This window comes from Cnephaeus nilssonii (genome assembly GCF_951640355.1).
Source record: "Cnephaeus nilssonii genome assembly, chromosome: 10".
Lineage (NCBI taxonomy): Eukaryota > Metazoa > Chordata > Mammalia > Chiroptera > Vespertilionidae > Cnephaeus > Cnephaeus nilssonii.
Genome location: NC_137081.1, coordinates 28,263,791 through 28,407,969, shown reverse-complemented (window position 1 = coordinate 28,407,969; position 144,179 = coordinate 28,263,791). Strand labels below are relative to the sequence as shown.

At 39.1% G+C, this 144,179-nt stretch overlaps 1 protein-coding gene across 5 annotated transcripts; it reads left to right on the top strand.

The window, feature by feature from the left end:
• Positions 1-32,172: 32,172 nt before the first annotated feature.
• SPHKAP (SPHK1 interactor, AKAP domain containing) lies at positions 32,173-139,512 on the top strand. 5 transcript variants are annotated; one of them, XM_079782410.1, is made up of 13 exons: positions 32,173-32,478; positions 50,259-50,337; positions 56,838-56,943; positions 72,790-72,903; positions 110,514-110,573; positions 112,115-112,249; positions 114,356-114,611; positions 115,926-119,691; positions 125,912-126,097; positions 128,423-128,509; positions 130,615-130,667; positions 130,758-130,942; positions 137,405-139,512. In XM_079782410.1, the coding sequence occupies exons 1-13, from the start codon at positions 32,451-32,453 to the stop codon at positions 137,546-137,548; spliced, it is 5,199 nt and encodes a 1,732-aa protein (XP_079638536.1). In that variant the 5' UTR covers positions 32,173-32,450; the 3' UTR covers positions 137,549-139,512. The 5 variants fall into 5 exon arrangements, 4 of the variants coding, with proteins under 4 accessions (XP_079638536.1, XP_079638537.1, XP_079638538.1 ...); XM_079782411.1 differs by lacking the exon at positions 50,259-50,337; XM_079782412.1 differs by lacking the exon at positions 128,423-128,509.
• The last annotated feature ends 4,667 nt before the right edge of the window (positions 139,513-144,179 follow it).

Below are 144,179 nucleotides of genomic sequence, written 5' to 3'. Positions count from 1 at the left end.
AGACTGGGATATCACTTTTCTACAGGGTTTTTTTTTTCCTCTCTAGCTTCCTTGGGTTATTTAAGTTTCTAAACTGCCCACACTGATACTCTACTCAGCATCTGAAATAGGCAGATGAACACTGAGATTAGAATGCCTCTGCCTGGGTTCTTTCTTCTTAGACAGAAACAAACATAAAAAACAACAACAAAGAATGTCAGGGGGTGGTCAAAAGATGGATGATACATTCAATAGACAGTATTTCTATCTTTGGGTTTCATATTTGTGGTGAATATGGAATGGTTTCCTCACAAGAAAAATTTTAGGGAATATTATTTTTAAGACATGGCTGTTTTATTATGGGTGCATTTGAAAAATTCAAAGAGTTTATATTTAGCAGAGTAAAAAGAGGATAATAGAGGTCATTGTTTAGGAGCTGAGTGCAGCTCTGTAGAATGTAAGGAATAACTAATGTTGACTTTGTGTTATGATTGAATGGAAACTTCTCTCTTCCCCCCCCCCCCCCCCCCCCCAAGGTTTGACTTCCTACATAAAACTGGATATGTAAGGTACGGAAATAACAGTAATTATAGTAATGAATGCATCAATTCAATAAATGTGTATTGTATGCTAGTTATGACACAAGCACTTTTCTAAGCACTAAGATGCTATCAGTGAAGCAAAAATGTTAGAAATGCCTGCTTTGTAAAATTTGCAAGCTAGTATAAGGATACGGAAAATAAACATAGTAAGTAGATAAATACTATACTGTCTGAGAACGTAGTAAGCACTATGGAAAAACAGAGCACATTTATGGAGGATTCATTCAATAATCACTGCACTAGGACCACATCTTCACTCAAGTCCTGTGTTAGATGTAAGGAATTCAACAGTGTCCAACACAGTCCTGACCCCTAACGAGCCAGAGCCCACGCTGTGACTGTCAGAATGCAGAGTTGGCCAATGCCAGGATGTGGATTGCTGCTCAGGCTCACCCAGCCACACAGGGTGTTGCTCAGAGATCACTATTTCCACTGGGCTCCACAGTCCATCTCAACACAGTGGTCCAGGCAGTCTCCTCTCATGGATCAGAGCCGGCACTGGACAGGAACACGTTTACATCCTGAGTACAGTCAGTATGAGGATGGAAGCTGAGCTGTCCATAAGTATATCTAAACAGGAAGCCACACTCATCCGAGAGAATGACCATTATCCTATTATCTCAGAAATTAACCCTTATTAATCTGCATGAATATTTTATGACATTTAATCAATATAGATTTATTTTAAGTATATTATTAAGGAGCTTTATTATATTTTCTCTTGCATGATGAATACTATTTCAGGAACAAATTATCCCACCCCCCAATATATCTCTAATAATGACCCACTAATTAGTGTAATCCAAGCTACCAAAAAATCAAAATGATAAAAACTTGGTCAAGCATACACTATGTTCCATAGAACAAAGGATATTAGTAACATACAGAAAACTCTCCAACATTCTTCGCTTCAACTACTAAGGAATGGTGATGGCACTCCTTGATGTCAGATGCTGTGTGGTTCGGAGAAGGCTTGCCATATATATAATTGGGGAGGGATTTAGTAAGAGACTATCACAATCAATTATTTTTAACAAGAGAATGGAACCTGGCTCCTCTAAAGAAAAGAAAGAAAAAAGAATAGCAAACCATACTATTAAATAATCGCTGTCCATATCCATACAAATAACATATTTTTCTTAATTAGTTAAAAGTTTAGTCACCGTGCCCAGCCGGCATGGCTCAGTGGTTGAGTGTCAACCTATGAACCAGGTCACAATTCGATTCCTGGTCAGGGCATATGCCTGGGTTGCCTGCTCAATCCCCAGAAGGGTGCATGCAGGAGGCAGCTGATCAATAATTCTTTCTGGTAGCCTTTCCTAGTCAGGTCCTTTCTACGTAGAAAATTTGTGTGAATTTATAGCTACCAAAAATTCTTAATAAAGACAAACCTAATAAAATACAAGTGTTTATCCCTAACAAATAACAGCCTAACCACTCTACCTAATGAAAGATAGCATATAAACAGCACCTACAAGAAAGGCTGATCATAATTCTTTTATTTGGTATTGTGATATTTGCTTTTTATTTTTTTTAACTTGGCTAATAGCACAATACAAAGGAGAGGAAGAGTTGCTCAGAGATCATAATACTATTTCCACTGGTTAAAGAAAAACCTTTTAAGATATTTTTACCATCTGGTATCTCGTTTTGATACATGTGTTCTACTCTGTCAGCAATTTTCAAAGTTGATGTCATACTTGAAACACAGTGAATACTCTGTCAATCAGTGTTTCAAAGTATAAAGAAGCCTGAAATATTTCAGATAAGATAGATAAAAATGCAACTGAACTTGTGAAAATAGCATTATCACATCTTTATTTAAAAGATCAGTCATGAGAACAGCTAGTCTTTATCTGAGGGGATTCTATTAAATATCCCATAAAACTGCTAACCTGAGTGACTATTTTCAAGGTTAATGGTATTGCATCTTACATTTCTGTATAGAATAACTTCTTTAAAATGAAAGTTCTGTTGTGATTTATTAGATATCATATTGTTCACTGAAAACAACACATTTTAACATAAATATATGAAAAAAAATTTGTTAAGTTTTCAGTATCATTATACAAACTCAACACTATTTATCCACTTGAGGATAGAATTTAGACTAAATCATGTGGAATCAGTTAGGCTGCTGAACTGGCCCCATATTTTCCCACTATGCATTTTGTTGTCCTGTGCACTAACACTACCTAATGAAGGTCTTCCCTTCGGTTATCAATAACTTTGCTTTCCTCCACAAAGATTATTGTAACTTCCTGCATCACCACCCTCACATAATGGCTCATCCCACTCCAAATCTTGATGGTCACCTTATCAAGCAGGAGGGACGCCAACTTAACAGATTAAAGAAATTGTGGTGTTTGTAGAACTGATTTTGTGCATATTGGGACGTGCATGTGATTCCACAATTCCTCCTCAATGATTCATTCTCAGTCTCTCTATCTGGATTTAAAAAACCTTTCTTTAAATTTTGATAGGTCCTTCACCTAAGGTAATATTTCTCAAAATATAGTATAATCATGTACACTACACTTGATCATTGCTAATAAAAAATGCAGAGTTCTAGACTTATTACATTTTTCTCTAGGATGCAGGTGATTATTGGGTATGCTGAAGGACTAAGTCCCTAATTCTGCATATTCTCACTCCCCCCTCATTCTACTTACAGTTACAATTATTAAGAGCATTTTAATGCCAGAGAGACCGCCATTTTTAATTTCAAGGATATTATTTCAATGAAAAATAAAATGACAGCAGAAAGGGAAATCTATAGTTTAGAACATACTTTTTAATTAAGTAAAATAAGAACATGATTTTTTCTGTCTCCATAATGTTGTTGAATGTACTACAGGTAATTGTAAAATGATACTAAAACAGGGCTGGACTATTGGTTGTCTCATGTATGAATATCAAGTGGATAATAGTGTAGTAAAAAGAGAAATATGTGACAGTGAATGAAAAGACAGCTCAGAATACTTCAAGACATCCAACATGACACATTTTCTAAGACTGAGATTTTAAAATGTCCTTTATTTCTGTCTTATTCTGAAGAGTAAATTTTTATGTTCAAATTCATATTTTATTGAATTAAAATTATTTTCATTCATATAAATGCCACGCCTCTGTACTCAGCCACTGTAGTGAACAAAAACTTAAAACTATGAACCAAGATAGATAATGACTCAGTTCCAGTTCTTCCACTTAAAATCATGTGAACTTGGGCTCTTTACTTTAACCACTCTAGTTCCAACTTTCTCAGTAATATAATAACGTTGTGCAGTATTCCCTAGAGTCATAGTGAAGACTAAAGCAGGTTACCATAGAAAAGCAGCTATCATAGCCCTTGGCACGTTGAAGGCACTCTGTCACTCTTAGTTCCATGTAGACCTGCCTTTCCCTTTGTGCAGCAGAGAGAGCATTTCATGACTGCAGGTTTTACCTTTCATAAATATCTACAGTTTTGAACTCGATTTCAAAAGGCTAACTGAGGTCATGGCTTTTTCTTTCTCCTCATAATGATGTTGAATATGCTGCAGATAAATGTGAAATGACAGCAAAGCTATGCTTGACTATTAGTAGCTACCATGTGGATAATGGTGTAGTTAAATACACACAGTAGGTCTCCTTAACTTGTGTTATATATCCAGGATCACAATTGGAGTTTAAGCTGAATATTTTAATTTAAGAACTGAGAGCTTTTTTGGACTCTTTCTGAGATTCATAAAGAGATGCATAAAGACACGTTAAGAAATATCATGGATTTGGGCCATGCTACTACACTACCCGATTTCATATCAACCAGCGAGCAAGAATTTATTCTTGATACAATAATTTTATAGTTGTTACCTAGAAGTAATAGCTTTTTCTTCCACTGAATAGGAAGAAAAGCATTTTTCTTTAAAGTGTCTGTGGTCAAAAAAACTCTGAGCTTGGCTAGAAATGATAGAAGCGGGCACCATCTGGAAAGCAGACTAGGCTAACTTCATTTGGGAACCACCTAGTAAAATCTAGTCTTTGCTTGTTAGGAACATTTGCTATTTCTGCAAGTTGAGCAAACTCAAGAAATATAAAGAAGAGGAGACAGTAGTCTCCTTTCCAATTTGAAAGGGAGAAGGAGTCCTTATGCCACCACTTCAAGTATCAACATAACCAGCTTTGCTCAAAAAATTCCACATTTACATAACTGTGTATTATGGGCTTTCATCATATCACTAACTCCATCTTCTCAAACATTTTCCCTCAAGTTCTGACAGTAAATTTCATCTACATTTCATGTTAACCCTTTATTTTTCATGCCTTCTTAAACACAGTCCCCTGCCCAAATGCCATGACCATTATCTCTTTACACTGAAGCAAACTAAAATAACGTTTAAAAAATAGCAAAATGAACATCACTCACTAAAGTTAAATATATTATTCTAGCTTTTATGATTCTCTAATGTTTGCTAAAGATAGTAAAGTTTTGTCAACTTTTTATTTACTGTGTAAGTCATACTTCAGTTACTATAAAAGTCATATACAACGTCAACCTGAACTCATTCCAAAATAAACTTGAAATATTTTTATCAACTAAACATGTAATGTATAAGGGTAACACTGGCTAATTTTGTGATTTTAACTGTAATCTACTGTGCAGAATACAGTTAACATAGCAGGCCTGGGGCTGCTATGGTTAGAAGAGTCTGCTCTCACGGTTGGCTCTTGGCTGAATCTTGGCATCACTTCTTCAAATTTCCCTAACTGATAGGGTTGTTTTGTTGTGCCCAGTCTGTACATACAGTGTGATTGATGGTAAACATCTGCTGGGAGCGTGGAATTCTGCTACTTGCTAGGTAGGGAATGCCTTTGTGGCCAGCTTTAAATGGGCTTCCCTGGGCAGAAGCATCCCTCACGGGTTGCTGCGTTTTTGCTGCTGGAGGGAGATGTGCTCTGTGCAACCACTTACAAGAAGGAGAATGCACATTGATCCAGACTCCTGTGTGCTTTGTCCTTACAGATCCAGCCATGATGTGTGATGTGTTAATTGATAAATTTTAGGTATAAGACTCTGCTGAGTCCCTGAGTTCCTCTAGCAAATCACTGAACATAGGGGTGGTCTTGGGAGTCTCCAAAAGAATTGCCCAATTAAATAAAATACTACACAGCATAAAATTTGCCTTTTTCAATCACTTAAGGTAGAAACCATCATTTTTTCCTGTCTTCTCTCATAGCACATGTTATTTCCGTGATTAACAACCTGCCATTACTACCCACTGCACTTAAGATCCCAGTTCCTCATGAAAACCTACCAATTCCCTGCCAAAGCTCATCTTTAGTCCCTTGCTTAGTGGAATTCCACCACGTTCTCCATCCCAAAAGAGAGTTATCCATTGTATCCACTCACAAGACGAGTCTGCTTCTCTCTCCTCCATTCTCTTAATGCCATCAAAAATTTACTGTTTTTCTGCTCTGTCACAGCTCCAAGAAATTATTAATTGCTAAGCAAATTTAGAAAAAGACATTTTGATTTTAAAATTAATCTCCAAATCTGGATACTTTTGGCATAATTAATTGCGAGCCACACAATAGCTAAAACTGAGGTTAGCTGGCAATCCCTTTATAAACTGCTACAGTTGATATAATGTCTGCTAAAATGTTGGCGTTCACAGTTTTCATCAGTTAAGATGTGTTGACTGAAAATAGGGAACACCTGACTAGCCATGGCTTAACCCATAAGGATATTATAATGTACTCGCCAAGAACTCTGGGACAGGTGGTCTCCAAGCCTGGCGTTCTGGGACAGGTGGTCTCCAGGCTGCTTAGGAGCTCTACGGTATCAGGCCACTGAGTTGGTGTTTCTGCATTTATCTCAGCCTTCCCTTTTTAGCTGAAATTTGGCAACTGCTGTTCCAGACATCACACAACTATATTCTTGTGGAATGCAGTGGGCAGGTGATGTGTTGGTGGTAAAATAGCTTTTTCTTCACAGGGCTGGCCCTCTCTTTTACAAAGGAATAGAATCCTTCCCATAAGAGAACAGTTGGCTTCTCTTGGAAAGGATTAGCCAGAAGTAGCTAGCTGGCCCTTCCCTGTATTAGTCCTGGCAAAGGTAAATGCCATTCACACGACTGGCTTAGACCAATCATGACCTGTCCCTAGTGACTGCAGGAAAGACTTGATGTTGCTACTAAACAAAATAGGGATTATGTTAGCAGGAACTGTTAACATAATATTGTCTTGAAATGGTCTTGAAACCAATGGTCTTGAAACAAAATATTGCATCAAAATTATCTGGAATACCAATTAAAACACATATTTGGGGGCCCACCCCCCTGAATTTCTGCTTCAGTAGATTTCATGTCAAACCTGAGACTCTGTATTTCTAACAATTTCCCACATAATGTTCTGGAGGCCCACTTTGAGAGGCAAAAATAAGCTTCTATTACATGACTTCATAAGTTCTAGATGAGTCCAGGGTTATTGTTGTCTTATTTCAGGCATAAATATAGATTAGTGTTGATCTCATTTACTGTTGTAGACAAAGTATAGCGCTGGCCTTACCTATGGTTGTAGGTAAAGGTTAGAGAGCCCCCCACCCCCACCCCCCTGCTTGACAGTGGGAACCTGCACTGAATCAATGCCAATCTTAATAGTTTTAAAATCAAGTTTGGGATGTGCTTCATTATGTCAAATATATGAAGAAACAAACTATAAACTAACACAATTTATTTGTGCAAAAACAAATCAATTCTTTCATTCAAAATATTGATCAGTGCAGAGCATTCAAAATAACAAGAATTATTTTAAGAAGTTTAAATGCAATATAAAGTATTTCATTTTTCTCCAAATTCCTGAACATATAAAATGAGAAGGATAATATTTTACATTATCTAAAAGCATTACATTCTGGGAAATAGAATCTTGGCATGGATTAATAACCTCTAACTAATTAAAGTACTAGCAAATCAGTCAAGTGATTACAATTTGATGGGTAGAGTTTAGCAAAAATGAGAGATCATGTCTAAGAGACTACAGAACACATGCAAAAAGAATGATTTGATAAAGTTCATGAAATACATTTTTATTGCAGTAGGTTGGTATGAAAATGGTAGCTAACATATTATTAAAGAATGTCTGTCATTGGTACTATATGCTCTTGTTATGTCCCTATTGGTCATCTACCATGTATCTAATGTGGCGATTACGTCCTGTTGCATGTGTGTGAATAATATGGAGAGGCAACAAGGTTTACCCAAATGAAGTCTCTAAGCCACAAAGGTACAAGAAAAATAGACATTTCAATGGTGATTGGCCCAAGTACTATGATAAAGTATGCATGTGCATCCTGGGAAAGGATGGGAAAGACTCTACAAAGGAAAGTTCTTCTGCCTCAGGTAGGATAACTTGTTTAAATTAGGGGTGGAGGGAGTTCCAAATTAGCATTGTCAGAATGAAGTCTGGATGATTCTAGGATGAGAATTAAGTAATTAAGAGCACAGGGACAGTAGGGGGGTAAGGGCATGTGCGGGGGGGCGGGGGGGAACAGCCGGGAGAGGTCAATGAGGAAAAAAGGAGACACGTAAACAATAAAGAATTTAAATTTAAAATAAATAAATAAATAAATAAATAAATAAGAGTACAACCCTGCCTGGTTTGGCTCAGGGGATAGAGCGTCGGCCTGCAGACTGAAGAGTCCTAGGTTCGATTCCGGTCAAGGGCACATGCTCAAGTTGTGGGCTTAATTCTCAGTAGGGGACGTGCAAGAGGCAGCCAATCAATGATTCTCATCATTGATGTTTCAACCTCTCTCTCCCTCTCCATTCCTCTCTGAAATCAATAATATATATATAAAAAAAAAAAAAAAGGAAAGAGCACACTTGCTTTTGAACTCATTGTTTTATCCTGGTAAACTACAAATATTAGTAAACAAGCCTATAGCCAAAACCTATTCAATTAAGTATTTCCACAGAACAGATTACTGAGGTTAAAATTTTAAGATTAAGGAGCTATTGAGTGAAAAATAAGTTTTACGTAAAGTAGAGAAATGCTTTGCTGTGCCAGAAGGAACTATCTTATAAACACATCACATTATATACGAATGAGGAGCCAAAAGGACCCATCTGTGCTCCAGATATTATTTAACTGTCTAGAAAGAACGCAGGCTCTTCCTGAGGCCCTGTATTCGGATAAACACTTATGATCCCATATAACAAATTGCTCTTTTGTCATGGATACGTTTATCTTCCTCTTTATAAGTGTCATATTTTTGTTAATTTTTAATAACACTTCCTACACATCGCCTGTGTTCTTTACTTAAGAAAACTGAGCTAAAATCATAAAATTGTTTTAAATCTTACCATTTCAAAGATAAAGCATTCTTGGAAGAGTGAGAGTGGGGGAAGTAAGAAATTTTTTTTTTACTTTATGCACTTCTGTATTGTTTGAAATTTTTAACAAGCATTTGTAATTTTTGAAATTTTTTCAAACTAATATGGATGTGTAACCATTATTACTATGCATCTCCAAAAATTTTTCATTACCCCAAATGGAAACTTTATACCTATTAAACAATAACTCCTCATTCCCTCTCCCCTCAGCTCCCCAAAACCATTATTGTACTTTCTGTCTCTATGAATTTGACCACTCTAGGTAACACATATAAATAGAATCATACAATATTTGTAGTTTTGAGTCTAGTTTATTTCATTAAGCTGGGTATTTTCAATATTCATCTATGTTGTAGGGTGTATCAAAATTTCATTTTTTTAAGGCTGGATATGTTTATTGGATGCCTATCCTACATTTTCTTTATCCGTTCATTCATCAGTGAACACTTGGATTGCTTCCACCTTTTGGCTATTGTGAATAATGTTCTTATGAACATGGGTATACAAATATGTATTTGTGTTCTTGATTTTAATTCTTTTGAATACATATTGAGAAGTAGAATTTCTGTATAATATGGTAACTCTATGCTCAAATTTTGAGGAATCATCATACTGTTTTCTACAGCAACTATACCATTTTACATTTCCACCAACAGTGTTAAGCATTCCAATTTTTATACATCCTCACCAACACTTAATATTTCTTGTTTATCTGGGTTTTTTTTGTTTTTTTAATAGCAGCCATTCTGATGTTTATGAGGTGGTTTTGATTAGTATTTTCCTAACAATTACTAATGTTGAAGATTTTTGATGTGCAGATTGGTCATTTGTATATCTTCTTTGAGAAAATCTAGCAACACACTTTGCCTATTTTTAATTGCATTATTTTGTTGGTTTCATTCTTTTGCATGTAGATATTCAGTTTTCAGAACACTGTTTGCTGAAAAGACTGTCCTTTCCCCACTGAATGCTCTTGCACCCTTCTCCAAAATCATTTGACCATATATGTGAGGATTTATTTCTGTGCTCTCTATTCCATTCCTTGGTCTATGTGTCTGTCTGTATTGCCACACTGTCTTAAGTACTGTAGCATTGCAGTAAATTTTGAAATCAGGAAGTTTGAGTACTCCTACATTGTCTTTTTTCAATATTGTTTTGGAAAGTAATTTCTTTTGTCACTTTGCTATTTCTTTTCTATATGAGTTATAGTTCCCCCCCCCACCGCCCTTATTTCCTGGATTACTGTCTTCTATGTGTTTATTTGATTTTTTATAGTGAAATTTTTAAATTATCTTCCAATTTCCTCTTTTTTGTGAATATTCTCTAACTATTTTGTTTGTGATTACCATGGGGATTACACTTAACATTCTAAAGTTTTAACATTCCTATTTGAATTTGTACTCCTGTTTTAATTTCAATTACATACAAAAAACTCTGCTCCTACATAGCTCTGTCCCCACTCCATGTTAGTTATTGATGTCATAAAATTCTATCTTTATACTTTGTATGTCCATAGACTAATAATTTTTTTCATGCATTAGTCTCTTAAATCATGTAGAAGACAAAAAAGCCATGTTATACAAACTAAAATTATAATAATACTAGGAATGCACTAATTGACCCTAATATTTATGTTGAGGATAAATCTATAAGCATAATTTATAAACACTTTGATTTGAAAAATATGGTATGAATGTTTATATTAGTAATTAAATATAAAATGACAGCTGAAACTTATAGTTATTTATACATTTATTTCTTCACTAAATTTGCATGCTTAATAGAAATAAAATAAAATTTTATTTAGAATATTTCATCAGAACATAGTTCCATATAAATAATGGTTAGTCAAATCACTTTACTAATGTAAATTTATATACTCTAGTTTAAAATCTCTTCTCATAGAATGGTCAGTTTTTATATTTAAAATTCAACAGTAATATTTAAGACCAGCAAATCGTTTTCAATTCTATGATAAATGTTTTCAATATGTCTTGAGGTCTTAGGAACAAATTTTAGAAAAATATATTAAATAAAAGTCACTAGGAAAGAAACAAACACTGAAATATGTATTATATAGCTAGAGTTCAGAAGGACAGTTCTGTTTCAAATGAATAGTTTCTCCATCTAACCATTATATTGAACAGTTTGTTTTTATCAAACTCCGGTTTTAATTACTTTCACCTGTTATAAAGCTAATTCATTTCAGTTTTTTCTTCATTGTTTTTTTAAAACATAGGATAATGTCAATAACATAAGATGTTTTTTATAAGACTTCTGGTTAAATGTGTTTATTTAGACATTTCTTAACTCAGAAAACTGCACAGGTTTTGGCCAAGTAAAGAATTGTGTCCTAATATGTAATTTAAGCATCCCTTACCTAAGTGTAATTATAAAGTAAGCTAGGAAGTAAAATAGTAATCCAGGATGAAAAATAATTGCATCCAAAATAGAAATTCAAACAGAGGTGATTCCATCACTGAATCAAACTACAAAAGTCAAAAAGCAGCTACCAAAATCAAATAATTTTCATAGTGTTTAAATCACATTTTGTTAATTTTGAAAACTCTTGTACTCCCTAAAACCTAGAGCAACAACACTATGGCACATAAAAGAGGTTATTATCCAGAACCACAATTAAAAATAGTAATGGTATGCCAGCCACAACCACAACTCTTCTCCTTCCTAAAGCTGGCTCTGGAGTCAGATTCTCCAGGTTGAAACCATGGCTTCTCCATTTACTAGGGATGTTACCTTGGGTAATATACTTAACCTTATTGTGTGTTGATTTTCATATTTTATTAAAGTGCAATTAATAGTAATTGCACTTCTTTTATTATAAGTTTGTTGGAGAAAATAATTATAATGTTAAGTGTGTAAGATAGTGTCTGGCATGTAGAAAGCATTTTAAAACTGTTATTGTTATTATCTATATATATAAAACCCTAATATGCAAGTAGACCGAATGGTAGAACAACCAAACAACTGTGCACTGACCACCAAGGAGGTGCGCATGGAACATGGCAGGTGTTGGCTGTGGAGGGATGGTGGAACAGGTGAGCGGGGGTGCCATACCAAGGTGGGGCACCATTCGCTGTCATCGGGGCAAGCCTCTGGTGGTTACTGAAAATTCTTTGCTCCCGTGCACCCCGGTCCGCCTGGCGCTCACACCTGCTGCCAGCACCCAGCAAAAGTCCTGATCACTCAGCACCGTCAGCAGGTGCAAATGGTGACGCCCCTGAGGGCTTCTCCACCTCCCCCTGCTCCTGATGGGTGATTGGGACAATAGCCGCCACTCGCACCTGCTGCTGGCACCGGCCCCAATGGCTCCATGCCATCAGCGGGTGCAGGTGGGGCCGGCACTGTCAGTGCATGGGAGCGGCGGTGGCAGGAACGAGGCTGCTGGCAGACAGGGGACCAGGGCCATGGTGGGAAGGGTCAAGTGGGGCATGGAGGATGGGCCGAGACCCACCCCTGTGCCCACCAAAGCCTCGCAGCCCACAGTTCCTTTCAATGTGCACGAATTCATGCACTGGGCCTCAGTCTATAATAATAAAAGTGTAATATGCAAATCGACTGAATGGCTGAACAGCGGAACGACCTTCCCGATGACTTTCGGACGACCTTCTGGACGAAGCTGGAGCTGCTAGGGCCAAGGCAGTGAGGGCTACAAAGGCCTACTCTTGCAAGAATTTCATGCATCGGACCTCTAGTTTAGTATAATTCTCTGAATAAACTTGTATTCACTGAAATGTGGCAAAGAAATCTTGCCGTCAAAACTTGGTCAAATAATTATCATGTAGATTTTTTTTGTGTGTTTAACATTATGACTAATAAAGATACAATCTTATGGCAGAAAATATATGCTCTGCATAGTTTCAAAAGAGGCAAGGAAATTCCTCCCCAAACCTCCTTCTTACTACCTCATACTTCATTTTGTTTCTAATGGGATCTGAAGCCCTCAAGGAGCTGGGACTAGGCAGTGAAGATTCAGGAAGAAAGGTTATACTTAGGGCAGATGCCAACAGTAACTCAATTAAGGAAGAGAAAGCTGAATTTCAAAGGATAGATTGTAAGGAAACTGAGTTTGAGAACCCCATACCAAGTCACAATGGAGAGGAAAGTAGAATGAGACCCGGATTAGGGAAGTTCCTTCCTTAGAGTAAAGGTATCCAAATTAAAGCATATAGGTCTTCAACAAATAAAGTCCAAGCAATAAGTCCACAAATATCAAGCACCAAAGCAAAAAAGTGACTACAGGAGAACCAGCAGACATATAAAATAATATTCTTCTTTCTTCAAGGATCACAGGCATTGGAATTGCCAAATTCAGAATATCAAAGTTATATATGAAGTATTAAAGAAATAGAATATTCAAAGATGAACATACAACAAGAGATAATCAAGAATAGTTACTTAAAGTAGATATATAGTGAAACAAAAACTGTGTTTTTTATCTTTATTATTGAAAGTATTACATATGTCCTCTTTTGTTCCCCACTGTTCCCAGGCCTTCACCACACTATTATCCGTGTCCATGGGTTATGCATATATGCAAACAAGTACTTTGGTTGATCTCTTCCCACCCATCCACCCACCCACCCCACCTTTCCTCTAAGATTCCACAGTCTGTTCCATGATTCTATGTCTCTAGATCTATTTTGTTCATCAGTTTATTTTGTTCATTAGATTCTACATGAGTGAGATCATGTGATGCTTGTCTTTCCCTGACTGGCTTATTTTGCTTAGCATAATACTCTCCAGGTCCCTTCACACTGTCTAAAAGGGTAAGAGGGCCTTCTTTTTAACAGCTGCATAGTATTCCATGAGTAAATGTACCATCTACTGATGGACACTTGGGCTGTTTTCAGATCTTAGCTATTGTAAATAGCACTGCTATGAACATAGGGTGCATATATTCTTTCTGATTGGTGTTTTGAGATTCTTAGGATACATTTCTAGAAATGGGATCATTTGTACATTTTTGTAGAAATGTCTATTCAAATATTTTGTATAATTTTAAGTTTGGTTATTTATCTTTTTATTTCTTATTTTTAATTTGCATGAGCTCTTCACATATTCTGGATGTTAAGTATAAGACCCTTATCAGATATATGATTTGCAAATATTTTCTAGCTTTCCATGGGTTGTTTTTTCATATTTTATAGTATCCTTTGAAGCACAAAAGATTATAGTTTCAGTATAGTGTTATAAAAAGAAATGTTATAAGAAGAAGAAACCATTTGTTAAAGTAGACATATCTGACCAGACCCATTATTCCCCCACATGACACAATAGTAAAAAAATGTCAGTAAATTTAAGCAAAAAAGGCTTCCCTTCCCAGAAAACCTACTTAAGATAATGATAACATTTTCCTAGTGTTTTGGTTGGCTCTTTAATTGCAGGCCACATAGTATCAAATGGCAGTTAGTCCAGTAAAAATATGCTGATTCAAGGCTGGTATTATAAAGGATTACTTGAGAATAGGCACATCATGAGGAAAGTCAAATACACAAACAACAGGTGATGACTCACCAGATTGGCTAGAAACATCTGTCACAGAAATAATCAAATGTGCCGAGAAGGAGTTTCTCCAAAGATAAAATGAAATCTTTCTATGGCATTAAACAGGAATGTGTTTAGAATGCAATTTAAATGTCAGTCTTTTTATGAGCAAATCCATTGATGCAACCTATAAATCACTACTCAGATTCCAGATCAGCATTAAAAATCTTGGACTGCAGAAAGAGAAAGGGAATAAGGACTGAAGTATTTACTTTCTAAGGATCATTGGTTAATCCACCTTCTTTGCATTTCTCTCATATTTGGGGGCCAATGTTTTTTCTCTTGTTATTGCTCAGAAAAATCACATGGAATTATCTTTTATCTACCAGTCCTGGAATCATAATTATTCTTCTTTCAAAATATATTTATTTTAAATCGCTTAGTGAAAATATAGGCAGATATTTTATTAGGCAAATAAACAAAACAATAAAAAGTATTATTAGTCTCAAAAACATTAAAAAATTCTTAACAACAGTCAGAAGTAATTTTAATACAGAGTAAGAGTTTTTAATACACATTTTTAAAATTAAGACTAAACTATTGGAAGCTGGCTGTAATATATATATATATATATATATATATATATATATAATTTAAATTTTTTATTAATTATTAATGTTGGCTTGTTGAGTTTTGGTGTGCTCAATGCTATTAAAAGACCATCTAAATTTGTGCTGGAAATATGTGGAAAATACATAAATTTCCTTCCAGTTTTTTTTAAAAGTCAGTATATTTAAGAGCATTTGTAAACTTCAGAGAACAAAACACACCACCTTGAAAATAAGTACCACATCTGAGAAGTTATTTATGTTGAGAATTCTACATATGGGTGTATGTTTTTAATCTATAAAACAACCCTTAGATGTCATCCCACTTTACAGATAAGGAAACCCAAGCTCAAAAAGATAAACAATTTGTGTTTTCAGAGTTTGTGAATATAAAACTGTGAATTCAAACCAAGATTGGCCTTGTTTCAAGGCCCATGTTATGTGCTACAAAATCAGGATGACATTCTTACCCAATGCATGTCTCCGAAGGACTCATTTCTAGCTTTGCTCATTCTCTGCTCATTTCATTTATTTGTCCCATAGGTACATACTGAGAAATTTCTCTCTGCAAGTCACCATATCACCAATTGAGGATAAAGATTTGAAGGTTATAGAGTCTTTAGGATTAGAAAGTATTTATGGCCAGCTGTTGGAAAACCTTTCCAAGAGGGAGACACCTGTGAATGAAATTGTTCAAAAACAACTGACAGCAGGTATGCTCTGGGCAGTGGAATAAGCTGTGAAGAATGGTTGCAGTAACAAATAAGCAATAACCAACTGGTAATGGCAGAGGGGGACTGATGGGAAACCCCGCAGTTAGAATGGTGGGGTCAGAATCTGAGCTCTCCCATTCTTGAGCTGTGCAATCTTGGACAGTTAGCTGAACCTTTTCATGTTTGTTTACTCAGCTGTAAAATAGGACAATAATAATATCCAATACCTTGTAAAAAATAGAAGAAAACATATAAGGTTCCAGACACACAGAAAATACTCAAACACTGCTATTATTCCTATCATTTTTCCTGTCCCTGAACTTTTCTGTCCCATACCTGCAACTTACTCTACCACAGCAGAGCATCATCGTCCGCTCAGTTACATGAGGAAAAATTATGATATGATAATGCCATTATCAGTACAGAATTTTCATTTTTAGAAATGTAGATGTAGAAGGAAGTTAAATTAAAAATAAATATTTCTTGAAAATGATTATTTTTCCCTCTTATGTACTGAAATACACACTATAAATATAATTGAAGTTGGTTTTGGTCCTTTGAAAATGTAAACACTCAACTAAGTAGATTTTGTTCTTTCCTTTTGTCAGTCATTAGTCAGGACCATAGATGAGTCACCTTCAAACTATGATTGGAGCTGAGGCCTTCCTCTTTCCTCTTGCCAGATTCCTCACCGTTGGGTTCTTACTGAACCCACAGACCTTTAAAAAGTGCAGGTGTCCAGGTCCTCATTCCCAGAGGTTCTGATTACATTGTGTGGGAGAATGCCTAACGTCAGGAGTTTTTACGGCTCCCCAAGCGACTCTATGTGCAGTCAGGGTTGAGAGTCACCGCTTTGCCCATCCCTAAATAGCTTTATGATACACCTGCCATTGACTAATTAAAATTCCTTGTGTGGGTTAAAATAGAAGAGAAAATTAATGAACTATATAACATAGCTGATGCAGCACAGAAAGAGAGAAGGAAAAATTACTTCAGATTAAGAAGCATGGATAAAATGGCATGCTATATGTCTCAGGATAGGAAGGAAAAGATAATATGGTCGACATCAATATGGCTAAGAACTGTTCATTCTTGAAGGAAGATTAAAACCCCACAGTTTGAAGAAGCACATTACTTTGGGAGGGGATAGAAGCTCAAGAGAACAGGGTTTGCTATTCTAAAATATAGTTACAGTATATCCATAAGGGGTCAAGCTCTACATAATAAGTGGAATATGTTTGTAATTTAGTTATAAACAGATAAAACACCATTAGGTGCAGTAATAAAGATGATAACAACTATCCCAGACACTACATGAGGTATTTCTATTTCCACATCTAGTAAAACCCCTACAGTAAAATCATTATCATCCCCATTTATAGTTAAGAACACTGATATCAAGCAACATTAAATGTAGGTTATAGAGGTTGAGCATGGCAGAGGCATAATTTGAGCCTAGATATATTTGGCTCCTGCAGTAAATGAGCCAAAGAATTAACTTTACTCTGAGCCATTGAGTGGACAATATCCTTTGGGAATTCACTGATTATACAAACAAAGAGAAATCAGATTCCTCATTAGTCACCAGCACAACTTTTTGCTAAAACTTCTTCTCTTTTTTCATATATACTAATTTCACATAGGATTGATTAAAAGCTCTTTCATGATGGAACATCAGGCAAATAATTTTAGGATAAACTTAAGATTGCATATTTTTTCTGCTTATTTAATAGAAAGTTACATAACATTCAATAAATATATGTGGGCTTTATTATGGGTTTTTTTGGACTTTTTGCAAAGGAGGTGAGATGTTATAAAATGGTCTTACTTTAATATACACCAAAAAGAATTGAAAGTAAAGTGTGAAAAATATTCTCAACAAAAATACAAACAAAAAAATTCAAAACATCACTGGGAGACTGGTCATTAGATTGTAGCAGTGCACACAGGATGGTTTTAGTTAGTTTGAGAATCCACTATGTTTTTGTATGATCTCATGTTAATAAAAGACCTGGTCCAAGTGCCAATCTTCCAGTTTCATCACAAATAAGAGTGTGTCTCTTCTTTGTGAAATATTTCTTCTTGCTTTCCCCCTGCCCCCCTTTATTCCCCCATCCCTCTACTTCTAGTTCTTTCAGGAAGGAGTGAGAATGGGATTAAAGAAAAGGGCCAAACTTCATTGTCTGCTTCCCTGTCCGGTTGCTGGAGCCTGTTTGATGCTCCATGTCCTCTGGGAGACAGGTGTTCAAATACTGCTTTTCTCATGGGCTCCAGGACTGGGCTTCCTTAGGAGGCCCTTCGGAAGCTCTGCTCTACACAATTTCCTGATGTGGCTGATGTGATTTGGACCACTATTTATCACTCCCTCATCTCAGCTTATGTTTAGAAGTATATCCCATCGCCTTCTATGCTGTGGTCTCCTTATGTTGGCAGACCACCCTCTTGGGGAAGGAACCAGCTGTGTTTTATTGTGTCCACTAAGTCTAAGGAAAACCATGAATCCTTGTGTGCCAGGGCTGACCAGCAGACCCTGAGTGACAGATGAATGGATTACTCTGACACAATGTTTGCTAGTGAAAGAGGGGGCTAAGGGACTGCCTGGCTAAAGGAACCAGACAGCCTCGATTGCCTGCCTGGTTATGCTCTTATTGTAACAGCAGTTTGAGATAGTTTATCTTTTAGATACAATCAGCAGGGTAAGTAATATTGGGATGACACATGTGTTTGTAGTGTCCTTTAGGCAAAGACACCCAAAGATGAATCATAAGGATTCCAGTAAACACCCAGGGGTCTGCACGTGCACAGACTTGTTTGGAAAGGTCAAGGAATAACTAGGGGCACTGCCTTTGGCACTCCCCGAAGTCGGAATTCCAACAAACAGGGCAGGAGGCCTTCCACACACATCCCTTTTCTTGGAATGTCCTCCTTACAAGCTTTCCTACCAAGTCTCGTGTGCTCCCCAACACTTGTCCTCCCAAACAGCAGGAACAAAGGCTGCCTGAGTGTTGCCTGTTCTCCTGCTTACAGAATTCTCCAGAGCAGCAGGCACCTGCCCCGATGTTCACTCATATCCCAACTCCAGGACATGCTTATGAGGCTTATCCACACACAGTACTTTTCCCACCACAGCTCCAATTGGGCATTGAGATTTTCTGCACCATGAGTTTCTACCTAGAATGTAATGCTGACCTCCCATTCTTGCTCACAATCCCAGTCTTGCTCAGTGTTTTGGGCTTTTTGTTTTTGTCTAGTGTTTGTTTGTTGAGGCTGTCTTAAGCTGTTTGTTCTCCTCTAGTTAGTCTTCTAGCTAGACCAGTGGAGAAGTGAGGGTCTCAGAGTTGGTGTGATCAGCTCTTTATGCCAAGGGAGTGAGCTCTTACATGCTTACATTAATATGAGAGATAATATATCTCTCCCTCTCCCTCTCCCTCTCCCTCTCCCTCTCCCTCTCTCTCTCTATTTTCTCTCTCTCTTTTTCTTGCTTTGGGATTAGCACTCATAGGAGGCCTCTCCCAAGGAGACAAGAGTGTCAGTGACTATTGGACTGATGTGGATTTAGGCAGACTTTTCAGCTTCTTATGCAGGATTGTAGGCAGCTCCAGTTTCATTACTTCTGGTTTCTCTGTGAAATAAAAGATTAGATTGTCTATCAAGGGTATAAGAGGAGATGAAAAGAGATGGTAGATTTAAAGAGAATGGAGGAGTTTTGAAAAACTTTTTAAAAAATATAATGGATTAAGGTTTGGAGAGCAAACAAATATGGGAGAACACATACAATTATATAAATTGTTGAACACCTATTATGTACCAAATAACACCCAAAAGGGATGGAGTGCTCAGGCTGAAGGGTTGGCAAAGATAAAATGCAATTACCCAACAATGTCACTGTAGACAGGCTAGATACATGGAATTTCTGAGATTTTTTTTTCTCAAACTATCTCCAAATAGTTCACTTTTGAAATCAGAAAGATAGAAAATAACACATTAAGCACTAAGAACAATAAAATAAAGACATAAAATAAAATGAAATGCTCAATTTTAATAATACAAGTGTTCTTTTCTTTTCATAGTAATTTGGCTTCTTAGACATCTACATATACACATGTGTGTTTAAGTATTTATATATGTTTATTTTATGTATAATTTCCCAGTGCTGCATTTAAAAATTACAGTTTCCAATTATGTTCTAAGGAGCCTATCACTTAGATTAAAAACATACATTTTATAGATCTCAGATAGATAATTGGTAGGGAAAGCTCTAATTTTTCAGTACAAATTATCAGTTTTCAAATAGATCTTCATTGGTACACCTCACAGGTATACACAGTACACACCGTATCTTTTCTTAAATGCAGCGTGTTGCCTCTGCTATTTTTAGTCTCCTGATTCTCTTTTCAATTGCTTAATCCACAGCTTGACACATCTTTGGAAATGATTCCTTGGTTGGCTTAATATATTTTACAAATGATCAAAAAGAGTCCTTTTATTCTCATGCTTCCCATGTGAGTTTTCCATACCCAACTTCAGAGTAAACAACAACCACTTCCTGTTCTGGAAATGAACATGATAGTCAACATTTTCCTTTTTATTAGCAACCTGCACTGCATGTTTTCAAAGCAGAAATATTTTGTTTTCACACATAGGAAAGGACACGCAGAATTTTCACATTGCTTCCTTAAGTGGCAAATGCTATTGTTATAGCAATGCTATTTGTTCCTGGTTGATTTTCCTTTGTGAATCATCTAATATGACTCACACATTACTTTCAGTTGATATCTCATGTAAAAGGCTGTAATTCCCATTTCCAGAGAGCCTACAGACATACTTTCTTTTATGTTTGGCAGAAATCGCCTCATTTATCTGTGATTTCCCTTCCTAAAATTTTCTGTTATATGTGTCTCCAAATATCTTACCTAATAATAGACAAACATGTAAATTGACAGTACCTCCGCTACGCCCACAGCCTATCAGAGTGAGTATGCAAATTAACACAACAAAGATGGTGGGTTGATTTGCATATGCATGCATGGAGTGCCCGGGAGGGGTGGGACACCTGCTATGAGAGGGAGGGGTGGCGGCAGAGGGAGATACAGGAGCAGTGCTCCAGACAGAAACGAGGACTTGCCGGCTCCCGGGCGGGCCGGGAGCGCGGACTTGCTGGTTCAGCTCCTGGGCGGCTGGGAGTGAAGCCAGGGGAAGGAAGGCCTATTCTTGCATGAATATTGTGCAACGGGTCTCTAATATATATATATATGTATATATATATATATATATATATATATATATATATATATATATATATGCCTAAACTACTGGTCAACCGAACGACCGGTCGACCGGTTGCTATGACGTGCACTGACCACCAGGGGACATATGCTCAATGCACAGGATTGGGCTCCCTCGAGTCTGGATCAGGCCTGCAGGGATCAGGCAGAAACTGGCTATCAAACATCCCCTGAGGGGTCCCGGATTGCGAGAGGGCGCAGGCCAGGCCAAGGGATCCCACCAGTACACGAATCCAAGCACTGGGCTTCTAGTAAAAATATAAAAATGAAAAAACTCTCCATTTTTCTATAAGCAATGGTTAACCAGAGTTATTCAGATGAAAGGGATGCTTTATCTGATTGTGGTGTGTAGAAGAATAAGGAAGTGAGGGGGAAATAAGGCCAAGGAAATAGTAGCAAGTATATGGGCCCAGGAAGAATAAAAAAGACTTTTTCCCCTAGGAGCCATTAGAATAAAATTTATGTCCTGCCCTTCCACTAGATGGCTTTGTTTTGCAGTCTACCACAATGGGCTTTGAAGCCTGAAGCCACAGCCCAGTCAATGGGCAAGGTGAAAGGGTTAAGTTGCATCTGCCTGGTTGCATTGAGTCAACTACCACCCCCACATCCATGGTTCCATGTACTCCCCAGAAACCTATGCTCAAGGACTGAGTTTAGATCCAAGAGGAAAAGCTCAAATATTAAAATCCAGTAACAATGTTTATACCTTGATTTGAGAGGTGGTTAGATGAGTGTACTTATTTGTCAAAACTCATTGATTCATACCTTTAAAGCAGTGTTTTATTATTTGTGTATAAGACCTCAGTAAAAATAATTATAAAAATTAAAAATGAACTTTTAACTATAAACATGACCAACCTTATGGGATATGCTTGTGACACAATGCTATTTTGTACCGTATTCTTGACATAACCTATAATAATATAATTATCTCTTTTGGTAATTAATATTCAGAATTTAAAACAAAACAACAAAAACTTGGTTCCAGTTTTGGTACCACCATTGAAGTTCATTTCTGACTTTTTCTTTTCTTCTCCATTGTGAGAATTATATCTGTTTTATTAAAATCACAAGGTGGTTGTGAACATCACAAGAAGTAATATGTATGAAGTGACTTTATAAAGTGACTAATAAATATTTAACTTTAAATTTGGGACCCATTTAATAACCTAAAGAGATGAAAAGCCTTTTCTTATCTTGGACTAGATCTCATTCACTGTATAACCTCAAGCAGCTATCATAACACAGTGACTATAGTATGCTACTACTCAATAAACAGTTGCTGATTAAATAAATTAAAGTGTTTATTTAGCACTAACTATTGCCAGGGACTACAAATACAAAGGGGAATATCCATATAAATCAAATCAAGATTCTACATTAAAAAATAGCACATATGCACATAATAAGGTAATTAGTTCTCTAAGAGGAATCACACTTGAACAACAAAAAAGGATTAGCATGGAAAGAAATTGGCCCTTTTTGGCTCTTGGGTAGCAATAAGATCTTTAGAGAAAAGAGGTAAGAATACATATTAGCAATGAAGATTCAGTTGTCCAAAATAAAAATTGATTGCAAAGACCAAAAAGGACCATTCATTCATTCCAGAGATACAGAAAACTTATTTTCTCTGTATTTCTGAATAATACTGAGAAACATGGACAGAGAAAAGCAAAATTCATTGAAAAACTATTACTAAGTTATTGACTTAATGACTTTATGATTCCCCAGGGTGTCATCAAAGCTCATATTGTCAACAGGCCCTTTACAAATAAACACTCTAGAAAAAGTTATCTTTCAATCGCGTTAAGACAATAAATGTACTGTATATCCTCTTCGTAGGAAAAAAAGAAGAGGACCTTCGGGGAATCAGAGGAACAACTCTCTTGTGTTGTCTGAACGTTGGAAACTCTGGCTAAGGAGTTAAAACCGAGACAGTGGGACAGGAGCTAAAGCCGCCAGAGCTCTCTAAGCTCAGTTCATGAGGACACTGTATTTGAGAACAGCTTCCTCAAGGCCACCAGAGGAATTTGTGTGGGTCTGGAAGCCGCGAAGAGTGCTCCGGCTCACAGTAACAAACTTCCTGGAGTCCACACACTCCACTATTTAGTGATTTTACACAAGCTTTTCTTAGACTTGCGAAGTGTTACCATCCCTGTAAATACTTCATCCAGACCCAGCCCTCTCTTTGTCCCCTGCTGGGGCAGCCCATTACTAGAGCTGTCCATTCGTACTCACCGGGGATTCCAGAGCGGCAATGACTTTTTAAAACGTTAGACAAGGTTGCTAGGTCTTTTCCATCCTTGAAAAACTGATCTCTTTTTCTCATAGAGATAATTTACCTGAACCCCTGTCTGGTAAATTGAATACAATTTAAAGAAACCCCTTAGTTATATCGGCAAGTATGTAAAATGGTCTATTCAATTTTACCTTGTATCAATCATTTCTTTTTCTATAAATGGGTAGGAACATTTATTCATTACTTCTAACTCCTTTCTTTTTAAACTAAAAAAAAAATTTAAAAAAAATTCCTATTACCAAGAAAAGTTCTGGGGCACTGCCCATGTTTAGCCTTGCTATGAGCAAAGCTTTTATGTGGAACACAAATGTTTGCATGCTGGTCCGCTAACAATTGAACGCAGGGTAAAAATTTGTATCATTGTTGGCTCAACAGACCACCATCTGTGCAGAAAACTATTTTAACCTGGCCAGCAGGTTGGGTTCCTGGGACATCCTATTCATGTCATCACAGATATTAGGAATATCTCTGACAGTTATAGAAAATCTGAGGCTGAATTCAAAATAAGAGTGGGTCATTTGGTCTGTGGATCCTTATGGAAATAAACCTTCTGTGTCTTCTTCTTTAGCCGTGGAAGACAATATGATGCCCTAGCAATTATTTCTTTGCCAGAAAAGAATCTAAATGTGGGATTTGACAGGTTGTTCTCTAAAGCAAACCTGGGCTGTGCATTAGGAAATGAAAATAGTATATAAATATGCTAGAGGTGATATTGGTCTTCGGGGTCCCAATCAAGGACACCGGGTTTTATGCTCTCCCATGGGCGCCTCTGCACATCTTCAGTAAACATAAAAGCCTTGGTTAAATGCTCCCCAGGCAAGGCTTAGACTAACAAGAGTTTCTGCCTGAGCAAATCAGTGACTTCTCCAGACCTCCATTTCCGTGTAACCCACCTATTCCGAGAGATTAACTCCTGCATTTTGTAAGGAACTTTGCCTTAATTAGTCAGAGGATGTTTGAAAGTGGTGATTTACAAGCACAATTCACTTAAAGTCTCCAATTCATCACCTCCCCCTAATGACAAAACACATGATGGCAAAAAAGAATGCCTACTGGTCACATGATCCTCTCCTGGGAGCACATTTGGTTTGGTTAAATGTTCGTGAAACTGAAAGTTTCACAAAATAAAATGCTTTTACAAATGAGGCTGGAACTCTTTCAAGGGTGGCGTTCATGGAAAGGTTTTGCACGCTTCCAGATTTGAATTAATTGGGAAAATCTGCATGGCAGCTCCTAAACTCATGCATCACATTCCAGAGCGAAGTATTGTACTCTTCCCTCCCCTGGGAGGCCAGGCTTGTGTACAGCTAATTGTGAATTTCAGAGTTGGCAACACATTTTTCTACCTTGACTGGCTGGGAATTAGGTTTTCACTCAGGGGTCCAGTCTGAAGACTTGAGCCATTTAATAGATACAATCTCATTAATCTTCTTTGAAGAGAAAATCGTTTAAAGGACTTTGAGGGTAGGGACTATTGTTCTAATTTTTTTCGGGTGGGGGACTGAAAAATTAGTATTGTGCTAAGTGGTCCCCGAGACTCTTGCTGCCTCCAGGCCTCTTTCCAGCCTATTCTTCTTGCGCAGGATATTCCTTTATCTCACAGAAATGCCTGTAAACTCTTTGAGATCATCCTCATGTCACTGACCACTTCGCTCTACAGTTTAGTATCATGCAACTAGCATTAGACTTAAAGTGAAAGGACTTATTTTCTTATCCCTACCATGAACTAGATGCCAGGCACTGTGTAGCTCACTAACTGCTTTGATATTTCATTTTCTCATTCATTCATTTATTAACAAATGTTATTGGTCTTTTAGGCAGCTAAGCTTTAGAATAGTATTTATATAGCAATAGATGGTGGAATTCCATACCTGCTGTCATTGAGGGAGGGTATATAGGGCTGTGAACATATAGCAGAGGATCAGAACCAAGTTTGGGGTTAGGAGAAGCTTCTATGAGGCACTGATGTTTGGATTGCAATCATCACACCATAGATACCATGTAACTAAACAAAGAGAAGAGGATCTTGTTTGCATAATAAGGATAGTGTTCCAGGCAAAGGGAGCAGTATATCCATGGCCCCAAGATGGAGACGGCCATGATGCACTCATAGACAGGAGGAAGGTCAGGGCAGCTAGAGGGCAGTGAGTGGCAGGAGGTGAAGTCAGCAAGGGAGGATGGGCCGATCATGCCACACCTTGTACAGAGTTAGGAATCTGCGCTTACTGCAATGGCAAGCATCTGAATTATTTTAACTGGGAAGGTAACAAAATCAGTTTAGTCAACCATCAAAAGATATATACTTTCCCAACAGGGTTGCTGCTTGCCTCAAGTGTTGTAACATTAAATGTTTTGTAAAGCACAAAGCATTAATAAATGAAAAGCTTTGGATTAATTATTATATAAAAATAATTATTACAAGAATATTTTAGTGAATTAACAAAGTAAAAAACAAACAGATATCAAAACTCAGAGTTGAATAGCACATTTTTAAGAAATATTCAAAATGAAGGAAAAACCCAGTATTTAGCCACAAAATTAGAAGATTAGTACTCTAATGGAGTATATGTTTAAAATATACTACAAAAAAAGTAAAGCAAAACCACAAGTAAAATCATTTTTTAATAATATTTTCTACTTGTATGGTATGGCCAAATGCATAGGGAGTAAAAGTCAGAAAGTGTGATTTGTTGTGTCAGTAATTTGCCCTGTGACCTTAGGCCAGTCTTTTAAACTCCACAGATTTCAGTTTCCTATCTGAAAATGAAGAGATTATGTTAACTGTCTCTTTCCTAGTCTATGGTGAAATTTGTTTCTGGTGTTTATAAAATTGCTACATGTTGAAGGACATGTGAACATGCAAAGGGAAAATTCCTATATTACATTTTTTTAGAATTTCTGACAAATCTTAAGCCAAAACTGTATATTCGTGACATGCTTTGTACTTGTTTATCATTCATAAACTGTTTCCTTCAAAGACTAACAGACTGTTCTTGGCAAAGTTACCAGGTACTTTGTTCTTTAATTTTCAGGAAACACATAAGAACAACTGATCACTCTGAGTCTTATCAGAATAAAATGTTAAGACATTCTATAAATGGTTGATTAGTTTCATTGAAAGTAATTATCAGTTTCTTGGCTTAATTTAAAAAATTGCATCTACCAGTACTTACATGCATGTTCTATCAATCCTATGAGAGGTCTTTTGCTGAAGAAAGATTACTGTTATCAATTTACATTATTTAGCTTAAGGGTTTATATGTTGATAATGTCCTTAGCTTAGATAAAATTTGGAGCTCACCTAGATCCATCCATTATTGGAATTTACTTGAACCAATAGAATAGAAAGACTTTCTGTAGCACCTTCAAGCCTTCTTGCTAGATGAAAGTGAGATAGATGTGAATAACATTTGGTCTCTGTTTCAAGTTGTTTGAAAGTCACTTAACAAGTAAAACACTGATGCAAATAAGTGTATTATAAATCTGAGAACAGTACATGATAAAATTAATGAAGTAGACTTGAAACAGGCCTGATGTTCTTGAGAGGATGAACTGATAAGTGAACTGGTACATTCATACCATGGAATACCACTCAGCAAATAAAAAAGAATAAATTACTGATACATACATTGACATGGGTTAACCTCAAATGCATTATGCTACAAAAACGAGACCAGACAAATGACTACAGACTGCATACTTTTACATATAGCACACCCTAGAAAAGGAAACCTTTTGGGATGGAGAGATCCGTGTTGTCAGGGGTTACTTATGGGAGGAAGGTTTGACGACAAAGGTATGGCATTAAGGAATTTGGGGAGGAGGAGAGGGAACTGTTCCATACCTGGTTGAGGTGGTGGTTCTCTGACTTGACTCACTAGTCAAACCTCACTGACTGTACACACTCAAAAGAAAGTGAATTTTACTGTAAGTAAATGATAAAAAAATAAATTTAATAGTATGCCTAAAACAAACAAACAAAGAAGCAAAATATAATCAGACTCCCTTTATTTCTTGCCACTGTACTGCTACCACCATAGACTGGAAAATTGCTTTCTCTGTTGCTTCTCTGGACTCTTCTCCCATATTACAGCCAGAGTAAACTTTTGTACACATAAATCAGATTTCACTCCTTCACTCAAAACCCTCAGAGGCTCTCCATTTCACTGAGAATAAAACCAAAGTCTTATAATGGTCTACAAGGGCTTTTATGATTTGCTCTTCCCCACATCCTCTTCTAAACTCTCTGGTAGCTACTCCACTCCATTTATACCAACCTTGGTATTGACCCACCTTAAACATACACACACACACACACACACACACACTCTCTGGCTGCGGGGCCTTTGCTCTAGCAGTCCCCCACCCCCATCCTCTGGACCAGTCTTCCCAAGATGCTCACTCCCATCTTTCCTCAAGGATCACCTCAGTAAGGCTGAACCTGAACATTCATTTATTGCTGGAAGGTGCCCTTACCTGGTACTTTCAATTCCCCAGCTCAATTTATATTGTTAGCACTTATCTTTTATTAAACTGACTAGAGGTCCAGTGCAAGGAATTTATGCACTTGGTAGGGTCTCTAGCGGCTGGCGGCGGCCAGCCAGGTACTCCCTCCCTTCCCCTGGCCATCCCCGCCCTCTGGTAGAACTCTCAAAGAACTCCCAGTCGAGGGGACAATTTGTATACTACACTTTTATTATATAGGATTATTTATAGGTTTTCCATACTATTCAAAGTAGAGTGTTTCTATGAAACTTTTCATAAGACAAAATGGCATAAAGTGAAGAAGCAATTACCATTAATTTATACAAAAAAAAATTTTTTGAGTGTTCCCAGACCCAAAATAATTGGTAAATTAGACCCTAACCTACCAAATCATACCAGCTAACACAGAAAACCTAAAATAACACTAACTTATAGTAAAAGCAGGGATGATATGATAAATACACACTAAGCTTTGCACACCCAACAATGCACTCAAGCAATAGACATCCCATAGTATACACTACTGGATGCGGACTGAAAAAGGCAACCTCGCTACCAGCAGAACCAAGCAGACTTCAGCAGTTTCCATGATTCTCCAGCTCTGCATGTCAATAGGACCAATGGTGGGTTCAGGCAAATTCAATTCATGTACAATGTCATTATTTTGTTCACAATCAGAACACTTCATTACGCAGTTTTACATTAAGTTTAACACCCTTAGGAGCTCTCTCAGACTTTTGTGACACCTTAGGACACATCTTGCTAACAGATGCACAAAGCCAGTCGAAGTAAAGCACAGATGCTCACAGACACATTTCAAAGCTGTGGCAGCTTGATGCTGAGATGCTGAGTGTAAGTTCCCCGGGGAACTCTCATAAAAACAGTGGCTTAACTAGAACTTTTGAGAAGTGGAGGTACCCATATTTCTATAGGTGTTATTAACTGTGTATCCTCCTACTAGAATGTAAGGAAAAGGAGGACAAGAGTTGTTGCATAGTTTATTTACTGATATACTAAACCAAGAACCTACAAAAAGGAGTCTGCTATTTAATAGGAGTTTCATAAATAACTGTGGAACAAATAAATACTTAGAAGCTATGAAAATTGATAAAGTTTGCTGGAACTCTTAGGATATATAACAGAAACCTTTAAGATCTGTTAAAAGCACAGTTATGTTTGCTCTCTAACCTGGCACTGTCACTAGCACGGATATGGCCTTCTTAAATGGAAGGTTTAGAACAGTTCTGTTCTAAGCCCAGCTCTGCATCTAACTTGTTAAGAAATCTTAAGCAAGTCAACTTCCCCCTATGTCTGTTTTCTGTTCTATAAAATAAGGTATTTTTGGAAAAAGCTTTTCAAGAGCTGCTGTAGACTTGGGAGGGATGCGTATAGACTTTGCACATTAGAACCACCTGAGAAACTTCTATAGAATGCTGATGCCTGGGTATTATCTCCAATGATTCTAATTAAGTGGTATTTGTGGAGCTTAAGCATAGATATATAGCCAGGAATGAGACTCACTGACCCAAAAATCATGATACAACAATGTTCAAGAGCAGTTATCCATGCATGTAAGTTAATGTGTCCAGGTACATATTTACTGTTAAAGTTGAATGTGAATCACATTAAGCTGACAGTATTGAAGTGTGCCTTGTTGAGTTGGTCAACATCACCAATGCTGTTGCAGACACCGAGGAGGCAGCAGAGCCAAGAGTGGCCATAGCTGGGCTTCATGGGGATTTCTTCCCATTTTTCATTTTTTTCTGCTACCTTTGAGTACACTGACTATTGATTTCCAAACTCCTAAAGAGTCGCACCTCACTTGCTCCCCTTCTACAACTATCCTTAAAGCTAAGAAGAGTGCCCTTCTACAGCTATCCTTAAAGCTAAGCAGGTCGCTTGTTCATGCCAACCCAGGTGAATCTGGGTCATTTCCTGCACTCGTAGGAACTGTGTAGGCTCTGTGCAGCATTTTTTTTCTTCAAGTTGTACAACTTATCGTTGAATCTTGAATCTGAAACTCCAGAGTCCTCCCATTCTAGCTCCTCGGACTTGTTCCAGAAACCAGAACCAAAATAAATGATTTCTGACCGTGTTTTGAGGCCATATTAAAAGAACAGCACCTGGAGCCCTCCTGTACCCTTGGGAGCTCAAATTCTGATGGCCACCATCCAGGACCATCTGCTTAATGATGCCTCCCTCTTCCTACTCTCATAATTGGTAGCAGACTACATTTGGAGAGCAGTACCACAGGCATGAGAATTGAGAGCCCTGGTAAAGCTAAGAAATTGAAAAGAAAACTTTCAGTCAAACTAACGTTTTGTAGCGTTCCATGATGCCATATTCTCCATGGGTTTTTTTTTTTTTTAAATATAAATTTCCCAACTGTTTATTTAAACACAGTGCACAAAAAGTTACAAATGTCCTCCATTCGTTTTTTGTGAAAGCTCACTGCTTAGTTGTTTTGACAGGTGCAGTGATCATTGCAATTGCAAAACACAAAAACGTTCTACTTTGTTTTATAACTTAACACTCTGAGTCGCAGTAATCAGAAAATTTTTAGGATTTTGAATGCACAGAGGCATTTTTCTTATCTCTTAACAATCACACATCAGGGCCTTCTATCATGGGGCACAGATGGCCTGTCTCATTCCCAACTGCCTGAGAATTCGTTGTGCCTTCTCTAGATTTCCAGGGTCTCACATGCCCAGGGAGGCCCCCATCACTGAGCCAAGCCTCCCTGCAGGATAAAATAATCCATAAGGGAGTGAGTACTTTGCTCCTCCCAAGTGCTATGCAGGTGCTGCTGGAGAACAGGGTGTATGGGAGCTTCCTGGTGAAATCTGAAACTGCTCCCCATACACAGAGGGCAATGAGAGACTGAAGAAAGAGGCAGACCACTCCCGATTGGTAGGTGGTAGTCTTAATAAGCAAGGGAACTTACATACAACGCTTGTATTGAGTGACCATCAGCACCGTTAAACATTTACAGAGCGGCATGAATGAGATTCAGTCACAGATTCAATCCAGATGGTCTCAGCAATAGCTTTTATCTCAAGGCTGTGTCCTTGGGGCAGCGTGTAGTGTGGAGAAGGCAAACGGAATACATATTCCAAGAATGGGGGAGGGGGGAGAAGCTTCTCATTGTCCCAGAGTGATTTTTACATTTTACATTCCCACCAACAATAGATGAGTGACAGAAACGAATTTTCTCTGCATCCTCACTAGCAATTGTTCTTGTCACTGTTTTTTATTTTAGTAATTCTGATAGATGTACAGTGAAACAGCATTGTTTTTAATTTGCATTTTTCTAGTAGGTTGAACATCTTTTCATGTACTTATTTGTCATCTGCAAATCCTTTTGAGGGCAATTTCAGTTTAGTTAAATTTGTCTAAGTTTCAGTTAGATTATTTGTTTACAGTTGAGTTTTGAAAGGGTTTAAAAATATATTCTAGATACTAGTCTTTTGTCGGATATCTGACTACAAATCTTTGCTTTCAATGTGTAGCTTGTCTTTGAACTCCCTTAACAGGGTCTTTCTCATAGCAGACGTCTTTAAATTCAATGAAATCCAATTTATCAAATTTTTATTTTATGGATTGTGTTTTTGTTGTCAAGTGCAAGAACTTTTGCCTAGCCCTAGATCCCAAAGATTGGCTCCTAAGTTTTGTAGTAAAAGTGTTACAGTTTTATATTTTACATTTCAGCGTGAGACTTGGTCAAGGTCCATATTTTAAAATGTATTTTGTAATGAAAATTTTGTTTTTAAGGATCACAGTCAATAGCACAATCATCTTAGCAGTCATCGCTACTACCGATGTTTTCCTTCCTAAAACAACTGTCATTTTTGCTCAGGGAGACACTAAAGCAGGCACTGTGGGATTTCTGTGACAGCCCTTGCTGGCAGGGCCTGGGTGCTGTCTCTGAAGGATGACCCCGGTCATTGGTTCCGAAGTCTCTATGTGCACACAGGCTTCTAACAAGCCAAGGATGCCTGAGTCACAATTAAGCAAAAGGAGTTAAGTGAAGAATTGTGGGAATCACAACCTGTAAAGGCTAAGTAAAGAGAAAATAATTGGGGATCAAAGAGCACTGTTACATGGTAGAAGACAAACAAAAATCCAACCCGTAGATGTGGCCAAAGGAATGGTGTGAGACCAGCAGGAATGTGGGCAGGAGCAGAGCGCAAATCTGGGAAAGTGGATGAGCAACTTTAGGGCTCAGACTGCTGAGCCCCAGAGAAAAGGAGAGGGGAGGGGACAGGACGGCAGGGCGGGGAGAAAGAAATTCTGTTGGAGTCACTTCTGCTGGGCACCGGGAGCGGCAGGGAAAGCTCAGAAGGAGCGAGTGACAACTGCGACTGGGGCAGCCCTGGAGGAAGGCGGGAGCTGTGGCTTTGGCCAAGCCTTCTTGCCAGATTAGAAGGGGCGACGGGGAGGAACCTTTCAGGGGTCGCAGCGCCAGCACTCCTGCCCGGGAAGATCTTGCCTCCCACAGCCCAGCGGCGGGCGGTCCCAGGCTGCGCGCCTCTGTCCCCGCGCGCTTCGGTCCCCAGCTCCGGGAACCAGGTCCTTTCTTCTCAGCGCGCCCATCGACCATGGATGGCAGCTCTCTGCTCTCGGTCCCAAGGTAAGACCCTTTTCCCCCCTTTGCCCAACCCAGCGCCCCGCAAACTCCGTTTTCGCCCGTGGGTCGCTCAAACTTGCCCTGGGGGCGCCTGGGTCTGCGCGGGGCTCCCGCGAACTAGACCGAGGACTCTGCACCCCCAATTAATTCGGCCCGGGGCTGGGCGAGGAGCGCTTGGGAGAAGGTGGTCCCTGTCAACTGCCCGGGGCGCCAGGCTGGGTGCGGCCTTGGAGCGGGAGTGGCGCGGCTGGGGTTCAGCCGCCTGGAGGGCCGGGACCTGGGGTCTATTGTGCCCCTGGAAGCTGGAGCCGGACTGGGGGGCGGACGCAGCCTGGAGCGGTTTCGCACCTTGTAGGGAGGCGGGTTTCCGAGGTTCGGATGGAAATAGGAGGAAGCAGGACTAGGGCAAACTACCCCCCATGCCGTCCACCTTGATCTGGGTGAGTGTCAGCGGGTAAGGATGGAGTGAGGATGTAAGGAGTGGGGTGGAGTGAGGTGGGGTGGGGTGGAGAGATTGCCCCTAACCCCTGACCAAGACTAGGGACAGTAAAGACCTCCATCCGCCCCAGCCCCACCCGCCTCTGCTGCCCCCACACCCCCGCCAGACTGCGATTCCTCCGGAACGTCTGCGGAGCGCTTTCCCTGACTCCACCCAGCCCTGGGGTCGCCACGCCGGCGAGTCAAGGACGCCCCTTAGACGCTGCCGGGAGGGAGCATCGGAGCGACGTGTTTCCCTCGTTTGCGCCTGCCCCGGCTTTTTCTCCCCCTTTGCCCTGTTCTGCGCTCCTTCCGATTCAGTCCTTTGCGAATTCGAGAAACTGAGATTTTTCTATTTTCATCCGCATAAACCTCAGGGGTAGATTGAGGCTGTAGCCCTGGTGGTGTTCCGCCGGCTGGGCAGGTGGCTTGCGCGCTGTTGGTGCTGGTTGCTGAGCGTCCAGGGCAGGGTGACGGTGGCTCAGCGCCCCGCAGCCCCGCCTTTCCGGGGCGAGGGCTTCGTGTGGATAGCCTCCTCATCCTTTACTCCCCCTTTCCCCAAGCAAACATCCAGGCAGCAGCCAGCCGACAATATCAGGCACTGGAATGAACATTTTAAGTTCGCATTCTTGGAGAGCAGCAAAACCCAGCAAGCACAGCCTAGGCACACATGTAGCAGGTACTATATTGCCTAGGAGCCGCGATGGGGGTGTGAGGGGCGTGAGGGTGGCAGAGGGGGACAGAGACTGCTTTTCAAAGTCGTCAAAGGCTGCCATCTAGAGACGCGAAGTGTTTATATTCTGGAATGAAACAGAGCTTTCCCAACCAACTCCACGGGCATTTACGCTTTAAGCATCCCTTGCTGTCCAGGTAGCAAAGGGCTCTGAAAAGGCGCGCTGTGTGTTCTGTGCAGGGCCTGAGGCAGCTCTCCAGTGAAAAATCTCTAACCTTGGGGCCAAACAAGGTTACGATATCACTGAGTCTTCTTATTCTGCCCTAATGCATAAAAAGGACAGTACAAACCGCAGGAAGATTCTTTTAGACTTAAAAAGTATATTGCCACTGGTGTTTAGGTACGAGTGTGAGGCATTTTGAAAGTCAAGCAAACTGAGGGATCACTTTCTATACCATGTACTCTGTCGCCTAAGGTCATTAGAATTGAAAGGGTGAGCCCTGTGGTTCTAACATTCCCATAGAGACACTTTTGATAAGAGGTTGCTTGTTTTAAATCCCGTTTTGCAGATCAATATTACTGTGCCTGAATCAGGATTAGATTCCTATTCGAAAGCTTGGGCAGCTTTTAAAATATTAGAGATGCATTATGCCAATGATTCCTCAAGATTATTTCTATCGTGGTCCTATGAAATGACCTGTTAAAGAGCCAGACAAATAATATCACTCTGTATTTTTTAGTAGCCTATAAAAAATGGTAATAAAGATTTAACATCAGCTGAAACCAATTAGAGCTTCTGAGCATTGCTGTTTATTCACCAATACACATCATATTTCCACAAATCAGTGTAGTAATTCAGCTAGTTTATTAGCATTCTTATTCATATAGAAAATTCACTTAACTACTCGATGAGTTAATTTGATCTTTTATTTCCTTGAATACAAGAAATAATTTCCTTTCTATAATATTTAATTGGAAGTGATAGGTATTGATAGGCAAAAGTGAACTAGAATTTTAAAGTACTGTGTAGAAATATTATATTAGTATACCACTTGTCCACAAAACTTTGAAATTTAAAGAATTGATGACAGAATATACAAGCTTTTTGAAAAAATGTCAATGATCAGGAAAAATCAAATTGTTATTAATCAAGACTTGCATAAGAAATGGTTCTAGCCCTAGTGAGCTTAGCATGTAATTTCAACATGCCATTGTTTTTCACTCCATTTTTCTCAAACTATAGTCTCTGAATCAAAAGAAAAAAAGCAGCTGCAAAAACAGGTGATGCTATAAGAGATTTTGACACAACCACAGGAAAACAATGAAAACCTAGAGCATGAGGGCATGTGAGTTATAAGGTTTGTGTGTATTCCCAAGAATTCTAAGAATCCAGACACTGAAACCTTTACCTGCACAGTTCTTTGTGAGATCAAAGAAGTGACATATGGTTTGAGAGAATTTCTTTCTAAAAAATTAAATAATACTCAGACCACTGTGCTTACTTTTATTCCTTTCATTTAAGTACATATTACATGGCCTAATTATTGACATAGTTAACAGGACATCTTAGAGTAGCTAGGGTTTCAGAAGTACAAGTTAGTTCAAAAACATATGAAGGTATTGTATTAGCTTTCTATTTGCTTCAACCATGAGTTGCCACACAATTAGTGGCTTAGAACAATGCACATTTATTTTATCTTGCAGTTTTGTATATCAGAAGTCTGACATGGGTCTTACTGGAATAGCCAAAGTGTTGGTAGGGCTGCCTTCTTTTCTAGAGGCTTTGGGGTGGAAGGGAATCTGTTTCTTGCCTTTTCCAACTTCCAGAGGCTTCCCGCATTCCCTGCCTCAACACCTGACGCTCTTCCTCCATCTTCCTATCACTCTTAACCTCTGACCTATTCTTCCTCTAGGAACTCCGGAGATTGCATCAATCTCCAGATAATCCAGAATAATCTCCCTATGTCAAGGTCAGCTGAGCAATAATTTTAATTCCATCTTAAATCTTGATTCCACTTTGCCACACAACAACATAATCACAGATTCTGGGGATTTAAACATCAACATCTTCGAAGACCCATTATTCTGCTATCAGAGCACAGGCGTTAATTTAAAAAATGTATCATGCTGGCTCAAATGGCAGTTGAGATTCTACTAGGGTTCTATTAGGAATTCTCTCTCTCTCTCTCTCTCTCTCTCTCTCTCTCTCTCTCTCTCTCCTTCCTTCCTCCCTCCCTCCGTTTTTTTTAAAGATGTAATTTTATTTAATCTTTTTTTTTATTTTTATTTTTTAATTTCTTTATTGATTATGGTATTACATAATTGTCCTTATCTCCCCATTCCCATCCCAAACCCCTCCCCACGTATGCCCCCACCCCCCTGTTGTCCATGATCACTGGTTAGGCTTATATGCATGCATACAAGTCCTTTGGTTGATCTCTCTATTTAATCTTTTAATTAAAGTTCATACTTAATATTATTTATATTTGTTTCATATGTATAGCATAGTGGTTAGACAATTATATACTTTAGTGGTCCCCCTGATATTTCCAGTACCCACCTGGCACCCTCCATAGTTATTACAATATTGCTGACTATACTTCTTATGCTGTGACTATTTTGTAACTACCAATTTGTACTTCTTATTCTCTTCACCTCTTCCACCCAGCCTCCCAACCCCCTCCCCTCTGCATCCTTCTTTCTTAAATAAAGTAAAAGAATGACAAGGCTATTTGTTCCTCCACTGCAATATGTGACTCATTCAGAGCAGCTGAGCTGAAACAACCACCAATTCCTGAAGCTTATTCAAGAACCTAAGGCCAGATTAGTGTAGACCTACAGAATTCACTTTTTGGGACGTATGTTTGTTGTAATGGTGGCTCAGCAAATATCTCTAATTGTGCTCCTAAGCATAGGTTGGTATTACACTTGCTAGTCTCTGTGGTAGAAGGAATGGCCATATGACTTGCTTGGGCCAATGCAAAGTGTACAGAGTGACGTGTGTCTGTTCCAAATGGAAATTGAAAAGAGGCTATATGTGATTTGCTTCCTTTCTCCCACCTTCTGCCATAGCGAAGAACATTTTCATAACATTTTCACATAGAGGCTGCTTTATCAACCTGAGTTTCAGCATGAACAGAACTTGAAGCAGAGCCCTCAGCCAATCCATGATGGGCATGTGGTAGGAGCAAGAAATAGACTTGTGTTTTAATCCTCTGAGATTTCAGAGTAATCTGATATTGCAGCATAACCTAGCTCACCATGCCTAACCCTGCCGCCTTGGGGGTAAAAGGGTAGGTGGTCTCTTGTGAAGGTTTCAAAGGGACCGCACAGAATTCTCTTAGTGCTGGACTTCCAAAGCTCCCCATCGCTAACAGTATACTCCTGGATGTAGTGATGTGAGGGTGGGTTGGAGATTGGGAGGAATGGCACTCACCCTGGTCAGTTGTTGAAGCAGTCAGGAAGCAGGCCTTATGGGCCAGCCCCGGGTAATAACAATAAATACTGCAGCCTACTGAGCCCTCCTAGGCACATGGAGTGTGAACTAGGAATCACACTCATCTGACATCAGTTCACACATTTTCTATTTCACAGCTCATACAGCTGCTGCAGTTTAAGGATATAACAGTGAACCATATATACATTTAACTCTTGCAAATTCAATACTATATGTTTATTTTATTTTCTGTCTTTTATTTCTCTGTCTCTCTTTATTTAAAAATGTAGTAAGCTTATATTTAGCTTTGTATAGTCTATTGCATATTATACGTTGCTATATAGCACACACAAATAACTTTTGAAGGCCTTTTTTACAAACGCCAACATGCCATAATTCATAACAAGCATCTTATGAGATTTGCAAAGGTCATTTTGACTTCACACACCATTTTCAAGATAGGCAATGACATTAGGCCTTAAACCCCCATTCGATGTTTCTAATACTGCACAGTGATTGGCAAAACAATGATTTTTGGCGGCATGTCAACACAAGAAGAGGAAGATTGGAGAATCCATCATCAGACAACAAATACTGAGCAGACATTCTCTCCACACCTTCCAGATACTGGAATGGACTAAGACAGAATTCCTGACTTCCTTGCATGTCACCTTGGGGGCAAAGCGATTTTAGATGGAAGGAGACAGGCTAAGAAGTAGATATGCAGCACACACTAACTGCAGTTTATCTTTTCATTTCTTGAGTGACCCCTTGAGAGAGAGCCTAAGACCTCACTAAATCAATCTTATTCGATTCACAGCAGCATTTGACATAATTAACAGATGGTCCCTAACTTCTTAAAACAATTTTTCCCTAATGAGAAATGTACCTATAAAATATGCCTTTTGAAATATCAAGTGTTTTTCTCTCTGTGCTAGAGAAATGGGAACCCACTGAACATGGTTAAAACCACAAAGGACTTGAGTAAAGGTCACATCGCCCAATCCCCTTCTTTACAGATAAAGAAACTGAAATCAAGAAAAGTTAAATGAATTGCTCAAATCTTATAAATATTTAGAGATAGAGCCAAGAATAAAACCCTAAGTTTCTGATCCCTTTACTTAGCACTGCATTGGATTTGCTTAAAATAATAATAATAATTTCTAAAACATAGTTAGAAGCTCTCGAAATTTTCTGAAATTTGTCTGTCACCTATGTCTTCTTTATGTCACCTTCCTTATGTTCCTTAAGAAATATACTATTTCATGTCTCTATTTCACTTCAGCTTCTAGAAACCCCTGGGACAAATTTAAAGTTCGATCATAACCATGTGGGAGCTTATTACCTGAAAACCTGTGCTGTTTTTAACCATGATAGTGACCTCTTGTTATAATTTCTATTTTCCTTAACACTGAATTTTAACTTGTTTTTTACCATTTTATTTTATATATCTCTTCTGTTAGCTGTCACAAGTTTCTAGTGGGACAAGATGAAATATGCATCATTAAATCCGTCATGCAATAAATCAATTACTTTCTTTATAAGCAAAGCAAAAAGAAAATGCTTCTGCACATTAGAGGAATTAAATTGATCTCTGGCAAATGGAACTCATATAAAATAATGGTCTATTCATATTTAATTAGGCTTTCTTTAATGAGACTGATTATATCTGAAAAGCTATAAGTAGTTACTCTGAAATGATTATTATAATATTATGGTTAAAATAAAACCAACAGCTTTAGAATAAATGTATAATAAAATAGAATGTTAACATTTTGAGATGTATTTCTCAATTATTTAACAAGATGTTACACATAAATTTTAAATATATGCATATGTAATTATATCAATTTGTGTAAAGGGTATTAATGCATAAAAGTGTCCTTTTTAGTTTGTACATTTTATATTTTAGCATACTTTGCTTAGGTATTAATGCATTTAATAAAATCAGAGAAATCTTAAAATATTTAATTTTGCTTCCAGAGAAACAAGGAGAATTTGTAATGTTTCTCTTTTTATTCTTCAGTATTGTTTAACAACACACTTAATTGTTTTTTTGTCCTAAAAATCTATAATTTTGAAAATAATAAGAACATAATAAGAATGTAATAATTAACTTTTGACAGATTGTGCCTATGAATAGCCTTATCCATTCACTCACAGTTGGAGTAGCCAGTTTAAAGTAAATAATTTATCTGGGTAACTCAAACCAAAATTCAGATAAAAAATAAGGTACCAAAAAAATATAAATAAGTAAAGAACCAAGTGAAGTCATTTTTTTTTTCTATATTAAATCTTGGCCCTGCATAATGTGCTCATTGCTGACTCATGCATTTAATATAACCTGAAGATTTTTTAATTTTTACTTTTTTTTCTGAATGAATCAACAGTGCTTTAAAATAGCAATTGAAAAGGTGCATACACTTCACGTGCGTAATTTGCAACAGGTCAGGGATCTGTGCTGGCATTCTGGTAAACTGTTAGTCTTCTTTTCTTGCAGTGGTGGAAAAAATGTGACTGTGTTTAAATCATGTCATTTAGAAAATTAGCCACAGTTTAATCACATGAGTCACTTTAAAAGAAGTGTCTAAAGAAAAAATTCAATATTCAGAGAACATGTTATCCAGAGAAGCTGTCATCTCCACCTTAATCATACTCAATCATTGTAGATCATAGACATTCCTGATGAAGGAGAAAGGATATGGACAAAATATTAATAATGACATTGTCCTCAGTATTTTTACTGGGTCTGAGATCTGTTCCATAGGGTTCCATAGGGTGGAGAAGGGCATATATAAAGAAGAAGGCATAAAAGGTGAAGATCTAGATCAAGGTTTAACTTTGAAGTTTAGATGAGGCTGGTATGGATGTTTGGGGAAAATATATATGGAGGAAGGCTTACTTACTTACTTGAAAAGAAAATATGAAATCTAGTGACTTGAATGCCATCTTTATCTGTGAGGATAATTAGAACCTGAAAAGGGGCACATAAATTTACTACAAAGAAGATTAAATGTCAAAATAATAAAATATATAAAATTTGTTTTATCAATATCTTAAAACTACAAAGTAAATATGAATTATACAATAAACAAATAATGAATTGTTTTGATTGGATTGGAAGATCATAATTATTCCTTCATAATTGTATATTAACCTAACACTTTTTCCCCACAAGATCATAAACATTGTCAGTTCTGTAAATATAGTCAATAACCTCATCAATTTTGCCAGTGCTCCCTTTAATTCTTTGATTTTCAAATACTCCTGTGAAGAATCTGTCTGTCATCATCCTCATCGATTTTCTCTTTTTCCGATGTGAACTGATCTCGCTCTGCCAGAGTCTCACTTGGTGTTGGTTTGACATGTAATAAGGAGTTCTCTAGCATTAGAATCATCATTTTAATTGATTAGCATTTTACTTAAATAAAAGTCAAATCAGCAACCACCCAAGGTGTTGAGCAGTGGGCAAAGACAAACACTCAGTTTAGATGGGGAAGGATCTTCACTGGAGGCTAATTGTTACTGATCAGTCCATTTGCTTTCCTATATATTCTTGAAACTGCAGTGACTGGCTAATGAATAAGAAAGACACCAGAACTTTGGGAGGACAATTTTCAATTTACAATTACCAGATTTTCTCCAGGGAGTGACACTGCTGAAAATCTTTTTAATTTTCACAGACATTAACTGTAGATGAGCAAATTATCTAATGGAGCAATACAGGTGCAATTGAATGTTTCACAAACTCAAAAAGCTCCTGGGAAATTCTCCACTATAGTTAAGATTACAGAAGTCTTTCTGTTTCCAAAATATCTCACAATTATTAGTCTATTTGTAATGCACAGGTATTAATTTGAGTTGAATGTGTGAAAAACACCAAATGGTGTTCCTGGAAGATAGGAGACCCTCCATAAATGGCAATCCCCTTCTCTTCCCTTTTTATAGGACCACAATTTTGCTCCTAGTCTAAAAGGAAGCAAGTAGCTCAATTGGATTAAAACTGTCTCATGGGTTGTCTGACAGTGTCTGTCGTGACCAGAGCCTTGGTGAGATAGATCCAGTCTAATCCCTATAGTCATTGATTCACTGATCCCTGTAATGGGTCCCACATGCTTCTGAGGTGGGTGACAAAAATGCTGCCATGGAAAGTAGCTCCTTTATGAAGACCTGGGGTCAAATATAAGATAAATAAATATAAGCCTCTGAAAAATAAAATTTATTTCTTCATTTATTTATTTAGTATAGATATTGACCCCTTATTGTATGCCAGATAATATCAGCTGGGTATGCAATAATAAACACAAATAAAGCCACTTCAATTGTCATGGAACTTCAATACCAATGAGACAAAAAGACATTACTGTAGTCAAATACCATCAGTGTATATATAGCAAATTGGCAGGTGTGCTCTAAAGGAAAAGAGAAGGTGGTCTTTGAGGACATATAACAACAAACAAGACTTAAATGGGAGCAGTCAGAAAGTCCTCATAAAGACTGCTCTGGCAGTCAGAATAGAGTTGGAAAGGTGCTGGGGCAAGTGAGAAGCAGTGGAGTATTTAGACTATACCAGGTGGGTGCCTGGAGTGCAGGAAATGAAAAAGAATAGAATAACATATGAAACCTGAAAGTTAGATTGGGGCCAGATTATGTTAAGCCTTGGAGGCCACTGGGTCTTCATCCTAAAAACAGTGGGATGTCATTGTTTTTTCAAGCGAGAGATGGCTAGAAGCGCTACTTGAGATAATGCATATAAAGGAAATAGCCAAGTGCCTGGCATATTTTAAACATTTCATAAACAGGAGCTGTTATGGTTGCTTATTAATTATAATTTCAATATCACAATGCTGGGAGACAGAGGTAGGAAGAAGAATAGAAAGGTAAGATCACAGAATCACCAGAAGAGGATTATTCAAAAGTGGCAACTGTCATTAAGAGGACACTTTAAAAATATTTCTTGAGCTTCAAGCTAAGGGCATCCTGAACCAAACATCCAATAGGTTGGCCATATGTCATGCAGTAGGGAAGGCAACCCAGAGATGTATGTTAGTTACCATGTTCTCAACTGCACATACAAGGAAGAGTTCATACTGCCCTATACCTCATGCCATACACTTTTCTCATTCCCAATTACAGTCACCTCAATTTTGATTCTTTTGATATTTTTCTTGTTTTTCTGGTGGACCCCATGTTCACTCTGTAAAATTGGCAATAAAATTCAGTCTTTGAACTCTGACCTTTCATACTCCCTGTGACATGCCTTAAACTTGCTTTTGATTCTTCCCACTCCTGGCTATTTTACTCGCCCCCGGAATGGAGCTGGAAGTGGTTGGCCTCCTGGTCCTATTATAAAGGCTAAAATAACACAAACTATGCTGAAAAAGAAAGAAGTAAAGTACAATCACAATTATCTTGAATATTTTATGTTCACAGAGCCCTCTCAGGCCTGAACAAGAGGAAAGTAGGTGAAGAATGCAGTTAGGGACAATTTGGACAATAAATAGGAAATTGTTTGATTGGATGATCAACAGTGAGCAGTGCCTACTTATTAAATTCACTAGATAATTGCTAGATTTCCCTGTTGCCTTGTTTTATTGCACAGTCATGGAAGGATCAAATCTGTGAGCGTGGTATCCATACTGCTGTATAATTCCTGACCTTTTGCAAGAGTATCAGTCACAATTAGCTTCACGAAACTGGGCGGCTGTTGTACCCTGGCATTTCCACATCAGTCTTGTATATTTTGCGACAGGCTAATAACTATGGCTAATAAGAAGCAACACTATTTAAAACTTGGTTCCTCATTTCTCTTGGTGACTTTCCTTTCCTTTTAAGGATCATAGTTATTCAACCAAGACAAAACAACTGCTGATCTTGTGTGGCCATCTAAATAGTCTCATGGACATGGTGATTGTCAGGGGGTGGGGGAGGTGGAGGAGGGTATAGGGAAATAAATGGTGATGCAAGGATGGAAGGAGACTTGATTTGGGCTGATGAATATACAATTCAGAGTTCAGATGATGGGTTGTGGAATTGTGCATCTGAAACCTGTATAATTCTGTTAGCTAGTTTCACCCCAATAAATTCAATAAAAAAGGAAAATAAAGTAAAATAATAAATGAAATATTAATTGTTATTTCATCCTAAATGTTTATTTCCAAGGCTCTCTAATGAAGGCTTCTCTAATTGGGAAGCAGTCTGACTCACCCAAATTTCAGTGGTCTCTGTAGGTCAATCCTGCCCTCAGTTATACTGCTCCCTAGCTTTCTTCCACTGCCTTCTCCCAAAAATAATACCTTCTTTACCCCCATCTTAATCAGCCAAAGTAATAGAAGCACCTGCAATGAGGCAAATAGACTCACAATTCCTCTGAAAGCAATCTCTATAAAAACAAATAAAAAAAGAGAATGATAGGTGTCCCATTGTTAGTTACCAGCTGTCTCGTTCTATTCTCATCAAGTTCTGCTCTCATTGAGATTGTGAGTATAGAGCCTTTAAATATTCACATATATATTCAACCTTTCAGATCATTTGAAAATTTTCTTCCCATGATATTCAATACACAACTCTTTTGGAACATTTACTTTATTTTGAGTGCTGTGTTGACAGTTCTTTGTCGTGAAAAAATAAATAAATCCAAAGGTATGTAATTGGAAGACTTAGGTATAAGATCATATTCTTTGACTTTGGTAAAATTATTTAACTACTTGTCTATTAATGTTTCCTCATCTGATTCTCATTATTTGTAAGCAGAAAAATACTAGGCAACCTATGTGAAAATTTTTATTTTACAAGAGTAACATTCAAATGTTATTTTGCTTAATCTCATACATGTTTTGCTTGTAAATGTTGTTGTTTTTGTCTCCTCCAAAACATCACGAACTCCATGAAGGTGAAGATTTTATCTGCTTTGTTCACTGCAGTATCTTTTTTTAAAAAAATATATTTTATTGATTTTTTACAGAGAGGAAGAGAGAGGGATAGAGAGCTAGAAACATCGATGAGAGAGAAACATCGATCAGCTGCCTCCTGCACACCCCCCACTGGGGATGTGCCCGCAACCAAGGTACATGCCCTTGACTGGAATCGAACCCGGGACCTTTGAGTCCGCAGGCCGACGCTCTATCCACTGAGCCAAACCGGTCTCGGCTCACTGCAGTATCTTAAGCACTTCACACAATGCTTGGTGCTCAGTAGCTATTTACTGAAAGAATGGAAAAAGGAATGTACCAAGAGATTCCTACCTTGTTTATCATTGCTTAGAAAGGATTATGGCCTCTCTGCTTTTTCTGCCTATAAAGTGGCTGATGAAACTGCGAACAATTATTAGAAAGAAATTCCATTTTAATTGAGTATTTCAGGAGAAATTAAATGCCTGTGTGTTTGTGGAAGATCTTGCCTTAGAAAGTGAGAAGCTCAGAGGTAAATCTGAATCAGTGACCAGAAGTTCTGGCATCTATACTAATAAAAGGGTAATATGCTAATTAGACCGGGTCAACTATACATCTTCTGGACATCTGACTTCCTTCCAGACAAAGTCACAGTGGTGGGGGCCAAGGCAGAGGCGGTTAGGGGTGATTAGGCTGGCAGGGGAGCAAGCAGTTAGGGTCGAGATGAGGCCAGCGAGGGGGAATAAGCAGTTAGGGGATGATCAGGCCAGCAGGGGAGGGCAGTTAGGGGCGATCAGACTGTCAGAGGCAGTTAGGGGTGATCAGGCAGGCAGGCAGAGGCAGTTGGGGCGATCAGGCAGGCAGGCAGATGAGCAGTTAGGAGCCAGCAGTCCCAGATTGTGAAAGGGATGTCCAACGGCCCTGAGGGATCGGGCCTAAACCAGCAGTCAGACTCGCCCGAGGGGTCCCAGATTGGAGAGGGTGCAGGGTGGGCTGAGGGACACTACCCCCCTCCTCAGTGCCCAAATTTTGTGCACCGGGCCTCTAGTATATAATAAGCGTAAGGATTTACTGATATTAGTCCTTGCACATATAATTTTGGCTGGAGGGATAAGTTTCATTTTACCATGGGAGAGAAGAATCAGGCCAGTCAAGCAATCCTACATTATTATGCCAGGAATACTGACATAAATAAAGCTTCTTCAGGATTTTTCTCTGTAGTCTTATGACAATCCTGATGTAGCTTCATCTGAGATGCACATGTCAGCTTCTTTGAGAAATCATAATGTAGACACTACAAAAGTTTGTATAAAAGATAGTAATCATCTCAAAGTAGGTCTTGAGGGGGAAAAAGAGTCTTGTTCTCTTCATTGGCATAGTTTAATTTTAATCTGTCACGAGGGAAGACATGTCTAAGTGTGGTGATCTTCTATATAGGACACAGTCAGTTCTGTTCAGCCCAGAAACAGGCTAGTAAACTCATTCCTGCTGAGTTCTCTCCCTGAGCTGCAGTTAATGGCTCCTCAACCTATAGGCTTCGCTTTCCTCTCCTTGCCTGTTCCACATAGAAGTTCTATGGCCTGTTTTCGACTATAGTTTGTAATGAATATTAAACTTGCAGGATTTCTCTCAGAAATGTTTACAGCACTCTAGAACACTTTAGAAATAAGGGAATGACTGTTTAAGGCATTGAGCTGCTTGGCAGTCTCTTTACATAATCTCTCTAGATGGATTTGCTCACTCTCTGCTCTCAGTTCACTTTTCTCAGTCACATCTAATGAGGCAACAGCATAAACCTGCTGTGCCAATGGCTATGTGGTCCTAATAATGATGAAACACGTTCATCTGCTCAGCCTCAGTAAAATTCCGTGCTCTGCTTCCCCTAGAAAGAATGAAATGTGATTTCCAAGAACAAGTCAAGGTTTCTTAAATTTTGGCTACTTGGGAATCTATGGAATTATAAAATTATATATATGTATACATATATATTCATATTTATTTTATGGTATTTTTAGTGAGCAACGTTTTTGGTTGCTATGATTTATATGGGGCATAATACTCATGCTCTAATAATAATTGCATATAGATTATAGCTATTTAATAATTTGTGTTCCGATTAATTTTTTCTCTAATCATCTACCTTTAGAATGCAAAGAATTCTTACCCTATCAAATTTTAACTCATAAATAGCTCCTGCTGAATGAGTGAAAAAAGTATTCATAGTTAACCTTCCAAAAGAGATTCAGGGCCCAACTCTAGGCCTTGGTTTCATCTTCTGAAACCAAATAGATTGAGTCAAGGCAGCTTTAAGGAAAAAATAAGAAAATGATGTCAGTGAAAAATCAATAATTGAAATTAATTTGGATGAAAAATACAGTTGAACTCTTTGATAATGCCTAATAGTACCTTGGAAAGGAACTAGTGGTTAAGAATATAACATGCACAAAAAGAAAGAATGCTGCTATATCATTTTGAAAAATGTTTTGTCAGGTGGGCTAAATAATGACCCTTGCAAAGGGATACTTGGCTTAAAAATAACTTATCTGTAAATTGTGTAAAGATACAATTTAGCCAGTAATATCAATTATTTCAATTTTTGAAGTTCTGCCCAAATGAAAACTTTATTATTTTTAACTAAAATTTCCCTCTCAAATATAAAAGCTTAGAGCAGTGGTTCTCAACCTTTCTAATGCCACGACCCTTTAATACAGTTCCTCATGTTGTGGTGACCCCCTACCATAAAATTATTTTCGTTGCTACTTCGTAACTGTAATTTTGCTACTGTTATGAATCGTAATGTAAATATCTGTGTTTTCTGATGGTCTTAGGCGACCCTGCTAGAGGTTCTCAACCTGTGGGTCGTGACCCACAGGTTGAGAACCGCTGCTGTAGAGCCTAAGAGACCCTTAGGCTCTACAACCGCTGCTGTAGACCCTTTAATACAGTTCCTCACCACAACATGAGGAACTGTATTAAAGGGTCGTGGCATTAGAAAGGTTGAGAACCACTGGCTTAGAGGAATACCACAAAATCTCTCTAACATTCTTTGCACATTGATAATGATTTACAGATTGGCTCATGTACTTTTTTTCATGAAGTGGAAAAATGCAGATATATATTTCTTTTGCAAGTTCAATGTATTTAAGCATTACAATTAGGGCCTAAGATGATGATCTACATTTTGTCTGAATTTTTATTAATTCACTTACTTTTTTTTAGTTGAGTGAATTCATGAGAGGAGGAAATGGATGTTTGATTCTTTGCTCCATTTTTGCATCTCATTCTAAAACCTGATCGTCTTTAAGTGGCATTTTAAAACTGAACTCAAGTGAAGAGTCATAAAAAAAATTGATCATTCTACCTGCCTTAGATATTGGATTGTGCTGCTCAACTTCCATTAGGGTAAAATGCTTTATGGAGAAGCAATTTAGATCTGGCAAGGAGGCAACATGCATTCTATCTCAATTCTGTATTGGAGTCGCTTACCTAAGCTTCTTCTGCAAAGTGAAATCTATAAACACAATGACAATTATTATAACACAAAAAATATAAGGTTAGTAAGATTATCAATAAATTCACATAATATGTTTTCTCTTCCTGGATAGTTTGATAGGGATAAATGTCCTCTAAAGTACGCCTGTTTCCATGAAAGAGATTGTGTAATATATATCAAGACTATATTTTCTAAACTAAAAACCAGGACATCTATTCTACAAAGTTGCTTTTTTAAAGTACAGTCCAGTAAAAGATTTTAAATCAGGTCCATCTTGAAAAATATAGGCTACATGGTCAGTTTAGCAATACACTAACCTTCATAAAATAAGAAGACAGTTTTATTTAACTTTAGGGGTGACATATAATAATTATTATTATCATTGTTTTGGCTATAGCTTGCTGCTATGGAATGAAATGTGTAACTAAATATCTTTAGGTCACCTAATTATGTACTTTCTTCTCCCTGTTACTGTTTCTAATTCTTTATGCAAAGCTCTTTGGGAGATAAGTCAGTTCTACCTTGTCTGGTCTTCTCTGCTCACCAACATTAGATCTCCCTTGTCCTACCCACATTTCTTTCAACTTTGAAAGCACTGGCACTATTTCCTCCCTTTGTGCATCTTTTCCTACACTTTCAGATAAACTATAAAAGCCTTTGAGTTTTAATTCCAGTCATATAACAACGTTATTCATCAATCCTCTTGCTGAAGATGACCTAAATTGCAAGAAAACATTTTAAAATTTACTAAAAGAACTAAATAGTTGATAATAACATAAGGAATTATTACTTAAATATCAACAGGCCATCAAAGGTAAATAGAAAATCTTAGAAGCATTCAGAAAAAGTAATATATATATATATTACCATTATACTAACAGTTAGATTGGCAGCTGACTTCACAAAAGCAAAAATGGGATTCCAAAGACAATGAAGTGATATCTTCAATGCATGAAGGAAAACAATTGCCAGTTTAGAATTCTATGCTCTGTGAAAATATCTCCCAAGAATAAAGATATTTTCTTACAAACAAAAACTGGAGTATTACTTCTTTTTAAAAAAATATATTTTATTAATTTTTTACAGAGAGGAAGGGAGAGGGATAGAGTTAGAAACATCAATGAGGATGAAAGAGAAACATCGATCAGCTGCCTCTTGCACACTCCCCACTGGGTATGTGCCTGCAACCAAAGTACATGCCCTTGACCAGAATCGAACCTGGGACCCTTGAGTCTGCAGGCCGACGCTCTATCCACTGAGCCAAACCGTGTTTTTTTTTGTGTTTTTTTTAATATGTTAGGACTATTACTTCTTGCTAAAGAAAATCATAAAATATCGACTTCAGGCAGAAGGAAGTAAAGAAGAAAGGAAGTTTTATCTATTTAGCAAATCTAAGCAAATATTTACTTTATAAAACAATATTAGTAATGGCCTATGATTGTTCAAGATTATTAGTACAAGACAACAATACAAGTTGAAAGGAGTTAGTTGGATGTTAAGTGTTCTAAGAGTTATGTATTGACCAGTAGGAGGATAAATATGTTGATTAATTTTAGGATGTGTTAAGGTAAATATAGATATTCTATTTTCTGGGATAACTACTAAAGGAATTGGGGGGAAAAAAGGGTAACTTCTAAACTACTCAAAAATTGACAAAAATCAATTTATCTAAATGGGACAAGAAACCCAAACTCTCAGCATTTGCAGTTTATTTGATTGTGTACATATAAAATCCAAAGAATATACAGATAAATTATTAGAATTAATAACTGAGTTTAGCATGTCAGCTATCAATCAAAGAACACACAAAAACTATATTTTTTATATAAGCCAAAAATAAAAAGTGAATTTAAAAAAAAATCATTTACATGTTATCAAAAAATATGAATTTTCTAGGACTAAATTTAAAGAAAGTATGCAAGACCTGTCCCAAAAAACTTATAGCCCCAAGTGAATGATAAAGATTGGAAATTTTATGTGACCACAGGTGGTTGCTCTTTCTCACCTGGTTCTTTACCCCATGCACTTATACCAGGTACCTCCTATGATATCTCTGATGTCTAGTGCCTCTCTGGCATCTTTATCCACACAGTAAAATTTTCTTGAATTCTAATGAGGGACCAGTAACTACCAGCAATGGACATACAAAGAAAACTTCCTTGTCTCCTCGCTTACTTTCTACTATAGATATTGATATTATTGTTTATTTTTCATAGTTACAGTAGCTCTGAAATTGATTTGAGGTAATATACTATTGACTTGCATTGAAAAAAGGACTAGAGCATGCCTAAGGTAAGTATTGTAGAGAACCTGAATTAAGGGGCATTTAGAGAAATTGAAATAAATGTCCATAAAAATCTGTTGTCCTGCTCTACTCCTCATATTGATTTTAATATTAAATATATTAAGCTTGAGAAGCACAAAGTGTGCTCTTTATTTGTCGATACCCATGAACCAGGTTGGAAGGGTCTACAATTATTATCTACAAGATGTAAATTACCTTTGATGCATCAAAGATGTGAAGCTCCATCTAAGACAAAAATCCAGCCTATTACCCATGGGAGATGCTATCTGAAAATATGCATGCAATCTTTGAACCCTTATCAGAGATTTTTTTAAATTGTTACAACCTTATTATCTAGCTACTATTGTTCTTTTTAAAGGCAGGCCTGCTATGAGTGTATCTTTCTCTTTGAATGATACTAAAACTTCTGTTTCTTTTTTTCCCCACCCCTTTCCTCTCCTCTCCTGCTTCCTCTCCACATCTGCTGGTGTTTGTAACTCCTTTATTATGGGTGTGGCCCTCTCCATCAGCCATGTGGGTGGTTGAGCCAAACTCACCCACCTGCCTCTCTGCTGCCTTGCCCGCCAGGAACCACTCCCAGGAATCCAGGTTGGTTGTAGGGTTTGGGATACAGGGGATTAATACATCCAAGTCATGACCAGGGCTTCCTTTTTTATTCTGGCATACCATGAGCCCCCTGGGTACTCAATCCTCAAATTTTTTACCCTGCTTTTGCAGGCTTCCTGGTTTACGGTATCACTTCCACCAGAATGCAGACTCTGCTGTGCACCTTAGCTATTTTTGCCATCAGATTTTACTCTTCCTGTGTCCCATCCCTTCTGGTCCTGCTATCTTCTAGTTTAAAAGACCCTAAGCCATTAATAGGGAATTCAGTATGAAATTCGGACAGAACTTCTTAGTTAGGCAGAGCTAGCCTCATCCCTGAAATCACAAATGGAGGAAGCGTTTCTATTTCTTTCATGAAGGCCTAGGCCTGGCAGTGCTTCTGGTGACGCTTCTCAATGACTCAAGTCCCCTCTTCTCGCAAAGGAGTAACCATCCAAGCTGGTGCAGCAGCCAGACATCTCTCCCTGCTAACCCTCACCCTTTGTCTGCATTGCCCTTCTCTGAGCCCCACACAGTTCTTTAGGAGTTAGCACGTGACAAAAGCAGGTGGTACTATGTGAAGATAGCATGTCACCTGGGAAAGAGCGCAGACTTCGGTCAGGTCCAGTCAGGCTTGGACCCCATGTGAAGGTACTTAGTTAACACATATTTAAAATGTCGGGGATAGTTGTTATTTGGAGGTCGCATAATCAAATATTTTCCAGGCCAGCACTTGGACTAAAAATGAGTGTGACAGACTCACAAAGATGTTGATTTTAAAGGGGCCTTAAGTTCACCAATTACTACCCCCAGTATAGCCTGATTTACAATTTTTTTAGAAGAAAAAAAACTCAGATGTCATTGTCATAGAAGCAAAGAATTAGAAGGAATGTTAGAGGTTACAGTGGAAAATAACATGGTATATCACTGAGATGTATGTCAAATCTCAGATCTGTTATCTACCAGTGATATAACTTTGGACTCTGTATTAACCTCTAATCCTTGATTTCTCATCGATAAAAAAAGAATATAGTTAAGTGACTATGCAAAATACTTTATAGAGTTCTAGACACCTGCTATGCATTAAATCGTGCTCATTTTTGTTAGAAGTACTATAAAGAAGATTGTATAACAGAGTGAAACACTTCCCTAGTTATTTTGGTGAAAGAACAGAAACCGTTGGAAGCTGAGGTAGTTACTGGAGCATATTCTGTACTAAAGCCTAGATGCAGCAGAATGCGGGGACATAATGAGTTTTGACCATCCAAACAAATATACACCTAAAACCTTTTAAAAATTAAGTAAAGCACCTTAGGGATAAATAATTCAATAGAAGCATCTAACGGCCTTTGTGGATAAACATATATTATGCAACATGAGCTTAGCAACAGTGATGTATATATTTTTCCCTTACAGTAAAATAATATATTTGCATCTACATATTTATAGAACATAAGTCTTAAACATTTTCCCATACCCCTTATTAAGAAAAGGAAACAAAATTTAAAAGCTAAGCTAGCGTGTTCTCTTACTTGATCCTCTTTTCTGAACAAGGAATTTTAGATTCAAAATTATATCTTGAGGTCTTGGTGAAGACTGAGACTATGAAATGGCTTTTAAATGTCCAAAGACAATAAAATTGATAGTAAGTGATTAAATGCATGAAAGCATTCCTTGCCACCACCTCTTTACTCAGAGGTATATAGATTCACAAAGCATAGCATCTGAAGTACAGAAGGTTGTTCATATTATATATTTACTTTACATATATTACATATTACTTTGTTGGTAATAGCATTGTTCTATAGTACAACTCTTTTCTTATGTTTCACTAGACATATCTGATATATCTGGTAGTTGCCTGAATGAAAAAGTCTCCACTGAACAGTAATCAATATAATTTTTCAGGATAAAAGATTTCAGTACATTACTAATAAGTACTGAAAATAGGAAATTACCTGCCATTGGTGTTTACTAATTATGTCCCAAATGAAGTAACAATGTTATAATCATGTCATTTTTTTAACAATAAAGATTGAATTAGAGTGTAATTCATTTGAGGCCAATCTATCTGCTAAGAGTGAGCTAGTTTGTGGTTAATAATGAATGACCTTTTATACTCTCTTTATTTTCATTTAATAATGCCTCACAAAAAGTACACAAACTTAGGTCTTCAACAACATTTTCACTGATTTGAGAGCAAAAATAATAGTGAAGATGTCAACAACCTTTTCTTAAAAAGAAATACCCTTCATTTTTAGATAACATATCATAGTTTCTGTTGCATTGTTACAATGTCCTTTCTTTGAAAAATTATGGTGAGAACAGAGGTAGCAAGGGATTTTTAAAATTGTCCTTATTTTGGAAAATGAAAGGTTGGCCACCTTATTATGTTATTGTTGTTGTTGCTATTTTACTAGCCCAAGAGATTTTTTAAAAAGCTTGAAAATTGCAATCTACAATTATTCAGCTGCCTTTAAATGTTGAAACAATGCGTATAACAATGGTTTCTAAATATCTTCAAGGTTTGGATAGTTGTTCCTTGGAAAAATTTACTAAAATTTAATATAATTAATGGGGGCTTTATTGGTCTTTCAGCCATAATTGAACTGGTGACATATTTAATTTGAACAGATGACATGATAAGAAAATCATGATATGATGTCTCAAAGCTAGCAAAGAAATATATAATTATAGAAGTAAAAAAAAAAAAAGAGTAAACTTCTTACTTCTTACCTAGGAGATAAAACTAGAGAAGTAACAGAAGAGTATAAAAGAAAACTTTCCCACCATTCACTTGTTAAAAATGTAAGACAGATTTTATTTGAGCTACTGCAGTAGGAGAGAGAGATGTCAGTGTAGAACTGAGCTCTACTTCAAATACAACAGGGATAAAATGGGGATTTATAGCCAGTGGACAGAGTGAAGGGGTTAGTGAATGGAAAACTTGTAAGAGAAAGTATCAAGGATAGGGCAATTCTTGCTAAATGGCCTAACTGGATTCTTGCAAAGGCTGACCCAGGACTTAGATAACAAGGGAAAACTTGATCAGATAGCAAGGGTGGGCAGATTCCTGCTAAACTGACTTAGCAGGTCAAGATTTGTTTAAAAGAAGGCTCCGAGTAGCCAAACTAAAGTTAGGAGGGAGTCTTTGCCAATAGGTTGGTCAGAATCTGAACATAAAAGAAACTAACACATCATGTGACTTTTTAAAACAAATCACATTTTGAAAGACTGACCCAAACCAATGTGTTTTCTTTTGTTTTGTTTATTTGTTGTCATGTAACAAGTTAATCTTTTTGGCTGAGGATAAAATAAGAACATTCACTTTAGCAAACTTTTATTTTGAATCAAGCAAAGCTGTATTTTAAAATTCTTTAAATTCTTCTTGGAGTGTATCATTAAATTAATTTTAACCAGAACAACTTAATTCCTTACTCAAGATCTCTTCTGATAGATGTGAATTTTTTCCCCCAGTATTGAGATGAAAACATTTAGAAGACAGCTCAAGAATAAATATCCTTAATAGGACTGAGACAATCCAACCAATGGCAATTACTACAGTTTACTAAAAGCATTTTTTAAGAGGGGAAGAAGATAAGGGCACTTGCAAATCTTATTTTTAAAAATGTGTTAAAATCATTAAACTTCACACTATGTTTATTTGATATGTGAGTAACAAACAACAGCAGCAGATCCCTTTTCATTAGAACTATCCAGGGAAATTCTCTAAATTATCTCTTTAGATGTGGCTTATCCCACCATCTGTTACCGCTGCAGAAAAATTTAACATTGAATTCAAGCACCCTTGTGTGCATAATCCTTTGAAGCCAACCAAGATGCTCAGAAAAATAAGAACAAACAACACTAATAGATACTTCTTGAGCATCCATCACTAGCTAGTGCTATTCTAGGTGGTAGAGGGTCCCCTCTCTTTCACTACTTATAGCCTAAAGGAATGGACAAATATTACAAAATTATATGCCATTTTGACAAGTGCTACAGCAAGTCATGGGTCTTGTATGTGCTGTTGTAATATACAAGAAAAGTGGCGGTCTCACTTCTTGGGATGAAGTGAGGGTGGAAATATGGGCATGGAGATGTGAGGGTGGGAGTGTGTGCTTGAAGCAATGGAGAAAGGTGGTAGAGGAGGAGCAGCCTCCTTGACAGAGGGAGGGAAGGAGGAAGGTGCGAGAGGTGATACAAGGGGATGGAGGAGGAATTATCCAGGAGAACGGAGGGGGATTGGGAAGGGTATTCCTAAAAGAAGGAACACCAAGTGCAAAGCCCCAAGGGCAAATGAGAATGTGTATTTAATTTAGTATGTCGGAAAAGTGCTTCTTGAGCTTTAATGGGTCTATGAGTGACCTGAGTTTAATGTCCAAATGCAGATTCTGATTCAGTAGTACCAGGGAGGGACTTGAGTTCCTGGGTGGCTAACAAGCTCCCAGACGATGTCATTCCTGCTGATTCACAGACCAAACTTAGAGTTACAACATATAGAGAACTCAGTTCCCAGGCACTGGATGGTTCTCTGGGGAAATAGCTGACTATCGCATAAGCCGTTGTCATTACTGATGGTGACCTACTTAGTCACACTGCAAGGATCATTAATGATTGCAGCACAGTGGCCACTTAGCGCCTTACTCAGAAATGACATTTCCTTTTTTAATTCTTTATTGTTGAAAGTATTACATATACCCCCTGTTTCCCCCATTGACCTCTCCCAGCCTGCCCCTACCCCCAAGCACAGGAGAATTGACATTTTCTGTAAGAGAGCATGCCTCTCTTCCTATATTTCTAAAGTTAACATTTCAAATTCTGCCTTTGTATCATTTTTCCCCACATTGATCTCCTTCTTTATTGAAACTCATTTAGCAGTTTCAGCTCGAAACTGCTCTGAAAGGATGTGCTTAATACATATTGTCAACACTTGTCAAAACCAAAGGAAAATATCCCAGGAAAGAACTTGCAGCCTTACATATTAGGAGCAAGTTATGAGGCTGTATGGTGTCTTGACAGCAGTTCTTTTCATGTCAATTTGAACTCATTTTAATGAATCCCAGAGTTTCGTGTTGCTGCTGTCTCTGCCTCATCCTGTAGCAGCCAATGTTCTGCTTCTCTAGAGACTAAGGAACGTGTCTTTGCAAATACTCTAAAAATTCCATCTTCATCCCAAAGGCGTGGGAACAGACTGGGCTGTGTTGTAAAGTCACCTACTGGAAATTGACACCCATGGTCTAAAAGATAAGTTTATCTACATATAGTTTAGGATATCAGGCATCATTGAATTGACTTATAATGTGTTTCTGGAGACCAGAAGATGGTTTCACTTTGAATTTTGGTGCAATGGAGTTGAATCACATTTGTTATCAAATAACAGACTGATTTTAGTCCCATTGTATGACTCTACTGCCTCATTTAATTCTCACAATATACAAATATATGTTTTAAAAATTATTTTATGAATGCTATACAGACTTAGCTTTAGAACAAATGGAATGAGCCCTGAAGCCAAGCAAGCCTTTCAAATTCCCTTCCTCACCTTCATTCCAACCAGGATCTTACAATCATCTTATAGACGGAAGGACTTTCATACCAAGATATATGTGGGTAGTACACTTACCCCTCCTAGCACCTGCCTAGCTCAGCATTTCTAAAATATTTTTATATATAACAATTACTGTAGCACCTTGTCCACTAGAAGTCATATACAATGTGCTTTGTGGGAAAACAAGAAATTTTCCATGTGTGATCTTTTTATTTTCTCTGTGTTTCTATTACTTTTGAAAGTTCATGCTCTTCTCATGGTATCAGCCTTCCTTCTGATTATATATGTTCCCCTCATTTAAAAAAATAAAATGAGTAAAGACAGAAAGACATTATTGTTTTAACACTTGCTTAGAAAAGAGGTTAACAAAACAGAAATAGACTCAGAGATGCAGAGAACAGACTGATGGTTGCCAGAGAGGAGAGGGTTTAGGGGGTGAGTGAAAAAGATTAAGGGATAAAGAAGTAAAAATTGGAAGTTACAAAGTAGTCATGGGAAATATAGCCATTAATAGTCAGTAATAACTGTATGGTGCCAAGTGGGTACTGAAAATATTAGGCGAAGCACTGTGAAGTATATGATTGTCTGACCACTCCGCTATACACCTGAAACTAATATAAAATAATACTGAATGTCAACTGAAATTGAAAAATAAATTTAAAAGAATAAAATTAAATAAAATTGTTAGAAAGATATTAACAGACCCAGAAGTCAGGCAGATGCATTGCATTCACCTAACCACTGGCTGCAGCTTTATATTTACAATGGAATAGCTCAGTGTCTCCCAATTACAAAAGTGAAGCCAACATAGAAATGTCAGCAGGAGGATTTGCAGCAGGCAGCCAATCACCAATCTGAAATGATTTTTTATAAACTCCATTATGCTTCTTCCTTCCTGAATACTAAGAGGGCTCACTGGAATGTGTTCTCTTTTGTGTTTTGGCACAAACAGCAACTCGGAGTCACCACTGATGTGTGAGGTTCCAGCAGCCCAGCAGGGCGGGGCCAGCGGCACCTCAGGAAGCAGCCTGGGGAGCTCCATCACGGCCTGCAAGAAGGTAACCTTGTCCGACACCACCTTCTGCTTCCTGATTGAACTTGAACACTACTTTAGTTTGACTTTTCAAGCACTTTTTCTAAAGCAGAAACAACAAAACAAGCAACAGAATACCCCACAATTGTTTGCCATAACCCCTAGTGACATTAAAAAATGTAATTCTTGGAAATGATCAGAAAATTCAAGCAGTTCAGAAAGATGTGTCTTGAAAATTATACGCGTCCAGGGCCACGGCACCTCAATTCCAACCTCCTCTTTGTCCCTCTTCCCACATTTAGCCAAGGGGACCAGCTCTTAGATCTCCATTCAGAAAAGTCTTCACAGGCTTTGAATGGCACACCTTATATTAGTCACCTAAGTCAGTATCTAAGAAAAATGCATGGCTCTTCTCCTTTGATATTTTCTTAAAGAGAAGGGTGTGCTTGGCTTATTTATTAGGAGAAATAAAATTGCATGTCCTAGACTATAGACTTTTGCAACAGTGAATGGACCTGGAGAGAATTATGCTAAGTGAAATAAGCCAGTCAGAGAAAGACAAGTACTATATGATTTCACTTATATGCGGAATCTAATGAACAAAATAAACAAAATAGAAACAGATTCACAGATACAGAGAACAGACTGATGGCTATCAGAGGGGAAGGGGCTGAGGAGCTCTGTAAAAAAATGAAGAAGTTAAGCAAAAAAACACAAACTTGTGGACACAGACAACAGTAAGGTGATTGATTACCAGAGTAAAAGGTAGAAGAGGGTAAAGGGGTGGTAAATGGTGATGGAAGGAGACTTGACTTTGAGTGGTGAACACACCATACAATATACAGATGAAGTATTATAGAATTATACACTTGAAACCTATATAATTTTGTTAACAAATGTCACCTAAATAAATTTAATAAAATTTTAAAAAAACAACTGATAAATAAATCTTGCAGAGACATTTGCGAAAAGTTGTCATTTAAACAACATAAAATCATCTACTTTAACAACTTTATCTTTCCAGCCAATTCAACTTAAGGCCCAGAAACTTAATTTCAGATTCAGTTATTCCCCTGGAAAAATCAGGTCTGGGAACTCCTGGAAGAACTGCTTGGGGCTGGATGTCTACTTGAAAAATTAAAACCAAAACTTGATCACTTATTCTAAAGGACTTCATCAGTATATATAATTGATGAGAGAAAGAGAGAGAGAGAGAGAGAGAGAGAGAGAGAGAGAGAGAGAGAGAGAGAGAGAGAGAGACACTGGTTTGTTGTTCCACGTATTTATGCATTCATTGGTTGATTCTTGCCTGTGCCCTGACGGGATCAAACCTGCAACCTTGGCGTATCAGGACAACACTCTTAACCAACTGAGCTACCAGTCAAGGCCAGTACATATATATTTTATACTTACAATATATTTACAAATATATCTACAAATAAGAAAAGTTTTAAATATATTCTCACACTTCCCAAAATTATTTCTAGAACAACCAGTAGTAAGTTGAACCATGTGAAATTACCTTTTTTACAGGTCAGACAGATGAAATGTTTGACAATTTCATATGGTTCAACCTAAATACAGTCAAAATTCTGTAAGATCTTGGACAGAGATGCAGTGCTAGATCACAAATCCCACTATTGAAGCATTTAGAGTGTAGTTTTGGAGGTCATACTGGCTTCTCATGTGAAATGTCAAACAAAATTCAAAACTCAGAAGATAATTATGTAAGATAACTATCTCACAATAAGTCAAGATAGTATAAATTAGGCGAAAAACTAGTATTATGGGCATTAAAAGCTAAGAACATAGGCAGACCCTGGGCCTGCAATAGATAGCAACCTTAAGCAGGAAAGTAAACCTTAGTTTGGACTTTGGAGTATGATTAAGATTTGAATGCGTGAAAAGAATACCCAACCAAACTTAGGAAGCACTGCTACAAACTAATGCAGAAGAACTCAACACTTTTGTGTACTGGTAATATAAATTTTTCATAGTGCATTTCTTTCATTTCAAATATCCTCTTAGGCTTACATAATAATTGCATTTAAAGACAGTTTAGCCCGGTTCGTGTGGCTCAATGGTTGAGCATTGACCTATGAACCAGGAGGACATGGTTTGATTCCAGGTCAGGGCATATACCCAGGTAGCAAGCTCAATCCCCAGTGTGGGGCATGCAGGAGGCAGCTGATCCATGATTCTCTCTCATCATTGATAGTTCTATCTCTATCTTTCCTTTCCTCTCTGAAATCGATAAAAATATATTTTAAAAAATAAAGACAGTTTAGTAGACATATATGCCATTCATCATATACCATGTGGGTTCTAATAGTTTTACTTCTTTTGGAAACAGTAGCTCAACAATGTTTTCTTCTTTGTATCTAGAACATAGACTCTCAATAAAAAAGATATGGACCATTGAACGATTCATTACCCTTATTTTATTACTGCAAGCTGATTTAAATGATTATGGGTCAATTCTTCTTAAAATCTTGTAAATCACAGAAAATGGGACTAGGAAAGTGAGGATCTATATGTTCATATGCATATATAATGTATGTTCTGTACAAAAGAGGCAAAAGGTACAATGACAGCTATATCTTAGAAATAGCAAAGCTATCCAGCTGAATCACCACTCTTCACAGTCAATCACCTTTAATAAGAGTAACATGGATAATTGAAATCCATTGGTAATTCCCCAAACTCATTTCATGCAATAGCTTCATCTTCTTTCCCATCAGATCTTCTTATCTGAACTGACATGATATGTTACTAATTTAACTGGTGGAAGAAATAAAAGAAGGGTCCAGAAGATAATACATTAGTCAAATAATCAGCCTTTGAAAAATTACAAATTGACTTCATTTTTTTCATTTGCTTCCTGATGAATTGTTAAGACTTTCAGGAATCCTACCCAGATGCAATTGCTTCAGCTTCTCTTTGCTGTTGGAGAAATGTGGTCACTGGAATTCATAGCTATGAAAAGCTTTGGCCTCTGGAAAGAGACATTGGTAGATTTAATTGAAGGAGACACTCATTAATATATATTTTTGTCAGTGATGGACTGCCTTTCCCCAGAGTCAAAGTGACCACACCACTCCTTCACAATTTAATATTGTTTTGGAATTTTGTTAATAGACCCCTTTTTTGCTCTCAGTAGTTCTGCTATGCACATTAAGTTATATAGTTATCCAAGCTCTAGCCTCAGAATTATCTTTTCTTTACCACCTCTCCTTTTTCTAATATTAGGAAAGTTATCAGATAAGTTCACACTGAAGTGTTAGTGCTTGTATGGCTTAGTATAGCTTTGACAAGTAAAATCTTAACTACTATTACTGATGAACTAGTACCATTGCCTCCCTTAACTGACATTGAAAACTGAGCCTATTGAACTTGGATGTGACTTCAGCATTCTACCCATCACGAAGCTCTAAGCAGACACAGTCAATCTATCCAAGTTGGACTGTAAGTTAACCTCTATGTCACTCTAAGTTAATGAGCATGAAACCCATGAAGAAATTTTAATGTATGAAATATGATTCTCCAAAGTAATGCATTTAAAATTATAGAATTTCAAAATAGTATAGGAAAAATGGGAGAGAAAGAGTTGCTAGTAGACAGTGAACACTAGAGCCTTCCATAATATTCCTTGAATTGTATCTCACACAAACATTGCCTGATGTTCCCCCTTCTCATGGGACCAGTCCTTCTTGTAAGACAATACAGCCACCACTGTTAAACTGAATCACAGGGATTTTCCTTTAAATAAGCTAAGTGATTATAAATGCTGTCTTTTTACATATGTTAAACACTAAGTGAAATATCTTTGTATATCCTTAAAATAAATAAAAATCTGTTATCTTTAGTGTGGCAGTTGGACATGTATAACAAACTTGAACTTGGAATTTAAAGACCTGACTTAGATTCCAGCTCTCTCTTCTTACTGTGTGATCTTAGGCCAGTGACATAACTTCTCTGATTCAGATGTCTTAGGGTTGGTGTGATGTTGAAGGTTTGTGTATAAGTCCTAGGCACACATAGTTGATACTCAAAAATTTTAGTTTATTCCAAATAAATGATCTTTACACAGACAAATTTTATTGCAATAGAATTTTAAAACTAATTTTAAAAGTAATCTGAACACAGCCTGCAGTGTGTTTTCATTCTTGAATATCTGTTAGATTTTCCTCCACATCGAAAGCATTTTAGTCAATGTCATATCTCACAATAGCTGGACAGTTTCAATCCATGCTTTATTTCATGATCTGAAGACCTGCTGTTTGGGATATAGTAGAACCAAGTTTCTGAATAGGACTTATTCAAGGAAAGAATTATTGGAGAAAATCAACACCCCAAATATCTTCTTTTTATGTGATGTTAATGAAACCCTCCTTAAACTTGTTCTTATCAAAGGCAGCAGACTGAAAACACTTCAATTTCCCAGAGGCAGTTTGATCTTTATATGACTTCTGATCAGCTCTTTGAAGTCTCAAGAGCATTCTCTGCCATGACCAGCCTCCTTTAAACTGACGGAAATTTGCTGTCGATATTGACACAGATACATCTAAAGAATGACAAAATGGATGTCCCTGAATGCTTCCTTTTATTCTGTAAAATACACTTTCATCTAAGCCCATATCTTCTTAATGACATGTAATTAATTAAAGCAATTCATTGATGTGTTCAGGCATGGGCATACAAATTAGGAGGCTCTTGCACAGTTTCAGCCGTATCTCTAAAGACATTTTTATTAGTCAGAATTGTATTGCTCTTGACCCAAAGCCTCAAATTTCAGGAAGCACATGATGAAAAGGAGTTATAATATTCTGTATCTGTAGAAGCTGCTTCCTTAAAGGAAGGAATAACTTTTAAAAGTATAAAATAGAGTAAATAAAATTGAAAATAAAATCAGCATAATTGAGTGTATTTACCTTTTTATGGAAGGAAGACTCTAGGCTTTTCCCCTTGGAGTATAAAACACGCCCAGCTCTGTAAACAATCTCTTCTGACCAAGCAACCTGGCAATGGTCTTCAAGCCCAGCTTCAAATACCCTATCCAGATTTTGTCAAATGGCTGGGTGTCCTGCGTTATTGCTGTTCTGCAGGAATAATCAGAGGCACTGAAGAAACGGGGAGATTTTTAAGAAAAGAAAGAGAAGTGTCTTAGTAAAAGTGATACTTTCAAAAAGTGAATCCAGTAGATCAAAAGCTGACTCTTTTGAGCAAAGGAAGACTGAAATCTTGGATCTCAGGAGAGGCATCCTTGGAGTGGGGAAAGGAGAGATGAGACCTGTATACAGACAGTGAGAGGAGAAACAAACTCTGCTGAGATACATGTGGGAGTCAAGATCAGTAGGACTGTATGGCAATGAGAGTTACACAGAAGAATGAATTCTGACTATTTAGGCCAGGATATCCATGAGTGGTGGTGCCATTGAGGTCATTGAAAAGAGAGCTTGGGAGAGAAGCTACAGAAAGAAGTCCATGGGTTCAGATTCAGCCCAGTTGCATCTAAAGAGCCAGCCACATAGTTTCCTCTAGAAGCAATTTCCCTGACTGCTTAAGGACACTCCTATAGGCCCTGAAACACATTGACATCTATGAGCCATGGTTGCACTGAGGCCACATGCAGATAGCAAGGCTCTGGAGGGACTAATTTCCTCTGCCTTCAGCAAAAACAGGTGGATATGCTGCATGTCCTCTCCTGCCTTTCGAGCAGCCTGGTCCATGACATAGAGAGGTGGGGCTGTGCATGGAAGTTCATTCTTTGGAAAATGTAAATTCAGAAGCTCTTTGCAGGAACCTTTGTTTAAAACTATCAATTATGGCTTATTCTTCAGTTTGACTAGGATCCACTTTCTTATTCCAAAGTCAATATATTCAAGGACTTCTATTCAGGACGCTGCTCCACCTCCCTTTGACACCAACAATTGCTATACAGTGTTTAAGAATCCAACATTCTTATTCTGTTCTCTACCACTCCGCTTCTTGAGTGACCTTTTGGCTGTGTGTAAAGAACTCCTGGAAGAATCTTGCTGTGTCTTTTCTTTTCTTTCTTTTCTTTTTAATCAAAAAGTGGGACGTTGAGAACCCAAAATAGCTCAGAACATGCTGTGGAATTGAGAGTTATGTTGTACTGTTAGAATTGGGCAAGTGATCTTTCTTTCTGAATCCTTGTCATAACCTCTGACCTTTATGTTATACTAGTGGCCCAGTGCACAAAATTTGTGCACATTTAAAAGGGAATTAATTAGAGGAAATATTTTAACCTTTTGCACTCGGATGTCGAGTGTGACTCGACACGGTTAGCATTAGAATAAAGGAATCGAGAAAAAAAACAAGCGAGTGCAAAGGGTTAATATTGCTATTTGCCCTTTATTTATAATAGAAGTGCCAGAGATGAAAGAAAAATAGTAAAATGTATATGAAAATCTCCCTCCTGTCAGAGTCTGGGCATACCGCAGGACCTAGAGTCAAGTCCCCGCCCTCCACCCACACGCGCTTCGAAAACACAGGAGACCCAGACCTGGCTGGCCCCACCCCCATTGGGTGAGACCCAGACCCAACTGGCCCCACCCCCGTCAAGCCCCTCAGGGTTGGGGGGCGCAGCCTCAGATCCCCTAGCCCGGCACCAGGTGTGAGGGTGCAGTCTCAGGTCCCCCATCAAGCCCCGCCAGGCAAGGGGCACAGCCTGAGGTCCCCCATCAAACCCTGCTGGGCAGGGGGCGCAGCCTGAGGTCCCCCGGCCCGGCGCTGGGGCTATGGGCATGACCTGAGGTCTCCCAGCCTGGTGACGGGGCTGGGAGTCGCGGCATGAGGTCTCCCAGCCTGGCACCAGGGCGGGGGGTGCAGCTTGAGGTCTCCTGTCAAGCCCTGTGGGGCGGGGGGCGCGGCCTGAGTCCCTCGCCCAGGCCAGGCGCCATGCAGCCTCAGGTCCCTGCTGTTTGGTTGTGACATTACGGCATCCTGGCTAATTTGCATATTCCTCTGTTATATAGGTAGATACTAACTACCTCTAGTCACAAATGGAAGGGGTCTGACATTTTTTAAATATCTAATTTGGCATTCAACATTTTTCTTCCTGTCTGCAGTATTTAAAGAAAGACTTGCCATCTTTGCTTCCTAACACAAGCCTAAAGGCACTGTCTCTTTCTTCTCAGTCCCCCATCCAAGAAACGCTCTCAGCTTCATAGCCTGCGTAGACACTATGCTTTCCCTGGTCCTGATAGCACTCTCCTTTCCTGTATCCCGCCAAGCTTGTCCTTCTGATTAAAATGCTCAGTTTTCAGTTCTGCCTGTGTCAGAGGGGGAAGGGCGTGGCCCAGATCAATTTGAACAGTCTTCTAACGGGGCATTCTGGCTCATGAGCCCCTCTTCTGTGAGACCACATTTCCTAGGCTTATTTCTGTGTTTTGGGGTTGACACCCCTGAAAGGCCTCTGCAGAAACTCATACTCTCCAGGATGGAGAGCATCCAAGAAGCAGGTGTGCCTCTTAGCAAATTCTGTGTCCATTTGCACACAACTTGCAACTTGAAAAGTAGCTGTTTCCAGTAGCTTCTTCCAAAGAAGAGAAAAAAGTCTGAGAAATGAGAATTGTCACTTTTTTACCTTTTTCAAAGGCCAACGGCATGCACTAACACTCAGGTGATCCATGAACATTCAACGTAGTGTCCTTTTGTCCAATGGCAAATTCTGCATGACCTCCACTTGGCACATCTACACAAAACAATCCCAAATCAATGGCAGGTATGTGCATTATATATTTTCCTACATGCATAATTTTATCTTACATTTTGCTTCTCCTAACATTAGAAATCACATCCTCCTCACATATCAACATGTCAGCATTATACTGATTCAAAAAAGCAATTAATCAACTGTTCTCTATTTATATGTCTTATTTGATTTTGTTTAAATGATTGCTGACCACTCATTAATTAAACTATATTTGCATTTCCTGAGTATATCTGTTTTTGTAACTCTTGCATTCTGTGCTTGAGACACAAACTCTGTTATCACTTTTATGTGGAAAAAGCTCTGATCAACTTTCAAAGCATTCTCCAGCCAGCTGGCGTCTGCATAATATGGCAGAAACAAACAAGCATGGTTTGAAACTTCTGAATTGTCCTCGGTGACAATTCTTGTGACTGCTTTGAAATACAATGTTGTTTTCAGGATACAAATAATCATGTGGCCCATGAAAAGCCAGCACCTGTCTGAAACTAACATTAAAACTGCCTGGTTCACTTTTTGCCACATTAGGATGCACTGTGGCCCAGGTTAACATTTGAAGTCTCTTAAGTTATATGCATGGAGATATTAATTTCAAAGATGAGAGGTGACCTCATTAGTAAACTAGTGGATTATAGCAGAGGGCATGTGCAGGGAAATAATTGGAGATGAATCCTAGAAAACACCTAAATTGAGCAGAGAACAATACCCTAAACATTGGAACTTAATAAATATTCATGAAATGATTAACAGGAGGGAGCAGAATTAAGATCTGTCTTGAAGGCTAGGCCATAGTTTGGTAAATATCCCATAACATTGTAGGCTTGCTGACAGCAAATATTGTCTTTCTTCCTTGTTTCCCAGGGCTGAGCCTAGTGTCTAATGGGACTAGAAGGTAAAGCATTCATGTTTATTGAGTCAATTAATCAATTTAGGTTAAAGTCCAGAGAGAATATTATAACAGCAGTAACCTGTTATTTATAATAATAACTGCTTTTTGTTAACACCTCAAATAATCATATCCTTTTATTATTTCTAATGTCAATTAAAAATCTCTCCTTGTGAAGGGTAACACCACCCTCATTTTGTCAATGGGGAAACTGAGTCACAAAAAGGTTAAGTGACTTGCCTGAGGCTGCACAGTTAATGAAAAAAAGGAACTTGAACTAGATTTGTCTTCACAACTTAGGTACTTAGCCCTTACTCTGGTTTCAATGAGCAAGGTGGATCTGGAGGATTTGGGGTGAGAGAAATAGAGAAGAGAGATGGTTACAATGCGAATTGTTTGGTCCCTGTGGGCGTCCAGGCTTCCCTACCCACCCTTCCCAAGTATTGCTCCCATCCCATTTATTCTCCAGGGCACCATGGTGAGTTTCCTCATATTACCTACCATAATTTGTAACAAAATGTGTTTCAATGCTCCTTTATCTGTTGTTTGGTTCCCTTGCAGACTTGAAGTTCCGTAAACATGGAGATCAGTTCTGAATTAGTCTATTGTGTTACCTGGAAACTCGCCCATAAGATGCACTCAAATGTTAAGAGAATTAAAGAAAAAATTAACTTTGGAGGACAGACTATAAGACTAGAAACAGACAAAGGTGTTCCAGATGGCATGAGAGTAACAAGGAGAATTGTTCTGTCTTTATCTGCAAATAGGGAAGCCAAGGAGTCAGATTTCTTTTAGAGACAGGAATTAGGGAAGGAGGGGGTGGGGTTTAGACACAAAGAGTCCAAGGTGATAGCAAGAGATCCAAGAGTCACAACCAACAGTGAGAAATGGGAGAAGCCAAGCTCCAGGGAAAGGTCAAAGCGGAAGCTGTAGAGCAGTGAGTCACCCTCCAGGTAGTAACTAATGTCTTGAAAGCCCGTGAGCTCTCAGAGGAAAATGACTGAGGGGAGTGGAAAGAGTAAAACGCTGAGGCTCTTCTGGCATCAGAGGAGGAAAACTAGTTAGAAAGAGGGCCGTTCCCTCCCCATCCTCCCCAGCATCCCAGACAACGGAGATGCATCTTCCAACCCTCTGGTCAGGTGCATCATCTCTTGTTAGCCCTCCTGCAGGAGGAACTGGCCACTCCATCCTGGGTGATATCTGACCTGCTTGCCATAGATCAAAGACCTGCTTACTTAATCACAGTCCTGTGAGTGCTTGTTCTCCCTGCTAGAGATTAATTCCCAAAAGGACAGCAGACATTTTTGTTCATCTTACTATTCTGTGTCAAACATCAAAGAGCACAACAAACCTTTGTTGACCCAATACTGACTTAAGGAGGAGATTAGAGAAGCAGGAGGAGAAACATAAGAATGGAGCATCACAAATAATAAACAAGAAGCCTGGCTGACGTGGCTCAGTGGTTGAGCATCAACCTATGAACCAGTAGGTCAGAGTTTGATTCCTGGTCAGGGCACATGCCCTGGTTTCGGGCTCAATCCCCAGTAGGGGGCATTCAGCAGGAAGCTGATCAACAATTCTCTCTCATCATTGATGTTTCTCTCTCCCCCCCTCCCCTTCTCTCTGAAATCAATAAAAATAAAGTTTTTAATTAAAATAATAATAATAAACAAAGAGAATTTGCCCTCTGTTGTGCCAAGATCAATGAAATGTTAAGATGGAAATGGTATTGTGTAAATTTTACTGCATTCTCACATTAACAGCTATCACGTATCAATTGCCTACTCTGTTAGGAGTTAGCCCTTTACAAACATTTTGTTATCTGAGCCTTGGAACAACTTTGTAGAATTGCTTTAATTGTCCCTCTGTAATAGATACAGAAACTAACTCCCACTGAAGTTAAATGACTTGCTCAAGCTCACCCACAAAGTGATGAGATGGAATAGAATTTCAGTTCTGCCTCCAAACCTCTGTGCCTACCCATAAGTTACTGTCTTCTCCAATCTCAATTACTTTAAAAAAATTTAAGGCAATGTTTAGGGCAGTGTCCAGGCTCCTGTAAGTCTATCTCCCCCACCCTTTTCCATATCAATACTAAACTCCTGCAACTTGGTCATCTCTATAAAAAAGAAACGTGTAAAATAAAGCAGAAGGATTTTTTTCTTTGTCATTTAGGACGTTCATGAAATTTTAAGAGCATATGTGCCATTATTATTTCAAACTTGTGAATGCACAGCACGTTCACTATTAGCTCTTCATCTGAAATAAGTGAACCTGCAACTAAAAATAGCAGATAAATAAATGAGCCATTGAGAGCCTGCTGAGTTTTATTCTTTCCCCCTCAGAAAGTGACTCTCTCAGTGGGAAGATTATATTCATAAAGCTTCAAAATCATTAAATTCTCAAGCACACATTCTTCCTTCAAGCATTTTTATTTTTCTAATGGTTTGTCTAACCGTTAAACCAAAAGTTTTTCACAGGTTATAATTGCTTTACATATGATGCTAAGTGGTTTATTAAAGCCTGCATTTTTATTCCCTTTGCTTATTTGCCTCTTGATATGCTTGGGAAAAGGGAGGAAGGGGGTGGGGAGAGAATGGAGGAGGAAGGGGTGAATTACTGTATGTTATGTGTAGAAGGGACCTTTAGATGACTTGATTTAATTCTTCACAAAGGGCGAACTGAGGCTGGGAGCTAGTGGGCAAGTTGACCACACAGACAGTAGAATTGGGATTGGAATTCAGCCCTCCCAAGACACTCAGTACTGGCTCTGAAGGAGGGGAGGATAAATGCATAGACTGGGATTTGGTAAAACCCAAGAATGAGAAATTATATAATTTTACCAATTGCAATGGAGCACTGCCTAATGAGGGCTTTGGGGCCAGAGAACCTGACTGAAATCCTAGTTACCCACTAACTGGACAAATCATTTACCCTTCTAAACCTGGGAACAGGGAATAATCATTTCTACATTAGCCAATGTTCATTGGGCTCTTGCTATGAGCCAAGCACTCTTTTCAAGCACATTAAGTATATTAGCCCTTAAATTCTACCTCGTAAGTCTGAATTATCTCAGAGAGTTCTCAATAAATCTACTATTATTTGGTCAATAATTCAAGAATAAAAGTTTTTTTTAATTAATTTATTTTGAAGATCTAATTGTCTTTTTTTTTTTATGTGCCCTTGACCGGAATCGAACCTGGGACCCTTTGATTCATAGGCCGACACTCTATCCACTGAGCCAAACCAGCTAGGGCAAGAGCAAAAGTTTTAAATAACAATCTCTAAATATTTATAAAACCTATGAGAAAACAATTAAATTATTAATCTGATCAGGTACACTATTTTTTAAGTTGTGATGAATAAACTTTAAAATTTCAGGTTATACGGTGAATGAGTACTCTCACCAAAGATGCTCTTTTCAAAACATCTCTTAAGAGTTGAAAGACTTAGTTTCCTTTCCAGTTCCACTTCCTTGCTCTGCTATGTGGGCTTCCTTTAAAGCACAGGTGCACCTTAGAGAAGACACTCAGTACCCAGGACATAGAACCTCCAATGCAAAGTCTTTCTAGCACTTTCCACTGAGTAAGCAGGTCCATAGGCTGTTGACTTTTTCCTCACTCTTAGGATAGGGTGAGGCAGGCCTTTATATAGTTTTAGTTATTATTTCTTTTAAAGATAGGTACAAAAATACCCTTAAAATAGAAGACATGACAGATTACTCTTTCTGTGCTTATTTCCCAGAAGAAATCCAACAGGTAGCAATTACCTCAGTCACGTCAGGAGACTGTCTCTTTCACAGCTTGGAGCACCTTGCAGGCTTATGCTTTTCGGTGTCTTCTCTGCCTCTCTGTGTTTCATAAGGAAAATGTGCTGACCCAGCTCAGCACTTTTCTGAAAAACCCAAGCGTGTTGCCTCTGAACTCTATTCTTCTCCTAAGGTTGACCTAGGACAAGAATGATGTGTATGCTCTGATAACTTATAGTTGCTTTCTTCTGTTACAACCATGATACTATGGTGCCCTGAAGAGATTAGAATATAGAAGAAGTCCAGGCCCTGGTCGGGTAGCTCAGATGGTAAGAGCGTTGTCCAGATATGCCAAGGTTGCAGGTTCCATCCCCGGTCAGGGCACATACAAGAGACAACAAATGAATGCATAAGTGAAATAACAAATCTCTCTCTCTCTCTCTCTCTCTCTCTCTCTCTCTCTCTCTCTCTCTCAATCTTGCTCTAAAATCAATAATAATTTTTTTAAAAAAAGAAGTACAGAGCTTAATTTTTGAAGAGTGAGCTAAGAAGTGTTTCTAGGCAGAGGACTTATTAAACTGCATTATAAAGTACTATTAACTAGTATATTCATTTGATGCCTCCATTTTAAATCTCTAATGTTCTCATGATGCCGTGAAGGCTTTGTTTTATTGATGGCTGTTCCACATTCTAAAGCTCAAAACAAGGTGAGGAGCAGAAACATAATGGCATGAGTTTGGGTTAATGTTAACTGAAACAGATGCAAAGGCGTGCTTTCCTTTGTGAAAGTAAAATACTTGCCAAGTGGATGAATTCAATTACAATTTACATCACAGAAAGTTTCTCCTTCTTGAAGAAAAATGTTACTTCAGCATTTCATTAATTAAAACTAACTTTAAAATGGAAGTCCATAGTAAAATGTAGTTATATTTACAAAAATTAGATGCACATAACTTATCAGAAACACATCCCAAATTAGACCCATTGGTATGGGTTATGGGAAGCAGCATTGATACATGGCTTCACTCCCAGGCCTTGGAGTCTTCAAAACCAGACCCAAAATTGGGCTCTGAGCACTTGGCAGGAACTTCAATATCTCTGAGCCTCACGATGATATTCAAAATAACCATTTCTGTGAAGAGTCTAACCTTTACAATGATTTCTACCTTATAGCATTGCAATGAGGTTTAAATTTAAAGCGGGTATGTATATGAACATTTAGCCCATTTCCCAGCACATGCTAAACATGTAAGTAAAATAGTAAAAGTTATTAATACTACAAAATGCAGAACTATAATTACACTTTTGATGAGACTATTTACTAAAAAATTGTCTTCACACATCTGAAATGCTTTCAATCCACTAATTTCAAATGAAGGCATCCAACTTTCTATTTTCCTTTGTAGTCTGTCTCAAATAGTAACAATGAAAATCATGTATTGAGAGGATAACCTGCCATCTGCATGACTTATCAACTCACTGAATACCTCAATGATCCCACCAGGGGGGCATTATTAACTCTATTCCAGATGTAGAAACTGAAACTCAGAATTTCATCAGCTGCCCCAGTTAATCCTGCTACAAATGAGCATGTTACGTTTTCAACCCAGTTAGCCCACCTATGCCCATGCTCTTCAACTCTACTTTCTGCTGGAAATAAAAGGGAATGGTAGTGGGGAGGTGAACTGAGAGCCTGTTTCTTACTTTAAATAAATTAACCGAAGGCAATAGTTCTCAAATTTTGGGGGGAATCAAAATATCTTTGCACTCTAAAAAAAAGTGTATTGGGGTCCTCACAAAATTTTTGTTTATAGGGGGTATATTAAGTGATACTTCTGTATTATATAGTATAAATTAAAGCTAAAAGGTTGCTTATGTTTATTTATTTAACTTTAAATACTAATACCACTTAAAAAACAAATTATTTATTTAAAAATAATTGTAAAAGAATCATAAATAAGCACATTACACGTGAACACACATTTTTTTGTAATATATCTGTTTTCAAAAAAAAACAAAAACATTTTAGTGAGAAGAGTTAAGGAGATTTGCTTCTGCGTTCATTCTGCTGCACTGTCACAAGCCATGTGGAATCTGAAAAGCCCCACCGAGTACTCATGAGACCACGAAAGTGAAAAGGGAAAATAACATCTTACTATTATTATAAAAATCATTTTACCACTGGACCCTCTGAAAGATCTCAGGGACCCCCCAGGTCCAAGCTCACACTTTAAGAATCACAGTTGAGGTAAAACCTGTAAGCGAGCTGAGTTCTAGTGCCAGCTTCAATCTGCAGTGACAACCCAAGTTCATCTTTCAACTACCTGCTCACCCCCAAAGTGTCTCTTTCCATTGTTCTGGAAAAGAATGATGAAAATTTGTCATCTCCGGGTAATAATAAACATTGAGTGGGGAAAGATTTAAAGGTAATAACATCACTTGGCTAAAACAAAAAATGTTATAGAAAAATGTGTCAGATATACATTTGGTTAGTTCATTCTTCAGAGACAAAGATGAATGTATTTTTATCTTTATAGAATGACAACCCGTTGTTGCACAAATGAAATGTAATTGAAGTGTCATTCTATTTCTCTGGCATTAACCAAACTGATTAAATCTGTTATATTGCTGAAGTAAAGGTACTAGTCAAATATTAGCAGACATGTATCCTAATAAAATAAAGGGTACCAGAAGAGCATCGGAAATCTTACACAAGATGAGAAAATCTTATGAAATATTTAGGTAGTATTTAGACATGGAAGAAATTGAATCTAATGATTATTTATGAGATGGCATCTTCAAAATGTGTTGGCTAAGAAATACAATTTTTATTCCTTGCTTTAATCCAAGCCCAGGAATAAGGTATTTGTACAGCACATTTGGTTTTGTTAAATCATGTATTCAAGTATGTGTTGTATTAGCATACTATTTCTAAATGGAAAAAAAAAATGATGGTTGTGAGGCACTGTACTCATTCCTGATAATTTTTAAACTTAAAATAGTACCATAGGTGTTCTAGAAGGATGGTGCCCTATTTCACAGAGAAGTTAGCAAAGCTGAAGAACTGAAGAATGATCATTTCAGTAGCAATATTGCACCGAAAGGAAAAACATTCCTTTTTTTAAAAAAAAATTGAAAATATTTAGTGAAAGAGCACTTACACTAAAACAAAGTTTGATCTCTGTTGCCAATTGAACCATTCCCCACCATAAGTATTTGACTGCAAATTCTTCACAAGTCACACATGCATTGTTGTTTTCAGATGCTGGATTTGATGAGAGAGGAAGCATCGGTATTAACATCAACTTCAACGTGTTCCTCTAACATCAATTCCTGCTTGGATATTTTACACAGTCTGGAGGTGGTATTTTCCTGCAAGTTTATTTTCTAACATCCAGAGACTCTGAGGAAAAGGAAACATCAAGTTTCCTCAGAAAAGAGCTGCTTGTTTAAACAGAACGCCTTGCCGAATAGCACTGAGAAGGTTTCTCGGTTCCCTCAGGTGCTTTGCAGCAATAGCCTGCTCGAGTCTACAGACTACTGGTTGCAGAATCAGAGGACACCCTGCCAGATTGGGTTCGTGGAAGACAAGTCCGAAAACACAGCTTGCGCTTCCGTAAGTAGAGGCAACCCGGGATATGGTCTGAGAAAGCAGGCAATCGGGCTCATGGACTCCTGCTCAGAACAGGAGTTTCCTAATTCATTAAATAAGAGGTCTCCTCTGCAAAATCCGTACTGGTTAATATGGACTGTTAATAAAATACACAGAGCTCACATCTCTATTCCAATTCTGCTCATTTCAACAGGTTAATTAATCTGATCAATAATCTAAAAAGGAAAAACCATGTTTATATTTCAAAGCTGGCAGAGAAAAAGATTCAGAAACAGAATTGTATGATGAGAAAGAAAAGGCCATGCAGGAGCTCTCTAGGGTTCTTTTCAACATATTGTATAACTCCTGCTAGTGGGTTATTTCCCATCATGAAAATTGTGTAACATTTCTGTACCATTTTGATAAGTTATAGTCATTGTTTGAAAACCTTTTCAACCCAAGAAGTGTACAAGCATGAGTTTAATATACTGGAGTTAAGCTTTACATACAAAACCTTGTTTGTTAAGAGAAGAGATGTTCTTATAGATATATAATTCTTATGGCTTAGAATGTGAGTACCTACGGTTGTTGTGTAATATGCTCCTTCCTCTATGTCCTACAAGGCTCTATGTTTCATTTGAATTGAAACCACCTAGCTCTTATAGGGTCATGATTACAGAGATGGGGGAGAGCATTTTCAAAAAGAGAACAATGTAATTCTCATGACTAAGTTGAGAGCATTAGCCCTGAGCTATTCCTGGAGGTAAGATGCATGCCAGCACTTCTGCTAAAAGAAAGAAAAAAAAGAAGCTGAAAATGGAATGGAGAAGTTTTTATATATAATGAGCAGAACCCGAAGAACTGGCAGATAGAGGATGTGAAACATTTCACAATGCAGAGCCTCACCGCACAAGGAAAGCAGAGTCCGTTCAACAGACTTAATTCGATCTCTTGGTTTGGGCAAATGATTTTGAGTCTGCTACTTTGGGGATTTGATCCCTTGTCAAGAATACTAGTTGATGGCTAAAAAATCTTTGGGATAAACAAAAAGGATTAGGTGGAAAGTAATTAACAGTGATACCTTCTCTGCAAATTCAGTTCTGAGATGAGTTGGAAAATTCAGGCATTAGCCGATACTGATCTCTAATTACACAGTTATAAATTGTAAAAGGAGAGAAATGGAGAGGGAACAGTGTCAGCATCTATACTTAGGTCAAAGTTGTCATCCAAGCAGCTCCTGTATTAAGAAGTCTCCCATTTGAAGTTGGGGCACAAAAATCTGCCTAGTGAAGGGCAAAGAGGTCTTCTCTAAACTTTATATTTTTGGAATCTGGATTGCTGATCTACAATTAGAAATGCTAAATTTATAGCCAAATTTAAGATGACCATTGAATCCTCCTAGGTGAAAGAAAACTCTCCTCCCATCCCCCACCAATCCAATGGACTCAAATTTGGACTTAAAACTATCTGACTTCCTTTCTTAATTCTTTGGCCCTTTCTAGTGTTGAGCTGATTCATCCTGTCTTTGTGGTTCTTCCTATTCTTTCCAAAAGGGGAAACATCTAAGCACACATGAAAGGCATAGTAAAAGATTCGTTTCCCCACAATAGTTCACAATCAATGAAACTGACACAAATGTTAAAAATTGTCCATGATTCTAAACCTAAATTTCAAGATCCCTTTGACAAATCAGCTCTAATCTCTTAAAAAGTATCCCATGGTCAGTTTCTTAACTTACCATTCCTTTCTCTTTTTCTGATTTGGAGCAGATTTCTAGGATGGGAGGAAGATACAGTCTGTAGTTGGATGTTGCTGAGGGGTAGTTATTATCAAAGAGGAAATAGAGGTGAACTATACAGATGGCTGACCAGGACAGGGTGTAAGAAAACTTGATCAAAATAGCCACACAGGAGTATTCCAAAGAGTCAAGGGAAATATACTTAATTCCTTTTCAAAAAATTCTCCCCCCAAAAAACTGTATTTTACAATAATATCATTATTGAAGTTTAACTTTTAAAAACTTAGTTTCATAAAATCATCCCAAATCTAAACCTACTTACAAATAATCACAACAGAATCCGAGGAACCTGTAGCAATGTTGTCCCGTATTTTATTGCTTTATATTCTGTTCACAACTCTGGGGCACTCTGTTCTACATGAACCATTGCTTCTTTCACTCATTTCTTCCCGATCCACATTAGTAGCCAAGTTTTTCATATTTAATTTTAATTGACTTGGTACCCATTCTGCTGAACTACAAGTACAGTTTATGAATTTGTTGTGTCTTAGAACTAAGTACCTCAGTGGACCAAGGTTTCTGAGTTCAATATGTCACTTAAGAATTTTATTGACAGACAATCTCAGGCTTGGAAAGCCTTCAGGGTGTTGCATGTGGGGCTCAGTACAGCTGTTTGTTCTTAAGCATCAAACAATGATTTTTAGTCATTATTTCGATAGGGAGCTGCATTCATTTCCCAGCTGAAATGAGAAGTCTTCGTGAAGAGCAGTTTGAAGCAGTCAGAATATGACATGTCTAATGGGGACTATCTGCCAGGAAGTCAGGAGCCCCTGAAAGTCACACTTAACAGTTTTTCAAAAGGTAGCAAATATGAAAACTGTGCTTATCTTTTTTCTAAATAGCATTCTCCTATAAAGCTATATAATTTTATTTTATTTCTGATTTGCCATTCTGAAAAAATAAAATTGTATATTAGCCTTCTGGGTGTTTTTTTAACCTGATTGTTTTTTTAAGTAAATGCGGGTACTCTGATAAGTGCTCATCCAGTAATCTCCATGTCCCAGCCCCCAAAGTAAGAGCTTATTATTTAAGCACATAAGCCTGAGTCAAATACATAATGAGGTATTTATGGTCTTGAGATTTTTGCCACTATAAATACAGTTGAATGAATAGATCTGAGTGTACTTTTAAACCTGGGTGTTCATACCATTTCTCAACTGTTTTAAAATTTATTTTGACAGAATAATGCATTATTAAATAGCTCAGACTAGCTTTGAGTCTCAAATTTCATACAATTCCTGCTATTATTATAATTTTTCTCTGAGTGGAAAGTCTGTCAAGAAAATCTGACAACAAACAAAGTTTCTCATTAAAATACCTTTAAGCTTTAAGGAATTTGGCTACATAATTTTGATTTCTTTTTAGTAGAATTATTTGTTTGCATTAACATGTCTTTCTTAATGAGTTCTCCCACACTCCCAGGAAAACTAGTTAAAAGTGATAGCATTTTTTTCTTTTTACAACTTAGAGTCTCAGGTTGAAGCATCCTATATAATAAAAGCCTAATATGCTAAGTGTCCGGTCTGATGGTCGGCCGTTCAACCAATCAAAGTGTAATATGCTAATGATATGCTAAGGCCACTCAACCACTCACTATGACATGCACTGACCACCAGGGGGCAAACAGTCGACTGGTCAACCAGTAGCTATGACATGCGCTGACCACAGTGGGTGGCGCAGAACATGGTGGGCATCAGCAATGCTGCGCTGTCAGCAGGCAGCAGTAGAGGCACTGCAGGCCCCAATGGGCCCTGATAAGAGCAGGACCGCAGCAGGATAGTGGAGCAGGTGAGAGGGCAGTGCCAGGCCAAGGCGGGGTGCCAGGCAGGGCTATGGGGCTGCAAGGCTGGGGGCGCAAGCTGGGGCTGCGAGGCTGGGGGCATGAGCTGGGGCCCAATCTCCGCAGGCCACCCTGAGGGACCCCATCCGTGCACAAATAATGCACCCCGCCTCTAATTTTAATATAATCATTAATCAAACAGCCTGCTAGTACGTCTGCAGTGGCTCAGGTAGTTTAACTAGACACCGGGATGAATTCTTCTAAAGCAGGGTCTCTCAACCTTGGATACTATGCTGTATTAGGCCAGATAATTCTTTGTTGAAGGGGCTGTCCTATGCATTGAAGGATATTTAGCAGCATCCCTAGCCTCTGCTCCACAGATGCCAGCAGCACCCATGCTCCAGTCATTTGCCAGAACCCAGTGGTAGCACCAAGATCAAATATCACTTGGTGAGTGTATTTATGCCATATGCTAAACAAACAGAATGCACTAGTATTCTCTTTCCTGCCAAGCTCACTGAACTTCTATTCGTGAAATTACAGAAGCCAAGAGCTGGAATAAACCCAAGAAGATATATTGCCCATTCCACTCACTTTTCAGGTGAGAAAACAAAAGAGTAATGCAGGGAAGGCTTGCTCAAGGCTACAGAGTAAATTAGTAGCAAGGCCAGCTCTAAAGCCCAAATTCATCGGCTTCTAGTTCATTGAATACAGCACTTTTTCAGTATCCCAGTAAACCCCTCCCTCAATATAATAATTTTATTAAAATGCAATAAAAGATACAATTTCTACATTGTAGGGTTATTTTTATTTGAGACATAAAAGATTTGTATTACTAATCCATAAATTAGTATTATTGAAAACCCTAAATTAGTATCATTGAAAAATTTCAAGGTATTTAGCTTTTGGGTTGTTTTTAGTGAGTTTAAGACTGTCACATGTTCATATTTAAATTACTGTCAGATTTTAAATTTTTTAAAATAAATTACTGTGAGATTATATGTTATAAATATCTTGTTATAGCATCAGTAGGTATACATGTTATTAAGATCTAATATGGCTGTACCATCGAGCCAAAGTAACATAGCCCTTGGTAATCTCCAATGGCAATGCCTTCATTTACTCATCCAGCTGGCATTGACAGGGTCTTATAATATGCAAACTACTCTTCCAGAATCTCTGAACTGCATGAAAAAAAAATGAACAAATATTCTCTGCCTCTTAGAAGCTCAGAAAAACTGGACATTTAGATAGCGTAGCAACTCTGGAAACTGATTCCCCTTCTCCCATCTCCTGAGCTTATTTTGTTGGATTTTTAAATTTTTTGTTTTTTTGTGTTTTTTTTTAACTTGGCCAGCTTGTTTTAGTGAAGTCTATTTCCCCCGCACAGGTTAAGCCTTTTGCCACTCCTCAGTGATGCCCGGCCTTGGGCCTGTGCACAGTGACTGAGAAAGACACTGGTCTTAGCAAGCCTCTCTGACTGTGTCATTCCCTGATCTTTCTTTTGCTTCATTGGGTCTTCCAGCCCTGCCTATTTGACTCCGCTGTTTACTAGCTGGTTGCTCTATTGCCTTTAACAAAGCTCTGGAGTATAAATTGCTCAGCACTCTACTCCAATTACCTTCAAGCAGGTGTTGTTTTTGAAACCAGTTTTGAATTTTGTTCTGACCCATTGAAGACTCTTCTTAGCTATGCCTTCTTGTTCTCTCTCTAAATTAGCTGGTCTGTGTTTTAGTTTATTGGTCTTAATTAAGAGGAGCTCTTGTTTCTAAGAGTGCCCTGAGGCTTGAACTTCCCTGAACTCTGTTTTAAATAATCTCAGTCCTTTGGGGAGAGTTTCTGAGCTCTTTTCTTATAGAGAAGCTCTCCGCCCAGGCAAACCTTCTGAGCCCTGTGCACTGGGTAGGAAGTAGCCTCTGGTCTTCTTGGCTGTCCTCCCAGTGAGGAACATCTGCTCTTTAAGTAAGTGGAAATGAGAGTGTTCGTGGCCCTAGGATTCTCGGTCTGTCACATCTGAGGTAGCATCTGGATAGGGCCTCCATGGAGGAAAGAAGCCCCCGACTTCCTGGCCTCCCTCTCCAGGAGTTCAGCCTCTTCAATTTGGAGTTGGAGGAGATGAGAAATGCTGGCGGTCTCTGACTCTGAGTGAGATCAGTAACCTTTGTCTGTGAGCTGCGGGGAGAGGAGTCCAAATGGAGTTTCTCCCCAGTTGAGCTTTTTTTTTTTTTTTTGGGGGGGGGGGGCGGGTGCAGGCAGTGGAAAAGAGAAAGTGGGTGTGGTATAAATACCACAGACTCCATGCTGAGTTTCAGTAGATTTTCTTGAAAAATGCTTCTTCATATTCTGTATATTTTCACTTTCTAGACACTTCCTAGAGAATTAAAATATTTGCATTTATAATTTCTGCCAGCTTTGCCAGTTTCACTAGAACTCCTCGCCTTCGTCCCAAACCTGGAACTCTCTACAGTTTCACTCTGGTATCTTGAGTTTATGACCCAAGCCTTGTTGGTAACTGAGGAGTCTGGAAGTTTATATCTCCCATTAAAGGTAGCTTAATATCCTTTATCGTTCAGCCCTTTTGACAGTAGAGTTGACATTCTGTCATGAAAGTTAAAACTCCTAATGCCCCTGAGGAAGGGCACCTAATTTTTGTATAAAGTTGACAAGTGAATGTTTGTTGAGAGAGCCAATATTTTCCCTAGGGAAAAATAATGGAGTTACTTGTCATACATGGAGTCCAACTTCAGAAGATGCTTTTGTTAATTTTATTCTAAAACATTTAGCAGGTGTCATTCATGTCCAGAGCAGCCATTGGAAACATATTAAATGGCATTGATTTTTAAAGATTTTTTTTTCAGGAATGTATTTGAAAATAAGCCCACAAAATAAATTCTTTGCAAAATATTTCCATTGATTACGTGAATAGAGTTGCAATATAGTTGTTAGCTGGAAGCTCTGTAGACATTAAAGGAGGTCAGACAGAGGATGCTAAATGAGAAATAGCTAAAACTGAGTCATTCTCTAATTGCATAGCAGACCCAGTCGTCTATTTATGTCACTCATTTGTTCCCACACAATCACATTATTAGCCTACAAGAGAATGTAGTCATGTAATCGTGAAACCACCGTAATTTTCATGTATTGTCAACTGTAAATTCATCAATAGATATATCTGTACCAAAGAAGACTCTGGTTACTGCAATTTTTGTGTGATAGCATGGATAAGTCAAATGGGGTAGATGCAAGCTAAAATAACTGACACTAAAATTAAGGTTAGTCATTTATCATGATATATTCCCCAGTGGCTTGGTCTTTGTGAGCTCAAAAGTTCCTTCCAATATTAAAACTCTTTTCAAATGCTTATATATTCTTGTTGACAGTGCAGTGTTGGAAGAAAGTAATATTTTGCCTAATTAGTGAGAACAGCATAATTTTGGGGCCTTTATTTTTTTTACACTGACCTTCAACAAGGTGTTTTGTTAGCTTAGCAGTCTGCTATTGTTCTGATGTTTGGTCTGTGAAACACATTGTCTGAATTACCTAAGATGTAAAAGAACCAGGGGTGTATTTTGGATTTACCTTAGTAACTAACCACAGAGGGAATTCATCAATCAAGGCCACAAGCTTCAAGCTATTCTTATGACAGCTCAGTTTTATTGACTATTTTTCTTCCTTCAGTAAATGTGGCTTCAAAGATGCCCCTTTTCCTCTGTTTGTCATAATCCATTCTCACTCTTCATATAGGCAGAGCTCCCTTTATCTAAAGAGAAGTTCTTTGAAAGAGTAAAAGCCAAAAAATGGACTCCAGCCCTGTTCATGCGCCTGGAAACTGAAGGGAGGCTTACCGTGCTGAGGAAACGTCTGTTTTGGTTTTTAGTTTATGAAAGCACTTTTCAAAGTTAATCAACAGTGAACATTTTAGAGGATTGCCTAAAATGAAGCTCCACAAGACATTTAAGATGTTACAGAAATAATGGCTTCCTCTAGCGCATGAAAATTGTCATCACATCATTTGTTTGAAAACAAAACCCAAGAAAACTTGACTAATTTATAATAAACAATATTCATGTATGAATATATGAAAATGTGAAGTGAATGGACAATTTGTTTCCACAACAATTTTCCATAAACTCTCTCATTCTTGTTTCATCCTTTTTCTGCTTTACCTCTTAGCTCCTTCTAATTTAACTACTCCACGTGTTCGAAGAAATTACATATTTCACAGCATTTTCCCCTGACTTCTATCTGAGGATTAGACAGATATACTGCCTTTTCTTTTTCCTCTAAAAATCTGGCATCTTTTAGAACAATATTGCTTCCTGCTTAAATCCAGCTTTTGTTCTCCAAGCTGTGATTACTAACAGTATTTTTAGTCCTGTAAACCCTAATTTGTCATCCCATTTTACTGTAGCCTGATGATCACAATCTTCCAGAAATCACAAAAGCCATGGTCATGGTGGTTGAGAAATATCTGATGTGTGGTTTGCAAGACAGAAAGAGAATCAACTGCTTGTCAGTTCTATAGAAAAGAAAAGCAAGCCCTTGGTAATTCAAAGAGGGTGTGATTAGAGGATACATTCCGCTATTTCTGGGCCTTTGATTTCAGGAATAAGTTGACAGGGACATGTAGGTGCACACCTGAGCCCTGAGTCTGATTAATTTGGAAAAACAGACACATCTGTGTAAATCCAGAGACCACGTACTGAAAGATCACTACATTCATGGCACAAAAGAAAAAAAAAACTGTAGGCATTATAAAAACCCCTTCATATTGAGTTCCAATTTTGTGATGATATTCTGTAATTTGAATTTTCTTCCATAATTATGTTCTTTTTACCTTAATAGTCATTTTACTATAATGACAACTAAGGTAGACATAGTCTCTGACCTCTTAAAGTCAAGTTGTTCTTGGCTTTGGAATAGAATGACCTCATTTTTCTTTGATAAATTGGTTATTTTATGCTGAACAGAAACTGGATTGGCAGGAATATATATTGAGAAGAAGAGAAAGAGAAAGAAGGAAGGAGAAAGGAAGGTGAAAAGGAAGAAAAGAAGAAAAAAAAGGTAGAAAGGAGAAAAAGAAAGAAGGCAAGCAGACTCAAATAAAAGGCAAAGTCCTATACTATGGGGGATGGGGCTTCTGAAAGATTTAAAATAATTCAAGATTAGTTTTCTCAGGGGCATTAATATAGAACACAAATGATGTATCTGAAATTATATCAATTAACCCCATTATAGAATATTTTTGCATTTAAATACACTTTTGAATCATGGCATCTATTTATAGAAACTTTTGCATTATTAACACCCTTCTTCAAATTATCAAAAAATACAACCTGCCTTAGTGCTGACAATTGCTTGACTTAAGGTTATAGGGAATAGGAGTCCATTGGACCTTGAAGTCAATCTCCAGAAGTTTATCCATGTCCATCTGCATGGTGATTTTTGCAAGCTAAACTTTGAAGCTGCTTTGATTGTTTTAAAAAATTTCTTAACATTGTAATTAATAATTCATAGAGTAGTTCTCTCCTAAATTAACCACAGGTCATTGGGAATGGTTCCCTGGCCTACCTCATGGCATGTATCACTGCTAACTTCAGACCCAAAGTCACTAACTTTATTATCTTAAAAGAAATGTTAGATGATGCTAAGAGTAACTGCTAAAGTAGAATTTATCAAACCCACTCACAGAAGGGCTGAGGTATGCATCAGTCCACATGGTCCAGAGGGAAGTAGATTTGTCTCCTAACAGATAAAGTGGAGTGACAATGTGGTATTGACTGAACAGTTCATAGTGCCCAGAAATTATGTGATTGTTGGCATGTTGATTTAATTTGGAGAGCCTTGTTGAACAGCTGAAAATCTGGGGAATACATTCTATGTAGAGGTCTTAGGAGCATCAGGCTTCTGTTTATTTATGCCATGGGTTAGCCCCTTTTGCATGTTAATCAGTACATTAATTAGATCATTAATATTACTGATATGGATGTAAGGAAAAGGATTCTCACACATATTGCTGGTGGGTATTTAATTCATTCAAACCTGTGTAGAGAGGAAACCAAAGCATTTGTTAAAATTGAAATTACTGTGCCCTTCAACCCTGAAATCCCACTTTTGAAACTGAACCCATAAAAGTAACTGAAAATAAGAACCTATACATGGCATTCTTCAACAGAAACAAACAAATCAAAAATCCTGGAAGCAAAGTGATTCCCATTAATAAACTGGTTGGATAAATTACACCACCTCCACCCACGGAATAGGAGGCAGTCATTGTAAAGACGGTACTGGGGCTATATCACTACACTTGGAGGAATTTCCAAACTGTATGGTTGAGTAAGAAAAGTCAAATATAAGTAAAGGTACTTATAAAGCAATGTCCAAATTCCCGATCTATATGTAGATACATAGTTATTTGTACACACACATACACAAGGATATATGTCACATGTTAAATTTTTATCATAAAATCAGTTTATGGAAGAAATAGGGATTTTATATGGAAATGTCACAGAAAGGAGTAGGGTCAACTAAGTTTTAAAAAAATAACATAAAGACTAAACTTTCTCTTAGCCTACTTTCGCCATCCCCCCCAAATACACTTTCATATGTTGTGGATAGAAACCCCAACATGTATTATGATCCCATTTATTGAGAACTATGGTGTATGTAAGCAAATTTAGGAAAAATTTATTTAGTAAGATATATAGATGTCTGTGTGAAAAACCCTGGTGCAATATACATACTAATATTCTGTTACTCCCACACAAAATTCTTGTATTTATGTACATACATATACATATTAATAGATGATAGATTTAGGTGGTAGAGAGCTAGAAATCCAAATCTATAGACATCTTCTCTAATAAAATGGTAATATGCAAATTAACCATCACTCCGCTACATAAGCCACGCCCACCAGCCAATCAGGGCGAGTATGCAAATTAACCCAAACCAAGATGGCTACAGCCACAGAGAGCAAGGTTTCCCAGGTAACAGAGCAAGCCAAGCTTTCCATAGCCATTGCAGGCCTAAGCCTCCACTCAAGCTACAAAGTTTCAATTATAGAAGGTAAACAAATTCAAACAAATGGCGGCAGAATGGAGCTTGAGAGAGCAGGCCAGGGTTGCCGGCGGCAACAGGGGAAGCAAAGCTTTCTGCACACCCTGGCCGGGCCCACCCGCTTAAGGCTACAAAGTTTCAATTGTAGAAGGTGAATTAACTGCCACAGAAATGGCTGCCGCCCCGGAGGGAACAGCAGGCTTGGCTCCGTTCCAGGCTACAAAGTTTCAATTGTAGAAGGAAAATAAATCCCAGATACCAGGGCCTCTGCTTGGGTTGCCAGGGGGCATGGCCGGCCTGCAAACCACCACAGGCCCCTCGCTCAGGCCGCCCCACGCCCCAAGGGAACCCCAACCTGATCCGGGACACCCTTCAGAGCAAACTAGCTGGCCCCCACCCGTGCACCAGGCCTCTATCTTATCTAATAAAAGAGTAATATGCAGATTGATCATCACTGCAACACACAATATAGCTGCCCCCATGTGGTCAAAGATCCTGCCCCCATGTGGACACAAGATGGCCACTACAAGATGGCCAGCAGGGGAGGGCAGTTGGGAGGCACCCGGCCTGCAAGGGAGGGCAGTTGAGAGGGACCAGGCATGCAAGGGAGGGCAGTTGGAGGTGATCAACCCTGCAGGCGAGGGCAGTTAGGGGTGACCAGGCCAGCAGAGGAGGGCAGTTGGAGGTGATCAACCCTGCAGGAGAGGGCAGTTAGGGGTAACCAGGCTGGCAGAGGAGGGAAGTTGGGGGCAAACAGACTGGCAAGGGAGCAGTTAAGCAACAACCAGGCTGGCAGCGGAGTGGTTAGGGGGTGATCAGGCTAGCAGGCAGAAGCGGTTAGGGGCAATCAGGAAGGCAGGCAGGCAAGCAGTTGGGAGCCAGCAGTCCTGGATTGTGAGAGGGATGTCCGACTGCCCGTTTAGGCCCGATCCCACCAGGATCGGGCCTAAACGGGCAGTTTGACATCCCTCCAGGAGTCCCAGATTGGAGAGGGTACAGGCTGGGCTGAGGGACAACCCCCCGCCGTGCACGAATTTTGTGCACTGGGCTTCTAGTGTAGATATATATTTATTTGGAGAAAGATGTGGAAAGCATAATAAAATAATTTATTATCACAATTGTGTGGTTATTGGGAAGTGGGAGAGTTCATCAGTTTTGTCTTTAATATCTTTTATTATTTTTTGTTTTGCTTATTATAAAGACCATATTTTCTGTAAAAAATAAATTAAAATATTTTAATAAATAATTTTTAAAAAGCTAGGTAAGTTGTATCCCCAGGGTGCTCTACAGAGCTGATTGGGGGCAGAGGCAGGGGGGAGATTCACACTCAACTCCAATTCAGTGTGATATGCTATTATCAAAGATAAACATGAGAGAAGGGGGGATCATAGGAGAGTGAAGAGCTATGTCAAAGGAGGTGATGGACAAAGCAAAACATCCAAAGGAAATTCTTGAGAACATGTGATTTTCCATTAAGTTGTAGCCTGAAAACTAGAAAAACAGTAATTGGACAAAGATGGAAAGAATTCTAGGCAGGTATGGAAACACAACCAAAATACAAATAATCACCCACCAGGTTTAATATTTACATTAAAGAAAGATCCTAAAGCATCTCTGAATGAAAGAACTTCAGGAGTTACATGATTTTAACACCAGAATTCAACTACTTCATAGTTATCTGGTGATTTATTTTCATTTCGTTCCTTAAAAATGAAATCTATAATAATATTAAAATCCAAAGGAATAAAACCTAAAAAGCCAGAAGTGAGAGAAGATGTTTGAAACTGTAAATGATAACAAAGATTTACTAAAGATAACTAAAGAACATCTGAACATAAATGTTAAGGTGCTCAAAATATTAGTGCCGACTACTCTGGCCTTCTTTAGTTGCTACTTTTAAAGTTCATTTGGTCCCAAAGAGAAATGCATATATCCATCTCCTTGTATTTAATAACAAATACTGACATTTCAGTGCTATGCATGTATATTTGTAAATAATTCATATGCAGCCTCTGAGTATGTCCTGCATCAAAGTCCTTTAAACAGCAGAAATCTTTTTTCAAATTAAATCTTACCTTTCTCCTGCTATATAAACAGATAAAAAGGTAATGATCATTTGAAGGTGTGAGGCCCTGTTTGGAATAAAACTCACTCAGCTCTGGAGGAGAGGCCCTTAAAGAGAAGACTGAGTGGCAGTGTCTCTCTATGACTGTCTGTCCATCTGCCTGGCTGGCTGCCAGATGGCCTGTCTGGTGGCTGGCTGGCTCAGATCCCAGGAGGACCTATCAGTCACTAAGTCAAGATCATTTTAACGGAGCCTATGAAATGAAGTACCTCTCCTTTCCCAGATTTCTAGCTCCCCGTGTTACAGTTTGCATATAATTTTATGTTTAGCAAACTGCGTTAGCTTAATATTGAGCTTTTACCCATGCTCTTTCATTGAGCAATTTTAAGAATCGATCCACTGTTACCTGTGATTGGGAGCACCCATCAACATGCCCAGTAGTTACCAGTGAGCCCCTGGGATTCAAATAATGGAGCGTCAGTAGCAGACAGAAAACCCAAATGCCCCCACCATCTTTTAGTTCTTTTTCCTCCTCTGCTGAAAGAGAAACAGAATAGCCTGCCCTGATGTCATCGCCCAAGAGAAAAAAGCCAAGAGTGTTGTTGAGTCTTTCAACAAACATTTTGTGGTTTGGGCTTTTGAAGTCACATCCGTGCAGTTAAATTGCCAAGTGAGGTGAAGAAAGAAAACCCTGGGTATGTTCTGCAATAAGGAATAGACGTAATGAAGCAAGACAGATGAGAGAAACCAAAGGAAGCTTCATAGACAGGATAATCCATAAAAACACACACACATGTGCAGTGGGTGAATTTGAAGAGATTGCCTGCTCTGGTCACTTTGTGAATTTATTAGGAGAACAGATGCTCCTGTAGAGCTCTTGGTTCAAACAGTTCTACGAGCTGAGAAACGTGTTCCCTTGCACGTGGACACTGACATGAGTGTGATTTGTCACTGTCTGAGCCAACCATGTGCAACCTGGAAACGCGCCCTCCTGACAGCCCTGGGCTCGGGCCCTCCACCCCACGCAACGGGCTTTGGAGCAGCTCCGGGGGCACTCAGTTCTGTCTGGAAGGTGAGGGGAACTTTGCCCCTGCAGAGTCAAACTGCTTGACGGTGACTTGAAGAGGGACCGAGGGTAATTGGATAACCTTTTTAAAAGAAGATACACTCCAAAAAGGCACAGATTACCATTTTATAGAAAACAAATTACTTTGTGTCAAGGTGAGATCACGGGGGAGAGACAAGCATGGAAGGTGCTAAAAGGATGTGACCCATGGCTGATGATGAGGTCAGATGTGGGCCCTGGGACCACAGGTCTTGGAAGTTTCTGAACAGAGACATATTTCAACTGTAGAATAAACCACATTTCATTGGAAAATTATTTGAGGGCAAAATACAATGGGAGATATGAGAAACATGAAAAAAAGAAAACATTTGGAGGTTCTCTGGCTTTGATTCAATTATTAGAAAAAGCTAAGCATACCTCTTTCTTTCTTTCTGGTGCTAATACAGGTTTGTTTTGTTCTTACCTTCTGAGGGCATATGGAAGTTCTACTGTGAACTGTGCTCTTCTACCTAAACCACGGGTGCTGGCGCCCCCTGGAGTTCTACAGAGCACACTGCACAGCCCTGAGCAGCAGCCACAGGAATCACAGACAAAAGCCTACAAGGCCAATCACAATGAAATAACTGAAAAAAACACTGCCAGAAACAGAATTATCCTTTGACCCCACTTCTTCTTTATCGATTACCCTCTGCACTTCCATGTATAGCCACATTTTTAAAAACAGTTTAGACTTGTGTCTTCGACCCTCAGCACTCCACGGAAACTGCTCTTGCCAGGTTTATGAAGGACCAATCGAACCTTCTCAATCCTTATCTTTTTTTAACCTCTTGGCAATGCTGGCAGTCCTTCCTTGAATGAGTGTCTGTCAAGGACTGAGAGAGGGCTGAGATTTTTTCCTACTTCCAAGCTAATAAGCTTACTGATTTATGAGTGCTGGGAAAAGACATGAGACTGGCTCAGAGAAAAAGGACTTTCTTACTCACAGCACAACAGTAGCTAGAAAAGCGGTGTGGTTGTGTTAGTTCTTCTTACCTCCCAAGAACCACAGGGGTGACACATGGTGACTTTGCATCACAACCAGGGAATGCTGAGCTTGGAGAATGCTGAACTTAGAGAGTCATCATGAGCCCATGCTTTGTTGCCTGGGAGGGGAGGTATTACATCATCCTTTACTACTATTTTCTGCAAACAAAGGGCTCAGATGTGGCCCTGGTAAGGATCAGTCCAGGCCTTGCCATTTTGGCATACCCAGCAAGAACATACAAGGATATTCTAGATCGTGGCAGATTGCATCTTCCAAAGTGTCTGCCCTCAAGTTCTTCAGCATCACACGTACCTGGTTTTCTGGCTCTTTGTCTGGCTATTCGTGTGTTTTCTCAGCTCTCTGACTCTGTCCCTAGGTCAGTATTTTAAAGAGCCTGCACTAGTCCCCCATGACTTCTTGTTCTGCATCCTCGTTCCCTCCCTGATCTCATGTTTTAATTAACATCTGCATTCAGAAACACAAACAAACTCAAATGCCCACAGGGATGAGGCAGGTAATATAATCATATATTCATCAGCAACTCATTTTTATTGAATGGAGATGAAAATATTTAATGAACTACAAACATGACTAAGACTGAAAAAAACAGTTTAAAGTAAAACATTTTAAACCATATACTCTAAAAATAGAAACAGCCCACTGATAAATGTTTATATTTATTAGACCTTAATCTGAAACTAAAAATTTTCTTCTACAAGGGATGTTGATGGCAAGTTTTCTTTTTCCATGTACAATGTGCAAAACTAAATTCGGCCATGATGCCTCTGGCTATGTGTAGTGTTTGATATCATTACGTTCCATAGTGAAAAACAGCTATTCTCAAACACAGGTACTGCCAACCCTGGGTAGACCCATGCTTTCTATATTTAAGGTAGTTACATCTGGGAGAGTTAGAGGATTCTGGTGTCCCAGGGTTATCCTTTTTAGATTCTAGTTCTTATGATTCCGTATTTCTGTACTCTCCATTGGTAGCACTTTTCCATAATCTAAATATTAAGAGAGAGAAATTGAAAAATGGTAATGAACTCAATTTGCAATTTAACATCAACCAGAGAAATATTTTTAAACATCAGTCTTTTAAAGGTGTGGTGAATGTAGTTCATTTTTATTTGGGGAACTGAGTTAAGCACATAAACATGGACCAGGCTGTTTTTTTCCCAAATGATGTTCTCCAAATACATAATTTCAGGATGACTGGACCAATAAAATCATGCATTCTGATAATGATTCAGTGGTTAGATGTGTTTCTCTGGCAACTAAAATGGCCAAATATCCCGGCTGGCATGGTTGAGCATCAACCTATGAACCAGGAGGTCAAGATTCCATTCCCAGTCAGGGCATATGCCTGGGTTGTGGGCTCAATCCCCAGTGTGGGGCATGCAGGAGGCAGCCGATCAGTCATCATTGGTGTTTCCATCTCTCTCTTCCTCTCTGAAATCAATAAAAATATACACCGAGTGGCCAGATTATTATGATCTCTGAATGCATAATAATCTGGCCACTCAGTGTGTGTGTGTGTGTGTGTGTGTGTGTGTGTGTGTGTGTGTGTGTGTTAGGGGCCTGGTGCATGAATTCGTGCATGGGTGGGGGTCCGGCCAGCCTGGCCAGGGGGAGGGGACATGGGCGGTTGGCCGGCCTGCCTGCTAGTTGAACTCCTGGTCGAGGGGACAATTTGCATATTAGCCTTTCATTATATAGGATATACACTGAGTGGCCAGATTATTATGCGTTCAGAGATCATAATAATCTGGCCACTCAGTATAGTTAAAATGGCCAAATATTTCAAGCAATCACAAACACATGAAGAATTCAATGTCTTCCAACAATTTAAACTCTCTTCAGTACCTTGTTATACCAAAGCTACCAAAATTGTGTAGTGCTTCACATCCAGTTCATCTAGCCATTTTACCTTGACTCAAGATGTAGGAGCATATTGAGTTCATGGAGTTCATTGCTATGTTCATAACATTGTCTAGTTTTAACTTTTGAATCAAAACAAATAAAATTAGATTATAATGTATTACAAAAACTAAAATTCTGCATCCTTGAAAAATTTTGCCACTGTGTATATTAGTTTCATATGTCTTACTTTAACAACCACCACAGTAACATCACTACCTCTTACTAATTTTAACCAGTCTGCAATAAGTTATGTAACTTCTCTCAATAAGAAAGGTATGTCACTACCTGATAGTATACCATCAGGAGCACTATATCCAAAAATTCTGGATTAAATAAAAATTGTTATCAACACTAAAGAACAAATACAGCTAACTGGGTGGTACCACAAAGACAGATAGATGATAGATAGATAGATAGATAGATAGATAGATAGATAGATAGATAGAATAAGATAAATAAGATAATCAGATAGACATCAATTTGTGCTTTTAGCAGACGCCACAAATAATGTTTTCATGTAAATTAGATAGTAAAATTTTAGCAGTAGCTTCAACATGCCAAGTAACTTTTTTTCCAGCTAGAATTTTGTTTGCATAAGCTTGTTTCTGTTCAGGACACATGCTTTCTGCTGCACTCAATAGACTTTATTTAATAAATCTGTCATCTGGAAAGAGCAATTGCCCAGACAAGTTATTCTCCCTAATGCATAACTAATTCCACAGAATCATCATTTATTTTACTCACATCCAAAACAAATGCTTTTTTTCTTTACAGATCACAAATGGTTTCAGCATGCGTCTTTCCTTTATACCTGTATAGTATTTTTTATGATAAATTCTTCCATAATCTGATTTTATTATTTTGTTTTGTTTCTTTTAAACACAAACACACTTTGCCTGATAAACATGTGGGTCAGAGCCACATTTTCACAAAGAAATGGGCTCTCTGCCATTTTTCTCAAAACTCAGTCTTGGCATTTTTATTTTTTCATTAATACAGACCTTGGTACAGAGACAAATTTCTGTACTATTAAAACAATTACCATGCAATCAACAATGACAAAGAACATTTGGCATTAGACCTCAGTGTCCAGGATACAATAGGAGGTGGCAAAGACTGGGGAACAAAGGGGCACATACCACACTTGATAGTGTCTGGGGAATTATTTTCACATAGAAATGAAGTCTTATTGTCCCAGAGTTTTTGCTTTGTTAAAAAAGGCTAGAAATCCAGATTTTTAATATGAAATCCTTCAATTGATTAATGCTACCTTAATTTCACTTAAAATACAACCTATTCCACACTAAACACATTTCCAGGCTGAGTATCAGCTAATTTTGGACAAATGTGCCAGTTTGCAACCTCTGAAAGGAATTGGATGATATCCATTATATCGGATATAATTAGGCTGGAGTCTAGACTCAGTCCTATAGGATCCATTCATTCTTCAAAGGAAAGTGGGGTTTTTCTCTTTTATTCATTTCCTTTTTTTTTTTTTTGCAGTGGCCACAGCTAATGCTATTTTCCAAGAACATTAATTTGCTGGATATCCAGGCCAAATCGTGCCAAGCACAAATCCTTGTCTAAATCACATATTGTACATTCTTATTTACCAGTCCATAGGTAAAATTGAGAGTCCAAGCAGTAATAATAGTATTTATAATGATGATAAAATAATAGTAAAGCTAATTGACTTAAGTTCTTATTCCTGATCATGCTATCCATATATACACATACCTACAGTACAGTCCATCATGCCTACTATTAATATCCACCATTATTATATTGTGATGGAGAAACTTTAACACTAAGAAGAGACTATCCACATATATAATACTAGAGGCCCGGTGCACGAAATTCGTGCATGGAGGGGGGTTGTCCCTTAGCCCAGCCTGTACCCTCTCCAATCTGGGACTCCTCGAGGGATGTCCGACTGCCCGGTGGGATCGGGCCTAAACAGGCAGTCGGACATCCCTCTCACAATCCAGGACTGCTGGCTCCCAACTGCTTGCCTGCCTGCCTTCCTGATTGCCCCTAACTGCTTCTGCCTGCCAGCCTGATCACCCCCTAACCACTCTGCTGCCAGCCTGTTTACCCCCAACTTCCCTCCTCTGCCGGCCTGGTTACCCCTAACTGCCCTCTCCTGCAGAGTTGATCACCTCCAACTGCCCTCCCTTGCAGGCCTGGTCCTTCTCAACTGCCCTCCCTTGCAGGCCGGGTGCCTCCCAACTGCCCTCTCCTGCTGGCTGTCTTGTGGTGACCATCTTGTGTCCACATGGGGGCAGGATCTTTGACCACATGGGGGCAGCTATATTGTGTGTTGCAGTGATGATCAATCTGCATAGTACTCTTTTATTAGATAGGATAGAGGCCTGGTACAGGGGTGGGGGCCAGCTAGTTTGCCCTGAAGGGCGTCCCGGATCAGGTGGGGGTTCCCTTGGGGTGTGGGGCGGCCTGAACGAGGGGCCTGTGGTGGTTTGCAGGCGGGCCACGCCCCCTGGCAACCCAAGTGGAGGCCCTGGTATCTGGAATTTATTTTCCTTCTACAATTGAAACTTTGTAGCCTGGAGTGGAACCAAACCTGGGGCTCCCTCCAAGGCCGGTAGCCATTTGTGTTGGGGTTATAATTGAAACTTTGTTGCCTTAAGCAGGTGAGCCCGGCCAGGGTGTGCAGAAAGCTTTGCTTCCCCTGTTGCTGGCAGCAACCCTGGCCTGCTCTCTCAAGCTCCATTCTGCCGCCATTTGTTTGAATTTGTTTACTTTCTATAATTGAAACTTTGTAGCTTGAGTGGAGGCTTATGCCTGGCAAGGGCAGGCGGAAAGCTTGGCTTCCTCTGTTACCTAGGAAACCTTGCTCTCTGTGGCTGTAGCCATCTTGGTTTGGATTAATTTGCATACTTGCTCTGATTGGATGGTGGGCATGGTTTGTGGGCGTGGCGTGTGGGTGTGTCGGAGGTATGGTCAATTTGCATATTTGTCTATTATTAGATAGGATTTGAAGCACATATATCAAAATGGAGAATTTGATGGTGCTGTGAAGGTTTTCTCTGGTTGGCCCCATATTCTGTGTGGTTCATGGAGCCGTTGTCACCAGCTTCAACCTGTGCTCTACTCTTGGAGACAAGGCCACTGTTTGTATCCTCTCATGGGCTGCTCTTGGTAATGATATCTCATCTTCCCATGGTACTTCCTCAGTCACCCATCAAACTCAGAGCACTTCCTGAGAACTTGCGACTTCTCAAGGTCAACCGCACCTCCCCCCCTCTTCCTGGGAAAGATCTCCCAAGTCCCGCCATCCATCCTGGCTCCTGCTTCTGGCTCTTTATGGCTTTGTCCAAACCACCAATTGAGCCCAACATTGGATGCCTCTTGGAGAGAATCCTCAAAAAACATTGTGGATTCAACTGCAAATGTATTAAACTCCTAGAAGTGAATATCACATTCCTATCAATAATCCATGGTTAAATTTTTTTTTATAATTACTAGAATAAAATGCTGAAAATGTATCTAATTCCTAATCAAAGTAAAATCCTGATACCCTAACCAATCCACTATCTTTTAAAAATAGCATAGCATTAAATATAACATGTATGATATAATACATAACATCGTATATGATAAATGCTGTGCTACAAGGCAGTGTAGTATAGAATAGACCTCTAAAACAAACTCCTTGGGAATGAATCCTGAGTTTCAGCCAGCAGCTCTGTGACTGCACAAGTTGCTTATCTTTGCTGTACTTCAGGTTCCTCACATGCATTTTGGGGATCACAATAAAATCTTCTTCATTGGAATGTTATGGGGACCGAATGTCTGGCCCAGAAAATGCATTATGAAAGCATCTGCTACCATCTCAGTTCTGAGGGTCTCAACTGAGCACCTGTAAATTGCCTTGTAACTCTTTCTGATTAATTTATGCATAAGTATCAAATTGTGGAAGCTCTGTAGATATTTCATTAACATTTTCCCTGAAGACTCATTTCCTTCATTATAAAGGGAGACAGAAACCTTAAACAGGAGCAGTTCATTGCATTGCCCCATAGTTCACACCTGGCTAGATCCAATATTGCAGGCATTTCACGTGTGGACATCAGGAGTATAAAAAACACAGTCTCTTCTTAGAATATCTGATGAAAACCCTTCAGTTTTGATGTTACTAGAAAGAAATTTCATAACCAAGCATCAGCAAAAAGTGTACAGAGTACCAGTGTGATGGTATGAGGAGGTGGCATCTCTGAGAGATAGGTAATCAGAACTAGATGAGGTCATTAGTAGTAAAGCCCTCAGGAATGGGATTGGTGCCCTTGTAAGAGTCAAGGGAGAGCTTGCTTCTTCTGCTCTGCTCTCCATCATGTGAGGACACAAGGAGAACTCAGCAGTCTGCAAACTGGAGGAGGGTTCTTACCAGAATCCAATCATCCTTGCTCCCTGCTCTTGGACTTCCAGCCTCCAGAACTGAGAAATAAATGTTTGTTGTTTACAAGCCACCTCTCATCTTCCTCTCATCTGGGGGTCTTCTCTTCACTGGTTTTGTATTGCATTCAGGATAAAGACAAGGTCTTTAAAATTCCCTCCAAAGTCCAGCATAATATGAAATCTCATCTCTCCAGCCTTGATGCCCACCACGTGTGTACTAACTCCCTATATTCCAACAACTCTTGCTTTTCATTTCTTAACTGCACTATCCTCCCTCTTGTTAAAAAACCTTAAAAATGTTACCTGTTTCCTACCTGGAACCCTAACCTACCTACTGCCTTTCCACCATCCTCCAACCATCCCCCCATACCACCTCTAACACTTTTGGATCGTGGCTCAAAGCTCACTTCCTCAGGAAGCCTTCCTTCTCCTCCTTTATCAGTTCAGTGTCCTCTGTCACAATCTCTAAAGACCCTAACCTCTCCCTTGCAGCTGTGATTTCACAGTTATTGGTCTCACAGGCACTCAAATATTTTCCCGAGGAATGAATGAAGTAACTCAAAAGTTTTGAACTTCAAATATGCATGTAGTAATGAAGAACACCAGGGGAGGCCATTGTTTGAAAAAGATGGCCTTGCCGGTGTTTTGCTTTGCATTAGAGAATTTTATTGCCTGTAATTTTAACAAAATATTATAAGTTCAATAATATCATGTCATTTTGATTCTATAATAGACAAGACTCATATGAACAAAAATGTGTATTTAAAGCATGATTCCTAGCATACTCTTTCATAGTATACTCTTTTAAGATATTTTACAAAACTTGTAGAGAACATCAGAACATTTTCTGCATCTGTAATATATTAGATGATTTTAAAGGAAGAGGTGGAACATAAAGTGAAGTCAATTTCTGTTTTCAGTTATGCCTCCCTACTTAATAGTTCAGTGGTATTTGAGAGCATATGTTTAAGTTGTCAAATGCAGATATTTAATGCAACTTCTTTACTTTATTGAGATGTGCCTTTTTGAGCCCTGGTGATTTTTTATTTTATTACTTATCTAACCATGAGACCATCTAAGCTACTCTTAGAAATACTGCTATACCAACCCACCTTAAAATATGCGGGAACTCACACATGCAGGCATTCAAAGGAAAAGAAGCTTTTGCAAAGCAAGCCACAGGGAATGTGAAGGTGATCCTGCCTACTCATATTTCAAAGCTGTCTGATAATTGGCTTAAAAGTGCATTTGGCAATATTTCATAAGCAAACTTTTATTCATGCCTTTACTCCCTGAGGAAATATGATTTCTTCTGTCTCGTGTTCTAATGTAATACTTCCTGAAGAGCAGAAATATTATTTTTTGCTTATTTACTTTACCCTCTTGTTCATATTCAGAGTGACAAACATTTTTTTAAGTCACTCTCGAGTCAGAAAGAATGAGAATTGCTAGCTCGGTGCTCAGGGAAAGCCGGTCCCACCACATTATGCCAAGATTTATGATATCAGCGTTCCCGATCAAATAATGATAGCCCAAAATAACACAGGGTTGGGCCAAAATGGGACATTTCATATGGACACTTCAAGATCTCTCCATCTTCATTTGTAACCTGGTCATTCTTCATTTATTTAGCAGCTATTTATGGAACATTTTCTGTGCTGTGCACTCTGATACATGCTGGGTACACACTGATAGACATCAGTTCCACTCTTCAAGAGTCTACCTCCTAGTTGGGAAAAAAAAAACAAACAGGAAATAATTACACAAATAAAGCTTATGCAAATTGTGTTAACTGCTGTGAAGGACAGTGCAAAGAGCTGTAAGAGACAACAGCAGGGGCATTGCAAGAAATCAGTTTGAGGAGGTAGCACTTAAGAAGAGGTCTGAAAGATGAGAAGAAATAAATGCATTCCCTTTTCCTACCCTCCTTCTGTTCTTCAAGATTGAGTGTGGAGATGGGGTATGCAACAAATAAAAACCCATGCGGTGGGCAGCAGCATCAGCGCTATCTCATCGAAGTGGTATTGTCTGATTCTCACACCTGGGGTCTCTCGACTGTTGAAAACACTGGCAGCAATGTGCCCCAAAGAACTGGAGTAGCAATTTGAAATCCTGGGATCTCTAAGAATTGTGCTAAGTCCTGAAATACTACTCTTGGCAATTGCAAGAGTCAGAGGTTCACCATAAAGCCTGGGTTTCAACAGAGCAATAGACTTCAGATGACAGCCCAGCCCCACCGGGAGCCCCAATGCCATAAACTGTCATAGGGATGCGTATAGCACTTGCTGAGGAAAGGTGCCCTAGCTCTTCACAGTCTCTGAGCTGAACTCTCACATGAGATTCCACTGTCACCACTATTTATCCTCCCTACACTCATGGCGAATGCAAGTGGGGAGACATAACCTCCAAGGGGCCATCAGAAGCAACAGTAAGTTCTTGAAGTCTCCCCACCAGCTGCTTTGCTCCTTGGAGCTTCCTCTTCAGGTGGAAGAGAATCAATGCCACGACCCTTCCCCAAGAGAAAAAAAAAAATCCTAGGAGCTGATGGATGGCACTGTTAATTATTTGACATTTCATGGTCATTCTATTATTTTGCTTTGCTTTTCATTTAATTTTAATGTAGTAATTTTCAGTTACTCTAATATTTATCACCTCCCTCTCATCTCCTCCTACTCTCTCTCCTCACTGACTTGGTAATTTTAAGAAATAAATGTACTTACCTTTACTTTGTCTTAAATCCTCTCCTAGCCTTCTCTTTATTCCACAAATAACTTTTTATACCTTAACTTTTCATCCCACCTAGAACAGGATAATAAGACTTAATATGCTAATTGCCACATCTGACTCTTATTTACTATTGTATGTCAGTAATAAGAACAGAAGGGCTGCCCTGAAAATATTATTTAAGTGAATAAATGAAAATGAAAGAGTGAGTAAAGTAAGTAAATGAATGAACAAATGATTTAATGAATGAATGAATGAATGAATGAACAAATGAACTAACTAGGGGATTTAGCGTCATTTGCTTATCTAGGTTTCAGTTTCCTTACAGCCAAGAAAGTTGAACCAGATTATTTTTAAATGCACTTTCTGCTCTAAGATTCTATGATTCTATGCTGCAATAAGAAGCCTAAAAGGCACATTTTTCTATATATATTTGCGCTTACATTTCAGAAAATTTTCTATTGTTTTCTTATGTGTTTACTCCTAGTAAAGTTTAAATTTATTTGACAAGAGCTATTTGAAGCCCAAGAATATTTTTTATGCATTCTTCTGCTTTCCTTTTGAGTGGAAAAATGTTAGCTGGCAACTGATGTGGTATGATGGTGAGGTTTGAGCATTACAAAGGAATGAATTTCATGGCCCAAGTTGTCCCTTCCTAGACAGTTCCCTCTCTCCTTGCACAGAGAGTGGGGGTCTTTTTGAGCCTTTCCAAAAGCGGAAAATAGGCAACTCACAGTATCCTTCAACTAAAAGCTGGAATTTTACATTTCAGCCAGGAAACTATCATGATTTTTTTTCTTAAAAGTTTCCATAAATGATGAGGCCTATAATTAAAGTCAGAAACATCAAAATATGGAGCTCAAAACAAAACAGAAACTCCAGCTCCCTGTCCTTTTGCTATCACTGTGTTGTTTTTTTTTTGGAGTGGTTAGAGAATATCAAGTTTGAAGAGCTGGGTCACTTGTTTTGAACACGATTCCACAATCAGAGCTTAAGTGCACAGGTTTATGTGCCATATCTTCTTAACAGCCCAAGCTAGTTTGAACTAGCACCTCCATTAGGAAGGCCGTTTTTCCAGAAGTCATTGCTTTCAACGAATAAAGTTCAAGGAAGCAAATTGGACAAAAAAAGGGGGAGGGGAGCCCAGAAATCAGGATGTATGTCAGTTTTACCAACAGAAACAAAACAAAAAATAGTATTCACCATGTAGAAAGTCTCTTGAAACATGGATATTTTAGAATTAACCATAATCATTGTCAAAAAAAACAAATATGAAAGACTCATTTTTCTTTTTCCATATGATGGATGTTCCTTCTCATATTTTTATTTATTTTCTCTCTAAACTGTTTTATCTATATACCGATTTATTCGTTGTGTGCATACTACAAACTTTAAAATTTCCATTTTCAAAGGCTTGACTTTAATGGTGATTTATTTGAAAAGCAACTTCTAAGCACTTGCCAGTCTGTTCGAACATTTTAAATGAATGAGTCTCTCAAGGGACCCAGGAAACAAAGCTATAGGAATGGTAATTCTAATCTCTGCCTGGAGCTAATGGCTTCATAGGTAGACCTAGAGCAGGGCAAGTAGAGTGGTTCTTAGACACCCAATGCAATGGAACTGACACACCAACTTCTGCTGCCTTTCATCGATGTACATACTCCATATGGATAGTTTTATTCAACCGAAGAAAAAGTGCATTTTCCCCCTTAGCAACTTCATGTGAGGGCTAAAGTCTCTAAATAAGCACTTTACTTCCCTGTGTAGCATCACCCAGGATATGTATTTAGTAGTCACTATTGTTTTTGTTTTTCACACATTATTCATATACTAATGAGATTGCAGCATTGCTTAACTATTAAAGTGGCACATAGTTTTTGCTCAGGCATGCCTGAGGCATCCGGAGAGGTAAAGTTTGTAGTTATTTCTGAGTTTGGCTGTCAAAAAATATGAGAGATGCTAGTTAGAAGTCTAGATTCGATAAGTTATTTGCATTTTAAAATTAGAGTCACTATCATGTATTCTTAGTAATTTTGTGTTTAAATTGCTTTTCATCTACTCTAAAATAATTGAACTACCCAGACTACACACATGAGTTTCTACAGTTTTTACATTTTCTTTGTGTGAACTTTTATGACTTTAAGAAAAGAAAAAAGGCAACCACTGGAAGTTTAACCTATTACTTTAAAAATTAAAAATAATCTTTACTGTAAGCTTAGTGGAAGAGTTAAAACATAAAATTCTCAAAATTTGAAGACATACAATATTTATACTCAATTTCTCAAGTCTATAGCACTTTATTTGTTCTTATGCCATAGTCAAAGTTGGGTTGTTGCTTCATACCTGGAGAAAGATTTTTGCAATTATCTGATTTGCTTTTCAACCTAGATATTCTGTCATACACCGTTGAGAAATTGAAATTATGTTTTGGATTCAAGCGATTGATCTGTACACATAAAAGTTGGCATTTACTCATTCCGGCGCAAGATCTTTTTTTCTAATAATAGAGGCTCTGTTGTCTTCGATTTGTAAGTTCTCTACAACAGCACTATTCATATTTGGAAACTATATAAATGATAATGATTAAACAATGGTTGATGTTTGTAACATGCCTACATTTCTGCTTTAAATTGTATTTTTCTTGACAATCTTTCTGTGATTTTCATGACCTAGACAGTATTAGGGAATACTGGTCAGATACCCTGTACAATGTTCCCAGTCTGGGCTTGCACTATTAATTTTTATTTAATTTTATTTTTTGCAATGTGGCTTCTGAGATAGGATCCTAGAAAACTAGTGGAATCCAAATAAAGTCTGTAATTAGTTAATAGCAAAAAAAATGTATTTTTTTAACTTCTGTGCATGTAGTTAGTTACCTCTTTCATGTCTGTTGCAATCATCCACTGGTTTTATGACAGGTGGTAACAGGCAGTACTCATAACATGGTGAGCATTTAGATAAATTAAATTATAAACACTTCTGAGATGAAAAGGAAGGAATTTCTTAATTAAATGTTTTATAGTCCTGAAAAACAAGGTAGCACTCTGTATTTATACATATTGATTTCTAAACATCCTATCTAATAAAAGGGTGATATGCAAATTAACCATCACTCCATGACAAATATGGCGGCACCCATAGCCACAAATATGGCAGTGTCTGCCGGAGCCACGGAGCCAGCCAAGCCTCCTGCATGCCCAAACCAGCCGCTGAGGGAGACGTGCAGGGAGTGCAGTGGGGAGACATGCAGGGAGTGAGCGAGGTTCCCTGTCTGGGGATTCCAAATCTGCCATTGGTTCCTTTCACCGCTGATTCCCCTCCTCACAGGTATCCTTCATGCAAAAGCCGTTCAAATACGTCCGTGCAAATATGTCATGTCCTAATGGTTGAATCCTAAACCGAATGGGTGTCACATCTGGGCAACCTAACTCCCATTAGAAAAAGGATGTGGGAGGAGGGATTTAGGAATCACAAATCCATCATGACCTGCTAGGTCTCCGGAACTGCTGTCAAACATAGGCAGTCTGAGACCCTCCCTAACACCACCTGAGCTAAACCTGAGAACCAAGATATTTTCAAGGCCCAAAGCTGATGGGGGTAAGGAGGAGGAGAGCAAAGCAAGCAGAACAGCCAACTCAACTCCATGCAGGAGCCTAAGATAAGGCAGAGAAATGTCCTGGCCACCAATGCTCTCCCACAGACGTGGTGCCCACACCCAGCTGGGGGGAGGGGGTGTGTATGTGCAGAATTTAAGGCCACTGGCAAGAGGGGAAGTCGAAGCATGCCTAAGGAATTTTTGTACATGTCGAGAAGCAGAGTCAGAATCAAGAAGTGAAGTCTTACCTCAGTGCTGGGGTGTTTAAAAGTATCTAAAAATAACAGTTCCATCTCTGAGTCCACTGCCATGTTTGCTGCAGACTGGAGGCACACAGAGAACTTTCAGGGCAGCCCTATAACCTCTGGGGCGACGGTGGCTTGGGAGAGGGAGCAACTGCAGCCCTTTCAGTGTCAAAAGAGCTAGCACTGCAAACCTTGGCCTATCCAGAAGCTCAGTGTTTGCTGGAAGTTGCTGGTCCCGCCTTCTCCAGCATGGTGGAGAAAGGCTGAGAGTAGAGAGGTGGTTCCGGTGGCTCCAGTAGTCCACATCCTGTCATTGTCTCAGTTACCTAGCTTCTGTGCCCTCTAGGACAGCCTCAGTACCAGTGCAGAGGAGGCTTTGGAGAGGGTAGTGGTGAGAAGAACGCTTCTGACTCTAGATACCAGTGAAACCGCTGTCAAGAGCCTTTCTAGGGCTGGCAGGAAAATACAGCAATGAGGGAAGAATAATGTCTTAAAACGAAGAGGTTGGTTTTTTGTGTTTTTGTTTTTGTTTTTTGTTTTTTTTCTCATCAGCAAAATGTGAGTATTACCTAAACCACAGACTTTGCAAGAATTAATTGAAATAAAATTTCAGAAATTGTATAACAGCTAGGCTGAAGTAGATAGGTTGGTTGAGCTTGAGCATGGTCCTATGCATGGAAAGGTTGCAGGTTCGATTCCAGGTCAGGGAACATACCTGGGTTTCAAGTTGGATCCCTGGTCAGGGTTCCTAAGGAAGGCAATTGAAGGGATGTTTCTTGCATTGATGTTTCTCTCTATATATCCCTCTCCCTTCCACTCTCTCTAAAAATCAATGGAAAAATGAATTAATGCCATATCTACAAATGTGGATAATCTAAAAAGAAAAAAAAAGAAGTGGGGGGCTCTAACCAGTTTGGCTCAGTGAATAGAGCATTGGCCTGTAGACTGAAGGGTCCCAGGTTTGATTCCGGTCAAGGGCATGTACCTTGGTTGCAGGCACATTCCCAGTTGGGGGTGTGCAGGAGGCAGCTGATTGATGTTTCTCTCTCATCGATGTTTCTAACTCTCTATTCCTTTCCATATAAAAAATCAATAAGATATATTTAGAAGAAAAAAAAAACAGGGTTGAATATGTACTGTATAATTTAAAGCGTGTAAAATAATATAACTTTTTAGGGGCATATATGTTATCTATACTAATAAAATACTAATAAAATGGTAATATGCTAATTAGACCAGACATCTTTTGGACATCCATCTGGACGTCCTTCCAGACAAAGCCACAGTGGTGGGGGCTGAGGCAGAGGCTGTTAAGGGCAATCAGGCTGGCAGGGGAGGGCACTTAGGAGCGACCAGGTTGGCAGGGGAGCAGTTAGGCATCGATCAGGCTGCCAGGGGAGTGATGAGGGGGTGAGCAGGCTGGCAGGCAGGCAAGCGGTTGGGAGCCAGCAATCCTGGATTGTGAGAGAAATGTCCGACTGCCGGGATCAGTCCTAAACCGGCAGTCGGACATCCCCCGAGGGGTCCCAGATTGGAGAGGGTTCAGGTTGGGCTAAGGGACACCCCCCCATGCACGAATTTCATGCACCAGGCCTCTAGTAAGTAATAAATGTTTAGAAAAAAATAATTTAATGCTTTTCATATGTAAATAATGTTTACATAATTAAATGGAAACAAATATTTATACCAAGTAAGTAAGATTTTGGTAGCAAGGGAAGTAGCTACATGTAAGGAGACAAATTTTAATGACTTTACATTCTCTGAAATGGCTGTTCTTTATAAATATTCTATCACAAATTATTTAGGTTGAACCTTATGAAACTGCCATTTTTGAATGAAAAATCTAAAAGCATCAATTTCAAATAGTTCATCCTTATAGATTATAACACAGAAATCAATAAAATGTCATTCAATTTGCTCAGATTTTCTTTCTTTATATTTCATGTAATATTTATAGAAATTCTGCAAAGTTAGGATTTTATTATCCCCCTTTCTTTCTATGGCTAAGCAAGACTATAAACTAGTAAGGGATGGAGCCAGAATTTGAAGTTAAGCTTGTCTATAGGCAAAGTGATTTTTCCTGTCACTTCTTCACTAATGTACCTCAAAGATGGGAGAATGTTCCAGCCACATAAGTGGAGCACTTTTCCCAGGGACCAGCTAAAGAGTCAACATCGGTAAGTCATGGGTCTAGAATTTTCTCCACTGCTCCTTGGTGAAACTTACAGAATTTTAACATTCTGATCAATGACTATTTCCTCTACATGGTAAACGTAAGATTATTTTTAAAGATTCAAAAAAATTAGGTGGTGTTTTGCTGCATAGCTTACTTGTCCAGTTGTATGTTATTAGTTCTTTTATCATGGTTGTTCATAGACGTTGGGGATCTGGGTTAGTCTTGGCCTCTAGGATCCAAGGGTAGTCTATTCCCTCTGTCATTCCTTTGTTGGAACATGCTTATCCAGATTAAGTAGTTTTGAACTGAGAGCATTCAAGAGAGTGATAAGAGCTTATTTAAGACAAAATAAAAGCAGTGTAAGTACAACAAATTTTGAAGGATGCGAGGTGTGGAACCATCATATTGAAATCAAAAGATTTGCTACTGACTAGAAGATCCCCTACCGTCATCCATGATGTCTGTAATAACCCATCTATTGGGTATTTGACCAACATTTGGCTTTTTTCTTTGTCTGCACTACCCCAGGGCATGAATCCTGAAGTTTAGAAATTTATTCAGCTCTTTGTGGGAGATTTTGAAAAATAAGTATTTCCTTAAAAGTAACTCAAATATTCATAAACAGATAAATGGATAAATAAAATGCAATAAATGGAATATTATTCAGCAATAGAAACAAATAGAATTACTTTTACACATTGTGTTGTGGATACACTTTTTCTTAAATTATGTTAAATTAGTCACCAAAAACACATATTGTATGATTCTGGTTATATGAAATCACCAAAATAGGCAAATATATAGAGATAGGAAGTGTACAGGGTGGGGCAAAAAGTAGCTGTACAGTTGTTTATATGGAAAATAACATAATAATTAATAAGTAATAATACAAGAATAAACTCAGTGTTTCACACACAACTGTAACCTATGCTTGCCTCACCCTGTATTAGTGGTTGCCTAGTGTTAGGGGGAGGTTTTGGGAAAGAAATGAAGACTGACTGTTGACAGGTATGTATTCTTTTGTGAATGATGAATATTTTCTAAAATTGCTTTTGGTGACAATTGGACAACTCTCAATATGTGAAAACTATTGAATTATTACATTTTAAATGGGTAAGTCATATGGTTTGTGCGTTATATCTCAATAAAGCAGATCTGAACATGGAAATTTAAAATAAATATTATGTGTTCTTTATGTGGTCAACATATATCAGACATATAAAAGTGCACCCTCTTGCTCTTAACGGAATGTCTTATAAACAACAAAAATTGTGGGAAAATAAATAATTGAGTACCAACCTTAATTTTTAGTTACTTTTTAGGTAATTGCCCTGATGAATGTTAGCTAAAACATCTGTCATTGTTTAGAAATTTCTATACCTTTTATTGTATCTCTTGTCACAAACTGCTTGAATAGCTACTACCCCCAAAACAACATTTTTAAAATATATTTTTATTGATTTCAGAGAGGAAGGGAGAGGGAGAGAAAGATAGAAACATCAATGATGAGAATCATTGATAGGCCACCTCTTGCATGTCCCCCTAGGGATTGTGCCAGGCATGTGCCCTTGACCGGAATCAAACTCGGGATCCTTCAGTCTGCAGGCCAATGCTCTATCCACTGAGCCAAACAAGCTAGGGCAACATTTCAAAGTGTTTTGTTTTTTTTAAATATTGACAATAAGAAAAGGCATAGATGTTTGACATTCTTAGGTGTGAGTCAAACTTTACATTTCATTTGTGTGATTGCTGCAGTCATTTCAAAGCAATAATAACTGTGCAAATGCAGTGCCATTCCATCAGTCCTCCGCGTTCCAGAATGTCTGACAGCACCGTGGCACAGCAACACTGAAGTATAAATTGCCATTTTAGCTATCCACAGCTTAAAGTACTAGTCAGGGGAAAATGCCATATTCTTTAAGAGATAATTTTGGCCCCAGGTCCTGAATCTAGCAGAAACCTTTTGGTTGAGAGAAGAAAGGAGACAATTTGTTCTGTAGAATATCTGTGGATCAGAATTTTATTACCATCACATTAAGAGATCCTATCATCACCACATGGCCAGATGGCTGCATTGTTAAAAGCTGCAAAAGGAAGGAATTGGGTTTCTTCTAAGAGAAAGCATGAGTATATATTTGGTCATGGTAAACATTCACATGCCTAGATTTTAAAGGCAATTTGACATCGTGGTTTTTGTTAACATTTCTAAGCAGGATCTCCATAGGAATGATTTCCTTAACAGGTTTTAGCTGACTTCAGGAGCTATGAGAAAATACCCAGCATTCTGAGCTAAGAACTCCACTGTCCTATAAACCCTTGCACAAGGATTTGCCCTTGGTGGAAGCATAATGCAATGGCATTTCTCAAAGATTGCATCTGACTCTCTGAAGAGTCCAAAATGTTGACTAAAGTAAATATGTGAAAAAATAAAACTGTCCACATACAATATCATCATTTCTTTTTCTATGGTTTCAATTCAAAAAGTCAAACCTGAAATTGTTATATGACATAATAATTATTGCTTTTGTCTGACTTAACTTGTACTGAAGTAAAACTATTTATTAAGTACAGTGAACTCACAAAAGTTGTTATGAATTACAATCTACTTAAAACTATTTTTCCTGTTTCATTAGACTTCAATGTTAGCCTCTTTCTCGTAGTAGCCTTTTACTAAAATATATCTTACTAGAGGCCCGGTGCACAGATTCGTGCACTGGTGGGGTCCCTCAGCCTGGCCTGCAGGGATCGGGCGAAACCGGCTCTCCAACATCCCCCAAGGGATCCTGGATTGCCAGAGGGCACAGGCCAGGCCGAGGGACTCCACTGATACACAATCAGAGCTGGGGAAGGACCACAGGAGGGGTCCAGGGCATGTCCAGCCCATCTCGCCCAGTCCTGATCTGCCGGACCCCAGCAGCAAGCTAACCTAGTGGTCAGAGCATCTGCCCCTGGTGGTCAGTGCACATCATAGCAACTGTTCGAACGGTGGAATGGTTGGACACTTAGCATATTAGGCTTTGATTATATAGGATATCAAAATCTAATAAAATTTCATTATGAAATTTTAAAAATGGCTACATGGTTCTCTTTTATGAAAATGGCTTATAAGTAAAATAAATAACTGTACAATAAAATGTTTACTATGTATAAATAACAACATTGAAGACTTTTGGACTTTTAGATTATGTAAAAGTCAAAATCACAAAGCGACATCGTTTTCTCAGTGATACTTATTCCGATAGCATTTCATTTTAAAACCATAATAATGACAAAAGGGAGCCATTTGGATGTAAAAGTGATGTGCAGACATCAAATCAGCTCTGTTCTGGAGGCAAGGAAGGGGGTGTGTGTGTTCTCTGGGTGATGATGTGTCATGGACCTGGTGGAGCGTGTCTGTAGATGGTCGAAGTAAGGCCATGTGCAGGCACAACATGAACTGCTTTTTATGTGAAGAGAAAGGATCTTCCATTCCAAGAAAAACATTAAAAACCTTTATGTGTTTATTACCGATTATGGGTCTCAAATTTTGCCTTTTCCCATTTTTTAGCAAATCCTTATTCATAGGACAAAGAAGTCATCCTAAGTACTTTTTTATTTTTTTATTTTTCAGTTACAGTTGACATTCAATATTATATTAGTTTCAAGTGTAAAGATAACTCCATACCATCACTTCAGATTGAGGTGAAGAGTCAACTCAGAGTCGTTACACCACATCCTCAAGTGGCTGGTGTCTCAGATATATAGCCTCAGCCTCCCTGCTCAAAGCATCCTCACCAGACCCTAAGCATTCCTTTCAATACACCAGAGAACCATAGTGCAGAATCTCCCACGCTTTAATATTTTAGTCACATATGACACTCACACTGACCCCCAGACACTTATTTTCAATTTCCCATTGCCAAAAGTTTCCTTATAACCTCCTATAGAGATGGACATATCTCATTCTAACCCTCAGGTCTTTCCCAACTCTTCTTGCACAGGGAAGATTCATGGAATTATGATTTCTTGTTTCATCCAACTCTTTAAAAAGTCAACTGAATCACACCCAGAGTCTTCACTGAGCAGAAAAAAGGCATTTTGCTCTTACCTTTGATCTCACTTCTGGAATACCTCTAGGAGGTGCCTCTTGCCTTGGACTTCACAGCCTCTGTCTTCTCCCTCTCCTCACCTCATGCTGACCAAAGAGCCTCTTATCATTACTTAGCAGGTGCTGGTTCAGGAACAGTCATCCATTTGTTGTTTGTGCCATTTTTCCTCTTCTGCTTTTGTAGGTGTCCTGCCTGCCTTACAAACTCGCCTCACATCCAGCCTTCTCTGCAAATCCAATGTGATTGAGCTCATTATCCCAACTTCCTCCAGCATGCAGACCTGTCACTCCTGTGATACTTAATAATGTTATCATAGTTATAGCAATGTGTTCTGCCTGAAGACATACCAAGACTCCCTGTGAATAAGAACAATACCTCATATTGCTTGTCTTTTCAGCACCAGCACCAAGACCATACACCTTGGAGAGGGGAGCGCTAAGTCCCCTCACTAAACTACACACAACCCCTACCTACCTCACTCCCTCCAGCGCTTCTAGACAAAGGCCTGTCTTGCACTCCACTTGAGGTTCAGCATTAGTGGATGCCTAGTACATACCTAAATCTCAAGTAAAAAAATCCAACATCATGAAGAGTGAACATACACAGAGGGCAATTCCGTCACAAGGACCATTTCACCACAATGTGCATTTACTGTGAAATCATCAAAGCTTAAAGGTCTAGGCTTCTCGGGTGCACAGGCTCCACGCTCAGTGACCTGGGGAAGGGGGTTTGCCAATGTGCCCACATGGTTATATGTTTTTGTAAAATTTTCAAAAGGAAGGTATTTTAACTGCAATTGTTTCCTTCCATTCAGACTCCCACTATATCTTACCTTCCCTTGTATGGAGAATCGTTGGAGTGACCACAGACAGGTGTGGGGTCTTACTTAAGGGAAATTGAGTGGCATTGTGTTTTTATGAACTATATTCATGTGATTTGAGGGCACTTTCATGGATGTTTAAGTGATAGCTAGCCATCCACATGTCAGATTGGCCTCCAGAAATACTCCCACCATGGACAATGGCAACTCAACCAGATGTTGAGATATGAAGGTGTCAGCTCAGAGATGATTTTGCAATATAAGCATGTCCTACTATCCCCAATACCAGAAATATAGATGGTAGAGAGAAAACAAGGAAACTAGCCTGTTGAGAATTCTTCCTGTCACCAGACATGTAAAATTATAAATCAAGATTGGGTTCTCTCCTGGAAGAAATTTACTTGATAATACAGTATTGAAAATAACAACTAACTCATCATTTGTGTTTCTTTTTTCTTTTTTAATGGAAATCAATAAAAAAGAATCTACCCAAATTCTTATATTTGTATAGCAAAAACCTTTATTACAAGTAATAGGTATGCCTATAACAACCCATATATCAAAGAAATTTTACAGTGGTTTCCCACTAAATTTGTCAGCAACCTAGAAAATTTACAAGATATTATCAGCAAAGGTTTGTGAAGCTAAAAAAAAATGTGCAGACAACAATATTATAGTAAGACTAGGTTATCTTTCTTTTCCTTTTAGAGAAAAATCTAAAGCTGCTGTAATATGAAGAGACAGATATTATGGAGCTAAAATGTAGGGAAAAGGTATTGTCGAGGTGTATTGTCAGTGGATTGGTTAAAATATCACTTTTCCGGAAGTTGTCATGTTTGCAGTATTTCTCAGCCTTTTTGTATTTGAAATTTGTTGCCATTTCTTTTCTCCTTCTAAAGAAATGAATATTCACTTTCACACCTAAGTTAGAATTTTCAATTTAGTTTTTCTTTCCCTTAAAGAGGGTCTCCCAAAATTGCATGTACATCAGACCCTAAAAACCTGGATCATCCCCAAAGAAAGATATATGCACCAAGTATAAGCAAGTGGTTGGCTTATGCTTTGCTTTATTTCCGTCTTGGCTCATCTATTAAGTGTGAAGAGTGTCCTCCAAATGTAGGCAGAGTTCACATACAGCCTGAAATGAATGAAAAGTAAGTTCATCTTCAGAAAACTAAAGACAGTATCAGAGGGCAGACAAGTCGTTATTACAAATGTCTTTCTTTGGTCTCTGCTTTGCCCGCTCCCACGGTGATATAAGATAATAAGAACCCAGGGTCAAGGTAGTGCACCTTTCTTCAAGGAGAATGGAAAATTGTCTAATCAATTCAGTAACTGCCATCCCAGGTGCATGCTATTAAAAGCTCTGGAGGACTAACGAATATTGAACCAGTTTTCCAAGGACAAAGTTACTGCTGTTATATAAATATCCTGAAACCACTCCAGATCATGAACCCTTTCCAAGTACCACTTACTACTTATGCTTCTCTTGGCAAAAGAACTCCTGCTCACTTCCTCCCTATTTACCCATCTTAATAACCCAAAGGAAGAGGGCCTCTGAATGAGAGTGAAGGTGGCACTTTCTTCCCCCAAATGGCCATCTAGTTATTCTCAACAACAGCATTCTGAGGATACACTGTAAAAATATTGGGAGCCCAGGAAATCTCCCATTATTGGGGAGAGTAAAACGGTAGCAGTCTTGACACTTCAGCAATCTATAACTATTTTACTTTAAGGACTTTCCCAAAATCTTTTTATTATGTTTTTGTTTTGTTTTGTTTTTTAACCTCAAAGGAAAAGGTATGGACTATGAGAAACCATGACCAAGAACAACTACGAAATCAGAAAGCAGCATATACCTGCAGGCATCGGCTTAAGTCCAAACATCTGAATAAATAGCCAGATAATTAATGTTCTCAGTTTTACATGGCCAAACCAACTTGTTAAGAATAAATACCTTTGGATGATTTGTAGCAAAATGTTATAGAGCCTCATTCCCATTTCTGACTCTTCCCTTTCTGCAGGCCCTTCTGCCCTCTAATCAGTCTCTCTCCCTCCCTGCTTCTCTAGAGTGTGTAGAACTTCCCACCTCCAAATATCACTCATGCTACCTGACCTCCCAGGGACACCCTCTTGTTCCCCACCCACCAAGATCCTAGCCAACTCTCAAGAGTGTATCTCACCTCTTTGAAACTTTTTTTTTAAGTTTTCTTCTTCCCGTCTCCCTCTGAATGCCCATAGTACATTTTTATCCATGGGATGTGTTTGAGATTTAAGTTACTGTTGTTCTGCATTACTATTTGGTATTGTAGCTGTTGTTTTTATGCTCTAACCTATTCAGACATGTATTTAAGATGGCTAAAAAGAGGCTAGCTATGTAATAAGATTAAATAAATTAACTTAAAACCATGAAACAGAGAGAAATCCACTTAGCATACACTATATTAAAAGTGAGAGGAGAGAGGAAGCAGGAAATGAGAAGAGGAAATAGGGAAATGGGAAGACATGTTTATTGCAATTATTAACAGAGGTTTAGAGTATTACAGTCTTTTTTCCTATTTCATGAGATTCGATAACCCTTTATAAACCTGAAGATTTTGTTGTAACTGTTACATTGACTCTAATACAAAGACACTGCTTTGTTTACTGGGCCATGAAAGGAAGAGGGCATTTGGTTGGATCAGTGGGAATTATGACCAGGGTATAGAAGTTTGCATAGAAGCCCAAAGATAACATGTTCAATCAACAATATTAAATGTGTAGAACTCAAATCATTTGCCCCCAACTGATTCCTGCTTTCTTCAAAGAGAACTGCCAGGTTTCTTAACTGCCTCTTTTGCCCTCTCTCCCAGGTCTGCTTTGTGAACCTGGATGTGAACAAGGATGAGTGCAGCACAGAGCACCTGCAGCAGGTAACACTGGGACTCAAGCTCTCCAGGAGCTCATTACAAGGGTGGGCTGCACTGATGGGAGAGCCAACATGTCTTCATCTCTAAATGATGCTCACTTTGTAGGGGACTGTTGACTATGATGGTTTCATCACAGCCCATCTCCCTGACCCCTTTCCTTCACCTTCCCATGCAGTTTGCCTGCCTTATATTTGTGAAACTTGTTTTCCCAAGAGACAGAGCTACTCTCCAAGCAGGCACTTCCTCCTCCCACCATTTTCTTAAAGTGGCTTTTTCTGCTCTCCCCGTCTCCACTCTCAAGCACTGTCTGAGATAGCTTTTCCAAGGTTTTTCCAGCCCTTTCCTCTGGCTCTCAGGGTTGTTGCTTCCTGCTGCTTTTTCATTATCAAATGTTTTATCACCAACCTTGCTTTCCCAGTCCTACACTTCCCTGGGGCTCAAACGTTTCACACTCTACAGCAGCTAAATATTCTAAGATCATCCAAAGTTGTGAGAATCCTGATGTAAATCCTTGACAACATACAGGAACTTGAAGGCTCATGCCATCCTTTGTGCTATAGCCTCTGGGCACAATGGGAAGAATGATTGGTGTGATGATCATCTCATGCCCAGAGCTGCAGATGGTTTGATCTCACTATTTAATGTAATGCTTTTAATGTATAACAGCATGTCATGTGCAGCTTGATTATCACAGAACAATAGACCTGCAATTACTCAGGACTCCTGTAATGTTTTTGTTTTTTGACAATGCTTCATCTGAAGCTTTCCAGTAAGTTCCAGATATCATTCATCTGTGTAGTACTGGAAGGGTTTTAAAATAAATTGCACATATGATTTCATTTGATGGGATTATGGTTCAGTGTCCATCAAAGAGAGATGCCAAAGCAAGTTGGCATCATAAGAACTGTGTGTTTGGAGATTTATATGAGTGATTTGAGGCAGTTTTTTGCTCTGGCTAAGAGTAGATACTTTGGCACTGACTTAGCTACATACACTTTTGTGAGGTCTTAATCTTCTCTGGGCCTCAGACTACATAAGTGTAAAAAAAATGTAATAGTGGTACTTAATCCCTGTTGTGGGAATTAAATGTAGTAAAATGTAACATGTAAAGACTTCAGTTAGCTTATTTCCAAGTATATAGAGCAAAATCAATGTTAGTAATTATTTTATTATTGGTATTATTATTGACTTTATTAGAAAATAAGATGATTATTAATCAGTAAGTCTCTTACCCCGGGACTTAAAAGAACACAATTTCTAAACTACTAAGTATACCTGTGGTGTGACAGCAATTGTTAAATGCTAACTTTTGGAAGTTTAGTACTAACAGTTTTTAAAAGTTTTATATTTAAAGACTCTTCTACCAATCTAAACCTTTATGCTTCAATTTCACACAATCTCTTCTAGTAATAATTTAGTAGATTAAGTAACCTATAGTATGAATAGTTATATGAGTATATTATTTTTGTAAGTAAATAGTTTTGGGGAAGTGTTTTGGAAGTGAAAATAAATCATCTAAACTAATGAAGATTCTTGCTCTACAGAAATTGGTCAACGTTTCACCAGATCTCCCAAAACTTATCAGCTCCATGAATGTCCAAAAACCAAAAGAAAATGAAATTGTCCTCCTCAGTGGGTTAACATCAGGAAATCTCCAGACAGATTTTAAAGTTTCACAGGTAAGAAGTATAGGCTCTTGATGAGGTGCTCATTAACTAGTGATGTTATCAATGGTTGGCTCTTGGCAAATATCAGTATGAACCCCAACTAGATGCCTCACATAAACTCTTATAACATAAAAATAAGAACATCTCTGTATTTAATAGTTCATTTGTATTTCTCTGAAATTTTGCAACTTAGAGTTTGACAGACCTTTCTTTACATCAACTCAAGTTCATAGTGCTACGTGGCACTTAAACTAGAACAGACACACTAGACATTGATTGGTTAGCTTGGTTTTCTGAAAATATACTGGGTAGTAAAAAGCAGAATTGTCTTCTGTTACAAGAATAACACCAAAATTCTAATTCATACTATGTGGTCCCAGAATCCCACAGTTTCTTCTTTCTGGATGTTTTTTAGTTCTAGGATGCACCAAACAGCCAAGTAGTAAGTACAAGATAGCAGCCCCCAGGATGCAAAGGGAGTTTCTTGGTCCCAAGGAATGAAATTTCCAAAAGAAAAAAATTCTACTAAAAATAAAGTAGGGATTATTGTTCTCATCCAACACCCTGTTGTCCATTGTTATTAGATAAATCACTATTATACTCTTTATCTGAAGAAAAATAAAAATATACAAATTGTTTAATCAACTTACAGAAAAATACATAAAAGATTTCTAAAGGCACATTGTATAAAAGGTTGCTAATTTTCTCAAATAAGATATGTTTATAGTGAAAGCTATAGATTAAGATAATAAGCATTTGTTTTTCTTCAAATTGTCCTTTCTTGGATTTTAGTTTTGCTGCAAATTTTTAAATAACTTATTCTCCAGTATTTCAAATTATCAAAAAATTCAGAGGCCCACCCACTATTTCTTGCTCTACTCCTGATGCTTTGTAAAAATCTACACACAGTCCATTACAACTTGTTAAGCAAGCTAGAACAAAATCCTTGGAGTCAATCTAATAATACATTTCCTTAGTGAGAAAATTAATCGTCTAAAAAGAGAACACAGAAATGGCTCTAAATACCCTCTTTTTATATTAGGCAAAATCATTATGACCAAAAGTAATTTATAAACCTCAGTTTTAAGAGTATTTCTGGACCAAGCCTATTAATTGGGATTTCTAATTAAACATATCAGAAAATTGACTTAAGCACAGAGAAAATGCATTGTCTCATGTAAATAAAAATCCAGTGGGTAGATTAAATACTAGGGATTTGAACAAAGTCATCAGACACGCGTATTCTCTTGTGGCCTCTCTTCTGCTTTCCCTCTGTATACCCCATTATCAGACAAGCTCTTCTCACAAGGAAGCAATATCCTTTGGATTCAAGTTGAGTACGAAAGAGAGAATATCTCTTCCAGGTGGCTCCCAGGAAAAGTCTCATTGTGTCCTATTAGCTGTCATGTGTCATGTGCCCATTTCTCAACTAGTAGGTAAGCAACTTTTAATGGGACAAGGCAGCCAAACTGAGAATATCCCTAAACCAGCAGGTATTGGCAATAGTTGACTAAGATGAGATTTGGCATTGCTGTGCTACCCCAATATAGCTGATCTACTAGTATGAAAACATAGGGTCTGCGGTACCTACAAAATAATTTAGGCCTTTGTGAGAGTTGCTTCAATTTGCAAAACTGTCTCCTATCATGAAGATACAAAAAAAGTTTAGTTTTCCTTTGGGCAAAGCCAATTATCAAGCACAGATAGACTATAATTGTACACCAGCTCTTAAAAAACCCAATCACCTTTTGTTTCAGTGGAGTTGTGGTCTGACTCAGTTCTGGCCTCTCTCCCTTATTTTAATAGCTTTGAAGAAAGTCTTCCTTACCTGATTAACTTTGCCCAGGGCAATTTTTGCTTTGATAGAAGAGAACAAAAATATGTGATACAACTCATCTATTTTCCCCTATGTCAAATTTTCTCCTAGGTACTCTGTGTTCCCAAATAGCACTTGAATTTTTTTCAAGCAGTTTATCAGAATAAGCCTAGAAGATGTTCCAAATATTTTGAAGGTCCCCACTCCTAGCAGGAGAGATTGAGGGAAGAAGAAAGGTCAGAGTCCATGATTTTTCTAATTTCTTTTTCTAATAAAGGCCTTTTTTTTCTATCCACTTTTAGTGTCCTTGGCTGCCAGACATCTGCTTGGTCCAGTGTGCAAGGGGGAACAGACCAAACAGTACCAACTGCATCATCTTTGAAATCAACAAATTTTTGATTGGCCTGGAATTGGTTCAGGAGCGGCAGCTCCACCTGGAAACAAACATCTTGAAGGTGGAGGATGACACAAACTGTTCCCTGTCTTCAATCGAGGAAGACTTTCTCACCGCATCTGAGCACTTGGAGGAGGAGAGTGAGGTGGAAGAATACAGGAACGGTGAGAACTCTCCAATAAAACAAATGTGCATTCTGAAATTAGTCACCCTATCAAAATGTCTACATGCAATTTTAGAAAAGTCTCAGGTCCTATCAGTTTGGATGACACATCACAATCTTCACTAACTAAGTTTGGGAGGAAAAGAGGATAAGAAAACTGGTGAAGATGCTGACTGAGGCACTTAGATTTAATGGCTAGATGGCTCCATTCTCTCTAAAGATGCCTTAGGGTTCTGATGAAAATGTGTGTGTTTTAAAGGGAAATCCTCCTGACTGCCAAGAGATGGAGACTATCACTGGGAGGAAAGTTAACCTCCCTAAGTCTTCCATCAAAGCCACTTACTTGTTGAAGCTGAGTTGGACTGGCCTGAATCCTAACAGTCTCTTTGAAGCTGTGAAACCTGGGGCCAGCTATCTAGTCTTTGTTTAGTCTTCTGAGCCCTTATCTAGACCTTGGGAGTATAGTAGTTCCTGTAGCACTAATATATTTAAAAGTATGATATGAGATTGTCCTGTGCTGTTTAACGAGGGGGGTGCATTCTGGGAAATGCATTGTCAGTCAAGTTCATTGTTGTGCTAACATCAGAGTGCACTTATACAAACTTAGATGTTATAGCCAACTACACACCTACACTGTACCTTATAGTCTATTGTTCCTAGGCTACAAGCCTGTACAGCATGTTACTGTACAAAACAACACAAGATTAAATCAAGAACTAAAGAGAGCAAATGGTGAAGACAGAAGTAAATAACCCAAGGAAGTGCTTAGTACTCATTTACTCACTCTTTCTATTGACTCATTAGTGGAGGTCAGTGAACAAGGGACTCCCTCCCTGACTCTTAGCCTTAGGAAGGGATACCCCAGATATTGTTGCTACTAACCCTGGGGCAAATCCTATGCAAACTTCAGAGCACATTTTTGTAACAAGACTCACTATTGCGGTTGCTGTAAACATCCTCTCTCTTCCCTCTTTACTCACTTGGAAGTTATAAATGCAGTTTGGGGCTTACTTTGCCCCTGAAGGATGGTGACTAGTTGTCAGCTCCCAAAAGCCTTCTTCTTCTGCTGTAATGCTTGCACTTCTTTTCTGCACTGACACCCATTTTGTTGGGCAGCATTCCATAAGGAAGCACAGAAGCCTTTTCAGATTCATTTTTCTTGAAGAAACTTTTTTTTGAAGAAACATTCAAATGCTATTTGGGGATGTGGGGAGGATATGTGATGCTTTAAAGCATTTTTAGAAAATAATTATTTTGGGCTCACGAGAACCTGCTATTCAAAAAGTAATCGTGCTCTTCATTTTCTCTTCACTAGGTTATGAGAATATAAATGTCTCAGCCAATGTTATGGAAAGTAAAAAGTCTAAGGAAATCACTCAGGAGAAATGGGATTACAATAAAGAAAAGTCACTTTGTACTTTGGAAGACAAATGCATTAGCAAATATCACACGTCATTGATTAACACCGAAACATCTCTGGGAAAAGAAGCAGAAGACACAACTTTGCAGAGTCTAGATCCATCAGCTAAGCTATCAGAGTGGAAAGGTGAAACTGTGGGGAATGAGACAACAGCCACAAATTACTATTATTCAGAAAACTTTAAAGATCAAGTGGAAAAATTGCAGGCACTCTGTATTCCAGGCAATGCTTATTTCTCCAAGGTGGTTAAGAAAGATGGACCTTCTGCCCGTGGCACTGTCATGGAGCATGACCACAAGTTAGACCCAGGAGACCATGAAGATGGAACAAATTCTCTTCTTCCCATACAAGATGGAGAAGCCACAACCGGCGAGTATGCTACAAATTTAGCAGAATCTGTGCTGCAAGATGCATTTATTAGATTATCTCAGTCTCAGCCTACACTACCCCAGGAAACTGCAGTCAGTGTCTCTGTAGCAAGTGCTCTGCTCCCTCGTCGCTGTTCCACAAAAGATATCGTGGTCCCTCAGTCATGGAATGAGCTCCCCAAAATCGTCATTGTTCAGAGTCCCGATGGCAATAATGCTGCCCCTGAGCCAGACATCTCTACATGGCCTGAGATGGAAGTCTCTTTTGAAAACTCAGGTGTCCTCTCTGGAGAGAATGCCAGCAGACACCCCCAGAGTGCTCTAGAGGTAGCATTAGCTTGTGCAGCCACCGTGATTGGAACTATTTCCAGTCCACAGGCCACAGAAAGACTAAAAATGGAGCAAGAATCCCTTATTTTCAACCATCCACCAGGTGGCAACGACCTATTGCAGACTCAAGCATCCCAAGTACTCAAGGAACCTTCCATCAGCGAATACTCGTTTCCATCTGCTTTGTGCGGCATGACGCAGGTGGCCAGTGCCGTCGCTGTCTGTGGCCTGGCTGAAACAGGAGAGGTGAAGTGCCCTGAAGCTTCAAGTGGACTCTTGCCTGCAGCTGTGTCCTCTGCAGCAATTCCTCCACTTTTTAATTTAGCAACAGGGAGGGGCAAGGCGCTGGGAAATGAGGCCATTGCAGAGGCATTGTTCAAAGAGGCCGCTCTGGTTTTAATAAGGCCTAATGCCTACAGCAGCATTGGAGACCTCATGGAATCCATGAACAGAAGAATTATGGAAACTGCTTCCAAGCCTCAGAGCTTGTGCTCAGAAAATGCGCTTGGAAATGAACTGGCACAAGCTCTGTCCAATCTGATTCTGAAGCACTGCATTGATGAAATTCACCAGCAAAATAAAAGAATCGACCCCAAAGGCACGCATTCATCTGAAGCTCTGGACATCTTAATGGAAAGTACAAATCAACTGCTCTTCAGTGTGATATGCTTCACACTCAAGAAGATGAGCCATATTGTACAGCATGGTGAATGTCCCACTCTCCTTTCTAAGGAGACCATTGGATGGAGGGAAACAGAGCTAAGCAACCAGCCACCTGATGAGGCTGCTAGTCAAGCGTGGACTAAAGCCACTGAATACTCCAGCAGCCATCCACATATTCCTCCACGTAGCACTAGTCTTGTTATCAATGACCTTGTAAAGGACATGCCTCCAAAGCAAGACAGCAAGGCCTCAGGAAAGCCAGGTCTCTTCCAGAACCCCATGCTGCAATCTGAATGGTCTTGTAGTCCCAGAATGCCTGGCTCTTCAACTGCTAAAATATTCCCCAAGGAAATATATCTGCAAGGAACCATGGGAAAGGATATAATAAACCCTCATCAGACGCTGAGTCACAATGAGAATGAATGCAGAGCCTCTTCAGAGGGAGAAAGGACACCGGCAGCCCCCAAGTGCAGCAGCCGTTCCCAGGATGCCGAGGACAGCTTCAGTCCCAACATCCAAGAGAAGTACAATTGTGCCTCACTTCTAAACAATGAAGTTCAAGTTAATCTGTCTTTGTTAGGGAGTGACTTGCTGCTTCCTGCTCAGTCCATGCTGCAGGCGAAACACACAGACGTATACAGCATTACAGACTTTGCCGAAGAATTAGCAGAGACCATTGTCTCCATGGCAACTGAAATTGCAGCAATTTGCCTTGACAACTCAAAGGGAAAACAACCCTGGTTTTGTGCATGGAAAAGAGGGACCGAGTTTCTGGTTACCCCGAACCTAACCTGCCGAGCTTTGAAGAGGAGGGAGAGTCAGGCCAGTGGGGCCGCTGTGAGGAAACACAAGCCACCACGGCTCAGTGAGATCAAGAGGAAAACAGATGAGCACCCGGAGCTTAAAGAGAAGCTGATGAACAGGGTTGTGGACGAGTCAATGAACCTTGAGGACACCCAAGATTCTGTCAATGTCTTTGCAAACGAAGTAGCAGCCAAGATCATGAACCTGACAGAGTTTTCCATGGTGGACGGCGTCTGGCAAGCCCAGAGCTTTCCCCGGACTCGGTTACAGAGTGGAGACAGGTGGAACCGGCTGAAGGCCTCCAGCTGTGAAAGCATTGCCGAGGAGGACCCTAACGCCAGGGCCTATGTCAACAGCCTGGGTTTAATGAGCACCCTAAGTCAGCCAGTGAGCAGGGCCAGCTCTGTCTCCAAGCAATCGAGCTGTGAGAGCATCACCGATGAGTTTTCCAGGTTCATGGTGAATCAGATGGAGAATGAAGGAAGAGGATTTGAGTTGCTGCTGGATTACTATGCAGGCAAGAATGCCAGCAGCATTGTGAACTCAGCTATGCAGCAGGTGTGCCGGAAAAATGACCACCTCAGTGTGAGGTCAAACTGTCCCTCTAAGCAGTCCAGCACAGAGAGCATCACCGAGGAGTTCTATAGGTACATGCTGAGGGACATTGAAAGAGAAAGCAAAGATAATGCCTTCTCCAGACGAAGCAGCCAGGATTGGACGGCTGGTTTATTGTCACCTTCTCTGCGATCCCCATTGTATTACAGACAGTCGTCTATGCCAGATGGCAGATCCATGGGTGCCAGGCTGACAGTGAATGTGCCATTCAAAGCCAACTCCTTAGATGGCTTTGCTCAAAACAACCAGCGAGATTTCCTGAGCGTGCAGCCAGTCAGCAGTGCTTCCTCAACGGGGCTCTGCAAATCTGATTCTTGCTTGTATCGCAGAGGTGGAACTGACCAGATCACAGCCATGTTAATTCATGAGACATGGGCAAACTCAATTGAGGCCCTCATGCGGAAGAATAAAATTATAGTGGATGATGCCCAGGCTGATGCTGAGCCTGTTTCTGGTGGCCCTCCCTTGCAAGTGGACAAGTGTGCAAACAGGTTAGCTTCTAGCCGAGTGCAAAGTGGACCAATTCTTCTTGTCCAGGAGTCTATTGATTACCAGAGGAAAGACTCTGTTACCGAAAGCCAACATCTCCCAGTGTCCTCTCCAAGCAAAGCTGCTCCTCTTAGTTTCAATTCGAAAAAGGAAACTTCCTTGTGCCATGATGGTGTCTCTATAAACCACACCAGGCAATCACTTTGTTCAAGGGAAGTGCCTTTAATTCAGATTGAAACAGATCAGAGAGAAGAGTGTGTTGGTGAACCTGAACACACCCTTTCCAAGTGTGGCCCCCTGGAAGAAGCAGAGGAGCATTTGAAAGACAACGAAAAAGTCCCAGATGTGGTGAGGGGTAGAGACACTGAGAAGAAAGACTGCCAAAACCACGGGTGAGTGAATGATCTGTGTGACTCCATAAGAGTGCATGGGACTGGAGTTTGCATCTTAATTCATATTTATTCTAAATCTTAGGGATTTTATTGATGCAAGAACTGAATGTCTGAGGCAATAAATGGCTTTCTTGGGTTAAGAAGAACTTATAATAATGGAAAGATGGAAGTAATTTTTTTTAAATTTTTGAAACAAATGGGATTCATTTACATAATAGAGGAGCTAGGGTATTGTTCTCCCCATTAAAATTAATTGCCCATGGTATGCTACTTTAAAAAATTCATGCATGGCAATTTTCAAGCAAAAGAAAAAATATTCCAATTAATCTACTTGAAAATGTTAAATTTAAATAAACTTTACTATTGTAAAATGACATCAAATATTTTGATATCAATTTTTTCTAAGGCCTCTCCTTTCAAGTTTTCCTTTCTTGCCTTGTTCTAAAAATCTCTGCAAGAACACTGTGTCCTGCAAGCGTTGGCCCTTTAGATGCATGGTATAATTATGGCAGCATTAGAGGCAAAACAACTCTAGAGTATTGTTATTTCAATTTCTCTTTCAGAAAATTGTAATGTAGGTGATAATACCTTTTGAATTTGAGGCAAAGTAATTATTTCTCTCAGGCTGCTTAACAAACTGTCAGTTATTTTTACAACTCCCATTTTTCGTAGAAAATTCAGAGGATTCTTAAATATGAGACCATTGTATCATTTATAATTTTTGAGCTATAGTTAAAGTTAAACAAAACAGAAGAAAACAAAAACAAAAATTAAGTTCTGTCTTATGGAAAACATAAGATGAGAAGTGGCCTGCATAGCTCTTCAGGGACATGTGCCTATTGCACAAAGAAACTGTAATTTTTAAGTGGTTAGTTACAATAAACAAGTGGAACGCAGCCTTCATCACATTTCACCAGCCCTCAAAGGTCCCCAGTACTGTCCCACCCTCACCAGGGAAGCTAAAGGGCTTCATCTTTAGGTGCTGATGCTCCCCATCATTAGAAGATATCATTACAAGGTGTGGGTGGTGTGTGGTTCAGATGCATGTAAATATTTCATTCTCAAAAAAAAAAAAAAAATTCATTCTCAATCCCTCAGTGCTAAGAACTTAACTTTCCAATTGGATTAAATCCTGAAAGAAATTGAAGGAAAGAGAGCATGAAAATATACAAGCAAAAGAACACAAATATAAACCAAATGAAGAATAGGCTAAGATGACCAAGAAGACAAGTTCTTAGATATCAGTAATTCTCCAGCTATAGAAAATATTCATCAAAGTTTTATAGGAGCACCATACTTCACCATAGTATTCACCTTCAGGAAGTATGGTGAATTACAAATTTTAAAAGTAATCAAAGAGTTAAAGATATGCAAGAGCCAATATGTAATTCTTTAGAATTACTTTAACTTGAGATAGCAGGAAATGGAGAACGCTTGATTTAAAGTCTCCTAAACACAGCGATCATAAACCAGCTAAGATTTTTAGTCAAAGAAGGTGACCTAGTTAAGGAACATTCATGAACTAGTTAACAAGATTTATGGTTTTAGGTTCAAATCAAATAGTGATTGTCACTACAGTGAAATAAAATTCATTATACAATTTTTACTTGCATGTCACTAATATTGTGCTTAAAACAGCTACAACCTTGAGGCTTTCAGAAATTTTGGAAAAGCATATGATTAAAGCCTCCAACTGATTTAGCTTTGTGTTCCATATAATGACTCACACACATGACCCAAGCACAAATCCTCTTGGCTCATGATGTAGATTTCTGATTTTGTTTTCCAATAATGAAAGGGGAAAAAATGTGGAATCATCAGCCTTAGAAATTCAAGAGATGGGTCTGCTCCCAAAATGTAAGGCCTACTAAATGTTAAATATACACTGAGTTGCCAGATTATTATGATCTCTAAATGCATAATAATCTGGCCACTCGGTATATGTATGTATGTGTGTGTGTGTATGTATGTGTGTATATATATATATATATATATATATATATATATATATATATATATATATATATTAGAGGCCTGGTGCATGAATTAGTGCATGGGTGGGGTCCAGCCAGCCTGGCTAGGGTGAGGGGACATGGGCGGTTGGCCGACCTGCCTGCTGGTCGAATCCTGGTCAAGGGGACAATTTGCATATTAGCCTTTCATTATATAGGCTATGCACTGAGTGGCCAGATCATAATAATCTGGCCACTCAGTGTATTTTTTGTTTGAGGAGCAATATAATAATAGAACATGAACTCCACTAACTAACCTTTAACCATGTCACTTGGGCAAGTGCCTTCATCTCTCTACTTCAGTTTACTTGCCTATAAATGGGAATATAATAATGTCATAAGAGGATTCTTAAGTGCCCACAACTCAATAAATGTTTGCTTTATTGTTGTTATTGTTGTTTGAATTGGGTATAGGGTTGCCTTAATTCCAGGAGATTATTTTCCCAAATGAATAGTATGAGAATTTTATTAAAAAGGAACTTCCTAGGATTTGAAAGAAAAGAAATTAGTCATATTTAGATCACATTTTCTAATCTAGAATTTGTTGTCATGAAATGTGATGTGTCAAAATAGCTAAATACAGAACTCAATTCCCTCTGAATTCTGTTTGGACGTGGGGAGGTGCCATGTCCTGAAGATATTTTTAGGCTACTCTCTAGGGGACATTTTCATAATTCTTCATAAAATCTCAACATACTGAAATAAAAATCACTTCCATTTTTATTTTATAAAAGAGTAACTAACCACTTCAGAATATATTATGGTAGTCATGTCCAAATAGAAATACTTACATTTTAGGCCACCACATCTGTCCAAATACCTGAATTATCCCTCGATTATAAAGAGTTTAAATAATGTGATGTATCCCAGTTCTTGATTTCTGGAAAAAATATTATTCTATTGTTGGGCAGCAATGAGTGCTTAACTCAGCCACCCTATCTGAGATCTTTAAAGAATAAGTATCTAACGTTTGGATAGTTTGAGACCAAAAGTATAAACACCAAACTAAGATTCTGAACATCACATGTTGCACTCACTGATATCATCTGACTTTTTTAAAAACATATTTTATGTTGTGCATTCATTTATATTAGTTTCAAGAAAAATAGTATTCATCCAACAAATACTTGATACCCATTAATATGCACTATCCTTGGAGCTTCAAATTCAGGAGAATATAGAGATTTGGTGCCTGTGCCCATTGCTCTTACACAGCAGTGGGAGAGACAAACAACATACATGAAAAATTTCTTTATAAAGTAAACTAGAGGCCCAATGCACGAGATTCGTGCACGGGTGGGGGGCGGGGGGTGTTGGGGTGTCTCTCAGCCCAGCCTGCACCCTCTCCAATCTGAGATCTCTCTCAAAATCCAGGACTGCTGGCTCCCAACTGCTTGCCTGCCTGCCTTCCTGATTGCCCCTAACTGCTTCTGCCTGCCAGCCTGATCACCCCCTAACCACTCCCCTGCCAGCCCAATTGATGCCTAACTGCTTCCCTGCCAGCCTGATTGCCCCTAACTGCCCTCCCCTGCAGGCCTGGGTCCCCCCAACTGCCCTTCTCTGCAGGCTCGGTCGCCCCCAACTTCCCTCCTGTGCCAGCCTGGTCACCCCTAACTTCCCTCCCCTGAAGGCTTGATCATCCCCAACTGCCCTCCCCTGCTGGCCATCTTGTGGTGACCATCTTGTGTCCACTTGGGGGCAGCCATCTTTGACCATATGTGGGCAGCCATCTTGTGTGTTGGAGTGACAGTCAATTTGCATATTACTCTTTTATTAGATAGGATAGAGGCCAGGTGCACAGGTGGGGGCTGGTTGGTTTGCCCTGAAGGGTGTCTCGGATCAGGGTGGGGGTTCTCTTGGGGTGTGGAGCAGCCTGGGCGAGGGGCCTGTGGTGGTTTGCAGGCTGGCCACTCCCCCTGGTGACCCAAATGGAGGCCCTGGTATCTGGGATTTATTTATCTTCTATAGTTGAAACTTTGTAGCCTTGAACGGAGGCCAGGACCAGCCAGAGCAGGCAGGAAGCTTGGCTTCCTCCATTGCTGGGGAAACCCAAGCCTCCTGCTCGCTCAGTGGCTGCAGCCATCTTGGTTGGGTTAATTTGCACACTCGCTCCTGATTAGCTGGTAGGCGTCGCTTGTAGGCATAGCAGAGGTACGGTCAATTTGCATGATTCTCTTTTATTAGTGTAGATTATTGTAGAGTGTGACAAGACAAAAATAAAGAGTAGTGTGATAGAGAATAACTAATTGTCAAAATGGCTGCTGGCATTTGAGATGAGACCTAAAAGGTAGATAAGGGCAAGCCATATAAAGTCACACTTGAATTTCAAGCTAGCTTGAAAACTTCTCCCACTATGAATCAATTATAAATTCTGGATTAATATAATAAACCTCCTTTTAAATACAAGACTGAACTTAACATTATTGTTAATAACTAGTGGCCCACTGCATGAAATTTGTGCATGGGGGGGGGGGGTTCCTCAGCCTAGCCTGCACCCTCTCTAATCCGGGTCCCCTTGGAGGATGTCTGACTGCCGGTTTAGGCCCGATCCCACATCGGGCCTAAACCGGCAGTTGGACATCCCTCTCACAATCTGGGACCGCTGGCTCCTAACCGCTCACCTTCCTTCCTGCCTGCCTGATCATCCCTGCCTCTGCCTGCCTGCCTGATTGCCCCTAACCCCTCTGCCTGCCTTCCTGATCTCCTCTAACCTCTCTGCCTGCCTGATCGCCCCTAACTGCCCTCCCCTGCCAGCCTGATCTCGCCCAATTTCTGTCTCTCTTTGTTCTTCTCAGCAGTCCTCCAGGCCTCCCTGACTCCTTGTCTCCCTCTTCCTCTTTGCCGGCTGGGAGGGGGCAGGGCCAGTGGAGGCTGCTCCACCCTCTGCCTGCCCTCCCTTCCATCCAGGCCTCTTCAGGCCCTGTCTGTTTTGTTTCCTCATTCTAAGAGAGCCTCCGAGAGCAAGCTGGGAGGGAGGGAAAGAAAGGGAGAAAAGGCTGTGAGCTGGTGGGCGCTGTGTGTGTCTGTGCGTGTGTGCGGTTAGTGTGAGTGCCGGCCCTGCCTCCCTCATCCCCGTCTCCACTGCCACAAGTCTCCACCCACCAGAGCCTGCTGCATGCGCAGCCTGTGCGTTAGGTCGAGCCTCTGGTCGTTGTGGATGAGATGGACCCAGAATTTTTATATATTAGGAAGATCATCATCACCATCATCTCAGGGGCAGAAAATGAAAGGATCTGGAAACAAAAATGGCGAGTTGAAGCTGATTCTGCACCTGCTCCTGAAGCATTTATCAGTTTCAGTAATATACGAGTTTATATTCTAAAGGCTAAAAGAAAGTGGGAAATTATACTGTGGTTCCAGCAAATGGTGAATGGTTAAGACTTAGAACTGACACCAACCTTCATATTTTGAAATTATCTCCAATAAAAATTTAGGAAGAAGAATCATCCACATGCAAAGGGAGCTGATTTAAAAAAAAAAAATCTGTATTTCAGGGTTAAGGCTCTGGTTAGAGGGGGAAAAGATCCCCTAAGAATTTATAACCACAGCTTGTCCTAAGGCATGTTTAGAGGTCTAATTTGTACCATGTAGGCAGTCCAGGGATCCCCCAAGCTGGTAACTTACCTTAAAGCAATCTCAGGTTAATAGTGCTACATATAAAGCCTTATCAAAGGCAAAAATAAATCTCTGGAGATTGAAGCCCAAGTTTCAAAGGATTCCAGCAGAGAAAGCCCCATCAAATATTGGGGTGGGTAATTTTCCCAGCATGGTCCACCTGCCACTTGCATTAGAATCACCAGGGGTGGTTGTTTATAATACAGCTTTCCAGGTGTCTCTGCAGAAACACTGAATCATAACTCTGGGGAGGATGCTCTGGGTATCTCTGTTTCAAATACCACTGCCCCTAAATAATTCTTATATATGCACACCAAGGTGTTTACAGGTGTTTTTGAAATGAATGGAGGGAGTTCAAAGAAAGAGAACAGATTAAGAAATGGGAAAGGCTGATGGGGAGTTATCCTGAAAAGACAAATATGGGACCTAGGGCACCAGCAGAAGTATTGACCTTAAAGAAAGACCACACCTGTGTGCAAGAACGTCCTGCTCAGCATGGCAGAGATTCATGCTCAACAGCAGCCAGCGAAGTCCTGTGAAAAGTTCAGTCTTATGCTCCCACTTGTGGTAATAATATCCCACCATCTATACAGTGACAGCCTTGATGCCAGTGACATACCAGAGGTTGAAGTCCCAACAGAAGGCAGAGCCCTGGATGAGGTTCGCAACCCTCCCATCAGCAGTGGGGAGAGCACAGACAGCTGGTCTCAGCTTGCCAACGAGGAGGACAACCCAGACGACACAAGTAGCTTTCTGCAGTTCAGTGAGCGATCCATGAGGTACCTGCTCTTCACTTGACTTCCCAGGGAAACAGGTCTCACACATATTTCAGAACTGAATTTTAAATGGTTCTCTGCAAAGGGTCCCAATAGAGAGTGCAAAAACAGAAAGTTCCCACTGGGTCCGGTTGCCTGCCTGTCATGATTTGTACTGAGAGTTATCTTAATATGCAATTATGGCTTCAATTACCTTGGCCAAGGTTAAGAATAAGCTGTGTTTCTTTTTCTGCAAGCCCAAGCTAATGTATTCAGTGATGACAACTGTGAATCCTATCTAATAAAGAGGGAATATGCAAATTGACCATCACGCCATCACAATAATGGTGGTGCCCATAGCCACAAGATGGCAATGTCCAGTCCCCTCAGCCCTGCTGGAGTCCCAAAGTTTTTCAGCTCAGCAGGGAGGGCGGGGGAGGGCGGCAGGTGCACGGTGCGGTCGGACCTGCCGTCAACCCCCCAGCTGCTCAGGGCTGGCCTGAGATGCAGGCAAGCCTCAGATGGTGGCTGCCCAGCTGACGCCTGAGGCACAGGCAACCCTCAGATGGCGGCTGCGTAACCGATGCCTGAGGTGCAGGCAAGCCTCAGATGGCTGCTGCCCAGCCGCCCAGGGCCACCCGAGACTCAAGTAACCAGGGACGGCCTAGGCTTGCACTGCCGGCAGTGGCAGCAGCAGAGGTGTGATGGGGGCGTCGCCTTCCCCTGGTTGCCTTCTGCCCCCGAGGGCTCCCGGACTGTGAGAGGGGACAGGCTGGGCTGAGGGACACCCCCTCCAGTGCATGAATTTTCACGTACTGGGCCTCTAGTTTCTTAATAAGAGCTGCTATTACACCTGGTATGTTTGATACTTTCTTTCTGGTTCATTTGTATTTCAGATACAACCCAGGCTGGGTTTACATGAGGCAAGTGTTTCCACACTGTTGTGTTGTTTGCTCCTCCGCTTTCTCTGCCCTGCCCTCTATTGTTTCTCTGGAAAAACTAGAGAGGATCTAATAAGAGGTCAGATCTGATTAGACCCCAGCCAGTTAGCAGATATAAACTAAAAACTATCCCTCTATGAGATAAAAAATGAAAAGAATCTCCATGTTTCAGCCTGAAGTCTTGTTTGATACTGGAGACTGTCCAGAGTCCAGTTGATATGGGGATTCAGATACATCTGGGTGTCTTGATCCTTGAAAGTTTTATTTTTGGTAGTTCAGTCTACCAGACTTAGGAAAATTTCCGGATATTGAGCAACTTGTCCAAAATTCAAAAAACAAAGTAGAGATAAAAAGGAGAGAGAGAGAGAGAGAGAGAGAGAGAGAGAGAGAGAGAGAATTTGATCTTTGGATGTAGCAGATGTTGATAGGGTTAATTACCTTCAGTGCAAGGTCTGAGTCATCAGATTTCAATCAGTGAATATATTCAGTACCCCAGGCAAAACCCAAGATAGGAATTTGAAATGGAGGGAGTCTAGTTGGTTACTCATGGTGCTCCCAGGGAAGTCTGTCCCTTTACAGCATGCCAGCTCTCACCCTTTGGAAACCTTACTTGGAAGAGATGACATTGGAAAATAGAAAAGGTGTGAGGAAACTTAGTGGGTTTGGTGAAATCGGATTCATTCCCCTTTGAAAGTACAGACAGAACCTAAAAATTAGCTCAACTCCATTGTTTCAGTAAATAAGTTTCAGGCTAGTAACTTGACCATATGTTGATTGTGCAACCTATGTCAATGATGCAATACATGGTCCCTCCTCCATGATGCATAAGGTAGCAGATGTTGCTGCTTCTCAAATATTTTAAGATAAAGAATCTATAAAACTTGGCATTCTTCAACTTCGTACGTGTGCATTCTGCAGTTCCCCAAAATAAAATAAAAAATGAGCCAGGTACACATCCTGTGGAATGTCCCTCAGAAAAATCCCCTGAATATGTGCCCACTGTCAAAAGCAGGCAGATCAGCATTCCAGTAACTCCCCCAAACTGCATTCTCGGAAGTATATTAGTTTCTATGGGTCTTTTGCTGATAGATAAACATCTTCACTATAACTAGAATGAGGAAGAAAAAAAGTCATACTGATTGTCACCTACTAAGTATGATCTACCCCATGCAACACCACTGCAGAAATTAGAAAACATCTATGGTGGTTGGCTTGAGCCAAAAATGTCTTTTGTTGTGTGTCCCCTAATTTGGTCAGAAATAAATATAAATTTAGGAGTCCTGGAGACACAAAGCAATATTCTTCTGAACACTAAAGGGAGGACCCGTGAGAACGGTAGATGATCGGTGTCAGAGGTGTGGCCAGGTGGTGGAGACAGGCATTAATATGTAAACTTTTGCTTTGTCAGCAATGGCAACAGTAGTGCCACTAGCAGTCTTGGCATTATGGACCTGGACATTTATCAGGAAAGCATGCCATCTTCTCCCATGATTAAGTAAGTAGCCACGGAGGTGCAATGATGGTGAGACCGCCACTCCAATTCCATCTGGCAATCCATTGTGATCATTCAGATCGTGCCCAACCACCGACTTCATGATGTCTGTACTGCCGTGGTTCCCAGGCATGTGTGGTTCCATGTCACTGGAGCAAGAACTCAAGCCTAGAATAGCCCTAGCCTACCATCACCTCCTTTCTAGATTTCAAAGCTTTCCTCTATGATATAATCATTTCAAATCAAGCTCATCCATTCAATTAGAAGTATATGTCATTTTACCTAACTGGACACCGAGAAGCAAAAATTCCATTTAAGTTGTACCATGCCAACCAACATGTGATGCCAACCAAGTGTGATGGCTTTTCCTTTACTTGTAGACACCTGGGATTGTCAGTACTAAATGTTTTGCCTAACACCAAATGGTGCCATATTGAAGATGTGTCATTCCCACACAGTAACTCTGCCCCCTACACCATAGGACCTTCTAAAACAGCAAGGGGGAAAAGCACTAAGAGAATATAAGGAGAGCAACATGAGATCAGAACTACATCCTGAATTGTGATTCTTCTGGAAAATTAAATGAGTTACAATCTATTTTTTATCATGATGACTTAGCTTGTTATTTGAATATTTCTGAAATTTCCAAAAAATGTAAGTAAAGTATAGGGAAAAAATTGCTCTCTGAGCTATTTTCTCAACTACTCCGTATAGCTAAATCATTTTTGCTTTACTATCTAATCAAGTATCCTGCCTGTGGGAGTACTCCTTAGTGACTGAAAGTGGCAATGCATTCTCTCTTGTTCCCCCAGGCCATGATTCATGAGGAGAGATGAACATCCATATTATCTTGGGTTTGTTTTCTAAAAGGAGAACCAAAAAACAAAACAAATAAAAGTAACTATTTGAGGACAAATTTACTTTCCTCTTTCAGGAAATATTTGTTTAGCTACCTTTCCTATCTTTCTCTGTGGTATGAGCCTACAATCCCACAGACTGTATGAATTCAGGGTAAAACCAATCCTACCACCACCCATAGGAGCATCATTCAGCTCTGTAAGAGCAGAAACTGTACCTACCATCTGTCATTTCACTTAACGTCACTCACATAGAGATCTAACAGAAATCTAGACCCTGAGGAAATTGACCATCCTTCTATGTAATTATTAGGTGTGAATGTAAGAACAACAAAGATCTCTCAACTTTAGGGATAAAATGACATTTGTCAGCCAGATCTTAGCAATAACATAAAATGTAAGAGGGAATCTGCTCTCATAAAAAGAAAACATATTTAAGACAGGAAAAAAATGTAGGACAATCATGGGCTTCCCAAAAATGGTTAATTCCTTTTAACTATTGGGCCATATGTTCTCATTTTGGGAGCATTATATTCAGTGCTTCCTAATAATATAAGTACTCACTATACAAAAACACCTCAAATATTTAATATGTCTGTAATGAAATATTCACTTCAGTCATGAATCTCTAATTCTAAACCACCTCCAGCTTACTACACTCTCCTGATAAAAAGGAAAAGTGTCAACTAATTGAGATATTTTGTACAATTTAAGTCCTACAGTTCATTGATTGTCTTTTTCCTTATTTTGGATTTAAAAACTATAATCATGTAGAAAAAATATTTTCCTAGACTAAAATGCAAATTTATGTTGGTATCATAGTGTAGAAAAAAAAAATAATTGTGTCAAGATAGAGGCATGTGATGCTTTAAATGACAGGTAAAATAAAGAAGACACATAAATCCTCCAATCAGAACTAGTTAATATCATCTCTCCTGGACTGTTTGAGTCTCTGAAGGTTAATGGAGGATGCCTCTCTCAGAGTCTCCCAGACTAATTTTCCCCACCAGAACCATGCAGTTTCTCTGGCCTTTTCATTTTTTTAGGGGCAGGGTATTTACTGAAGACTCAATAGACCTACATAACAGCCACAGTTAGTACTTTTCTAGTATCACTTCAGTCTATGAAAATGATAAACATAGAATAAAACTTCAGAAGCTTTTAGATCAGTAAAACCCATCGCCTCATCTTCCATGCACAGCTTACTCTTCCTAACCATTACCAATCATATACTGTTGTTTTCTCCCAAAGTGAATTAATAGAAGAAAAGGAGATTCTTAAAGGACAGTCAGAAAGCAGAGAGGGTAAGCCATGCTCCCATAATTTTGACACACAATTGGCCCGCGATCTCCCTGTGGAAAATGAAATGAGGCTGTGTGGTTGTCTGTGTTCAGAATGTGCCTCTGGAGCACCTGTGGGAGCTGCCAGCCGCCAGGGGAGCATGCTGGTGATCAACTTCGACCTGGAGCCAGAGTGTCCTGATGCTGAGCTTCGCGCCATTCTGCAGTGGATCGCTGCCTCTGAGCTCGGGATCCCGACCATCTACTTTAAGAAATCTCAGGAAAACAGGATTGAAAAGGTATCGTGTTCTGTGTGTGGATATCAATGAAGCTTAGTCCCTATTTGTGTGAATTTTGACTTGTTTTAGATAAATTAACTTAGCTAACATATCTCCCTTATGGTATTTCCAACTTTATCCTCCTGCCTTGTGAAAATACAGACATAGGCTAAAGGGGCAGAGAAGATCATGATTAAACACTGAAGCAGCTTATGTTTTCCACCATTGACCTTGGAGTTGGGGAGCATTTAAAGCCAGCTTGATGCCGAAACCGGTTTGGCTCAGTGGATAGAGAGTCGGCCTGCGGACTAAAGGGTCCCGGGTTCGATTCCGGTCAAGGGCATGTACCTTGGTTGTGGGCACATCCCCAGTAGGGGTTGTGCAAGATGCAGCTGATCGATGTTTCTCTATCATTGATGTTTCTAGCTCTCTATCCCTCTCTCTTCCTCTTTGTGAAAAATCAATAAAATATATTTAAAAAATAAATAAAAAATAAAGCCAGCTTGAAACTAATTCCAGCCATATTTCAACTCAAAAGCTAAATTCCAAACATTCTGGGTGCCCAGTGTACTGTGACTCCTCTCTGATAAATGATTTATTCATTTTCAAACTTTCATTTTGTTTTGTACATTTATTAAAATGCAAACTCTAACTAAATGTTATACATTCAAACTTGGACTGTGTGGCTAAGTAGTTAGAGCACTAGCCTGTATACCAAATGGTCATGGGTTTAATTCTTTGTCAAGGTCATGTGCCTGGGTTGCAGGTTCGATCCCCTGCCCAGGCACATGGGGGAAGCAATCAGTCAATGTGTCCTCTCACATCAATGTTCCTCTTTCTCACTCTCTTCCTCCTTCCCTTCCATTCTCTCTAAAAAAAAAAAAAAAAAAAAAAAAAAAAAAAAAAAAAAAAAAAAAAAAAAGGAAAAAAATATCCTTGGGTGAGGATTAACAAAAAAACCAACAGTCGTACATTCAAAATATTCATTAAACATGCATTGAGCACTGTTTTAGGTATTAAGGATACAGAAAACAAAGAGACAAAATGTCCTGCCCTCTTGGGGTTTGCATTCTAGTGACAGAAGGACCCAAGGTAGGAAGGACAAGAGAGGCTCAGGTTGTAAAGACCAACCTTGAACTATGAAGGAAAATTATTCCAGACAACGGAGACGAGAAACGCACTGAAATAGTAAATTTTACACCGTGTGTCAAATGTACTGAATCACCTAGAACATTTATTTACAATTCACATTTCTAGGCTCCTTCTAAGAGAGGGGCCCAAAAATATGCATTTTTAACGACTTCCCGCAGTGATTCCCATGACCACTAGAGTTTGAGACCATCTTTCATAGGAAATACCCTGAAGGAGAGGCTGAATTTGAGGTGGTTTTTAAGTATGCTAACTTCCAAGGCAAAGATTGCTGAGAACCTTGACACCTGATGATCTAAAACAGTTTGTAAATGTAATTCACAATGACTTTGACATCAGTTCAACTGAATCCACTTTATTTAAGACAGAAAAAAGAATCACGAAAACAAGTGGTTAAAAAAAAATAACATCAACGGACTGATTGTTTTGCTTTTGGGATCCAAAGCATCATTGATCGCTTGTTCTTTTTCTTCTGTTTAAAGGCAATGAGGCCCTGTGAGCTGGAGTGAGTTAATGACCAGCCTCACAGTAAACCAAGTGCCTTTCTCATTATTAAGCCTACTTTGAGATTATTTTCTTTTCTTGGAAGCAGTGCATAGAACAGAAGAAAGGGAGGAAACAGATGTATGCTTACCTTCCTAGGAAAGTAGGGGTCAGAAAAGGAGGAGCCTCAACTCTAATTGCTTATTTCATTTTACATACAAAGTGGGGGAAGGAGAATAACAGAGAAAAATGTTGATGATACTGACTGACTTCTCAAAAACACTACCCTTAAAGTCTCAGTTTTGAAGAAGTACATAGCAAAGGAAGGGAAACCAAGGAAGAATTAGATACAGCCTTAGTCAGCTTGGGCTGCTTTAAAATACCATAGACTGAGTGGCTTAGACAACAGACTTTATTTCTCACAGTTTGGAGGCTGGGAAGTCCAAGTTCAAGATACAGCAGATTCAGTTGCTGGGAAGGACCCTCTTCCTAGCTATGTCCTCACACAGCAGAGAGAGAAGGCTCTGGTGTTTCTTCCTCATCTTATAAGGGCATGAATCCTACCAGGGGAGTCCCATCCTCCTAAGACCTTATCTAAACCTATTTATGTCCCTGAGGCTCCACCTCCCAATACTATCACACTGGGGGGTTAGGGTTTCAACACATGGATACATTCAGTCCATAATAGATAATGTCTCTTGGCTTATAAATGTAAAAAATGTTCTTGAACTGAATCCTTTAGTCATGGTTCTCAAACTCAATGTGTGATAGAATCACCTGGGGAGCTTGTAGAGGCATTGGGGTTTTCCAAAAGGTCCCAGATGGTCCCTGAGTGTGCAGTCAAGGCTGAGAACCACGGCTATACAGGCCATAATTGCAGGAGCAAGGTGAAGACCAGCTCACTTGTGCTTAATGAAATGGAATTCTGAATTAGAGCCAAAGAAGGTAGCTGCTTTCAGAAGTCTATGTTGAATGTTTCCAAAGAAGCAACCTGACACCGTTTGCAACAGCTCCCATAGATTCCACCATGTGATTTGGTAAACATTCTAATTTAGTAAAGCACCGGTGAATATAATAACCACCTGCCATGTGATACTTTTCTTCAAATGCCTCTACCAATGATATACCATCACAGGATGTAAATTCTTCTAGTTTCCTAAGACAACACATTTGCTTAAGAAATGCCAGGTATGACATAAATGAAGGGAATCTAATTATTAATGATTCTGAAATGGCAGGAAAAGAACAATTTTGACTTTTATTTTTTCAATTAATTGGAAAGAAAAGCCCAGATCCTTGACCTATGAAAACTGATTATGAAGTTACCAAGGCAATAACATTGACAGGCACAATAAAATATCTAGGACCAGCTGGTACTTTTAAAAGGCTATAGTAATGAGCTGGAAATGCTTCTTCACCAAAACAGCTTCATTTTTAGCTAGAAGTTTTGTAAGTGAAGGAAGAAAAGAAAGTGTAAGACCTTCCTGCTCATCAACCCTGCAGATGTTTCAAGGTCTTGATGTCTGGAATTAAGTCATCACTGCCTCCCAGCAGGATATATTTAGTGGGACCAGATCCTTTTTAAAAGCTGTATTATTGGAATATTGGCCTAGATTTAGAAATCATGAGACAGATTCTAGCCTGTGACTATTCTACAGATTACTGGCACAGTGGCCTTGCTGGTGGAGCATTTTGACAACTTTGGGTCAGTCAGCATCATCCTGTGGTCATCACCACATGGAGAGACCCTCCTTTAGCAGGTCCCAAATAGGTGGCAAGAAGCTGACATTTGGCTTCTAGAAAGGTCTGTGGCAGAGAGCCTTCTAGGAAAGGTTTAACAGTGAAGAAAGGTCCTGGGTATTCACCCCACAATGCTAGCTCTCAGTCGCTGAATGATAGGAGGCATGCATCATGACCAGCTTTTATTTTGCTCCTTGCGCACTACTTTTGCCTCAATCTAGGCTCTGTTCAGCCTTTGCCTATAGATCCATGGCCTCCAATCGTTTTCTATACGTATCCAATCAATATTAAACTATTGAGTAAGCAGCCCCAAGATATGCATGTTTCTTTTTAATTATATCTCACAAAGAGAGCAGAGCAAAAAATCCTAGAAGGAAATGTTGAAGAAATAGTAACTAAACTACAATCCTCATCTTCTTTTTTATTTTTATTGAATTGATTGGGGTAACTGGTTAATAATATCATATAGATTTCAGGTGTACAATTCTATTATACATTACATAAAATTCAAGAATAAATACTTAGACAAGGTTCACCTGTAATGATTCTGAATGTCATTCCATATTCCAAATAGTCTTCTTGATTATTTTGAAAGTGTTTTACTTCATTTGAACACTCATACTTCCTGTCAATCAGCGAATATTTACTGAACACCTATTAAGTACAGACACAAGATATCAAAAGATGGCTAAGATGCTATTCTTCTCTGAGGGATTACTATCTATAACATAGTTGCCATTGGCCTCCCATCAGTCTCCCTTTTTATGTTATCCTGAAACTCTTTGAGATAATGTTTATGTTTCCATGCATTGAAAGTTAAGTATTTCATTTTCCAGCCTAGAAAATTGCTTTATTCTGATTAAGCCAACACAAGGCAAGTGAGTACAATAAAGCACTGATTTCTATAACTGTGAAAATAGTTGGTGCCATCACAGCTGCGAGAAGAAACATAATTTAATAGGAACTCTTTAGAAGATGACTGCTCAGTAATTGAAATGAATTAACAAATTCAAGCTGGAAAGAAGGAAAAAGACAGATAGAAATTAGCATTTCATTTTCTGGTTGGTCTTAAAAATCTGAGCAAACACAAAGAGAGCAGAGCAAAAAATCCTAGAAGGAAATGTTGAAGAAATAGTAACTAAACTACAATCCTCATCTTCTTTTTTATTTTTATTGAATTGATTGGGGTAACTGGTTAATAATATCATATAGATTTCAGGTGTACAATTCTATTATACATCATTTGTATATTGTATTGTGTGTTTGACACCCAAAGTCAAGTATCTTTCATTCACAATTTATCCCCACCCCTCCTTTCCCTCTTCTACATCCACCCCTTTCCCTCTGGTAATCACCATACTGTTGTCTGTGTCTAGGAGTTTGGTTTTTGTTGTGTTTTTTGTTTGTTTGTTTTTTGCTTAATCCTTCCCCTTTTTCCCCCAGCTCCTCCACCCCTCCCTTCTGACAGCTGTCAATATGTTCTCTGTATCTAGAAGTCTGTTTCTATTTTGTTTGTTAGTAGATTACACATACACTGAGTGGCCAGATTATTATGGTCTCTGAATGCATAATAATCTGGGCACTCAGTATATATATATTAGAAGCCCAGTGCATGAATTTGTGCATGGGTGGGATCCGGCCACCCTGGCCAGGGGGAGGGGACATGGGTGGTTGGCTGGCCTGCCTGCTGGTCAAACTCCTGGTCGAGGGGATAATTTGCATATTAGCCTTTTATTATATAGGATTATTATATAGGATATACACTGAGTGGCCAGATTATTATGCATCAGAGGTCATAATAATCTGGCCATTCAGTGTATAAGTGAAATCATATGGCATTGTCTTCCTCTGACTAGCTTATTTCACTTAGCATAATGCTCTCCAGGTCTATCCATGCTGTTGCAAAGGGTAAGATTTCCTTCTTTTTTTATGACCCAGTAGTATTCGATTGTGAAATGTACCACAGCTTTTTTATCCACTAATCTACTGATGGGCTCTTAGGCTATTTCCAGATCTTAGCTATTATAAATAAAGCTACAATGAGCATAAGGGTGGATATATTCTTTCATCTTCTTAATAGGTCATTTTTCTTCATAAAACCCCAACCAGTTCTTTCTCCCAGTGCTCCAAATAAATATCAAGGCCGTATTCTCCTACCACCAAAATGTAGCCAGGTGCTGGAGTAGAAACTTCACTGGACTGGCATGCTAGAAAACCATGCATTGTACTAACAACTTTTCATCTCTCAGGCCCTCAGTTTTTTCATCTGTCAGTGCCTACTTCATAAGGTTGTTGACAGAATTGAATGCGATTACATACATAAAAGTACTTCCTAGAGGTTTGGGCTTTTAATAATTGTTACTTTTTTAAAAAAAGTATCTTACTAAGGAGTTTGGAAGGTCTTCAGGTTGGGCTCCATCCCAAAGTATCATGAAGGCAATGATCTATAACCATTTCCCCATCTTCCAACGCTTCAGCTCACAATTTATCTGTACTCGAAAGCTTTCTAAATTGTGGTCAATTGAAGCTAGTAGCAATAATAAGGTGATAAATCTAGGATGTTTCCTCAAGTTTTCCTTTTCCTGCTTCAATGAAAAAGCCAGCCTAGCCTCTCTTACTTAGTGTCTGATGATGGCAGAGGTGAATTTCCAAGATGGAATGAAGAACCAGTAGAAGATCCCATGCAAAAGTTTAGCACTTGGTTTACTGGGCCTAAATGTATACATCCAATGAGAGATTATTTGTGACACAAATAGAAAGGATTGGGAACCTTTCTATACAGTCCTGTCAGAGAAAGTCTATTCGAGAGAAAAGCAGACCAGAGGAAATCATTTAAGTGTTTAAAAGACAGACTCTTGAATGATTTCCATCTAGTCTCTCTCAATCAATGAATAGCAACTGCTTCGAGGAAAATTCCAGTTCAGTTGAAAGAACACTCCAATGAACTGAACTGTCTAGAATGACAATAGACTGTTCTGGAAGATAGAATCATGGCACCAGAGATTTTCGAAACCATCCTGCAGAGCTGTTGGCTGTGGAGGAGTGGTTGAATGAGATGGACTTTGAGGATCCGCTGTGCTTTGTGAGTTCTAATTCAGTGCTTTACTCTAGTTTCTAGATGTCGTGCGGCTGGTTCACCAGAAGTCCTGGAAAGTGGGGGACATCTTCCACGCCGTTGTTCAGTACTGCAAAATGCGCGAGGAGCAGAAAGATGGGGCCCCGAGTCTCTTTGACTGGCTGTTGGGACTGGGATAAGGCAGCTAAGCCCTGTACAGTATTCCTTTTCTTTATTCCACTTTAGATTATAGTGACTTGTTCTAAATGCTCTAAACTTTCTCAAACATTGCATCCCATTAGCAGAGCTATAAAAAAATCTGCTGTTCAAGGCTACTGCCCATGGAGTAAATCAGAGGAAAAGCAAAATATAGATCTGTACAAATCAATACAACTCTGGGTGAGTTCAAAAGATTTTGTATGAGAGTGGCTGGAAAACTGAAACTTTACGAGGACTGAAATTAAAAGCTTATAGCCCTAGTCGGTTTGGCTCAGTGGATAGAGCGTGGGCCCTCAGGCTGAAGGGTCCCAGGTTGGATTCCGATTGAGGGCACATACCTGGGTTGCAGGCTCGTTCCCAGTTGGGGAGCATGCAGAAGGCAACCAATCGATGTTACTCTCTTTCTGTCTCACCCCCTCGCATCCAATCTCTAAGAATCAATGGAAAAATATTCTCGGGTGAGGATTAACAACAACAAAAAAAAATTTTAAAAAGCTTATAACTAGCCCCAATCTCTAAGAAAGCTGCTGTTGCATATTTTTATAATGTAAGATAAAATGTGTAATGTTTCCAATTATGTGGATCAACTGAAAACAAAGTCACTGGTCAAAATAATTTTGTAAACTATGCGGTATCCTTTACATTACTTTTTTGAGCAGATTACAGGGGTGTTAGCCCAGGTGAACACAAAATATGAGTGGGAAATTTCCAGAACTTTGATATAAAAAATTTCCATTTTCAGACTAATATCAGTGGATATTAACAGAAATGTAAGAGTATCATTAATGTCTTCTGCTGAGGTGATTTTATTTATTTACTGCAACCCACTGATAACTATTCCGCACCTCCTCAACAATACCTGCATTGTTGCAATTTCTGCAACTAAACAGAAAACTCTTGGTGTTCAGCTAAGATCAAAGATTGTCTTGTTTCCATCTCTATATTAGGTGGTTAACATGGTTACAGAATTCTTACCCTAAGGGCAGCTTTCCCCAAAAAACATAGGAAAGTCTTTTGAGATAAAATCTGCTTGTGTGTTAAATTACATAAAATATAAACTTTCATTTTATTATTGTATTAAATTGTGAAGAGATTATCTTAAATAATATATTGGATTATCTTAGAGAGCCATAAAATCTAAAGAGATTGCTGTCTTAAATCACATATATTGATACCTGAGCTCAGTGGTTTCATTATGAATGTGCTGGTCCCCCTATGGCCTACCTGCTACTCGGATGGCATTCATACTGACAGATGCAGGATTCGACATAACCAGTTAGGACCATACACTCTTCTGGATCCAAAGATATTGTTGTTTAATTTGGGGGAAAGAAAACCTTATTACATTTAAGTATTTTAGTAACAGAGATTTAGTCTTTTGGAAAATGAGAGCAGCTAACTTCTCCCTAATAAAGTCTCCTTTCCTTTCAACTAAATGAGCTACACTGGTTTTTATTTTCTTGATAAAAGAAGGTATTTATTAAAGATTTCCTGAAATACTATGCTTTTACACTATTTTTAGAGATGGTGAAGTAATTTTAAATGAGAACAAGGCCCCACACCAGGAAAGGCCCCAGTAATACTGGCCTGATGTGTCATCCACATCTTGAGATGTCAAGAAAGTTTCACTGTAAGCCACACTTCCCTTCCCACCATCCACCCCACAAATCCATCCCACTACTCATTAGGCATTTATTGTATAAGTAGTCCAAATCTAGGTTATTCATGGAATTTGACACATTAATCACTGTCAAATTTTAAAATTTATTCATCATCTCAAGCTGCAAATTCTTTGTGCTATTAAATGAAAAAGGATCTATTTATTTTTAAACAATCTCAGAATATCGTGTGTACTTTTGTTGTGTTCTAATGAATGTTTACGTATCCTACAAAGCACAAATATTGGATTGTAACCATGTGATGAAGTTATATGTGTTGTACTGAATGTTGCAAACAAATCAATAAATTTTTGTTGTCAAATCTTTCATCCTTTTTTCTCCAAGACCTCAAAGGAAAAATAGTCACAGTGTAATTGGAGGAAGATAGAAATATCCCTTAGATAGGTTTTGCTGACCCACTGTCCGGTTTTGAGTAATTACATGGTCTTTGATTAAATTTGTTAGGATCAGTAATGTTCATGTAAATTAACATTTCTCAACCTTGACACTATTGACATTTGGGGCTGGATGACTCTTTGTTGCGGAGCATTGTCCTGCACATTGTGGGACGTTTAGCAGCACCCCTGGCTCCTACCCACTAGATGCCAGTTACCACTTCCCCAGTTATGACAACCAAACATGTCTCCCAGCATTGCCAAAGGTCCCCTGTGGAGCAAATTGCCACTGGTTGAGGACCACTGGTGTAAGTAATGCATTGAATAGGCAGAGCCTGAGACTCTAGGAGGCGTGAGGGTAGAGGAGGAGGAGCCTGTAGCCCCTCATCTGGGGAGTCCAAGCAAGAAACTTAAAACCAGACATTGTCTCCCCCAGCCTCCCAAGGCCCACGGACTGTGACTTTACAATACATCAGAGGGACAGAAGAAAAAGGCATAAGACAAGGAATCTCCAGGCCTGGGGATAAACCCACCTAGACTCAAGTAAACTAAAGGTAAACTAGAGGTCTTACAGGTAAATGGATCAATGCTTTGAATTCAGGAAGTAAATGATTAGAATTTATGCCTAATAAGTCATTGAGGCTCCTGAGCACTTTATTCAATACTCAGAAGGTATGAATATGCTTACGTAAAGACAAATTCTCATCAGTCAATCATGTCAAATAAAAACAAACTCTGGACAGTGGCAAGGAGACTTTATTTTAAAAGATTATTACAAAAGGGGAAAAGGGACTGTTGCGATGGTGGTGGAGGTTATTGCAATGACAGGGATGCTCCACTGTGAGATATGCAAGTGTCTCAAAGGGGTTTATTTCATAGAGATGAGTAAAGACTAGGAAGAACCAGTGTGCAGAGTAGGATGGACAAGATGAGCCATAGGAGGTGGCACGATGGGACAGCACAGCCTACTATCAGGAGGGGCTTTTTCAGGAGAGACCCTACGCTGCATCAAGCTGAGGATAGATCACAGGTCAGGGGCCTGGAGAACGAAGCTGTAGGGATTACACTACGTGAACTATACTGCAAGGCTATCTTAATCAAAACAGCACAGTACTGGCATAAAAACACACATAGATCAATGGAACAGAATAGAGAGCCCAGAGATGAACCCATGCCTACATACAGTCAATTAATCTATAGCAAAGGAGACAAAAATATACAATGGGGTAAAGACAATATATTCAACAAATTGTGCTGGGAAAACTGGACAGATACATGCAAAAAAAAGAGAAAGAAACTAGACCACCTTCTTACACTATATACAAGAATAAATTCAACATAGATTAAAGACAAAAAATGTATGGCCCAAAACCATAAAACTTCTAGAAGAAAACAGGGTCAGTGAACTCTGAAATTGTTCTTAGTAATATTTTTTTCTGATATATCTTGAGCAAGGAAAACAAAAGAAAAAAATAAACAGATGGGACTACATCAAACTAAAAAGTTTTTGCACAGCAAAGGAAACCATGGAAAAAAATGAAAAGACTGCTAAATGGGAGAAGATATTTGCCAATGATGCACCTGATAAGGGATAAATATCCAAAATTTATTAATAACTCAGACATCTTAACACCAAAAAACAAACAATCCCATTAAAAAATGGGCAGAGGACCCAAAAAAGCATTTCTCCAAAGAGGACATAGAGATGGCCAATACATAAATGAAAAGATGCTCAACATTACTAATCGTCAGTAAATTGCAAATTAAAACCACAATGGCAAATTGGCAAGCACCTAGTAGGCAATGGTGAGAACAGGGGTTGAAGAGTTAACTCTGCTCCAAAGAACAGAAGTGACAAGGAGCCAATACACTTTTAATATCTAAGCATTTCCTCTCACTCCCGCCCCCTGTCTCTCCGGCTATTTTCCCACCCTTGGCTAATATTCCAGTACATTCCCTCATGAGCTTTCCTGAACTTTCTCCAACCCTTGCTGTCCCTGCAGGTTCTTTTACTTGCCCTGCATGAGCACATGGTTTGGTGACACCAGAACTCACTGTTGCCTGAGGCATGGAGTCTTGTCTTTTAGAATGACAAGGTCAAAGCTGCCATCATCAGAACTCTTCTGACTAATGAATAAATAACATTTAACAATAAATAAACTTATTCCAGGATGAAAATGATTTTTTTTTACTAAGAAAGAAGGCTTTGGCAAGCCCTTAAATTGGAAGTTATGACACCAGCTAATGAGCATCTGACAGAAGTCCAAGCCTGTCACACTCTGAAGATTCTGGAAACAGAGGACAGCCTTGGCATGCTGCTGCCCAATGTTAATTAGCCAGCATTTTCCTAATGATTCTCCCTCTGTGCTCCCTGTTCAGACCCATGTAGTTCATTTGAGTATGGAAAAAAGTTACGGTCCCAGAATTTTTAGGAAATTGGGATTCAGAGGCATGAGAGGACCTAATCAAGGTATCAGAGTATCCTATCTAATAAAAGAGTAATATGCAAATTGACTGTCACTCCAACACACAAGATGGCTGCCCCCATATGGTCAAAGATGGCTGCCCCCAGGTGGACACAAGATGGCCACCACAAGATGGCCAGCAGGGGAGCACAGTTGTGGGCAGTTAGGGTGACCAGGCCAGCAGAGGGGGGCAGTTGGGAGGGACCAGGCCTGCAAGGGAGGGCAGTTGTGGGCAATTAAGCCTGCAGGGGAGGGCAGTTTGGGAGAACCCAGGTCTGCAGGGGAGGGCAGTTGGGGGGCAGGGGGCCAGACCAGTAGGGGAGAGCAGTTAGGGGGGATGAGGCTGGCAGGGGAGGGCAATTAGGGATAACCAGGTCGGCAGGGGAGGGCAGTTGGGGGGGACCAGGCCTGCAGGGGAGGGCAGTTGGGGAGGACCAGGCTGGCTGGCAGGGGAGGGTAGTTAGGGGTGACCAGGCTGACAGGGGAGGGAAGTTAGAAGCAAACAGGCTGGCAGGGGAGCAGTTAGGCATCAATCAGGCTGGCAGGGGAGTGGTTAGGGAGTGATCAGGCTGGCAGGCAGAAGCAGTTAGGGGCAATCAGGAAGGCAGGCAGGCAAGCAGTTGGGAGCCAGCAGTCCTGGATTGTGAGAGGGATGTCTGACTGCCCGTTTAGGCCCGATCCCAGGTCCCAGATTAGAGAAGGTGCAGGCTGGGCTGAGGGACACACACCCCCCATGCATGAATTTTGTGCACCGGACCTCTAGTAATAATAATAATGACCACACACGTATATAGTGCACTATATATGTGCGCAGACACTATTTTAAGGGCTTTATATATATTAACGTATTTAATCTTCACAACAGCCCTGTGAAGTAGGCATTATCATTACCAGTTTGTTACTGAAGAATCTGGAGCATGATGAAAATAAGTAACTTGCTTAAGGTCACAGAACTAGAAAAGGGCAGAGCAGGATTCATCCCAGCCACATTAACTCCAGAGCCTGCACTCTAAGAGTCTGCTGCAAGGTTTTAAGTCGGCATAAATTGGGGGCATGAGATGTGAGGGCTTTCAAAGGATAGACAATGCAGAGGGCAAAAGAAGCAGAGTCACGAACTACAAATCACCCCTTGTCAGTTCAATCACATGTTTTCTCAGCTACCATTCCTATGCCCAAATAAGGAGAGAGAACAATGAACAAAAAACTCTGTGTTATTACTTGACATTGACAGTGGAGTTGATGACTATTTAGAAGGCTGGCTTAACTGTTTGAGAGTACCTCCAAGCAAGGAGATTATACTCCTATGTCAATCCCCTAAACTGCCTTCAGGTAAATACTTTATTTTAATGCAAAGTGTACAGATGTCTTCAATCAGATAACCTGAATGAACACAGGTTATGTTTACTTAAACTTTAAAATTTCAATAAAACTTTCTTCTTAAATTACAAAGAAAAACTGTTTGGCTTTTTAAATCATTCTTAAGATATTATATTTAACTTTTTAAATATCACATTATGTTAAACATTCTCAGCAACAAAGCTGTGCCAAAATAAAAGCTAAACAGCAAACTAAAGAGCAGGATGGTTCAATGGATCACAGGAGGAGTGTTTGCCAGACACAATTCCGGAGATGAATTTTAAATTCTGTTTTTACAGCTTTATTCCAGAAGGCAGCAAGAGGAAAATAAAAAAGATTAACAAGAGGGTGTTTTCCAAGTAACAAAGGCCAAGGTTGGCTCATGGTGGGAGTTGGAGGTATGTTCCCCTAAGGCAGTGGTCGGCAAACTCATTAGTCAACAGAGCCAAATATCAACAATACAACGATTGAAATTTCTTTTGAGAGGCAAATTTTTTTAACTTAAACTTCTTCTAACTCCACTTCTTCAAAATAGACTCGCCCAGGCCGTGGTATTTTGTGGAAGAGCCACACTCAAGGGGCCAAAGAGCCACATGGGGCTCGCAAGCTGCAGTTTGCCGACCAAGGCCCTAAGGCAACCAATGAGGGGAATGGTAGGGAGGATCAAGTGACATAGCACACAGGCCTGTTGGTCAACAGTTACATGCTGGAAGTGATATCCGTCCTTTCCCAATCTGG

Coding starts and splice junctions, on each gene's coding strand:
- SPHKAP (XM_079782410.1), top strand. CDS start 32,451: ATGGCAGCTCTCTGCTCTCGGTCCCAAG. Junction 114,612..115,925: donor GGTGGAAGAATACAGGAACG/GTGAGAACTCTC, acceptor TCTCTTCACTAG/GTTATGAGAATATAAATGTC. Junction 130,668..130,757: donor ACAGTCAGAAAGCAGAGAGG/GTAAGCCATGCT, acceptor GTCTGTGTTCAG/AATGTGCCTCTGGAGCACCT.